The sequence below is a fragment of the Synchiropus splendidus genome, chromosome 4, assembly GCF_027744825.2.
Source record: "Synchiropus splendidus isolate RoL2022-P1 chromosome 4, RoL_Sspl_1.0, whole genome shotgun sequence".
Lineage (NCBI taxonomy): Eukaryota > Metazoa > Chordata > Actinopteri > Syngnathiformes > Callionymidae > Synchiropus > Synchiropus splendidus.
Genome location: NC_071337.1, coordinates 25191662 through 25298407, shown reverse-complemented (window position 1 = coordinate 25298407; position 106746 = coordinate 25191662). Strand labels below are relative to the sequence as shown.

The 106746-nt window shown below is 41.0% G+C and overlaps 4 protein-coding genes across 11 annotated transcripts; 1 reads left to right on the top strand and 3 right to left on the bottom strand.

The window, feature by feature from the left end:
• The first annotated feature begins 5300 nt into the window (after window positions 1–5300).
• usp6nl (USP6 N-terminal like) lies at window positions 5301–59048 on the top strand. 2 transcript variants are annotated; one of them, XM_053862970.1, is made up of 15 exons: window positions 5301–5484; window positions 10260–10354; window positions 37407–37480; window positions 43840–43919; window positions 44498–44537; window positions 45662–45742; window positions 49145–49252; window positions 50138–50247; window positions 51625–51673; window positions 51869–51989; window positions 52293–52387; window positions 52714–52779; window positions 52963–53062; window positions 53127–53279; window positions 56848–59040. In XM_053862970.1, exons 2-15 carry the CDS (start codon window positions 10351–10353, stop codon window positions 58353–58355), a joined length of 2589 nt encoding a protein of 862 aa, XP_053718945.1. In that variant the 5' UTR covers window positions 5301–5484; window positions 10260–10350; the 3' UTR covers window positions 58356–59040. The 2 variants fall into 2 exon arrangements, with proteins under 2 accessions (XP_053718945.1, XP_053718944.1); XM_053862969.1 differs by lacking the exons at window positions 5301–5484; window positions 10260–10354 and adding an exon at window positions 32832–33017 and having other exon boundaries at window positions 56848–59048.
• A 1823-nt stretch (window positions 59049–60871) lies between these two features.
• echdc3 (enoyl CoA hydratase domain containing 3) lies at window positions 60872–63477 on the bottom strand. The gene is made up of 6 exons (XM_053863257.1): window positions 63290–63477; window positions 63007–63128; window positions 61950–62047; window positions 61537–61737; window positions 61287–61465; window positions 60872–61187 (listed from the first exon to the last, which is right to left on the bottom strand). The coding sequence occupies exons 1-6, from the start codon at window positions 63424–63426 to the stop codon at window positions 61034–61036; spliced, it is 891 nt and encodes a 296-aa protein (XP_053719232.1). The 5' UTR covers window positions 63427–63477; the 3' UTR covers window positions 60872–61033.
• A 292-nt stretch (window positions 63478–63769) lies between these two features.
• kcnj8 (potassium inwardly rectifying channel subfamily J member 8) lies at window positions 63770–66793 on the bottom strand. Its single transcript, XM_053861725.1, has 6 exons — window positions 66308–66793; window positions 65291–65439; window positions 65074–65234; window positions 64863–65002; window positions 64483–64699; window positions 63770–64378 (listed from the first exon to the last, which is right to left on the bottom strand). The coding sequence occupies exons 1-6, from the start codon at window positions 66652–66654 to the stop codon at window positions 64127–64129; spliced, it is 1266 nt and encodes a 421-aa protein (XP_053717700.1). The 5' UTR covers window positions 66655–66793; the 3' UTR covers window positions 63770–64126.
• A 462-nt stretch (window positions 66794–67255) lies between these two features.
• On the bottom strand, window positions 67256–101949 carry abcc9 (ATP-binding cassette, sub-family C (CFTR/MRP), member 9). 7 transcript variants are annotated; one of them, XM_053861721.1, is made up of 43 exons: window positions 101683–101949; window positions 100055–100111; window positions 99054–99239; window positions 97893–98034; window positions 97695–97816; window positions 97462–97628; window positions 97293–97394; window positions 97057–97197; window positions 96796–96987; window positions 94021–94185; window positions 93660–93815; window positions 93414–93548; window positions 93185–93347; window positions 92413–92453; window positions 91822–91949; window positions 90847–90955; window positions 90573–90680; window positions 89001–89073; window positions 87501–87606; window positions 86484–86522; window positions 84888–84926; window positions 83631–83732; window positions 83011–83095; window positions 82862–82942; window positions 82100–82237; window positions 81821–81946; window positions 81657–81756; window positions 81399–81472; window positions 80668–80880; window positions 80400–80551; window positions 80190–80259; window positions 79960–80117; window positions 79656–79748; window positions 79279–79381; window positions 78335–78442; window positions 78136–78256; window positions 77264–77394; window positions 76269–76347; window positions 73887–73995; window positions 71440–71543; window positions 70985–71118; window positions 70766–70828; window positions 67256–69541 (listed from the first exon to the last, which is right to left on the bottom strand). In XM_053861721.1, exons 3-43 carry the CDS (start codon window positions 99199–99201, stop codon window positions 69404–69406), a joined length of 4758 nt encoding a protein of 1585 aa, XP_053717696.1. In that variant the 5' UTR covers window positions 99202–99239; window positions 100055–100111; window positions 101683–101949; the 3' UTR covers window positions 67256–69403. The 7 variants fall into 7 exon arrangements, 5 of the variants coding, with proteins under 5 accessions (XP_053717696.1, XP_053717695.1, XP_053717698.1 ...); XR_008414324.1 differs by lacking the exon at window positions 101683–101949 and adding an exon at window positions 70236–70471 and having other exon boundaries at window positions 69394–69541; window positions 100055–100325; XM_053861720.1 differs by lacking the exon at window positions 101683–101949 and having other exon boundaries at window positions 100055–100324.
• Window positions 101950–106746: the final 4797 nt, after the last annotated feature.

The following is a 106746-nucleotide window of genomic DNA, read 5'->3' as shown; positions in this document are numbered from 1 at the left end:
ATAATAAATAAAATAATAAATACAATTGCACTTGCATGGCCCATTATTTTTTTTTATTAGAATTACCTCACGGAATCAGTTGCAAAAGTGGGAGACCTTTTATTTACCAAAAAAAATAAATTATTATACATTATTGATAGAATGTTGTTTTCTGAGGCATTTTTTATTGCTCTATTTAGGTTAAATTCAAGCTCAATCAAAGTTGTTTGGATTTTTTTTGTCTCCATGACGACCATCTCTAATACCTGAGGAAATCTCTTTTCTCACCCCACTTTTACCTTCATGTTGGACACTGGCTGCGCTGGTTGCGCCTTGCTCTTTCCGGCAGAACTGATGTTGAATTTGTCGCAGACGGCAGCAGCACAATCGCCGACTTAATAGACCATGAAATCACTTGCAGCCGTCTAAAGTCAGAAACCTGTTGCTCCAGTGACCCTATAATGAAGCCACCTGACTCATTTGGGTCATCAATGGGCCATAGACTCCGCATTAACAAGCTGTACTGGTCCACAGCCGTGCTACATGTTCAAGCACAAAGACTGGGCTGCCACCTTTTCACTTGCCAGCAGTGGAGCTATTTCCTGAGAACCAAGTGTAAATGTTCACCCGAGTGGGAGCTCATCGATCAATCAGCTTGGTTTAAATTGGTTGTTTGTTTGTGTGTTGCACTCTTTGCTCTTCCTGTGTTTTACTGTGTGATTCCCTGGAAACATGGATCCCTGACAACTGACGGACGTGTCCGATAAATGAACCCAACATGCAGCAAATGAATAAATCAATGAGTGACTCTCACAGACTGCTGTTGTGGAGAAAAGTCAATAATCTGTGCCAGCGACAAACCCAAGGACTTACGCGACTCTGGAAACATTGTTGTGGTGTGCTGCTTATCCGCTTATATGTGTTTATACTTGTCCCAATCATTTTGTCATCACCATGGGCCGCTCATCATCACTGCATGAACTCAACAGTCAACTTGAAAACCATGTAATCCGAAGGTTTGAGTGGTAAACAGAGTGACAATCGCCAAATCGCCAAAGTTGCGCGGTCAACTATTGAACCAGGCTCTGACTACAGCCATTACTGCTCGACAAGAACTCGGAGGTCAAGCATTCTTACCCAAGGAGCTCCTCCCTCCAAATGGACCCTTTTCTGTTGGCTGGATCGCGTGTGTTTATGAGATCACATCAGATTTGAAGCTCAAGCCCAATGAAGGGAAATGTTCTGAACGTAGAAATTGAATAATTCTCCCTAAATTATCTACCACGTTTCATGCATGATTTTTTTATAGTGTACAAATATTAAGTTTGCATTTATTTTGAAAAAAATAATAAGATAATAAATACAATTTCACTTGCATGACCCATTATTTTTTTATTAGAATCACCGCACAGAATCAGTTGCAAAAGTGGGAGACCTTTTATTTGCTACTTTTGGAAACAAAAAACAATTTATTATATATTATTGATAGAATGTTGTTTTCTAAGGCATTGAAGCATTTTTTATTATTCTCTCTAGGTTAAATTTATGTTTATTCATTCCAATTACTTATTGAAAGAGGGCACTTCATTTGCATGTTATGTTGTACTTTCGCCACATCAACAAGTTTTTCTGATGACGTCTAGTAACATGAAGAGAAGGTTCCTTACCATGGGGTGACTGGACAACCTCCTCCCTCAGTAGAAACTGAGGTTGTGGCCAACTGAGGGGCTTTTCGGTGGAGACAGGACAATAGTGTGTTGGGGACATAACATCAGTGCGGTGCCCCACAAAGGACATTGTGCTTCAGTCAGGTGGTCTTGTGCATGGCGTGAAGCTGGACCTTGTGATGAGTCAACAGAGTCATTCTCTCCACCAGGACTGGCTGTTTCCATTTGCTACAAATCCAGACATTTCCTCCACTTCCTGCAGACATCAATGTCATATTTCCTTTAAATGAAATTGATGTCTGCAGTGCAAAGACTGAAGTCTCCACCGCCTAGATCAAACACAATGTTGTTGATATTTGTGTATCGAACGAAAGCAATGCTGTGGTCTAAGGGGAGTTTTAACAGTCCTCCTCTATCAACAGTCGGCTCTCTGCAGTAAATAGTGTTGCCCTGCACCCCGGGCCTCATTATGCACGCTGGGTGTGTATTTATTTATTTGCTTGTCCTGGGCCTGCCTGCTGTGGACATCCAACGTGATAAATGAAGCAACAATCTGTTGAAATAAGAGACAGCAAATGTGTGTGTCTTCATCCATCTACAAGCTACCACTCACACACATGACCTTGTTTTGGACTGTTAACGCTCAGCAGGAGGGAAAGACCTGCTTGGTTCATGGTCTTTTAATAGATGTGTTTAGATGTTACTTTGTCCTTTGAAACCCCCCTCCTCCATCTATCAGACCCGGTTGTTTACTGTGCATGTTTTTTCAAACAGGTTAACAACGATATTAAATGACTCCTTGCAGGAGGCCAGGGCAGCTTCCTGAATTCGCTTTCTTTAAGATATTTTCCAAATCTGTGCAGATATTTATTCAAATTCAGAATACACACTCTTCAGGAAGCAAAACATGATGAAACATGATGGCAAAACGTGATGAAATAAAAGAGGATGCTTGACCCTTGCACCCACACGACTTGTGGAGTTACATATTAAAGTCTAACTTTACCACCCAGATTGACCTGAACTAAATAAAACACATTAATATTCCATTGTTGAGGAGGGCGCGCACTCACTGCGACGTTGTTTTGATAAGTCTCTTCGAAGATCTTTTTTCAGGTTTCCATTAAGATCTTGTATTCGTGATGGTAGAGTGCAACCACTGTGTGATGTCACCTCCAGCACATTCTAAAGAGTCTCAGTGGAGTCTGACCTCTGGTGGCCATCCATGCTCACAGCTTAATTCCAATGTACGTCTATTTTGGAATGCAGTATGTCTGTTCCATCAATGGAATTGCCTGGGCATTCATTCTTTGGACCTCATTCTTTGGACACAGTTGCTGGACCCTGAACCCTTCCTTTAGGACTAGGTGGCAACTTTTTTATTTTTTTGGCCAGGTATTATTGATAAAATTCAGATGATTCTACAAACTATCAGACCCAATGACCTGTTGATCTTGAGACTTCCTTTTACTGAATGCTTTGAAGCACAATTGAATGAACGATCAGGTTTCAGTACATGGACAACGGTGGATAACAGCGTAGGAAATTGCACCCAGGAGAGTAAATATTCCAATAGAAAATAAAGCTGATGTTACCTTCCTTCTCATAATCAACAACGTTTTTTTGTTTTGTTTTGTTTTTTTACATATATTTTACTTCAATCCAGACTGTTTTGTTGTTCACTGAATGTAAGCACTGCCTGTATCTCAACATGTTTTATTTTTTACTCAGCAAGTGATATTGTGGTTCCTAACACACATGCAAATGACATAAATTCAGGTGTGTGTATAATTTAATAGAGCTCCTTCCCTGTTTGTGTTACATTACATGTGTTGAGATGCTTGAATGTGAAACTGGCACAGCCCTCCAGAGAATTCCTTGCAGTGAGCGTGCAGAGTCTTCAGGATCCAGATGGTAACACCTCCGAAATGTAATCATCTGTTCCTTGTCCCACTATCAACAGCAAGTGGTCCCCAGAAAGAGGAGGGCAAAGTATTTAAATATCATTTTAAAAAGGTTCTTCCGGTAGACAGTTGAAAAAGATGCTCCCCTCAAGTCTTTAGATGAACAGGAATGTATGAAACTTATTACGACACCATCAGGACTGAAATTTTTGGAGCATTCATTGACTTTTGGAGAAGACCTAAGTCCTAAATGCTTTTGCCATCAGAAGATACAGCTATGGTTCATACGCGTGATCATCTGGGACTGTCTGTTGTCATTCTTTATCTTGGTGGAGTAGGTTATAATGTAAGAAACATGCTTTGAAATTGGTGGAAAAGGTGTGTGTGTGTGTGTGTACTTCCAAGATGATGCATGTGGCTCTCTTTTCATAGAAGCATGAATCTTTATTTAGATACATGGCGATCAGGCAAATTAAATTCAATAATTGCACAAGTTAATGTGTTTAAAGCACTTAAAAGAGCCTATTAATGCTGAGTGGAGTGATTTTACAGCTCATTGGTCCAGCCCTTTCCTGCTGTTCCAGTTTTCCATTGATCTAAAATTCAGCGCACCAACACCAGCAACTCACTATTTCTGCCCACAGAGGTCAGTGTTGCTGTGCGTTCAATGCTCCACCAAACCTGCTGACACGGCACATTTCGTTGGATCGCTGTAGTTCTTTCATTACAAACAGGGACGTAAACTGAGATTTGCTTTCTGATCACTGAGAGCGAGAAAGCTGAAAAACGGACGAGGTGTGAAGACAGTTGCACACGTCACTGAGTGACCGATCGGAATGGAAAGTAAATAAATATATATATATATATATATATATATATATATATATATATATATATATATATATATATATATATATATATATATATATATATATATATATATATATATATATATAACGACGTGTTTGTTTGTGAAGTCGAATTTGGGGTGCTAACGTGTAGTTTATCACTTATCACTGAAAAGCTAATGATTTAACTTTCCTTTATTTTGAAAAAAAATTATTGCTCCTTCATCCTTCCTGTGTGATCTCTTTTTCGACAATATTTTGATTAAACCCACTATTTCAAATGTAACATTATACATGTTCAATATATAACATATTACTTACCTATTATTGTTTACATTGTATATTTTCAGTCACATCTTTCTTCAGCAAGCTGTAAAATAAATGACGCCCCTGCTGTTTAATTGAAATATGATTCCTCATTAGATACATTTATTCACAAAATGTTATGCCAATTTCGCACCTTACTTAAATAGTACTAGTACCCCCTCCCACCCACCTCATATACATTTTGTTATTGTTATTGTACGGTGTTAGATACTGCAAACGGACTGAAAGTTGCTCGCATTTACTTACTGAACTAGTTCAATAACTTTGATATGGATTCCAAGCTACAGTTCGGAACTGACTTCTTTTACGTATAAGGTATTGTAAATAGTTTTAGCTAATATTGCTTATTTCTTTTCTCTCGTGCACGTTTACTGTAGAGAAACATATTTGTCAAACATATTCATTGACTTATTTGTATTTTCCAGTCACTTTTTTTTTTTTTCTTTGATAGTAATCGCGCTACCCCTTCTCTTTAGATTCCCAGGACAATGGCAATAAATAAAAGCCGTGTGTGTGTGTGTGTGCGTGTGTGTTTAAAGGGGCGGGGGGGCTCCTGCAGGAGCAGCAGCCGCTAAGATCCTATCAGCCCTGCGGGCGGCGCATTGCTACCTGGCTGGGATCCTCGGCGGCTCCACACGGAGTTTGAGAAGTGCTGCGGACTTCCTGGTACGGGACTATGGATATTCCGTGCTCCAGTTCGACCCGGGATAACCCCCCACAGCCATGTGAATGAGTGGAACAAGGCGAGTTGAGGGCAAGGTAAGTTGTTTCCGTGGTTGTTTGTCCCGGTGCTGTGCGCTAATGTGGCAGCAGATGGGAACTTGTCGATGCATCTGTCAGTGGTGGCTGCGGGCTGAATGACGGGACTCCATTGGCGTTAGCTTTTAAAGCGAAAGAAGCATGGCGCCGCTGCGGTTTTGGACTTTTACCAGGCGTGTGTGTGCATTAATTCGGCCGGGCCCGTATTTATTACGGACCGTTGACGGAGTTTATTATTGTAAACTTTGTGCTTATTTGTATTCACCGAGGCCTACCTAGCCAAACCCACCACTGTTGAGCTAGCAGAATCACGAAACGGTGCTTCCGGTATTGTACTTTAAAATAAAGGTGTTCTTTCGCGTTGTGATTTTTTTCATGCACATACCAAGCACGGTTTCAAGTTATACCAATAGTGAAAGACTCCCAACCACTAATTTGCGCTTGTGGGTGAAGGTAACTGCACTTTATTAACAAGTACTTCTCATACACATAGCTTTATTTTCAATGACAACATCCGGTTGCAATCTCTCTCGACGGATAGCTTTACGTTGTCCCAGCCATCTCCATGTAACCTCCCGCAACGACATCGATGCGGTCAGATTACCAATCAGCATCCATTGTTGTTCCGCGCTGTGGGTCCCAGGCATCCTGATTGGTTCAAGCCGCCTGTCAATCACACGTATGAGCACGGCGCTGCTTGTGGAGCATTCACAGCGCGTTCTCTGTTAATCGTGAGCGTGGAGATCACAGTTTTGTTTTAGTTGAGCTGCCGACCATGTTCGGCGAAAGTAGACTATCGTGGCAAGATGAGTAGAATGGCGAGGCTCGATGCCTTTTTCTCCGTATGTGATATGTAATGTACTCCATAATAAAAGGGACGTGTATCATTTGACGAATTAAGTAATAGATGCATTTTACATTCAAACACCATCACGAAATTCTAACAATCCCTAATAATTTATCATATCAGCAAGAATTAATAATTTTCGATAAGCATTTTGCAACATTCTTTGTAATTATTGATTTTAATCACATTATTTCACTGTAGTATCAAAAGTTGATATAGTTATTTTTAGTTATTTTTCAGCATTGGCTGGAAAAAAAAGCTGTGATAGCAATTAGCTTGACCGGTGGTTAATGGTGTGTCTTCCAATCCTTCCTATCCCACTTCAGGATAATGCGGCTTAAAGTCCTCAGAGGCTTTGCAGTTTGAAAACATAAGGCATCGGTTGTAGTTAGTTTAACTATTGGATCCAGTTTTCCAAACAAAGCATGAGGTGGACGAATATTGTAAAACAAACCAATACAACTCAATAGCAAACATGGAAACGTATGAGGCTTTGTGGCAGCCTAGTTGTTTTTCGCTTTTCTGCACACGACAGTGTTTAGAATAAACTGACTCATGAAAACCTTCGGACAAGGGAGGAAACCAGAGTTTTTTTTGTTTTGGTTTGTAAAGTTAGTGACAGAATATCACCTGGAATCGTAAAAACATTATTTTGTAAGCTTTACTTTACATTTTGTCTCCACCACAGCACTGAACGTTCTGATGACATTTCTGTAGCTGTTGATTTGATGGTCATTTTTAACCCCTGACCTTTGATCTCGCTGACTTTTATACACTGTCAAGAATAAGTGGCATTTACAGATCCTTTTGAGAACAGACTCAGCATTGTTCAACTCAGCATTGTTCACAGTCTAAATATATTTCAAACTTCATATTTTTGTTTGTAATTAAAATGTGTTACACTTAATGTGGAATACATTGTTACGTATGAAATAAAACAATGTACAGCATTTTTCCATCTTTTGTTTTCTTGGTCAGTTAGGAAGGAATGTGCAAAAACTGATCTATTGTTACAGTAAAGTTAATATTTGAAGTTTTTGAATGTATTGTATTTTCGCTGTAGCTATTTCATGATGAAAATTACGAAGCTCTTAAAGGGTATGATGTAGTTTACTAAAAAAGTTTACTTTCCATTTCCTTGATTGGCTGCGAGTATGTGTGCTGATCGAATCCGTGACTTTCCAAGTGACACTGTTCAGAATTAATAATCCGAAAACCAGGCCTGACCTTCCCTGTGTTCATAAACTAATTAAGAATTGTGCCTATGTTAGACATCAAATGCTTGAGTGAAAAACTGTGTTTTTGAAGGTGCATTGTTGGAGGCCGGTGTTGGCTCTGAAGCTTGGTGCCAGAGAGGAAATGAAAGGGCCCTGCAGCCGTCAGGGTCTGCAACCACAAATCAGTTCACCTCCATTCATGTTTCATGTTTGTTGCCGCTGCTCACTAAAATTGAATGGCTCTGTTGTGTGAGTCTCAAGGTCCTGCTTATTATTTTTCTGCAAAGCCATTCGTGTTTGCTTTTGATTTAGCAGGGAAAAGCAGTTGCAATGTCCTGATAAGCCAAACTTAAGACCACAACATGTACATATTTGTGCATTACAATTTCAGCCATGGTGACAACTTCCTCAAAACATTCATGTAGAATGTGTCCTCTAGTTTAGGAGGCTAAATGTGACAAGAAAAAGGGTAATTTTCGCTTTAGTCTGCACATTTGTCTTGGAATTCTGCAGTATGGCAAAAAAACTTAGAATGAATTGGTGTTGAGAAAATGTTCCAACAGTTTAACATGTTTGATTGTTGCATTCTAAGGAGTTCTGACAAGCCTGTGTCCTCTGCTGAATATACATTGCCACATATTCTGGATGACTCACCTATGATGCCATTGTTGCTAAACAAACACACTTAGAAAAGGAATGCGAAACGTCTCTGATGACATTTATAACGTCCCAGGTTATGACACACACCCTTAATCGTGTTTTACCTTCTTGACCTAGTGACATGATTTAGCGTCTGTCTCAAGCTCCAAAGGGAGTCACATTAAGTTATTGCCCTGTTTGTGGTAACTGAGGCAGTGATGCACAATTTGCATTTGTTTAGTTCTAACATTTTAATAAATATTTTTAGAATAGATTTTTCATGCTGTGCCAAATGCATCTGCTTTTATTTCAGTTATATAATTAACAGACTTAACTTTTTTTGGATAAATTAGTTGTTTTAATTTTTACGTAATATATTTTGTATTAATTTCTTCTTTTCATAGCGTTAAAAGTCCTGTATATGTTTCCCCCTTTTTTTTACTTCGCTTTTATTCTAAAATGTTCATCCATGGGTACCAATTTAATTTACACATTCTGATCTTTAACTATTTTCCTTTTACGTCTATTTAATAGTCTTAACAGTAATACTTAATAATACATGTTCTTTGTTTTGTTTTGTTTTTTTATTATACCTATATTTTCTAGCTTGTTTGATTCAGATTGTATTGCTATTATTACGAGTAGTATCCTGGAAAAAGTTTCCTATTTTCTTTTTTGTTCTTTCTTTTTTCTTGTCTTTTTATTACCCTCAGATTTTGCTGTGTCCTACTGGTGCCCGTATTGATTGGCAGCTCATCCCCACTGGCTGCGCCTGCAACTCTTACTTCTAATGCCCCATTTTTAACTACTAAAGTGAAAAATGTTCAGCCAGGATCCATTAGAGCTAATTTCAGAAGAGTATGGAACTACATACCACTTGATTTTACTTCCAATTTGTACCTGTTAGTAGTCATGACACATCTGTCCCTGCAGTCTATGGACTTGTTAACAGCTCAACTATGCTGTTTTTATTATTAGTTTGGTTGTGAAGAAAAATGTTACTTAATATTGTATGCTGATGACAATTATAGGCATTTTAATGGAGATGTGTAAAGACAGCAAGGAAACGTTAAGTTTCAGGGGTGTTCCCTCAAAGAGTAGTTGTTACCTATGCTGCTAAATAAGATGCAAACGGAAGATGCATTTAATCCTCTTTGACTGTCAAATGATGAAATGCCACACAGCTGTCTGCTGCCTGTGTGTCCCTCGGATGCTTTAAAGCATTCTGCTGACCAATGCTGGTTTTCCCCACCGCCCGGACGATGTCGGATCTGCAGTTTGTTGTGCGTTTCCTGGCTGCACAGGGGGGACCGAATTTCAGCCTCAGTCTGAGCTTTCTTGGTACTCCTCATTTTAACTCCTTGTCATTTATTGACCTGTTATTCAATAATTGACAGGGTACAGGCTAAGGGTGAAAGATATATTATTGTATCTATGTCAAGATAAGAAGATTGAAGATGTCAGTATTGCAAAATCAACTGTATCTATATCCCCCCCGGTCGTCCTGTGTCTGAAACTAAGGCAAACTTCACTTTCATGCTTTCAACGTTCAGTTAAGACAAACCTACCAGTGATCAACAGCTGAAGCCAGTTCATGGCAGACATCTGACTTCCTACACCCTTCTGTATTCTAACGTTTGTACTTTTCTGGAATATTCTTGGTTTTCATTAAACCCCCTGTTATATCGTATCAATATCGAGATGCCTGGCATGAATATCGGGATATGAAATTTTATCCATAGTGTTCATCCCTGACAAGTGCACTTGACAAGTAACTGTCTAGTGATTTGTGTATTCTGATTTCAGAGACACTCCACAGTTACTACTCTGCACAAAGTAAACCTACTATCAAGAGCACATCAGGTCCCATTTTTCATTGTGCTTTCTGTACAGTCTTAAAAAGAGAACCATAGACTGCCATAAATTAAATGTGGCATTCTAAACAGGAAGTTTAGTACGGCCCATGTTTGCTCTTCCTAATGTCACTGTTGCCTCATGACAGTTCTCTACAGAACTCCTTGCCAGTTTGTCTGTTTGAAGCGAAACATGTTTATCTCTGGTCCCTCTCCTAGGTCATGAGTGCCTCGAGGAAAAACCCAGTGGCGAATAACCTCAACAGTCCGACGCGGGTGGTTTGCTTCCCCGGAGTCCGGCTCTCCCATCATGAGTGAGTTATTTTCTTTTTTTTGCACTGTCTCCTGCTTCCATGTTGAATTGAAAGTGAACTTGTCTATAGTAAGGCTGTTGTGTTTCTGAACATTTTTTTTTAATCTTTGGAAAAAGTGAACGAGAGGTTGTTGTGTACAGTAGACTAATCGATACAGAATCTTTATTGTAAATACGAACTACAGTTGTATTTATGACTAGTATCACAAAATAAATAAGAGGTTGGAATGTAGTTGAGGACTCTCGTCATCTCAGCTCAACGGCTGTATATAGTTGGTAGCTCACCCTCACCCCATCTCCCCTCATCAATCACGCAGCAAAGCATGATGGGAGGGCAAATCTGGTGCAATATGTACTCCATCAGCTCCATCAACAGTATATCCCTACGTGTGCTTCTCCCCGCTCGCTCGCCTCATGTTCCTATATGAGTGTAGAGGTACAGCCTCACATGTCATCTCAGTGTGAGTCATCCTGCGAGGCCACACTGCAGTATTTTCCCTTAATGGCTTGTATGATCGTGCGTGGACGGTCATACACTCACACACACTGCGCCATATGATATGATCACTGAGGAGAGACAGAAGGGTCATTTTGTAGCCTCTCTTTTAAAAGCAGGATTAAACTACGCATAATGCCGTCATGTGTGATCTGGTAGTGCTTTTCTGTAGTCACTCAAAATTGCATGTAATAAAGTTGATCAAACATACACACACAAACATTTATATTAAATGTGTCTCATGAGATCCAAATAGAAGCTGAAAATTGTAAATCAATCTTGACAGTTTTATTCATGAAAGATATTTTCATTTCAATTGTTAAGGTGCTGTGACATGATCTACGTGGCCTCTCCATTCGACTACATCTTTTTGTCCTCCAATTATATTTGAAGATAACATACCCCTTGGTGTTGACATCGTCTCTGCCTTTTTGACACTAACTGTGCAGCTGAGATTTGTGTACTGAGGGAGGAGGCTTGGTTGCCATGGCGACTTGAGTGTATGTGTGCGTGAGGTGTTTATGTGAAGGATATTGGATTAAGCACATGCTACTGGTGGGGTTGGGGGTCTAACCCGATTACAGCTTCTTCTTTTTTTTTGTGGTTGTGGGATCTTGCATACGCACAAATGACATATGTGGATCTCTCTGTGAGGGAGAGGCGTGTTAGGGGAGCTAAGGTGGCTGATCTGATTGATAGTAGGTGATGAAAATGGATGAAAGGACGAATGATTAGGTGAGTGGTATATAGGAAAGTGAAGGAAAAGGAAAGGAGAAGGAAAGACTCTCAGGGACTTGGTGGTATATACACAATGTGTTTTCTCTGTTGTTTGTAAGGGATTGAAACAACCCTTCATAAGCTATAATTACGCCTCAAAATATAGCAACCATACATTGCCTGTCTGACTTGATGAACCACCTTCAGCTTTGATTGTTGCATGTTCCGATAAGTTACAGTCTCAACATTTATGGATCTCTTTTACAGTAAAATGCTAACATCCTATTCACGTCACTTTTTACTTTTCACTTGTCTGATTTCATGTCAGAAGGACACTTGTTGCCGTGCAGGGCTCTGTAAAAAAAATTGAACCATCGCTGTTTACAAGCACAGCGAGGCCCACCACCGTGACGCGTATCAGGGAGTATATCTGTCATATGACAAAAGGGCAAGTGTGGCATGAAAGCCAGCGACCATCATCATCTGTGGGAGAGAAGACAGTCGTGTAAAAACCCATGAATACACTGAATATAGCGAGGGAACACTGTAGTAGGTATCAGTTGTTGTCATAAGCGAGTATTTGTCGAGTATGAGCACAGGGGAATAGGCCTGTATTGGAGCGAGTACCGATACTGTAATCGGTATTGTGACATCCCTTCTTCTGGTCATTGCGCAGAGACTTCCACAGTCCAAGGATTCTCAATGAGGTGAAGGCCTGGACTCATCCACTCAATCAAAGCCTGATGTGCCTGTGCCTTCTTGGAAAAAAAAACATCCAGTGATGGATGTTTATTCAGTTATGTCACCTGACATCATTCTTAGGCAATATTTTGTTGCTGAACTTTGACCTCCCCAACTACAGCCATACAGAATATCCAGGTGGAAACTAGTCTTTACATTTACATACATGTTTTGCACACTACACCACAATTACTCAACAGTTAAGACTGAAGCAACCGATTTTTGTGCTTTAATTTCTCTTAGTTATTCCCCCCAAAAATATTTAATGCCCAAAATAAATGTCTATTTCAGAAAGTGAGTCTAACTTAATACCAGGCAACTTTTACGTTCTGTGTGGGGCAATCAGGTGACCCGACAGGGACATGTAACAATTGCCAAACATTTTCACGGTTTCTTCATTTGCTCTTCACCTGGTCAAACCTACAGTCACGTCTCTGTCAGGATTAATGTCACAGGGTGGTTTGCAGTGTCTGGGTGTGGTGCCGGAAAATTATCTTATTTTTAAAGTCTCATCTGGCCTCCATCTGCTGGACTGAGGTTTTCCACTGAGCCACAGAGCAAACACTATAGCATTCCTGGTCCGCTGCAATAAAACCTGGTATGTTCAAGAACATTGTGCAGTTTTTATTATAGTGGAAACCTGCAGAGACCTTCTTTATCATTGGGATCATTTATATATATTAACAAATATCTGGGCGTGCCTGGGTGCGTGTGTGCATGCGTGCGGTTGGTTTGACCACTACTTCCACAGCCATTGCTCAGGGTGACACCTCCTAGCTACTGGATTTGATGCTAATCAGATAAACCGCACAGCTGCCTGTGGCGCTATATTGCCCTTTAAGATCAAGACTTTTTGAACATAGATGGCTGTGAAAGTGTATTCAGGTGTAAAATTGCATCTAAAAGGTTTCTTTTCCTGTGGTCTAAACGCGTTGGGTGGCACTGATGGTTGGCCCGTAATTTCTATATGGTCAGCTAAAGTAAGTCCTCACAACCAGAGAGTCTTCCATCTATGGTTTGAAAAAAAAACAACTTCAGCATCCATCTAAGCTTTCACTCCTGTGGTTTTGTTCTTCACCACCTATTATTATAGATTTCCATATTTTCCAAACTTTAATGTCGCAGTTTTTGTCAAAGCTTCATTTGTTTTGTGTGACTTGTATTTATTAAAATATATAATAATATATAATAATATATAGTTTCTCAGTCGACCTGCTTCTTGTTTTTTTTTCTCCCTTCTTCATGATTCTTTTTATGATGGACATGATTTAAAGTCTTATGAATGATGAAAAGGTATAATAAAATATGTACAAAATGTGAGGAACGTACTTTTTGGAAGCTACTGTATATATGTATGAATAGTACTTATTAAGCAGCAGTTACAAACTTTGCGTAATGTAACATGAGAGCAAACTACTCTGGTGCATGTTATGTTTCCAGCTATGGTAAAGGTTTTCGATTCCCTGTTTTAAACCGTAGCCACAACTGCAACCTATAGGGAACAGAAAACTTCAAGTCAAACGTTCTTATCCAGCCCTTCTTCCTTATGAAACATTATGAAATGTCATACCAGTTAAAACAAGTAGGGGGTTTCATTACTGTGTGATTTTGTAGTGACTCTATCTATGAGAAATTACTGTAAAGGCAGGGTGAATGATTCAGAGTGATTACGCTTCAAACGTCCTCACTGTGGTACTGTGCCTTCCTTGAATTCTATTTGAAATGGAATCCTGGGGCTGGTGACTGTGTGTGTTCTTACATCATCCAGACTTCAGGTAGCGTCTCCTGCCCACAGTGTGACTCACAGATAATTACTGGAAAGATTATTTGCTGCTTTGGAAAACACCTGAGGAAATGGTACCGTTGAGGTCTGGTGCTGTTTCTCTTGTTGGGCAGGTTTATTAGCCTCAGCCGCTTCAATGCTCTGTCACCCCGCTGCATGGTGTGCAGTTGATGTTGAGTCGAGGATTAGGAATCTTCAGGCTTGCTCAGGGGTGACCTGCTGCGTCCATTAATACGGCTGTGTCACGTTTCCATTGACAAGACACCCTGCTATGTTAAATTAGACTTGACATTATAATTGTACTTCTATGTCGCGCCAAAAGGTAAATTTAGCACAACGCCGTCATCAAGTACAAAAGAAGAGCAGACTGAAATTGTGACTCATTCTCTTGTGTTTTTTTTTCTTCCAAGATAATTATGTATCGTAAAAAAAAACAGCAGATGCATGATTCACTTTCTTCTTTGGCATTCAAATATGACTTATTTCTGCAGTTTTCCCTTGTAAAAACGTGTGTTTTTAAATCAGCCGATCTTTGGTCATGGTATCAGTGTTGAGTTACCGGTGGCTGGGTTACAGGAAGGAAGCTTTGTTGGAATATGATTACATCTCCCAGTAAACAGGGCAGCAGGAGGAAATGGCTCCTGAGGGCATCGCTGTGTCCGTGCTTATGCTGTCACAGAGGGAATTGGTGAAATCATATAAACATCTCTTTCCGGCGAGTTAATCAACAAACACAAGTAACCACAGTCCCATGTGGGACATTATCCCGAGCAAATGTTGAGGAATAAGAGCTTATATTAGTGCCTTTTGTAATATTATGTGAAACCCCTTTGGAAACATGTCATTTTAGAAAACCTGTTCAAGTTCTTTTGGGTTTTATGTTCGATACAGAATCTCAGGAACTTGATACTGCTGCTGTTAGATCAGCGACTTTCAGCTGTGACCTAATCAGTTTCTGATTTCCCATATGTCCCTTCAAGGCAATGGAAAAGTTTTTTCTCTGGACTGTCAAGGAGTGGATGTTGTTGACCAGAGTAATGACTGCGTAATGACATCATTATTAGTCGTTATTCCTAGTTAACCGTGTTTTCGCAGTGGAGTTCAGTTTTTTTCCGCCAATCTTGCTCGAAAACTACTGCTGCTGACACTGTAAACGGTGAATTAATTTCTTACATCAGCCAAATTTACTGATATTTTTACTTACTAGATACCATCATTTTAAATTTCCCGACACAAGAATAGATGACCTATGGACAAATCTGCATAATAATAATCTCTCCCTGCCACATTTGGGAATTTAATGCTCAGTGAGGCAGCAAAGCAAGACATTCATTTTCATTTTTACGTCAGTTGAGAGACACTACATATCATATTATCAGGTTAATGGAGGATGGGCTTTATAGGTTGAGGTGGTAGAAACCTCTGATGCGATTTTTGATGGTGGCAGTGTTGAATGTCATGAAAACAAAAGTGGTAATTAGTTTTTGGTACTTTGGCCTTTTGTCTTTAGAATAGAAAGGTAATCTTTCGGAAGTGCTGCTTATTTTCGTCGCTAAGCTTGACTCACACTCACTGACCCTACTTGACACACGGTATATGGTTGGCCCTTGGGTCACTGAGTAGGAGCTGTGGGAGTATGGAAATGTAATCGGGCAGTTGAGAGTTGGTCCATGCTGAATATTACCAGTATGTCTCATAAGGATCAGTAATGATCACGACCTTACGTATAATTTTGTTTAGTAGGTTTTTTTATTTTCATGTGTTATGTCGAATGATCACATTGTCAAAAAGTTTAAATTGCAACCATCTGCTTTGGTTTGTCATGGTGATCTTATTCAGAAAAAACTGCCATTTTGTCTTTGTCTTCAGTTGTGTTTATTTAAAAAAATGTTCACACTATTCAATTGTTAATTCACCTACCACCGTTCGTAATTCATTTAATAACTCACAGCCTTCAAATATTTAGTATGTTTCCTTTAAAATAGGTTGTAAGACTTGTGTAGTGCACGTGCCAAGCAACATTTAATAAGGGCTTTGATTTACGTGCCACCGTACACAACCGCAGTGAAATGTGAAGATGGAATACCGGCATGTGATGAAAGGCCCTGAAACCTGTCTGAGCAGTTATCAGCGTGCTTCATTTAAAAGGGACAGAGTAGTTTGCAGCCCTCAAATTTCAAACGTGACCGGCCAAAATTATTGTGCAACCAAACACAGGCTTACACACACGCACACATGGACAACTTGGCGGTATGCCTGCAGCCGGTGACTAACGTCTCTGCAGCCATCACATGGTGATATACAACATACACCCTATCGACCAATGTCACGCAGGATTCAGTTGATCGACTTTGTGATGTATGAATGTGTGTGTGTGGTCCCGTCATAGACCTTTGTGGGTAGCATAGACTCCCATGGAGGTACTGCAGTCGCCAAAGCTGTCATCGTAGATCTCTGGCTGCATGCATCCGCTTGCATCAATCCACCACTATAGCTGGTTCTGGACTGCTGGATGCCCAGAACTCAAAAACAAGGCTGAAGATACCACAGCAGTTGGATATACTGCCATTGAACCGATATGTAATGCTGTCACAGTAGTTGGGATTTTTCTTACCATCTGAAATGTAATATTTGCTCTCACTGAGGCTATATATGAAATTATATAATTATATTGTGCTGCTCATTTTGGTCAATCTAAGACATGAATTTTCCGGTATCTTGAGTGACCATGAAGGCCACTCACTTCTTCCCTCCATCTCCCTAAATAGTTGCTGTGACTGACCACTGTTACTTTACCACACTAGAGCTGTAGAACTGGTAGTCATAATGTCATGCTAGATCACTGTCTGGTGGTGTAATTCATCAATTGTTTGCATTTTTAAAGAAAATAATGGAGATATCTTTCAAGAAAAATGAACAGTCAGGACTATGAGTTTAGAGAAACCACCCAGCTGCTTACTGAACCAGTATGATACATACAGTAGTTCTGAGGCAGTGTTTTGTTGGGAATAATGAAGTGTGTGACTTCAGTCGTGAAGTTAAACAAGCAGTTTTGTGTTTTCTCTGTGGTTATGGAGGTTTGTAGCTTTGAGTCATGTGTTTTGTTGACAGAGTTCTGGTTTGTGTTTTTTGTCGAGGCACACACTTAAGCAAGCCACATACAAATTACGGTCGGCCACTGTGGTTGGAGCTTACAGTGCAAAACAGGTTAAAGTGATCTTCTCTGTTTGTTGGCCTGTTGTGGGTCTGTATGTCGTAAATTGTTAATTTGATCAGAAAATATTTTAATTCATGTCCAGTCTGCCAAGAAACACCTTTGATCAAATGTTGCAGAATTAACACAAGGTACACAAAAAAGTATGATTGGTAATCTGCCTTTTATCTTGAACAAAAGATTACAGAAAATATTTAATCAGACACTTCAGGCCCATTAAGTCTGTGTGAAAACACATCAATATACCAACATTTTGTGACTCATCAGATGTTATGCTATTTTTATTTTTTAATCAATGGTTTGCAGTAAAACAGTGAAATGACAAGCCATAGTGTGTGAACGTTGATGTCTACGAGTGGTCATGCTGTTCTGCCTGGTCAGTAAGCTCCACATTTCCAACAGGAAATGACCCTGGGGTGGGTAGGAGTTGTCGTGGGCAGGAAGTAGAAGGAAGATTGCTGATGTTGTTGCAGTGTGTTTCTTTTTCCTTTTGCCCTCTCACTGTGGCATGACACAGAAAAGCTGGAGAGGAACAGACAAATTCCTCAGTAGATGAAAATGAGATTTTGTGCACAGTGCACAGTTGAGTGACATTCAGTACGTGAAAACTTTGAGTTTCAGCAGGCTATAGAGCGTGTTCATTTGTTGTTGTTATAGATGTGTTCTAAAAATTTACTAATGAACATAAATGTTGTTCTGTATTTTAGCTTGTGCGTTAGCATGAGTTGTGCTGTCGGCTGAAGCATCAGTTTTCATCATATCTTTCACCCTGAGGCTCAAAGCTATATTCCATTATTGTCATAACTGTCAAATATTGTTAGAGCAATAATGGAATATAATAGTGAGCTAAATCACACAGTGACACAGATCTGCCTCGGCGTGTCGACTCATCTGCATTCAGCTGCGCCGGCACCATGAGTGAAATGCAGCAGGCATCATTAATCAACATGCCGAGCCATCATCAGCCAGACTAATTCAATCAACCCTGGAACAGAAAGCTGCCAGGAGGGAGTTCTCCTCATTCATTTTGTGTTTTATTTTTTAGCAAACAACCGTTTCACTTTTACAAAGGAGTATCTGCTAGTCCCGAATTGCTGACAAGAGAAGTAGAACAATTTTTGCAGCATTTATTATATTGTGAAAAAGCTCTGCGTACTAACTTGTTAGCATACTGTTGAAGCAGCTTCCTGGTGATCTGAGATGGTTAGTTTCTTTCTTAAAAGTAAAAGAGTCAATGCTGAAAATCAAATGAACAATTTACATTTTATTAACTGTCATTTGTATGTGTAGATTGTCCAAATTTTATGCTGTTTTGATTGTAATCATTACTTTTAATCCACTACATTTGATTCAAAGTGTCACTAAAAAGTGTCTCTGATCAGTATAATCTGTAACACCCAGGATTTAGTAGCCAATCTCACACTGGCACCAGTTCAGTGCCAGTTTGTCAGAACTGAGCTGCCACCGGGCCACTAGCTTAAATCTGACCTGTCAATGAAAGAGTGCGTATCAGCGACCCGGTTAGACTTGTCTGTCCTCACTCAAGTGGTGGTTGAAGGGAACTTGTGAGAACCTTATTGATCTGGTGTTGGTCAGATGACCCCAACACGACAGAACCTATGGGTGCTGTCAGAGGGAGGCAGAGAAAGTTCCATCAATAACCCACACTTCCTCTCACTACGGGGCCACAAGGTCAATCCATATCTCTGCAGGTGACTCTACTTTCCTCACTCGCTCTTTTCCAGCTTACTGAGACCTTAAAGGTGTGACGAAATACACAAGACCCAAGACTCCACACTTTTGTTATCTAATTATCCATAAAAGGACGATTTAATTTGCAAATATATGTCATATACTCTCGACTTAATTTCACTCTTGAATCAGGCAAATTCAATTCTCTTTGTGTCTGAATTGTCACACAATGAGATGTAGAGTTAGACAAGGAAGGCAACATGACGGTGGTGTTGGTTATTAAGTAACTAATTTATCTTGACAGTTTCCTCCCCAGGGACCAATATCTTTAGCTCACACCTGTGGCCTCAGAGGCACCACATCCGCTGAATCCTGGAAGAGCTTTGATTTGATGCTGTTGTAATGGACTAATCTCCTCCCACAGGGAGGTTATGTTTTCCAAGCTCTTGGTTTGTCTCTGTGTTCACACTAACTTGAAAAGTAGTTGATGAATTTGGATGGAATTTTCAGCATTTTTGAAACAAACAACAAGTAGGGGTGGTGAAAAATAAATTCTGATACATTTTTCATTTCAGCGATAATGATAATTATCACAATAAATTCATGTTCATTCTGTTATGTGTGTTGGACACAGTACAGTCTCTTGTTACAGTTTGTCTCCAACATAATCATTTGTTTATGTTTAAATATAATAGTTAATAAAGTGTCAATAGAGACTCAGTTGACCAATGTCATTATCAAAAGTTTAACTACGATCGTGAACCAAAGTCCACCAAACTCTCTACAATTGTCACGCACCGGTGTCAGCTGTAAAACGCAGTAGAGCTGGAGCGCACAGCGCACAGTCATGGTCTCGTCGTGCAAGTCCAGTGCAGCGAGTGTGCAGCATGTTTATCAAATTCATCATGCAAAATTCTCATCGCGAAGATTGTTTTTGGAGGTATTTGGTGTACAATAAGTCATTGCCCGTCCCTAGCGACAAGGAACATATTAATCAGTTTTGGGAATAGATACTGTCCGGATTCAGGAATTTTCTAAAAGATTCTTTAACATTTGAATACGGGACCATTTTTGGCATTTGTACCAAATTGTTATTTGGATCCAGGATTTTCTTTTTTTTTTAAATATATTTTGTTGTTTGGAGATTGGATTGGGGGTGGACGGACGCTGTTTGCGCTCTCTCTGTGCTTTTCTAGGAAGACGGAATGTAATTTGCTGGTTTAGCTTGACTCTAATGTGAGTGCAAAATGGGATGAGGGTGCGCTGCCTGTGGCTTCATAATAACATTCAATGTCGGTTTGCAGCTCTGACAAGTAGTTTCTAAGCCTTCAAAGTCATTTCTTTTGTAAGGAATATTGCACCTTTAACACGACACTAATGGTTGCTGAATGTTGCTGTGAGGCACAACAGAACAGAAGTGTGGTGCCTGCTACAGATTTTATTAAAGTCCTTGGGCGCTACAGGTATCATGAAATATTGCTGCTGTGCCAGTGAATGTGGTGTTGTAAAGCCAGATGCGAGTGCATGACTGCCGTCGCTGAACGGTGGTCACAATTATGTTTGCGAGAGGGTGCACTCGCTGGGTCAGAGCCTAGCAACCGCAGGGCTCAAGTATAGCAACAGCAGCAAAAGTGGCTGACCAGCCATGCGGTAATTGCCCCTCCTGGCTTCATGCCCGTGTATCGACATTAGAAGAAGACAAAAGCGGTATCTTTCAGAGTCTTTTCAGATACGAGATGTGCATGTGGGAAATGGCGCGCACGTACTGTATGTGGTGGGCTGCTATGCTGTCCTTGCTGGAGGTGTGCGTGTGCACATGTGTTCTGGTCCATTTGTATGCATATCTTCCAACCTGGCAGTGAACGCTAATGGCATGTAAGCAGCGTGGTGTCTTCATGTGTGGTGGGTGAGGTGTCGCAGCTCAAGGTGACTGCTGGGTCACTCCATCTTCTGAAGGGCCCGTGTACATGGAAGAAAAGAGCATTATTCTATGACAGGGTTCAGTCCATATTGTAGCAAATATGAGGAACGAGTGGCAGTAAGTAATGTCTTGTTGTTTCACATTATACTTCAGTAGGTTGATTTGTGGAAGCATTTACACCGTTTGACAGTACTCTTTCTTAATGCCCTATTTTTATTCTTGTTAATCCAGAGAATGTTAAGTTTGACGTTGAAATGTCAATAGTTGAATTTCACAGGAATGCTAACACTATAGTCGGACCCATCCTGCATTTCACTACCGAGTTTCTTCCTATCTGGTGGATTAATTAGTGCTGATAGGATTTTTGGAATTTTTTGTTGCATTTTTTGTTGGTGCTTGCCGTCAGCTAATAGGGCCTGATTTCATTTCCAGTCCAACAAATGAACTATTTTTCTGCATTGTTATGAAATGTGTCAGTTTACTTGGCCGCAGTTACTCTATTCTTTTGTGTTTGAGCAAGAATTACTGTCATGTTCCATTTTTATCAAAACATAATCCAATCCTCTGGGAAGTATTACATGTAATATTGAAATGTGACGAAGCATGAACCAATCTCGGACGGGAGTGTAAACATTTGAAATATTAATATTCAGTGTGACCAACAGTTCATAGAAAGGCTAAGCAATTAATCGAAAACGCTGAATAGTTGTGGATACACTTTGGTCAGTTTTGTTTATTGGCTGTCACCCTCTTTCTCTATCGATTATAGACACCCCAACTACTTGTATACACCTCTCCTTCCTGACCACCAGAGATCGCTGTGTTCTGAGCCTGAATGAGGACAACAAAGACTGGAAAGTTCAAAACATGCATTGCCAATTGTTGATCTCTCAAAGAGAGTCTGAAACTAAAATTCAGTACATTTATTCAACTGCTCTGATAGACTGTTTTTGGAAAGTTTGGCTGAAGATCACAAAGATGGTTTGTCACATTAGCCACCAAGCTAACTGATTTCAACACAGTATATTGTGTACATATATCGATCAATGTGCTAAGTGGAGATTGTTAGACTAGATTTGATATCTTTTATTTGTCCCACTGTGGGGAAGTAATTACTTAATTGTACTTGCTTTGTTGTAAAAGAGTGCACAGTTGTGTTTTTCTACATTGGTTGAGTGGAGATTGTTCATATGTAAGTACTGTAGAAATAAAATGCCAAGGATTGTAAGATGTGAACCGTCCATTGATTGTGCAGGGTAATACATTTCCAATTAGTGACGTAAATGGGTTAATTTCAGCGCGATGACGCAGTTAGAGAGCTGGAGACAGGCAAGTGATGATCTAATGGCGAGCTGTGGGGTTACACTGGAAGTCAAGCTCAGCCCAAATGAGGAACCTGGTTCACATAAGAGTTCTATTGTGACGTAAATGAAATAATAGACACAAGACTGCTGCACTGCGGTTTGGAATAGACAGCGATGACCTTTACAAAGGAAAATGTATCGGTGGTAAGTGTTCAGGACAGTTTGGGGAATTGAAAGAGTAGAAATGTGTTCTTTTTCTGTTAGTAAAAGATTGGTTACTCACTGAGCGACTCTCTAGATTTTTTTTTTTTTTTTCTGGGGAACATCCTTCACTTCCTTTGAGAGTGTTCCCTCCTACGAAAAAAAGTCTGTTTCAATCCAATTTTTCAGCTAACAACTCTTTAATCAAGATGTAGTTTGAGGAATGGAAAAGGTACAGAAAGAAGAATATACTGTATATACAATTATGCCATCTGCCTCTTTTCAAATGAATATTTTTTTCCCAAACAAATTGTCCAATCTGTTTTCCAGAGTTCTGTAAGTTTACTTAAATGAGGTAGATCAGACGCAGAATATTGTATAATGAGTCATTAGTGTTTTGTAATACATTACAAACGCCAGCTACAATGGCAGTTAAGTACTATATAATACTTCTTTGTCAAGGAAAAAGACAAGCAAATTGCCATTTTGCGATATGTGCACCCACAGAGTCAGCAGCAGAATTGAAAGACCAAAAACCTCCAATACCGCGAAAAAGACACTTCGCGCTACCAAGAAGCTAACCGAGCAAAAGCTAACAGGAGCACACCTCGGGCGAAACCACTGCGAACGGAGGTTGTTTTGGACGGGCAGCCATATTGTCCAATACTGGGGCTTTCAGCAAGTAAAAGCGCTCCTGGACCCCAGATACCCATTCCGTGGATGTGTAGTTGATAAAAAGAGGAGTGGTCTGGTCATAAGGCAGCATTCCGCTATTTGATCAGTCATGAGAACACGTGAGGTTTACTTTTGTCGGTTTTATCTGTTCATTGCTCATTTAAAAGGGCAGTTAAATTCTTTATTTTACATTATACACTTCGCGTTTTGTATTGCTTATTTGTTTTGCTTTAAAAGTTGCAACGTTCTATATTGTTATTTAAAAGGTCTGTGTGATTAATTTTAAAAAATTGTGACTTGTGTGTGTGTGTGTGATTTAGTTTTGCCAAAAAAGAAAAAACAATCGGCGATCGGTGCACCCCTAATACTTTCACCTCTTCATATTCATGCCACATATGCCAGATACATAATGAGTCTGGTGACAACTAAGTTTTAGCATTATTATTATTATATCTGTCAGTAAAATGGCTGAATTGTTTCAGTGATTGACAGCCCTGCTTCATCAAAGGCCTAGTGGCAATTCCCTGTCGACTTTCACTCTCCCAGCAAGGCTGGACAACATTGTCCATTATTTATTGATGTCCTAAATATTTCATTGAATCAGTTTCACCAAACTATCAATTTTCCCCATCTTACTTTTCAAGTGTTTTTTGTTTGTTTTTTAATGTGTTTGATTTGCTGATCGCAGTTATTTTTCTTCAGAGTAGTGACGAATAATATAAACAAAATTCTGTATTTCTGTCAAGACAATTCTTTCCCTCTCATAAAATCAGAAGCTCGTATCAGTGGACGCATTGTGTCTTTGACTCACCCAATTTCAGATTTTTCAACTTTCTTTCGCTTGATACTACAAAAGTTGTAGTATCAAACACATTGAGGCTGCAACCCAGTTTCCCCAAATGGATCATGTCCTTCGCACCTGTATTGTAGCACAACAGTTTGTTGCATGTAACCAAGCTCCTACATTCGGTTTAGATGTAAATCAGATGCTTTACACACATACAGTGTGCTTGGTGTGAACGTACCTTCACTTTATTCATTTATATTTTTCTTGTCTTTCCTTTTAGTTTAGTCTTTCTTCTATATGCACTGTTATTTGCCTTGAAAGTCATCATCGTTTAACATATATTGATTGATTTTGCATGTGGTCAGCCATGTAGAGAAGAATGATGTGAGAGAGATTGCTTTAACTTGTGTGTGACAATAATAGGTTAAATCATTTATGTGGAACTGCAATTTGGCATTTGGATTATGTAACACTTCCGGCTCAATGAAGGACTCCTATTGGATCTTGGTCTGCAGTTAATAAAAATGTAATGGTGTTTTAAGTGACCACTAGACACAAGGAACATTAGACACACGTGGCTTGTCTGCTGCTTTTAAATCTCGCAGGAAATGTGGCTGAGATCAACACTGCAAATTGATGGTGTCATTGGTTATGTGTGATCTTAACACCCTGCTCATATTCCCGTCTCCATTGTGAATATACATGAGTACCAGATATGAATGACAAGCTGAAAGCAGCACAATACGAAATGGGGAGGGAGGGAGGGAGAATAAGAAAGAAGAGATGAGAGAGAAGAGGGAGCTCTGTGACTGGACGTGCTCATTAGTTTGAATACAGAGGATGCGAGAAGCGGGCAGCGAGGGAAGACGCCAGCGTTTGCTGTATTTGCAGGCTGAGTTCAGAAGAACGAAGAATGACTGTTAAGTAGTGCTCTCTGGGTTTGCATTGATCCTGAAGGTTATACATTTTGCCGGACATGACAAAAATAGGAGGAGAAAGAGGGACTGCTCTGTTTTGCCTTGCTCTCCTTTTAAAGAGTAAGTCAGAGCTCTCCAGCTGAGCGACACACTCGTCACACGCGAGATGAACACACTCACAGAGTGTCGGAGCTTCGAACAAAAATCCTTTGCTACCTCCAGCATCTGCAAAATGTTTTGAAAGGGATTCGAGAATTAATGTTGAGGTGTTAGCCACCAGTGTTTTGGCACGACTTTGCTGGATTTAGCGGCAGAGAGCAGCTGATGCTCTGAAGAGTTTGGAACTATGGATGAAGACTAATGCTGGCAAACGGATGCAATGGGCAACCCCCTGGATTTCTGACTCACTTTTTTGGCTCAAGATCACCTGGAGTTGAGTTTCCAGATGTGGATTTCCTCTAGAAAGTGATGATATTATCCCTGTTAACTGGACAAAAATGGGCTTTTTGTGCCCTTTGGCACGTTTGGCTGCCTTTGTCTGACCATGCAGGTCTTGCAGATTGTCAAAGAGTTGGTTTCACCGTCCAGGAGAAGAGCAGCTGGGAGATTTGGAGGTATGGCTAGCTTCATTATTCCATGACTAAAGAGTAAAACCTGTTACAACATCATCATCAATTTGCAAGTCCGTTTAGGGAGGTATATAAGTCAGACCTTGTGGTTGTTGATGTGAACTTTTCTCCTCTGCATTGCAATAAATAGGATGCATTTCAGATTAATTATGAATGTCTCGATTACAGCAGCAGCCATTACCATTTTTGTTTCCTATTTGCTTTTGAAACTCTGGTGGGCCAGGCATGAGCAAGAGTCTTAATGCTATGAATAACATGCATCCACAGAATCCCAAAAGACTGTTTTATTTATTTATTTGGTAAAGCTTTATGGAGTATCATCTATTAGCAGGTGCCTGCGGCTTTCCAGGTTGAGGCAGCAAATTGAATTCCCACCTAGAATAGTCTTAACTAGTGCCCTTTTAATAGTTTGCTAACAAGAGTTCAATATATCCTGGGCTGCTGTTGTGCCTGTCCAACACAAGGTTATTTAGTAAAAGGTTTTCTATTGATTAACTTGGAGGAAACATCAACCACAAGGGTGTCAGTGGAGTGAAGTCTGGTAAAGGTCAGGTGGGATTGATTCATACCTCTAGTGGTCACACTGGGGATGGAACACTTATTCTGTCCAATAGTTGAGAGGAGAAGGAGCTCCGCAATAGAATCAGTAATCACACACTCCTGGGTTGCATCAATCTGTGAGTGATTCATATTCTGACTTCAATGAAAAGGTGACTCAGTTTCGGATGGACAGGAAGCTGTTTTGTTGCCTGCCCCTTCAGATATTCCAAAATGGGAAAGACACAGTCTATGTCTCAGTGTAATAATAATATCTCATATAGGACTGAAAAGGAGGACTTGAACACAGTCCGCAGAGACAAGACTCATGGGACATAAAGCATGTTCCCTTAAAGAGCATTGTAACACATATGCCCTGGGTGGCCCGATTACCTAATCTAACAACATCCCTCCTCTGAGTTACATCTGCTCCTGCACTGCTTGTAAACAGGCCCGTGTTAGTTTTCTAATATGCGGGCTGCTCTAATGTAATGTGCTTTGTAAAGCTGATGGGGCCCAAGGGTTGATCCAATGTGGAGGTGGAATGCCTTTGCTTAATGTCTTACTTCGAGTGGACCAATAAAGTTCATAAAGGGATTCTCGAATTTCACACATAATTAAGATACAGTCATAATTTCATTTACGTCTATGGATATAGACTATGCTGTCTTGGTACTATGAAACTACAAACACCACAATAATTGTGTTGATTTGAAAACAGGAAAAATCCTGATTAAAAAAAGAAAAGTTATCCTGATGGCATTGAAGCGGTTTAACCACCGATATATTTTCAATGTGTGTAGTTGAGTAGGATCTAGTTCTTATTTAGGTTGTGCCTGCTTGTCAAGTGAAGACAGTTTTCCGTCATCCAATCCAGAAGATTTGTCGGTTTATAAATATTTGCAGATGGATGAGAGATTCATCTTTCCTTCTGCTCATGTAGGCGCAACAGTAGTTGGAAAACCTGTCTGTATTTGAACTCTTCTCATCACAATATTGTTTTTGAAAAATAGTTCAACTGTTCTATGACAATTGTTGCATGTCTAAAGGCTGTTTTTGTCTCGAACATAAAAGCATCATATTTTCCATGTAAAGGTTCAACCGTTAACTCATGTCACTGTTGTAATGTGCCTACTGCTGTGAGACTAGTGTGTGCGTGCACCAACCCAGTAACCTCATGTCCCTGATTCGTAATGAATATTGAAGCAAGGTGCCGAAGGCAATGAAACACCTGCGGCCCACAAGTTCCCAGTCTGTGCCTCGATGTGTTTCAAGCTGTGTCATGGGTTTTTCTGATATTGCAGTCAAAAAAAGTATTGGATGACGAATCTGTTTTTGTCACTCTACCATTTAATTTCTGCTTTCTTGAAGTTTTTGAAGGTTTTCTTTTCGTTTGAGCTCAGTGTAACTTAATATTTCTGTGTTGGTGAAAGGTCCTCACACAGAGAGACGTACGCGGTCATGGTGATTGTGAGGTGAACAAGTATGGTAACAAGGTCTGAGCGTTATCTAGTCCTCCCAGCCTTGTTTAATTCACTGAATCCTGGGTACAGCCTTTATTAACAGACTGAGAAACAAACTGCATTTATTCATACAACAATAGGATGGAGGGAAAAACACTTAATCTAAGTGACCTAGTGGTTGGTTTAACCCCCTAAAGTGTGCTTTGGGAAGCTTCATATGTACTTGTCTGGCTTGATCAAGGGGGTTGAAGAAGATGGTATGGGCTGGGAGTGTGGTGGTGGTGAGTGACTGGTGTGATCCATGATGATAAGCTGCAAAAGAGTTTGAAGAAACAGAGATCAGGATTTTCAGTTGGAGGGGGACAAAGACAAAGTTTTTGGGAAGTCTGACTGATGGAGAAACGTAGAAAATTTTGGATGAGGAGTGCTGGAGATGGAGATACCAGGAACATTTAGGCGATAGGAAGGAGGACATCTTCAAATTCCAACTCTCTGGTAATCATTCAAATAACACAAAATTGTTCTGGAATGTTTTTCTCTCCTTTGAATTAACTTTTTTTTTTCCTGAACATTTGTTTAATTCCCACTGATTAAAGCAACAGTAATGGTATTCAATTCAGTTGTAGTCTGAAAACATCCTCTTGCATATTTCAACACTGGCGCTGAATCCTCAGCCATATTCACAGTGCTACTCGTCATCCGCCAGCTGGCTTTTATACCTGCTTTAATCTATCAACTAACCCCACTCATGCACTCAATTAAACCCCAAAACCCAGCACTGCAGCTTTGTGCTCCATTGGGTGGTAGATATTTTAGGTACCAATGTCTGGAACTCTTGCCAGTGAACTGATAGAATCAGAATCCACTTTTTTCTTTGACTGTGCAGGGAGCTGGTGATCAGCTTTGACACACTTTAACACCATTTTTTCTTCTGAAGCAGAACTTCTCATGCAAGCTAAATAAATCTTTTTTTAATCTGCCCATTGTTAGAACTCAATGTGATGGCACTTTCATCTGTTGTGAGGGCTGGAAATCCTCCTGACAAATGGGACAAGTAATGGACTACTTTGCAAAGCATAAATATTCTGGCCTTGTGGTGCATGCTCTACTGTTGTCAAAACTATTTTCTTGGCAGGAATAATTTCGAAAACAGGGTGCGAATCGTAATCCCTGTGACACCTTTTCATCAATAAGCGTGCTGTTGTCGCCAGGGGTTGCCCCAGTGCTTAAACCCCTTCACTCTTTGTTTTAAGGTAGGCTATTAAGGAGGACGCTGCCTTTCTCCTACTTATCCACCTGGCTAGCCATGGTGGCAATACACCATCACCGATTAAAAAAATCCTGGAGACAAACCTGATCATCCAGTGGGGGTTAAATCACCAGATAAAAATGTTGTTTGAACCTTTCTACTGGGCATGAAGGAAAACTATCCTACATTAAAATGTTTTCAGTGCAGATCAGGTTTCTTGGACCCACCTGTGGCAAGCACAAACTTTTCAGAAATGCTTTTATTTCATTGCAGTGACACTAAACATTGTGAACGTTGCTAATATTTGCAATGTGTTGTCGGATACCAAAGAGTGATTCATACTTTCTATTTGGCCGCCGTCCTCTGAAATCTGCAGTGGAGTTCACCTCTGCTCTTCTATTAGCTCGGATCAATGCAGGACAATTTTGGAGGTGGCCTCCAGCTGTAAGTGAATCAATGCAACTTCACACTTTCTCAGCAGTGATGAGGTGCGATGACTTGGTGCTGAGAGTGAATTTGTGTCGGATTTTAGATTTCTAATATAATTTACAATTTATTCAGTTAAACCTGGGGTGTTAAACTCAATCACAGTTTCAATGACAATCCAGGTTACATTTCGGACAAAGTTTGTCGAGCAGTGGCAATTTTTGACACAAATTAGACTGTCAATAGAATGTCACCCGTAAAGTGTGAAATGGTGACCATTTGCGAGCGGACTTTTGCGCCCAATGTTGACGCTGAAGTTAGCGTTCCACATTGCATGTTGACAACGGTGGTCTTTCATTCGAGTGAAGTGTTTCCTCTCACATCTGACGTTCCAAAAGAAGGGGTTAAGGACGTTCACAGGGTTGACAGTTGACGAAAGCACATGATTTTAGAGTGCTACATATATTTGTTATGATTTATTCAAAGGGAAAGGAGTGCCATCGTTATGATCATTAAATTCGTTTTTATTATTATCCATTTAAAACTCCCAATTGAGACTTAAAATGACTTGGTGGGTGGGATTTGGCCCCTGAGCCTTGAGTTTGACATAGGCATTTAGTCTGGACGTTTTGCTTTGTCAGTATTGTTTTATAGTGCTAAACTTTAGAAGTCACCGTCAGCTCATTTGATGAAATGAATCATTTCAATCATGGTGCAGTCTCCGAGCCTTCGGCTGCTGTTCCCCACTCATCTTCTGAGAACGACCTGCGGGTTGAACTGGCGCCGTGTAAGCAGCAGGACTTCATTGCTGCAGTATGTTTCTCTCTGTGTGCTGGAGGGAGGAGGAGGTGGAAGATTTTGGATGAGTATCAAATCCAAGTCAAGACTTCACTGCTGCAAAACCGCAGGTCTGTCCTGGTCAGCAGCAAAAGCAGTTCTCTATCATGCTGCATTATTCAGCAGCTCTCTTGCTCCTCTATTTACTTCTTGCACCATCTCCCTGTACTGCTCTCTTACATCATTAAATTGGTTCAACTTCTGAATGCAGGTGTTGAATTTGGATCTGTTCAGAGGTATGGGTATGCGGCTCTACCTCTGGTTTGTTACAACGCCCAAGCTCGAGGGGTGTTAGCTGAAGCCCCCTGCTGAAATCCTGCACCAGGAAGGCTAATTGCCAGTCTGTCCTCCCAAAAGGGCAGAGCTGGAGCATGGTCTGCTTCCTCCTGTAACACAGAGCAGGGTATAAGCTGTTGTTTGCCTGGATTTATGTGGGCGCAGGGGAGCTGGTCCATGTTCTGACTGGCTGATGTTGCAGAATTTATTGATCCATGCTTGCCCCATGTGGCGTTTCATTAAGTTATGTCTGTGATGCCTCTGCGGATTATCAAACGCTAATCAATCATCGACACTGGTGCGCTGCATTAAGTACAAACCAAAGAAGAGATGTTTTATTAAATCAATGCATGTTACGCAACAAAATACAAACAGTGTAATAAAAGAAAAATAGACAAACACAAAACACAAGCCTTACTCACTTGATCAGAGTCTAAATACACAATCTTTGGATCCAACTCCAGGCTGACTTCAGCCACATCTTTGGTTTGCTTATCTACCAGGAAAAAAAAATCATTAAACTGCAGCCCTAATGTAGAAAATTATCTGTTTATGTATTTGAATGTAACTTCCTGTAATATCTGTAATATTACCTTGTATGCCTGACTGGTTTTCTTACTCACAATTCTCAATCTTTCACAAGATTTTTCACCTGAAAAAATATAAATTGCTTTCCTCAGCTGAATTATTGTTAAGTGTCAAGTCTTTACAATTTACGAACACTATACACAGTTGAGTTGCGTCTTCACCAACCTGTACACATCATATGCCGACAAGTTGACTAATCCGTCAGATAGACTCGTCACCTGTCAATGTGTTTGAAATTTAACACTTAACTAGTTAACAATTGTAAATAGCAATTTACATACATTTCCCCATTTTCTAAATGCTATTTTCAACAATACAGGGTTCCCGCTGGGATTTTTTGAAACTGTGGTGGAGCCCCCCTTCCCTCTTCGTTGAAATAGGTTTGGTCTCGTGAGATTTCATCTTTAAAAGAAGAGATTGTTTTTCTCATTTAAGACGTGGTGGTGCTTGTTCACATGTAGCGGAAACCTTGCAGTACATTCATATTCATCAACCTGTACACGTCATACAATGTCAAGTTCTGCAATCGTTATCCAGTCATTGTGGTTGTTTGCAGCCCTATTTTCAGCATTTAGATTGTGTTGTGTTTCGCATGTTCTCCATTTTTGTTAATGTTAAAATTGATGACGCGCAAAGAGATGCGAGTATTTCAGTTGTTGGGTATAGGTGTAAGAGCAAATGAAAGAAGCACTTCCTGGAACCAGTTCCGTTTATTCATGAAACTCTCCAACAGACAATTAAGGAGCGCATTCAGGACTTGTCAAGGAAACTTGTTTTCGGCATGTGACCAAATCTGTTGTTTAACTCCTCCTCTGAAACAACACATGATTTGGTCAATTTCGTTAATTCATTTGATAAAAATGAGATTTGCAAAAACTCTTTTTATAGTGACCAAAGCTGTTCAGCGTATTTATTATCCGTAGATACCAGTCAAGGTCTATTTTAACTTACCTTGGCGGAAGCACGATAAACAAATGTAATGACAGCTCATTCATTGAAAAAAAAAAAGTATGTTCTTTGTTGAAAATATATAATTATTGTCTGAATCTGTACTCATACTGTCGGACCAGAAATGCAATTACTTCATCCAAACCATTTGTTTCCTCGATCAAATCAGGGGCTAATGATATGTGAAATTGTGTGAATATAAGAACTTTTGTGTGTGCTCACTCTCTACTCATGACTCATGAATCGCCACTCTATTTCAAAACGGCCAAGTCTATTATTTGTGTCTGAACAGGTCTACTGTCTCAAGAATCACAAATTGTGCTTAATCCATGTCTAGTTAATTTGATCAAGTACAAGTGTCTCGGTCTGCGCAGTCTACAAACAATCAGCATGTATTTGTACTGCATTTTTAAGTGTATGATAATGTCTCAATATGCTGATAGTGGTCGCTGCTTTGTTTATCCACATCAAAAGCATTAAAATCTCTCACATCTTGAACAGAAACTCTCACAAGCAGCACAAATGTTTCCTATATGATGCAGTGAGGAGATATGCCAGACGATAAAACATCCCTCATTCTTCTTTCTCCTTTTTTTTGGTGTTTCAATTATGCCAAATTCCCCGCCCTTCCCTACTTCGTCGCTCCGCATCACGGAATTCCTCATGCATCACGCTCCTGCTTATAATGGAGTTTTTATGCAAACTGTTTATCATCTGACTGTCAGCATCAGCTCTTTCCCAACTTACGACTTCTTTCTCTACACAAAGCCGCTTAAAGAACTTCGACAGAGTTGCCCGGATTCTTACAATTCTTAAATGTATTTGATCCTGCTCTTTTGCATTTTCAGAAAGTCAACTTGTTGTCATGAGGTTTGAATGAATACTTTTGACATTAATCAGTTTAGTGGCATTTTATGTGTCTGCTTGTTGACTTGTGGACAGCAGTTGCTTCTGTGTCTGGTCTGTGAAGTGCTGAATGCAGCCTGTTGTGGTGTCGTCGTGTTTGGGCGGGGAATGTTGTGAGTGGGACTGACTTGCTCCTGAAGTCACATTTCTGTCTCCACAATCCGAGTGAAACAAACAGTAGCTTTGTGACAGTAGGGCCTGTGATCTCACTTCTCGTAGCCCCTCTCTTATATTTGCTCTCGAACCGAGAACAGCTCTCGACAGGGATGGGATAACATAACTCACTGGACCTGCCAGGACTGATGCGAACCAAAGCGCTCAATCGCTCTGAGGACCCGCGTGATTACCTGAAAACAGGTGAAAATTCGAATTGTGGCTTCTAAAATTCGAACTTTGTATTGTTAGTTCAGACAAATGAGTTCTCAAAATGGTTGTCTGTCCCTGTGAATATTATTTTTGGTGCCCACACTGGTGCCCATTAAACAATGTAAAATGTTCCAATGTAAAATGTGTATTTAGATATGTGTATGTGACTGACCAAAATTCAGAAAAAATATAGAGATATTGTTCTTGATTATTGATAGTTATCCTTTAAGACAGCAGCTCTCATAGAATAAACTAATCAATTACTTCAAAGTAATTTAAACATTTTGGTAGTCTTTATAAAGAAATCTCTTTCAGCTCCTAATGTTCCTCAACTTTGTGATCCACTTGAGTGGAAATATGAAGAAGTGTTGGAAGTTAATACATAGAAATGTGTCTTCTTGAAACTGCTTCTCATTCTTCACTTTTAGCTGCTAATACAGTTATCGTAATGTCATCCAATCCAATAATGGCTGCCTGACAACTGTACGTTCCACACCAAACCTTTATATGCTGCACCAAGCGGCTAAATATCATGTCCCAGTGTCGCTATGTAAATAAACTCGAACTGAATTGTCTCATTTGTGTATGCTAGTGCTTTGCTACAGCCTTTTAAGTGCTGGTCTTTTGTTGACACTTTAACTGTTGCAGTTCATCTGTGTCTATAGATCGCACCAAAGGTTGGTTGTATTTTGTTTTCAGTGGTTATGTTGAAGTTTATTTTGTCATGTTTGATGGTTTGAAATGCAGACAATGATGATCATTTGGACTGCAGTGTCACGCTCCTCAATGGTGGCATGTGTTAGTTGTTGCATCACTACACAACATGTATTGACTGGATAGCTACCTAGCCTTTCTGCTTGTCGTTTTGAAGTGTACTCTTAACATATCAGTTTGAGCTTTCCATTAAGCATGAGTTATAGGGGTTTTCTCAAAATAGATCAACTTTTGTGTAATATCTAAATGTACTCATTACTTAAAGATTTTAAGAGCTCATAGTTCGACTGCATTTCTCATGAAATGTCTAAATCATTCCCAGTCTTGTTTATGGCACCAATGTTTTTTTAGTTTTTGTTTTTTTGTTTTTGTTTTTTTCTTGCATTCGTGGTGTTCAGCGTTAGTGAATCTCTTTGAGTGTCCTCCTTTTATGTGTTTCCAGATTCTCTAATTGGCTACATGAAATTCATGTCTGACTACAAACCGTCCATTATTATTCAAATATTTTTGTCTTCACTTAAATCAAAAGCATTTTAGCATACACAAGTGTGGGCATAAACAATAGACAGGTTCGACTGCCTATTGTTTGTCTGCTTATTATTCCTCTTGCCGAGCTGAGACGGAGATGCAGACTTCTCTGGAAGCGAGGTGCTCTAACACAAACGCGCCCGTCAACAGAAAAGAAAAGGGCTCATTACGCTGGCTAAAAGAGGCTTTGAGGGCTGCACTGGGCTCAAGACCCAGTGATTATGCTTGTCGTGTTGTTCACTATCAGCTCTTTCCTTTGACAGTACTGATAACTAAACGCTAAACGTCCTACTGGGTTTTCTGCTACGCAGCCATTGCTTTAAGAGGAGACGCAAAACGTACTTTCTGACTTAAATAAATGTAGTCATCACATCCAAGTCTTGAATGAATTAGAGTCCATTACTTTCAAATTGGCCTGTCATTATTGTGTTTATTCGTAGATCTCAAGCCTGTTTAGCAGTTTTATTACGCCTTAGCAATGCTTTGCATTAAGCCATAAAAAGCTTGAGCACTCAAGTTGTAGTTCAGTTTGAATTTTGAAGTTTGTTAATTTTAATCAGTAGTTTTTGTTTTGTTTTTCTAGCTTTTTTTTTTTTGTGTGTCAGCATTTAGTGTGAAAGCACTCTTCATCCTCAACTGTCACATTGGTTATACACATGGCCTGTCTATGACATTGTTGACAGTAATTCCCTGGTGTGATTGTGGCACAAAGCGAAGGGCAGGATGAAGAAAACTGCCAGTGTCCAGCTGGCCTTGCGGGTGACGGTCAGGGACATTTTAAACACAGCAGGACTTACACAGTTAGCCAGATAGGTCTCCAGGACCGCTGCTGCTGGCAGCTCAAGGCGGCAGTGACAAAAGGTCATTTCTTTCAGGCTGACACATGGGCCAGATTGTCCTTAAAGCAGTTCTAAAACTACAGGAAGTTATTTCAAATGTTGATTTGTGCGAGTCAGGACTTTGATGTCTGAATTAGTTTTCACAATGGAATTAGATATTCTTGGCACCACTCAATGTGGATGCGATACTAGAAAAATATAACAATTCAAAGGGAACAAGGATTATACAGCATTGTTGGCTTCCGAAAATTAGCTTTGCAAAGTATCTATCTTTGTTGGAATCTGAGGAGCATCAGTCTAAATTATTTCATGTCTTCCATTCATGGCAACGCCCCGCTTGACTTAACGTGTCATTTTTCATTGGATATAGCCTTCAAGTCATAACCTTTTGGGTTTATTTTCACATTTGGTGTGAGGTTGGAAAATGTTGCGACAAGGAGTTCTTCGTACTGGAAGTTGTTTTAAAAAATAAAAAAAAAAACAGCTCCAAACCTTGCTCAAGACCATGCCACAAAATACAAACATTCACTCCATCTCTGTCCTGGCTGTCAATATGATCCTCGGAGCGTGTAAAGGCCTCTAATTGCATTTAGCTTACGTGGTCCCACTGTGGAATACTAATATGGCTGCAAAGGATTTTGGTCTTTGTGAGAAGAAAAGACTGAATTCCTCTTCTTCCACCCTGATTCCTCTCATACTCACTATGGGAACCAAAGGGCCTCCTGGAGTGAAATTCCCAGCATATAAAGCTTTACTGTATTTGTTTATTTGTTCCGGTTTGCCTTGTCCTCACCTGCTGTGTTTGCTCCTGGCAAACCACAGCAACTTGCCTCTCACCAACACACACCAGCCTGTCATAAAAACGCCAGCTAACTCAATAAGAACCATGTTTGTGTGGACGCACTGGGACTTTTAGTTCAAGAAGTGAAAAGCTTCCTCTAATGGAGCGAAGAACCAGCAGCAGGAGTGGAAATTTTTCAGACGGTTGAAGCATTTTCGTGGGCAGCATGAGGGCACAGTTGCTCATGCCTCACAGCAAGAAGGTCCTGGGTTTGAGTCCAGCATAAGGCAAATCTCGGTCTTTGCTGTGTGGAGTTGGTGTGTCCTCCAGTGCTTGTGTGGTTTCCTCCCACAGAAACTATAGAGATAAAGTGATTACTTGAAGTCATTTGTCTGTCATGAATCTGTCTTAATAACAGAGTTTGGCAAGGTGCAAAAGGGCCACATGCAGCCCATAACTTGTATTCATATGGCCCTCATGAGGTTCATGCAAAATTACTAAAGAAATCAATTGGTATTTTAAAGCTATTCAGTATGGTAAAATAGTGGCATTATGATTTTAGTGTATGTTTTATATCCACCACTTCCAGTATTTATGATTCATATCCTGACAATCTTTAAATACATGGTATACTAAATAAAATAATACATAATATGCATCATCAAAAAATATAACGTCTATTTTCTCCTTGTTTAATATTAGTTACATTTCAGAAATAAGCTAAATTCAAGACTTTTTTCTTCTGTCCTGTTTTTTGCCTTGTTGACCCCAGTCAGTGTGGCCCCCTGAGGAAATTTTATTGCCCACCCCTGCTCTATACTGCATGTGCTGTGTGATGCACTGGCTTTCACAGTAATTGTAACAGTAAACCACTTTGAACATAAATTTCCGATGTGTTAAACTTCAACGTTGACGTCGCAACAGCTGAGAGAGAGAGTCAAAAGGAGCTGCCCTCTCCATAAACACGAGGCCACACTGGCTGCTGTGCCCTTGAGCTTGAGTGTGCTTTGCCATCGTCTTGGCACAGTGAACTGCATTTACACAAGAGACTCGCTGTGAAGATGGAACAAGAGTTTAATGTTGTTGAGCAGCAGTTTAACACCTTTTAAACATACCAAATGGCCTCTAAGTGATCATAGGGGCACCGGAGGCTTGAACAAAAAGGTGTAGTGATTTTTCTTTCTCATTTTTAACACTAACTTTCCTGTTTCAAGCTACATGTCTGGTCGCTTCCAATGCATTCCTCTTTGCTTTCAACTTTGCTTCAACTACATGATCAATTTAGCTCCAAAATAAAAGTAACCTAGAGACTTGCTTTTGTGGCTGGTCTCTGAAAATATATTTTGTCCCCTAAAAACGTATACAAATCATGCTTCATGTTTTATTTTTAGGAATGTTTTAATGCCTGTGTGGTATGTATTGGTTTGCTTGTAATCTACTGGTTGGTGCTATGTTGTTATTTGAAACCTGTTTAGACTAACTCATATCCTTCTTTCCCGTTTCCTGTTGGATCTTCAGCGTCTGATACGGAGCAGGATGCAGCGGTGAAACTCGACCAGGAGCGGGCTGAGATAGTCGCCAAATATGACAAGGTAGGTCACCTATTCAAGCTTCCTAAACACCCTGTCAGCTTTTAAACAGCAGTAACAGAGCCTTCGACCCTAGTCTTATCTGAAAGTCTTCAGTTAGCTCTTCAGAGTTGTGATTAAAACTGGCTCGGGAGCATAAGTACATCAAAATTAACACCTAGATAGAGCTGCTGCTGCTGCCAGATGTGTTTAACAGGATGTTCAGCGGCCTATAAAATAGCTGAGAGGAGGGCACAGAACGACAAACAATGCCCGGATAATAGAGGTTTCTGGTGAAACAGGAAGCAGGAGATGTGAATAGTCATTCATTAAACTTAATTGTGGTCTTAATTGGTGGAATCCTCACTGACATTGGCAATAAAGCTTAATCTCAATCTTAATGTGATGTTGCGAGTAGGTTGAAGCAGCTTGGAGCTCAATATCTGCTTCTCATTGTACAAACATGCATTTTGCGTGTGAAAGTATATTGAATTTAAGTTGATTTAGTGTTAAAACTTTTATCGCAAAATGCCGTTGCAGCATCTTTCAAAGTGAATAAGTGGTAACCAACTCATGGCAGGGATACAATGAACAGCTCTCACCGCTGCAGAAATAAGTGGAACTTAATTATACATTTTGTTGGCTAGGAAGTTGCATGTGTTTATCCTGTATCCACTTCCGTGCCTCTGCCTTTGTTATTGAAATTATCTTTTGAGCTTCAGTGAGCAGCGATGATTTGATGCAGAGATGCGACACATTGCACATTCGTACTTTCAACCAGTCAAATAAACTGAAATGTAATGGAGCATGGCATCATTGTGTATATGGACTTTTACAGCTGGCTGGTGTCAGTCCAACCGGCACAACTGGCCCGGGTTTGTAAATGAGACTTTTTAATTTGGGCCGGAATGGCTGCATAATCACTGGGCCTTTATTAACGGAGAGGAGACCGTGGAGAGGAGATGATGGAGGCGTGTTTGTGTGCCTTCATGGATGCTCAGTGAAGCAGAGTGACGCACAATCACAGCTAAATCAGAGTTATTGTCTCTGGAGGAGTTCAATGGAGTTGACACGCTCGCACTAAGAGATGGTGACACTGTGTTTTATGTCAAGCCTTAGCTTTTACTGCTAAATGCAGTGTGTGATGATTTATACCTAGGGAAGATGGATTCAAATGTTAATGAGTGGTAAATAATATGGTGAATTCTTGACTTCTTTTTGTTACTTTCTGACATTTTTCTTTCTTTTTAGCGCCATGCTTCATTTGAATGCGTGTCCATTACTTTTTATTTAAGCATTTAAAACTGCATTCAAAAGTTTTGTTTGCAGTGCAGTTTTTTTCCAGAGGAGGGGGGGGGGTTCTGTCTCATTCTTGAGGTTTCCTTTCCTGTCCTATTTGATTGATCTGTACAATTTTTGTTTTTAATTCACTGACACTCTAGGTTTTAGTTTCAGGCGTTCATTTCCCTGCGACTCATTAGTCACTGCTTCGCATCTGTCACGCATTAAGCACCACACATCCGTGCTCTGGCTAAAAACATACAGGAAATTGTCTTTTTTCACCCCAACAGCATTAGTCAATGTACATTTGCAAATCTGGTCGCAATACACAATTCTTTACCTGTTGAACATTTTTACATTGAAGATAAAGGAATTAGTCGAGAAAAAGACAATGGAAGAGACTACGATATTTTTCTTCTGCATTGTATATCAATCATTCACAGCGTCAAGCCGTTCTGATAGTGCTGGGGCTTCAGGAACCACACAGCATTTGGTGATTGTCTTTTTACTGGCTGTTGGTAGGATTCCATGCATGTACAAACAGAAATAAATGTGTATGTATGTGTATATACCCCGGCAGCATTCAAAGAGATCCAGATTGACTTGTAGTCAGCTATTCTTCACTTGTTATTAGTAGACCACTGTCTCTCTCCCACATATGCCATTTGTAGAATCTGTTTTTCAATAGGGTTTTTATTTTAGTTTCCAAATAGTCCCTTTGATTACCTTGTCCAACAATTCACTTCACTTTATTGAATTTTCCTCCACGTAATTACATAATTGGTGATATCTGAACACCACAGACTGATCTCAATTGTGCTCTTTTCAGGCTTTTCAAAATCTTTACAATTCCTTTTTTGTAATGGAATAAAAATGTTTTCATTTGAAATCATTCTGGTTTGGTGTAAATTATGGATCTCCAAGCGGTTATAAATGTAAGGTTTATATTTTAATGTTATTCAAATGAACAAGCTTGCCTCAAATGTCTTTGAAGATCCGTTACCTTTACTGGTCATTTTGCAATTCCTGAAAATCTTTAACTTACATTTTACTTGTAGTAAGATCTGCACTTCATCGGCAGGGCCAAGGAGTCATTGTGTTTGGGTCAAGCATGGTGTTAGCTGGGATTGTGAGACAGGGTTCTGCCAATTTTGTGTCTGGTGATTATACTGTATGACACGGTGGAAGCTTCGTGCTGCGCACCGAAGGCACGAGCCCTCTCCGTGGGTCCAGGAGCTTGCTCCCTGCAACAGTGCTCATCCATGCCGCATAGACCAATGAAATGTGAGTTTCTTTACTCACAAGATGTGGATAACTGTGAGATTGGGTCCAAAAACAAATATGGTGCCCTCGATCGCAAAACCGCAGGACCATGAAGTCATGACTATCAGCAAATTTGGAACGACACAGACACTAGTGATCTGAATTTAGGGCGTCCAGTTTCTCATGTTTTTCAGTTTAGTGTGATCACAGGACATCCTGACGGCTCTCGAGCTAAAAGCCTGGCTACCAGGGTCCAATCCAACAGAATTACTGGTGTGCTGAGGTTGATGCTCGGTCTAATGACAAATGCTCCCTAGGGTTTATGTAGAGGACTTTGCGTACTTCTCTTGTCACCTCAAGTCCTGTGACTTGGTTTTCACAGCCATTTCAGCAGCCAAAATAGCGACACATTGAAAGAAACGGACTAGTCACATGATTTGACTAAAGCTAATTGCATTTGCGTATGTTTATCGATGGGCTCACATGCTGCTCTGAAAGGCTCATAATTTGCCCTTAAATGTATTTTGTGCAGAGTGATGAATATGTTCATGCCATTTGACGACAAAGAGCTCTTCAGTCTCTGTGAAAAATAGAGTGAATGAAACACTTTCAGAGGAGTGTGGTTTTCCCTTTAACTGCAGCTCATGTTGGTGGTGGACGATTTAAACCCAGTTGACCTGAACATCTGGTAGGCAGACGTAACAGCGGAAACTCGGAGGCATGCTGTGTAGGTGTGCCTCTAAATGTTGTAAGGTTGGGTATGTTACAGATAATGGGCACAGATAAAATGATGATAACAAGCTACAGCAAGCTACAACAACCTAAGTATTAATTATATCCTTTAAATTCTTAAAGAATGTTTAGTACAGTGGTTCTTAACCTTGTTGGAGGCACCAAACCCCACCAGTTTCATATGCTCATTCACTGAACCCTTCTTTAGTAAAAAATAAAATGATTTTTTTTTTACTGGTGCGCGAAATGAATTGTGCATTAATATCACCTTGTTCAAATAACAAAACCGGTAGGGAGTTCCACTCAGACACATATACAGCCCTCTCTAAGCGGTCTGATAGGGAGGTCTCACTCTGCTGCATAAACCAGCGACCTCAAAGCGGACCGGTAGGAAATCTCTGAGCAGGACGCTTTCAATGACTGTGCCCACTAACTGCAGACTAGACTGAGGGGTGGACCTCTGCGGCGGAGGCTCCACCGAACCCCTGAGACAGACTCACCGAACCTCTAGGGTCCGATCGAACCCAGGTTAAGAACCACTGGTTTAGTAATTTAGTCTTCATTTGACCTTCGGGATGGTGAAACAAAATAGAGTGTATAATCCAAAGATTTAAATTATCATTCTGTCAGTTTGAGACAACAAACAAAAGGTTTGTGGCTACAGTAGGTGAGGATCTGAAGAAGAGGGCTGTGCTGTCTGTGTGGCAGCCCCTGATGGGAGATGCCAGAAGAGGTGTGTGACTAGATTTTACAGTTTGTAGTTTGGAGATATATCTGATTTCATTTCATTACTTTCATTATATTTCTATAGGTTCATTACTTTCTATAGGTGTGGATGATTGTCGGGTTGGGGACTTTTCTCAGTCGCTCTTTAAAGATAAAGTCTTTCTTTTTCTTCTAGCCAGTTGAGTGATGCAAATATGTGTACAGAGTTTGTCATTATTTATCTCCCATCTCTATATGGGTCACACTTTCTTGGAGTCCTATATTTATTTTGGCTGTATAATTGAATCTGAACAGTAAATTGTTTCGGATATTTAAATTCGATCATAAGTGGTGTGTGAATGGTGGATGACATTAGCTGAAATGTGGCCCATTTAGAGAACTGACTCTGATTGTGTCACTAAGAAATCAGGTTGAGAGGAATAGAGGTGGTCCAAGGATCGATGCATGTGGCCCCTCTATTTGTATACACATTGGACAGCATTTCACTGACGTCCATCTTGCACATCATGTATCGACTGATAATGGCACATAAAAAGGAAATAGTGAAAACTAGAAAAGCACTTGGAGTGCACGGGCCATAAACAACACCCTTTATTTACCTGTATCCTGATTTGTTTAATTATCTATTCATTTTTTTTGCATTTGAAATATTGTTGATTACAATGGGATCAATGAGATAGCTTGCACAAGAGGTGGCTGTCCATCACTCTCCCAACGAAGAGCGACGTATACTTGAGAAAATATTCATGAGCGGTGCCAGTGGTTTTTTTTTGTTTGTTTTTTTTTTACACGTTTGATATCTTTGATTTAATGCGATCGCAACACCAACCCTTTTGGTAGCGGTGACACTGAGACAACTGCATATCCAGGGGGAGCAATTAAGAATAGAACAAGACTGTGACTCAGATTTATGTCTGTTCCACTCTAGCATTTTATTTGCCTTTAAATGCTTTGCCCTGATAAATTGGTCGCTCCAGTTTTTTCAGCGCCATCGGCTGTTGACGGCAAATTAACTAGGACTGATTGTTTTCTCAAGCCTCAGGTCAGACAGTGACGCAGGTGGCAGTCTGGGTGTTCATTTTACACTTGCTAATGATCACACACACACAGTGCTTGTGTCCACTTACCACACACTTTCCAAGGGCAACCAGAGCCGCTCCTGAGCTTGTAACCGAAGAGCCAATCAAGACATGATTTCCTGGCCCTTTAGAGTGTGGGAGGCGTGTTATTGGAGGCTACACTTCATTTTATATCTGTTAATAAACTGCAGAGATACTAGACTTCGGCTCATCTTCTATTGATTCATTTGCTCAGCTGATTGACAGGCGAATGGTTCACCAAGATGGTTCTCTGGCCTTTTTTTATCAGCGGTTTTACTGGCCCTACAGTTATCATTGCTTGAAAATTATTTATCTATTTTTATTAGACCTGTTGCAACAATGAAAATTATTTGTTTGATGAATAGTTTCATTTTAATGTCAGACAGTGTTATCTTCTATATACGCCATGAAAAGTGAAAATCCATAATTCTTTTTGAATTTCACCCATTTATAACTACCTATGTACTATTACTACTATGAATAACTATTTTTTTTCATGCACTGCAATACATTTTTACGGCAAGTGACTGCTAATTTTAAGATCAAGAATAATTTCAAAATAAGACATTTTGTTGATAGTGAGAATGAAGAAAAAAAGTAAAGAAATAAATTATTAATAATAATAATAAATGGTGATGTATTGAAAGAATGAAAATGCAAACTGGTGAAGGATCCAAAATAAAACTAGCGGTCTAAACAAGCCGACTTAAAAACACTTAAACAAGAATATACCTTTTCCCATCCAAGTTTCTGTCTGCCTCACCTGCCTCACCTGACTAACAGGAAATGACTCGTGGTTTTAACATGCAGCATCACGCAACTCCAGTTTGGCTTCCCATCCATTAAGAATTTATGACTTGATTTTCCATTAGTGTGCAACAACACTTCATTACAGGCGTGTAATATATTACTGCCCAATGTTTTGTTACAGATTATATAGTGGAGTAGTTTTCCCTGGGGAACGGTTCTGAAGGTATACAGATGAAGTTTTGTTGTTTTAATATTGCACACACACACACACACACACACACACACACACACACACACACACACACACACACACACACACACACACACACACACAGAAAACGAAGTGCAGAAATGAGTATGAAACACCTCAATCACTGTTAATGTGCCTCATGAAATTCCTGTTTCTACTAGAATAAATATGAGCTGCATCCACAGGGCCCTTTCTATGTTAAATTCACACACCAGATCAAAATAAAAATGCTAATGAACCGAACCAACATCTCCATGTGCACTGTCGTCTCTGTCCACCAGGGAAAGGAAGCCACCGTGGAGCCATGGGAGGACACCAACTTCCACTTGTACAAAGTCATCGACCGTTTCGGATTCGTGCAGTAAGTAGCCACCAGGAGAAAACATTTTCCAACAAGTTGGAAAATGAGAGGCCGCAGCTACAATGGCAGCTGAGCGTGGAGGGTGTTTGTGGAACTAGGCAAAACTGTCCACTGACTCTTTAAAGACACCGATGTGCTAGTCAGGGAGAATTTGGCAGGTTTGGCGTAAACATCTGCACTATCACAGTGAAGAGGAAAAGAAAGGAAACTCCATTTTTTTGGTCGTAATATAGAAGGAAAAATGTGATTTATGCGTCAGTGTGTTTCGTTGCCATGGTAATTGAGATGGGGAAGTAAAATTTCTACTTGTTGTGGACTTTGTTCCCCACGTTAGTCTAAGTTCAAATAAGTGCAATAAAGAGCACACTCATATCGTAGCATATCTGTCTGCACATACTCAAATTAAGGAAGGCTAAATCAGTGAGTTCCTGTTTGTGTTTGCCGCCTACATGTTTGATGTTGCTTTGGTCTGATTAGAGGGTGGAATACAGGGTGTTTCCTGAAACAATTGCTCCATCATTCTAGTAAATAACAACAGGAACCAGAACTAAATGTTTCATCGCTTTGTTCCCTTTTAGTGAGAGCGAACTTCCGTCCTATGACTCAGTGGAGGAAAAGGTGAGCCACGTGGACGTTTCTGTATTGGTCGATTCTGCTATCAAACTGTGTGTCACATTTATTAACATTTATTGCAATTAAATTCTAATGTTTTCAGGTGATCACAGAATTTTAAAATTACTTCATTTAAGTGACAAACAGAATATTTTTCAAGAGACTTTGAGCTGCTTTAATAAATAGCATTTCTTAGTCTGAGGATTAGCTGCTGATAACACAAGGAAGTGTGACTTATTTGTCACCCAAGCTGTGTGAAAGTTTCTCAACACAATTGTTTTTTTTAAGTATGATTCATAACAAACCATTGTGGCTGATGACTAACGTGTCCAACCCGGTAAACTCAATGTCAGATAGGAAAAGAAATTTGATTTAGTGTATTATTCTGCATTAATACACCTAAGAGGATGTGGGTTCAGACCAAGATTAAGGCTGAATTTCAAACATGTGTGCATGGTTGTCTGTCATACCGTAGTTCACCTGTCCAGGGTGTCCCCAACCTCTCACAGAATAAGTTTATGAGTAACGTCTTTCTGTAGAACTATAATAACCTATTCTTATTCTGTTGGCCGTAACTAATGTGAAACTTTTGGTGAGATTTTCTTTCTTTTCAAATTGTGGTTCTTCACTTATCTTTTGGCAAATGCTTTAATCGTCTACATATTATAAATGATAAATTCAGAGAATACATTACAATAAAAAGAGAAACTATGAATTACAAAAAATGAGTGAAAAGGGTGTGAAAAGTCTTAGTTAAGGCTTTGCTTTGTTTAAAAACTCATTAAGCCAACGTTATTTAAATAAAAATGCGTGTATGCAATCTTAGTTTTCTCCTTTATTTTTCCCCATTGATGACATTAGACATGTTTTTATCTGGTATTAGAACTGATTGAAATTCCTCTGGAAACTAGTTTTACAAGTTTCAAAGTTGTAGACGTCGACAAGATAATGATCTGTGTATCTCAAATCTTAGGACGCACTTTGAACATCTTGATCGTGCTTGAAACGTTTCCTGAGAAAATATCTTTCAACTCTTCATCCGTTGGCCTGCAGTGATTACACCTATTCCCAGCGGACGCGGAAAGCAACTGTCGCAGAGATGGTGCTATTAACGTGTCACTTTCCCGCAGCAAAAACACACAGAGCTGGAGAGAACCTCCAAATGGCTGAAGATGCTGAAGAGCTGGGACAAATACAGGAACAGTGACAAGGTGAATTGCTGCTTCTCTTATTTATTTATATATACTAACTTTGAATGGTCAGATCGATTGAGAGAAGTGGTGTCACCTGAAGAATATATGAAATCACAGCTTTTTGTTGCGCATCCTACCTTTCGCTCATACTTCCGGGTCAAAAAAAGTTTTGGATTGTGATGCATCATTTTTTTTCTTCCTCACCACCGGATGAGTCTCAACCAACATGAATTTGGGCAAACTCAACAGAAATATTTGATAATGATACTTTTTTTTTTTTTGTTCTAGTATCTGTTGGCAATGTTTCTTTTGTTTGTACCTTCCGAGACAGTCATGTTGTTTGCTGTGATGATGAACAGAATGTCAGTTGAGTTTAGGTCCCAATGGATGGCGATGTTTGCGGATGGTGAAGTGAATTTTTTGGAAAGTGGAGTTGGAAAAAAGGCTGGGTAGGTGGAGGCATGAGCTGGAGAGAAGAGGGATGAAGTTGAAATTAAAGAAGAGATTTTAGGTTTCATTTTTGTCACGTAGCGATGCAGGTACTTAAAAAGTCTGAACTGATTTAACACATCAGAGTAATTCACTTGCAATCAGGAGATGTAATTCCATGTAGAAGTTTCTGTTTATGTGTTGACAGGTGACTGCATTCAGGAATAATGTCTGTGAGTGCTGCTGCTTTTGTCTGAGCTAAAGTTCACCTGACCGCCCCCCAGGACAATGACTGGTGACAGATAATCGATTGTGTTGACCTTCATTAGCGTCTTTCAGGTGGAGTTTTTGTTGAAACGTCGCCTTGAGCTCTGAATGTATCGCCGTGTAATCTGATGAGCAGATAGTTGCAGGATGAAAGTGTAAAATTAGCTGATCACTGGTACTTAGAAGAAATACTATTGGGATGATATGTCCTTGGCTTCCTTTCACTTCAAAGAATTGCTGCCAACATGTTTCTTTTCCTCCTTTCTGCTGCCATACCTCTTCCTCCACTCCTTTTGCCTTAATGCTTTAGGAATACATTTCACGTCCCTGCAGTTAGTAAAGCAGTCATCTTTCATCTGCTTGTTGTTTCAGCACATCCTGGTGTAGCTGCGTGATTTTTTGCGAGCGAAGTGTAATTCAAGCCCCGCCCTCTTGGTCTGCACACACCTTTCCCAAATAAAGAGGTTTTATGCACACAGTTTACATACCAGAGTGAATCTGTACAGCCATTCACCATCAGAAGTTGTACGTTGGTGATTATCATCAGTTTCAATTGGTCAGCCCTGAAATTGACTATTGACCAGAAGCGTTCAATGGGCTTCAATGTCTATCCACAGCAATCAATGCGATGAGTCAGCAAGGAGCGATTTGTCGGTAAATGTTGCCTTTAAAGTTTGACTTTGTGTTGGAAGGTAATGGAGGCTGTGATGTAACATTGCTGTACTTTACAAGAGCTTGCATTTATTACTCAGTGTTGTCAGCCCGGCTCCAAACGTCCAAGTAAACAAACGCACACAAACTCGCTCACCGTGACCATGATGAGTGTGACAGATGCTCTCATCGACTCGCTCATCAGAACCTCATTAGAAGCATGATGCCACTGAAACGATTGAGTCCCGCGTGTGGCGGCTGATGGACCGCCAGCTCTGAATGCTTCTCTGGCACGCGCACACACACACACGCACATCATTAATTGACAGAGGACAGACACAATATGCTGACATAGATAGGTTGAACGTGCTGAACACACCTCCTCTGAGATGCAGCGAAGGTTACGGATGAGTGATGAATGACTTCATCAGCAGTGCAAACTAGACCGCCAGGAAATAAAAGCAGAAGTCGAGGGAGCTGTTAGTCGACGCGCTTTGACCCAATACGAGTCTAGCTACTTTTTCTATCTTTGCATTTAAGCGAGCTCCTCAGCTCAGATCTGTTTCAACATCAGTGGTTGAGCATTGGTTACAAAATATTTTAAGTTATTGTTTGTTCTTCCAGATTATTCTGGACAGTTGTCAATATAATTGCCGGGAAAATGCTTACATTGATCTGCTGCCTGTTGGCTAACAAGCTGCTAATCTCAGTGTTTAAAGTGATACAAAAGTAAGATCATTTTATATTGTCGTTTTTAGTTCAACGCCACCATTGAAGAGTCTAAGTGTAGTGTGAGACAGTAGTGCCGAAACCTGGAGGTTGAATGTGTGACCTGTGCAGTAGTGAGCCGCAGTCAAATACCTGGCCACCCATTCCACTAGTAATCTGGCAACCCACTCCACCAGTCAGAGAGGTGGTGTGCTGTGGCTTGGGCGGTGACGGCACCATCTGATGATCAAGCAGGAGCGGTTCAACAACAGTCAAAGATTATCTGGACAGTTCGACTCAGTGTCTCACATGTTTGCTTTTTAATTGATCACTTTTATGGTGGTCTGTGGTATCAAGTATCAAGCACGGCCGTCTCTGTCTCCATGGTGACACTTGAGTGTAAAGTGTGGCTCAAAGTCTGTACACAGCATTGAACTTGGAAAATTTACCAGATCCACTTTGCTTTCCAACGTCTGGCTCCGTGCCAGACCGATCCATCATCTCAGCTTTACCACAATAAACCTTGCTCTGAAATAAAGGTTTCTTGCTTCCTCTTCCCTGCTTTCTAAAACAGTGTCATTATAGACTCTCCTGCCTCATATTTCAATGCTGATGAGCCTTGTCGTCCTCCGTTGTCGCCGCCTCACACACTTTCAGGCTTGTTGGGTTTTAATATGTGCAGACGGCGAAGTCACCGCTCCGATTAGCCGTGCTGTTCCAGCAGTTTGGGTTTTAAGACTTAATCTTTCTCACCCCCTGAGTCCGACAGTCCGTTTTCTGTCTCCTCGTGGGCACGGAATTTTCTTTGACTCTTCACCGAGTGAGTCAGTCTCTGTCACTCTCCCTCCAGTGGAGCAGATCTGGCCAGATGGCCCAGGTTCACCTTGACCAAGCCCTCGTGCTTTGGCTGCAGAAAGATGGCGAGTGCATTTGTTTGTTTCAGAGGTTTCGCTAATCTGAGTCACTGTTATCACTGCCCGAGGCTCCGAATGGGTCTGTGGATCCTCTCATTGCTTCAGTTACCAACAGGCACTGTTGCAATTCCTAATGATGTTTTGTGAAGATAGTTGTTGTTTGCTGGACTTTCAGCCATCATATTTCATGCTTCCTTTGAGTGTTGATACAAACGTGCACGTGCTGCATTGCTTGAGGTTATTTTGTACTTAAGATAAATGTTGGAATATTAAAGTGACACGTGTTGTTTGCAAATATATTTTATCAGACATTCCAACTTGAAAGGCAATGTGTTGTTTGAGCTCATATGTGTAACCTGCAAGTCAGACTATATATATGTACATAGGAGGTTACTGGGTGCTACACACAGCTGCTCACACATGGTATTTTTTATCTATTTGTTTTTTTCAGTTGGCACGGAGGATATACAAGGGAATTCCTCTTCAACTCCGTGGTGAAGTGTGGTGTCTGCTGCTCGATATTCCCAAAATGAAAGAGGAGAAGAAAGACTTCTATGAGGTATTGAAGCCCGGCCTCTGTTGCCTCGTACCTCACTCATGTCTCCTGTGTTCCACCTGTGGATGTTTACTTGAGACACCGGATCTATATTTAATTTGAAATCTTGCAGCCAAGATCAATGTGTATGTGAGCTGCAGCTCCAGAGCAGAGCTCACTCTGAAAGGGCAAGGAGTCTTTTCCAACCTTCACTGGCAGAGAAGATCCTTCTTTCATTCACTGCTGAGATATGGGAGCAATTGTTAGACGAAATGGAAAACAATCTACTCCAGAATTTACATGCCTGAGGATTATGTCCAGCAGGAGTTGCTGCATTAGCATGTTTAAGTAATGCAAGCATAGTCACATTGAAATTTGTGCAAAATGTTGCTCATGTAGAAATTTCAACATATGTACCTGTGAGAATTGTGCATCATTTGGACTTGAGTAATATCTTTCATCAGACTTAGCTTCATGCATCTTTTATTACTTTTACTACCAGCTAGCTGCAATGTGCTTCATACTAATCACTGAACCTAAATTTTCGGTGAGATTTTTGTACACTAGATTTGCTGCTAAATAGACACAAGCATATGTGAACTTAAATTGAAATTATTATCGTGTTTGGACTGTAAACACTTGAGTAAGAGCTGAATAGCTCAGCGCTTCCTAGAATTAAGAGTCGGACAGCTGTGATGCCATGCACTCTGGTCCTCTGTGGGCCAGTTAGTTTAAGCTGTGGTGACATCAGAGGTGCGACCTCGGCCTGCAGGCAGAATACGGGACCTCGAGGTCATGGCTGCAGCTGTGCGAGGGACTGGAGGGTTGATACATAAAGGCTTCTGTGCTCAAAATGATTAACTGTCTGGTCGGTTTTTGTATTATTATGTCTTTATTTTTCGGAAACAGAAGCTTAAGGCCAGAGCCAAAGGACTCTCCCCTGACATCCGCCAGATCGACCTGGACGTGAACCGCACCTACCGCGACCACATCATGTTCATGCACCGCTATGACGTCAAGTGAGTTCAAAGACACTATAGATAAGATGACTAAGATAGTATGCGAATATCATCTTTCATCTCTTGGGAATAGATATAAACCTAAAACATGTTATTCTCATTTATGTAGTATTATTAATGTCAAATCAAATCATACATCAACATCAACCAATACATACAGTAATTAGAAAGAGGACATGCTGATTCCAAAATGCACAGATATCCAAAATAAACTGAATAGAATTTCATTTTCACGTGCTACCATAAAATGCTTTGTGATATTCATGTCAGTGAGTCAAATGCGGCCACCATCTTGTGATGTCACTGAAGGTACCAAACTCTGGTGTGCTGTGTTCTGGCGCAGTGGAAGTAGACGCTTTATCAGCCAATAATGAGACATTTGTCTGCAGTTTTTGAGGAAGAAGATCAAGATTGTGTAAACAGAGGACTTGGTTTTATTCAAATCACATGTGTTGTGAAGGATCAGAGACGGACGGACAACGATGGCTACATGGAACATTCATGTAAATGTAATCAACGTAAATAAATAAAAGTAATGTAAAACTCTCTGAAGGAGGATCAGCAGTACCTAACATATCATAATGCATTTGGGTACACAGTAGAACCTATGTTTTGATAGCGTTGATAGCGTTATCATCGCTAGGCATTTGTTTACGTTTGAAAACTACTTGAAAAATGCTCTTCATCCTTTGGATAGAAGAAGTGCCTGTGCTGCTGGCGGTTCAGTTCAGCATTTCCACTCTGGTACTGAAGCTGAAGATCTGTTTTACATGTATTTTAATGGTGCACTGACAGGATTGACCTCCCGTGACGACACAAAGTTTTACGCTTATTTAGGGGTGTAATTTAAGAGAACTAACTTTGTACACTATCACTATTTTATACATTGTTTTGGAACTGTGTCAGTGACACTTTTATTTTCCATCGGCCCACATTGTACCATTACTAACCTGAGATTCCAGTGAAAACATTTCCTATTTATAACATAGGAATTGTTTTCTGCCAAAATACAGAACCTTTTCACGGAATGGGTAGTACGAAGCCTCGCTTCCTGTTTCCTTCTTCTGTTATCTAAGATATAGAGATGAGTGAACGTAGGTTTCATTTATGTTTGGTTTATTTGAACAACATTGATCTTCTCATTGCTCAGCCAGGAACTAGTGACGTGCTAATGAAGCTTCATGATTTTTAGAGCTCAGTCGATGGGACTGTCGGGGTTAAAATTGTCCAGAGGTTTCAGTTAAATATGGGCCATGAACCCTCCCTGCTCCATCTCCATCTCTATACAGTATCTTTAAGTTGTTTTTTTTCATCCCATTGTAACAGGAAGTGATAGACAGAGCTGAAGCGTGTGTGTTCACTGTATTGTGTTTCCAGGCAGCAGGCACTCTTCCACGTTCTCACTGCGTACTCCATGTACAACATGGTGAGTCACACGTGTCTCCATGTGTAGGAACCTAAACTATAAGGTGTCTTTAAACAGCCAGACAGACTGACAAGTAAAATCACAGTTGCACAGTCTAGATTTGTTGAGTTGCTGTGACTCGTAAATTTTCAATATAAAGAGTGTGTCACTATCTTGCTGTTCGTCTCAAGTTCTTGATTGTGAGTCTGTCTGCAGGAGGTCGGTTACTGTCAGGGCATGAGTCAGATCACGGCCCTGCTGCTCATCTACATGAACGAGGAAGACGCCTTCTGGGCTCTTGTCAAACTGCTGTCTGGCCAGAAGCACGCCATGCACGGTAAGAACAGGCACACAGATTTACCAAAACAAGAGTAATGAGGTCCAGCTCTCACAACTGAACGTCCTGATCACATTTATGAAGCCATGGAATTCATCACAATGAGGCAGGATGTGTGTCTTGGCCAACTTATTGTTTCTGTTCAGTCATCATGGTCTAGGTACCGTAATGTTAACGGCAGTGTTCTGGAGTCTTTTCGTATAAATGGTCAACATAAAATCCGGTCTTGTCCACGAGTTTTCAACAAAGCTGTTTTCACATCAAAGTAGTCCTGTGGTTTGATCTTTTTGTCCGACCCTACAGGGTTCTTTGTCCCGGGTTTCCCAAAGCTGATGCGCTTCCAGGAGCATCACGACCGCATCCTCAAGAAGATGATGCCCAAACTAAAGCAACACTTGGTGAGATTTGCGTGTGGCTTCAAACAATAATCCGACTGTAGTGGCTCTTTCGCTGCACCTATAAACAACATCTATCTTCCACTAGTCTGAGGTCTGATAAGAGAAAAGGCCCTGACTTCTCTGTTTCTCTGGAACCTCATTTCATCTTCTTGTAACTCAGATCTTCTCCTGCTACAACACGCAGCTGGCAGCTAATAACTTTGCCTTTTGGCTGAGCTCTCTCTTCTCCTGGACAGATGTTGAGTCCTTATGGTGGCAGATGTGGCACCATCCCTTTTTTGAGCTTCCCTCTTCTGTGAGATGAATCTAAATCTGCTTCTCTGCAGGACAACCAGGAGGTGCTGACAAGCCTCTACACCATGAAGTGGTTCTTCCAGTGTTTCCTCGACAGAGTGAGTCGCCTTCATTTCTTTAACAGTCACCACAAATCTTTCAATGTTTGAGTTCACGCTGAACACTGAACATTTAGTTCTCAGAATCATTGGTAACATCTGCGACTCAACAAATGTGAAGTTCTGTGGCATTTAAAGAGTGGATGAAGGTTAAAAGCTTTTCTGTCCACACTTGTCTTGCAGACTCCGTTCACGCTGACTCTCAGGATCTGGGACATCTACATTCTGGAGGGAGAGCGTGTGCTACCTGCCATGTCCTATACTGTCCTCAAGCTGCACAAGAGTAAGTCGCCTCACTCCAGACTTACATGGCCGCGCTCGCTCATCTCACCGAACTCTGTCCACAGAACACCTCATGAAGCTGTCCATGGAGGAGCTGGTGGACTTCCTGCAGGTCACTTTGTCCAAAAACTTCTTCTTGGAAGACGACATCGTGATCGAGCAGCTACAAGCTTCTATGGCGGAGCTGAGGAGGAACAAGCTGGAGCTGCCGGCACCAGGTATCGCAGTATAAAGGTTTAAAATGTCCTCAGTGCTGTTCCTCGAGTGCTCAGGTGCTTCATCTAAACCAGTGATAGTTTGAGAGACTGTATGGAGGACGGTGGGAAGTGGCCACTACAGGGCCCCTGAGATCTGTCTCAGGCACCACTTCTAACAAGAGACAAGTCTCTCCTCAGACGTCGTGCTTGTGCTAGAACTGTCATCTGCCGCATATTCAAATGTTGGCTGGAACTTTAAATGGTTAATTCAGTGAATTAGCTAAAGACATAACCCAAAATAAACCAAATAACAGATGAATTGCACATTTTTCAGTGCACTGAAAGATTCCAGGTGCACTGTATTCTAAAATATGGTTTCATAAGCATCGTCCATGATGAATGAGATGGCACCAGATTGCACTGATGGATGGGAAATTTTAGTTTGAAAAACTTCAGGATACAAATACTAAAATGTTATTCTGTGCACTTTATGCACCAAAACGGCGAACTCTGATGTTTAAGCTCATGTCTACAGAATGGATTAAAATTTGATCATTCTGGTGTCAAATTTTAGAATGTGATTAATCGTGAAACCTCTCGTTAATTGAGCCCTTAGTGAAACAGTGAGGTTCAACCCCGTTCCTTGATGCCAAAGGCGTTTTATGTCCGCAACAGTTTAGTGGAGACAAGACGCCACCTGGCGGTATGAAGGTGCCACTGCAAACTATACATCATCGGACAACTGACTGTCAGTGATAGGATCCTCTGGAGTGTTAGATTATAGAATTGATGGCCCTTATTAGTACAGTGTGTGTTTTGCCTTCAACTTATAAATTATAAATTATATATATATATACAATATATGTGTGGATTAAAATCTGGAGTTCATTTCACACAAATCCTCTTGAATATGTGAATTGAAACTCAAGTAATTGAGGATTAAAAGTAGCAAACGGTAATATATATATATATATATATATATATATATATATATGGTTGAGTTCTCCATGTTCTGGCGGCAGAACATGGAGGTGCTGATCTGATTTAGGAAAAGCAAGACATTTGTGGATCAAGATGTGGATGATAGTTGATAGTGGTGGAAGTGTTGAAAGAGATTTCAGAATCTTGTTACACATTTGCAGTAATTGTATTGATATTTGCACATTGATTTTTGTAAGAAAGCTGTGAAGGGCATCACTTTTTTTGCAGTCTTGTACAGTATATTCAGTCCTGAAGCTTCCAATGGTGTGTCAGGCGACCCCAGCTTGCCTGGACGAGTGTGTGACGCTGACTTTGAATGTTTTAACCGTGTATTTGTGACGTCTTCAGCGGGCCTCTGCACATCCTGCTGCGTCCCAATGGGAGTTTGATTCTGCTCTTCTGCCTCCTCATTAATCTGCTTTTTCTCCCTCTTCTTTCAAACACTGTTAGCCAACAACAACAAAAGTGTGGCCGTGACAGGGGTCCACATTCCCTCCTACAACAGTAACCGGTGGGCTTTCCTGACTGGTCTTCCCTCTCGTCATGTCTCTCTCTGTCCATCTGTCCCCCACAGTCCGTCAGCTCGTCCTGTCTATCGCCTGTCTGTCCAGAAATGCACTCAGGGTTTTTTTTTTCTTCCACAAAATTCACTCACTTTCCCCAGCTGTGTTGTATTTTGGCTGAGCTCTCTGCGTGTCCTTCAGTGGCAGATCGTCCTCCTCTTCTTGTCTTTTATTTTTCTTCAGTCAATAAGCTGATGAGTTCTTGGTTGAGTTCTCTTTCAGTTCTGGGGAAAAGCTTTTGTCCAGTATTTGATGATCAATGTGCCCTCATAATCGAAAGTATCACTCCGTTTAAGAATTCAAAAGTTAAGTGCTCGACATTGACCAAATATGAGTGGTAAACAAGTAGGAATGAGTAGGAAACAAAACTACTCATCACTGTTCTAAAATTCTATTGTATTCTATATGTAGCTGTCAATCCCATGTTCTGGAGGGAGGCTCAAGATGTGACTTTCTAGTGTATTCCAATAGAACAGCGATACATTTACTCTTTTTTTTTCTCCCAGTATTTGTGTCAAATGGGGATGGGCAATATGGACAAAAAAATATCACAATAAATGTTGTCATTTTGCCGATAATGATAATCATCACGATAAATACATTTTCATTCTTTTCCATGTGTTGGACACTACATTCTCTCTTGAAACTGTTTCAAGATGAAACTTATTATTGGACTTTGTCTCCAACATCATCATCTGTTTATGTTAAAATATAATAGTTAACCAAGTGTAGAGATGAGAAATTCAATGTTTCACGTCTCTGGTAGAAGCCGCTCGTGTCTCACAGACTGAGCCGTCTGTCTGCTGTATCTGCGGCACGGTCTCCTTGTATTCATGTATGGAGGTCCAAGGCGTCGAGTGTGCTGCGTGTTTATCGACTTTTTCATGAGATGAAGAATTCTCGTAGCAGGGATTGTTTCTGGCTGCATTTCCTGTACGATAAGTTATCACCCATCCGCAGTGTCTACAAAGAGAGAAACCTTGATACAGGCAGTTGTTTGTTGAAAAAAAACAATTACATTTTTCTCTGAACTCGATCTTTCCACTCTCAGAACAATCACAAGTTTCCTTCAGACCCTCACGGTACACTGCTTCTGATGTCCAGAATCAACGTTAAGGCCTGGAGTTTGTGTGCAGAGGAACCTGTGGCTATATCTTAGTTGTATAGACACATGGAAGTGTTTTGTTGTGCTCTTTCACTTGAAATGGCTGGGCACCACTGGTTTTTAACACCAATTCGATGTCAGGGGTCAACTATGAACTCCAGGCTTTGGTAGGTTAACTAGGGCAAAGGTGCAAGAGACTTGTGACTGTGACCTGGTTTGCTTCATGTTGGAAGACTCAACTGGACATTTGGAGGCTGCAGATCAGTTGTAAAAAAGTAAATGTACATTTGAAGTCTCTTTTTTTCCACCCTTGCTGAGGAAGTGGGTCAAGGTCAGTCGACCATGGTCCTGCTGTTGTTCTCTGTGGATTCAGTGCGATCAAGTTCACTTCCTGGATCACTCCCACAGTGCTTCCTGCAGCTGCTGCATCCTGGTCCACTCACCGGTCTCCTTTTGAGGGTTCAAACTGGATGAGCACAGCCTTGCTTGTTTGTTTGTGTTGCAGCAAACATTTGTTGATAGCTCAAAAACAACCATGTTTCAATGTTTCCAATGAAACGGCTGACATTCAAGAGGTTCTGCTGGAAAGTCGTGTTAGGGCGACTTTAGAACATGTTTATTAAGGCACACAAGGCATTTTGGGGCGAGGGCTGCTGAGGTCCGATATTCCAGGTGGTTGGTTGAAAGGGGGTGGGATCACTAGTGCAAGTGTCGCTTCTTTGCTGAACCGAAAACGTTTCTGTCCTGCACTCTTTGCCTGTGGAAACTTTATTGACATGAGTGAATCCTCCTTACTTCACCTTTGCCAGTGGTTTTGCATGACTTCATGTTCCTGTCGTGACTCCTCATCTGATGTGAATCCACAAAGTGTGTCCACCCATTGCCTCTTCAGCGCCACCTAGGTGCAGATCTGACAGCGTTTCTCTCGTCTGTGTTGCAGCTAAAGAGGACGAGTTTCCCAAGAAGCCTCTCGGGCAGCTCCCTCCTGAAAGCGGGTCGGCTGTTGGGAACCACCTGGCAAACGGTCAGACCCACGCTGAGCCGGTCGAGCCTCCCAAGGAGCACGTCGTGGCGCCTGAGCGCCTGCCAGAGAGCAGGCCACCCAGTCGTCAGCGCAGGGACTCGCTGGACAAGCCAATTCGACACCACAAGAGTGCGAGAAGAGAAAATCGTAGCCGAGGGTCACAAGAGGTTCTCACAGAGCAGCAGAAGCCAGAGCGGGGTTTGACGCCATCCGCAACGCCTACACCTGTACCGCAGGCCGTACCTGAGGAGAAGTCAGGGAGCAACACAGTCACCAACCACAACTCTAGCGCTGCTACACGCAAAGACATCGGGCCTCGGTGGTTCAAACCTTCAGAGACAAAGCTGGAAGCTGCCAAGGCGCTGGCAGCTAAAGAGACCCACATGAGTCGGGCGGCTTCACCCGCCCCCTCGAGCCTAGAAGAGTCCATCGTACCCCAACGCCGACCACGGCCCAAAGGATTTGTCGCTGGCGCTGATCGTGGCTCCAACGCCTCCCAGTACGACAACGTCCCAGGCCTGCCAGAGCAAGAGTTTGAGATTCTAGAGCTGGAACGACCTCCGTCCCGGATAAGAGCGCCTCGCAGCGAGACCCCTTTCAGCGTATCGTCCTACCAACACAGCAGCCCGAGCAGGGGCCCTAGCCTTGCTGGGAGCGTGGTCTCAGTCTCTTCAGGGCCCAGAATGGTGAGACATCCATTCCCTCAAAATCCCCCAGCAGGTTACCCGAGTGTCTTTCACACCCCTCCACACCAGCATTCTCCGGGCAGGACCACCACAGAGGTCCCCATCCTTCACCCGACCTACAGCATCAACATGGACCACTATGCTCCCTCCGCACAGTACCCAGAACAAACCTATGCCACCACACGACGGCAGCCCACCAGCCTGTCCCCTGAAAAATCTCTCATGAACAATTCCTTCGCCACCTACCGGCGACAGACCCCTCCTACTGTCAACACCCACATGCACCAAAACTTCCGGGTGCCCCCGGAGCACGTGCAGCTAGAGACCACGGGCAGGACCACGCCCATTTACCTGCAGAAGCTCACTTCCACTGCACAAGTGCACGCACCGATGGACTACAGATTTGAAGGCCCGAGAATCGGAAAGACAAACCTGCAATACGGACAAGATGGAGGACAGCGGCGGATGGTCGATGGTTCAGCATGGGCTGGGGAACACGAGCTGCTACCGCCACCGTCCCCAGGCGGGATGCCGCGCTCTCCAAGCTTCCAGCGAGCGCAGATGTCCCCCGTGCAGGAGTTCCTCTTCCCTGACAGTCCAGACAGCAGGCTGCATTACAGGACACAATTCCAGGAGCAGCCCCCGGTCATAAGGCAACAGCTCCCCCAGCTGTTTGGAGGACCCCACTACAGGCATGCACAGGAGGCGTTTGCAGCACAGGAGTCCATGCTGCTGTGATCTTTGAGACACTTTGTTGTGAAGTCACCAGCTGCTGAGCAAAAATACTGACTGAAGATTTAATGTTATTTTTGGATGTAAATCATTAACAACAGGTGACCATATATAAATATATCTTTTAGAGTCTGACATGTACAGTTGACTTTTTTTTTTTTTTTTGGAGAAAATAGTAGCAGGAGAGTCTTCCTGAGACGGAATTATGTTTATTTTTTATACTTCACGTCTGGATCCTGGCACTCGACGCTGCGAGTGTTTCCAAGACCTTGATGGATCCCCAGCATTCCCATTTCAATTCGACACGGTAGATCAACAAGGGTTTTTTATCTAGTTGACTTTTTTAGGTTTGTTAAATGTTATTTTATTTCTACAGAAATGATATTAAGGAGAAATCCTAACGAAAGATGAGAAGATATGTTGCTACGTAGTTTTCCGAAAGTTTGCTGTATAGTCAGATGATAACTAGTTCCACTCAGCTTTATTGTTCTATAACACTGACGCATATACTACTGACACATGCCGCAAATGTGTCGCTCACACATTTCAGCATCAACTCGGACACACTCAGACACCTGTTAACAGTATTGTCTTACTGTTCGTGACACTCCTTAAACTGTCCATTTCTTTGTTGCAAACACACTCAGTTCTGAAATAAAATGAGGTTGGGTCAAATTTTGTTTCATGCAGTTTGTTCGTTTCTCCTCTCTCAAAGACTCGGCTGACAGGCGGCACCTCATATTGTGACAGGAAAAGCAACAGAACTAGAGCTGTGTATCATTGCACAGTCTTATACTGTAACTGTTTTATGGATTTGTTTTCCTCAAGTCATGGTTTTTGGTCCTCCATATTCCAGCGACTGACTGAAAATACTGATGTTTAAAGAGTTACTGACAGGCTTTGGACCTATCCATGAATAGACGCAGTATGAAATGATCATATATTGTCTACGAAGTTGGATCTGTTTGCAACGCTAAATACAGTGACAAGTGAAACTGAATTCAAATTCTGCACACTATTGCACCAAATGAGAAGCAAATATGTGCCTTGATGACAAGAGTACTCTCATGACGGAGCATCTACTCGGTGCTGGTAAACAAGCTCTTCATGATCAGAGAACAGATGCCCAACCGTTGTGTGCCAGCGGGATGTTCCAATAAAGGCACTGAGCATTTAAGCCTGGTCTCAAAAAAGATGAAGAGCATCTTAAGAAATGCAAGCAAGATTGAAGGACGAGGGACAAGTGGCGACCATTGGTGTTGTCAGTACTCTGCAGCGAAAAAATAAAAAATTTGTTTCCTTTTTATAGCCATGAATGGCACGGTGATGCTGACAAGGCTCTCGTAAATGAGTCAAATGCTGTTGCCATCTGCAGTGAAGAGGTGGAAGTGGCTGCAATATCTGCATTTGAGCAAGTTTTTGAGGAAGAAGAGCAGGTTTGTCTAAACGAAGGACTCATTTTTCATTCAAACCACGTTGAAGCGACAACTTGAACTTGTCAGAGGGTGAAGGATCAGAGATGGAGAGCCTCAAAACACTGAACGGTAGTATAGATCAAATTGAAGTGGATGTTGTGATCTCTTGAGTAGGATCAGCAGAATAAAACTCATGCATGTTTCCTAGCGGACTGGTTGGTATCATCGCTTGCTGTTTGTTTGCGTTTGAAACCGGTGAGTATTTGCTGTCGGTTCCAGAGCCTGTTCTTGAAACTTGCTTGACCAGTTGTCCATGGCACTCTTCATCTTTTGGTGAGTCAAACATCTTTATTACACGCTCACTAGGACCAGAGCATATAGAAGGGACTTGTAAGGCTTTGGCATGTCTTCTTTGATACTGAAGAGCTTCTTTACATACGTTCTTATTCTTTTTCCGACTTTCACTTTGTACAACACTGGGCTGAAATTGACTCAGTTAGATATAGTTATTTAGCGGTTCTGCAGATCCGACTTTGTTGACAATATAAGATCATTTCATCCATTAAACGTGTACATTGTTCCAGAGGCGTGTCAGTGAGGTACTGCCACATGTTCACTGAACTGTAGCTCAGCTGTAGGAATCTTCAAGTGTGTGGATGGCGGTAGAAGCGTTACAAGCCACCACCGCGAATGTGCTCTGTAAAAACTGTTGCTGGTGAAAAAGGTGATGTGGAAGTAACAGTTACATCCTGAAATGATGCGATCACAGCAGCGCAGTGACTTCGTGTGTTGTGGAAATAAATTGCTACGAACTTGACAAAGGTTGAGAAGAGGTTGCTTCTTTAGATGTATTACACCAGAAAATACCACACTTCAGTATGACTTGGGATGCTGACGCGTAAGAATACTGACTGCAACATAGAACAAGGTCATTTTACTCTTATTGTTACCAGAGTGAAACGTCTACTTATGCTACTAGCTTTACATTGCATTTTTTCTTACCTAACAGCTGATTTTAAAAGAACACTCATTTAAAAAGAACAGACCTTCCAGAAAAGGATTGAAATATTTTTTTTTATTTAGAATTTAAAGTGAACATATCTTCACACACCTGATGCAATTCCATCTTATTACAAAAATAGAGCTCATTATTGATTCAAAAGACACGACACCATCCAGACTCATCTTATAAATTACTACATATATTTGCTCAGTCCAAAAGCAGGAGTCCAGGGACGAACGTTCAGCTGTCGAAGCGTCTCACGCCACTCAGTCGTGAGCCTTCTCCACTCGGTGGTTCCATACCGGTTTGCGTTTCTCAAAGAAAGCCTGGATGCCTTCCTGCCCATCAGTCAGCGCCAGGTTTTCAACCATCACCTTGGAGGCTGTGGCGTACGCTGCGTCGCGACCTTGAGCCATTTGTCTGCGGGGGAGAAGAACACCACAGGCTTCAGCTGCTGCACGTGAGCTGTTCATGAAAGTGAGGAAATCTTATCTCACTCCGGCGCCACACCTCACTCACCTCTGGAACGTAGCTTTGCCCAGAGCCACGACAGGTCGGCTGGACTGACAGACCCGACGAGCAATGGTCAGCGTCTCCTCCTCCAATCGCTCCTCAGGAACCACTTTACTGACCAGACCGTGCAGCAAGGCATCATGGGCCGAGATGGGTGTCCCAGTGAACAGCATCTCCATGGCCACCTGGGAGAAACACCAGAGCAGTTTGAGAGAAATTAGTCATGGGACTTCGCTCAGCGAGTTCAGCATCTTGCCTTCCTCGGAACGGCCCTGCCGAGGGCCACCGCCGGCGTGGAGCAGAACAGACCCACGTTGACCCCGGGAGTTGCGAAGCTGGACTTGTCTGTCGCCACGGCAATGTCACAGCTGGCCACCAGCTGACAGCCAGCGGCTGTAGCGACTCCGTTCACCATGGCGATCACGGGAATGGGGATGTCTTGTATCAGAGTCATCACCTGAAAACATCCGTGACCTCAGGTCAGTTCAAGTGTTAATAAACGGTCGCCATCTATCGGCGAAAGTGGGAACTACAATAACTCAGGCGACAGTTTCACTTGCCATGACATGAAGCTTCCACGTCATGGCAAGTGGATAAACCGGCCTGCTATTATTGCTGGTGCTCTCAATGAAAAAAAAAAACACATTTGCACATTCAAACAAAACTGACCTCTGAACAGGTGTTGAACACCTTAGTGTGATGCGCTCGACCCTGACTGGATGTCAGCTCCTTCAGATCATGTCCAGATGAGAAGACAGGACCATTGGCTGAGAAAACACGACCACGCTAAGCACTTTTCATAATGTTTTCAAAAACTTCACTGACAAATGTGAATTTCTTTGTGGTATACTGGTGCAAAACAAGCAGAAGACCTTTTCAGTTGTTTGTGGCATTATAGCCCCTTCTGTTGCTCACTTAATTTACTTACTTTACAAAAGAATTTTATTTTATTTTCTTCACCGCCTGCCAAAAACATGACCATAAACCCTTCATTTATTCAATACTACACACATGCTATAACGTGATTCTTATGAATTCATTTAGCACATGTCTCAACTAACACTACGGCTTCAGTTTAGGGACAAAATTAAATTGCAGCTGGGCAAAATTTTACGTCTATTAAAGTCACCAATAATTTCACCGCACACTATTGCGGTCTTCAAAGGTGGATCACTCCTCTGCCTCTTCACAGGAGGCAGTGAAGAATACCTGACCCCAAGCTGCTTCACCAATGACAGCATTTGGGGGCGGGTCTAAGGCGCAGAAGGTGGCAGCGACATTAACCGAGGCAGGTTGTGGACTATTAAATGGAAATTGAATTGCAAATCCCTTCCTGGGCGACGGTGTATCATTTGTAACCACTGCAAAGCTGCACCTGCTTTCCATGGTAGTACTTCTAGACTCAAGTATTTCAATGCACGACACATCCAGTGCACAGTGTTTGCCTTGTGTAAGAATAACCTTTGACCTTTCTGCAGATTTTTTTTCTGGTGCCACTCAAATAAACACGTGCAATACAGGAGGTTTGGGATTCACTATTCTTCACCGTTGTATTTGTAACGCTACGACGTGAACGGTATCTATAGTTCATGTCGATATTTTGTGCCAACGCTGGTGCAACATGACCAAACATGCGCTGAAGTGAAGCGACGGCACTGAGAGTGGAATAACTGGATGTGGCGTGTTTGTAGAAGCAAGCGTTGACTAACATTCATGATCGAAATACCTGCGATGACGATGACTCGGAGCTCGTCACTGTCCACGTCTATCAGCATGTTTTCACGCAGGGACTCCAGCATGGACAGCGACAGCGCGTTCCTCCTTTTGGGGTTGTTTAATATTATCTTCCTGAAAGAACGATAAAAGTAACACCGTCGATTACATGGCCGTATTCGGTCTGCAGTGTCCCGGCTAAAGATTGATGGAATAAACGACTTATAAATTTCAATGGGTGTCCGATGAGGACGCGGCATGTGCGGCTCAGAGCTTATAAAACAACTGGACGTCACCTGATCCCGTCTTGTTGTTGACACACCGTCAAAGGCTCCGGTTCCGGGTTCAATGCGTAGAACCGGGGACTTGATGACAAAACCGACCTGCGAAGCCGAAGAAGACTGGAAAACCTGCACAGGACGCGACCAGCCATGTTTACATGCAGACGGGAACGGTCACTTCCTGGTAACCTCACTGCGCATTGAGTGACGCAAGACGCAGGCTCGCGCTTGGAAGGCGATTTGAAGAGATTTGTGGCACAAGAGGCGCGTTTTATTCAACATTTACACAAACAACATTTACGACAGCAGAAAAGGTAATAATGGCATTTATAATAATAATAATAATACTACTAATAATAATAATAATAATATATAATAATGTTATTATTATTAAACTGTATCTAAAGTGTGTTAGGTGATTTTAAATCATAAACCATTTGATATCTGACATTGTAGATTTTTGTTGTTGAAACATCTTGTCTCTCATTATTATTAGTAGTAGTAGTATTGTGATTGTTATGGTTAGTATTATTGTTATTGATAATAATAATAATTTGCCTCATCACTAGTGTTGCCACTTAGAAAATATTTTGTCCAATTTTATCCTCAATTGCATTAAAATGAGGCTGGAAATCATGAGTAGAGGTTGAAATCCAAAAAGTAATTTAATGGTGAATCTTGCGAAAGACAGCGGTGACATGTTTGGTGGACCAGGATGGTAGAATCTCATCTCAAACATCAGAACAGCTGAGACATAGTCGGGAGCAAACCCAGGACGAGTCCCACCGGAGACAAACACCACCTCCTTCCCACCAGCAGGAGCAGCGCAGCCAGCAGGCTGCCAGCCTCGTGTCAGGTGACGGCGTTCAGGTTTGGCGCGCTCTCCGTCGGAGTGAAGAACTGGACTTTGCTCGAGACAAGAGCAGAGTTGTTCAGACGCAGGCTCCCACCAGCCCCGGGGCTTTTGCGGACGGAGTTGTTGCGTCTCATGGAGTTCCTCTTCCTCAGAGAGTTCTGGTGCGACAGCTCGCTCTTCTGCAGGCTCTGGATCAAGATGGACGGCTTCTCGTCCAGTTCCCTGGCACTGCAGCACGGAGTGGTCACCTGATGGGACAGTCCATGAGTTTACAGAAGCCTGTCTTGAAGTCATGAGGTTCATCTCTGCTCATCTGTTTCAGGTTACAGTGATTTAACAAGCTTGCAGTTACCCTGACGGTGTTGCCAAACTTGGAGTAATCCACAGAGTACACCCCCTCCTCCTCCGTTACTATGGGAACAAAGCGATGTCCCCATTGGATCTCCTCAGACACGTAGGAGGTCCGGGCCTGCGTGGTGATCCCGGTGGTCTCCACCACACCCTCCAGGATGACGATGACCTCCAGGTCACTGCACTGCAGCTCCATGGCCGACAAGTCGTAGAGAGGACTGAGGACAACAGCGACCCCTGCTGGTCATATTGTGAACTACAGCCTGAATGTGTGTCTTTGTTACACACGTTGACAGGGGCGAGAGCGCACTCTACTGGCTGACTTATTTCTGTTTTTATGAAATAGCATTGATACCAGCTGGAGAAACAAGCAGAACCAACCTGTGTTTGTCGATGACGTGGCAGATGATGAGCGGCGCCAGGAGAAAGAGACTGTTACTGGCCACTGCGCTCTCCGTAGGGACATCGATCTGGTGGATGGGAATCACTTCACCCTCCGGAGTTGTTGTCTTTCTCACCACCTCAACAGCGAAACACATGGGTGTACTACAAACTCAATGCGAATATTCTGTCAAATCCTATTAAGACACACCTGTAACCTGACGGTGGCGCCGATGATCATGCTCTTTCTCAGGTCCCCGATGCGAATCATGAAACACAGACGGTTGTTCCTGACAGCGATGACAGCGTGTCGGCTGAAGATCAGAGTCTCGGCGCGGCGGTTTGACTGGGCCGTCTTCATGAAGATGCAACCTGGAAGACACAGAGGTAAGAACCCATGGATGGATGGATGGATGGTCTCTGTTTACCAAGCATGACCGCGTTGATGATGAGCCCCACGATGTTCTGCATGATGAGCACTGTGATCGCGGTCGGACAGTGTTCGGTGATCATTCGACCTCCGAAGCCAATCGTCACCTGAACCTCGATGGAGAAGAGGAAGGCCGATGTAAAGGACCTAAGGAGGAAACGTCTATTATTACGAGACGCCATAAATACAATTGCTCCAACAAAGAGGCGAAGACATTGTTGGTTAAAGGTGTAGATGTAAAAGTTATATACAAAGAGCAGCAACACTCTGGATGCCCACTTTTATTTACTGTGAATGTTACACAAAACACAGTAATAGGTTCGCTCTCTCTGAATAGTTCATATAGTGATGGACTGACAAGGGTTCATAGCATTTTCAGAGCTCAATAGGTGGCGCTCTTGTTTTAAAAAAATGATGTGAGGCCAGTTGCTGCTGACTCTGCGTGAATGTTTGGGAAAGTGTTGCTCCCAACAAAGCGAGTCTAAAACAGCCCTTCTTTCAAACACAAATCATTCATCTGCACTTGTTTGTCGAGAGCAACTTCCCCACGCTGCAGTCAGATAAAGTCAGGCAGGAAGTGGAACTGTGAGCGCGGGGTGGCATTTAAACCTCCATTTCACCACAAGATTCTGTAGCGAAATGTTTGACAACCCAGATTTCAACTGCTTACAGTATGTTGAATGGACCTCAATGTTCAGTGTGTTCAAAACAGCGTCGAGCCTGCCTGGCCTCAAACCTGCGCTCCTCGTGGGTCACAGAGGTCACAGACAAAATGAGTCAGACCAATAAGACCACGACAGCATCTGCTCCTGCAGCTCTCTTGACTGGTCAAAAGAAGACCCTTCCAATAACTTACTTTCAATTGACTTAAAATATATCTCCGTTGTTGTAGAATGTGTTGCAGAACTTTGCTCAGGGCCTATGAACTGACCTGAGCCGCCTCGCTTTTGGCGCAGGCCAAACTGCTACTACATGTACCTCTAGAAAAAAAAAAAGATGAAATGAAGTTCCGTACTTGACGTCGGTGACGCAGTGGGTCTCGTTGTGGCGGTCCGGGTCCAGATCTCCGTGCGCGAACGCCACCAGCCACCAGCTCATGGCGAAGAGCAGCCAGCTGCTGACGAAGGTGGTGGTGAAGATGACCAGCGTGAAGCGCCACTTCAGGTCCACCAGGGTCGTGAAGACGTCCTGCAGGAAGCGCCCCTGCTCGCGGATGTTCTTGTGGGCCAAGTTGCACGAGCCGTTCTTGGCGATGAAACGCGCCTTGTTGATCCTGTCTCGGAACACCGGCTTGCGGGGCATCCGCGAGACCAGTCCCGGCAGACCGAACTCCTCCGGGATGATGCTCTTTCTCGCCAACATTTTTGCGATGCGTCTTTGGAATCTGTCTGGACTGGAGGCGCAGAAGGTGCAGCTGAAGTGGCATCAGCGGATGTCTGCAGGAGCGAAAGTCCGCCTCCGCTCGCCCGTCCGGAGGGCTGGTTCTGATCCTGCACTGCTGTTGACGCAGCCCAACTTCCAGAGTCCGGAACCGGTCACAGCTGCTGCCTTCAGGGGACTCCGCGCAAAGCTCTTTAATAACTTGGTTTCAAGCTGAAAACAAGTGTATATAAATATTTTAAAAATGCCACGGAAACGAAACACATTTAAACCTGACATGTTTGTCATGTAAAATTATAAAACAATTGTATATTATATAGTTTATGTTGTATCTTTATTTAGTACTAAGGAGGACGGAAAGTCAGATTTATGTCACTATGGATGTTTTTCTTCCAGCAGATGGCGACGTTTCACATATTTCAGCAGTGTATCGTCAAGGGATTTATAGTGTGGAACAAACGTTCAAGATGTTTATCATCAGACACGTAGCAAAGGTTCATTTACAGGAGTATGAAATGGTCTTGTGGATTTTTTTTTCCAAATGATGGCACAACAAATGACTTTTGCAGGTGCAAACGGCTCAATTTCGCTTCTGGCTGGATTCAAGAGTGATGGGTTCCTAACCTGCTGGACACTGGAAGCCAAGGCAAAGGTTGAATTTGGTAAGGATGTGAGCACAGCTCTGACTGAAGAGCTTTGGAGAAGGACAGTCTTGGTATCCCCGAGCTAAATCACATACTGTACAGATGCGAATCGTCTCGTCATGTCTGACTGGGAGGAAACACCCTGAATCTGTTATCTGTACGGAAGAATCTTCAAACGTGAAAAACGCTCTCCAACATCTCCAAGCTCTTGATTCATCATTTTAAATCATGCATTAATAGGTAATGACACACAAATGCACATATACATTCAGAAATGTATTTAAAAATGGAACCAACCAGTATTGAAATATACTAAAGTCACATTTGAACAGCTGTCATTGGCCTATATGTGTCTCATTACAAAGATTGTTTGACAACAAAAGTGTTTCAAAAACGTTAGAAAGACATAGATACAAGTGACCAACAAGCCAGGCATTAAAACAGCGTGTAGTCGTCATGACTGAAGCCCCCTCCTCCCCCTGTTCTAGAGAAACCCCATAATAACCACTTCCAATTCACATCACATTTATCTTTTTACCGTAATAGCGTCTATTCCTGTGAGGGAACCGGCCCAAAAATGGCTGCCACACACTTTCTGGACGCACACACGCGTGAGACAAACTAAACAAAGTTGACAGAGTCATGGCAGCGAAACACAGGAGAATCTGAAACAGTCAGAGCAGGCTAACATTAAAAGTAATAAGTAGTACTGCTGGTGAACTTGTTATAGAATGGATTATAGAGATATAACTCTTAAAAAATAACATTATGGTATGATGTGAAATTGTACATAACATTATGATATAACAACATAACGGGACAATAACACGCTCATCAAAAACATTCGCCGATTCTTCTGCCATCACTTCGCAATGTCCAGAACCAAGTGGTGACTGCATGATCATGGGATTTTTGTGTCTATTGTCCCTGATGAGAGCTCAGCAAAGCATGACTGCAGACAGACAGAGGGGTCACCGGGATCAAGAGTGACACCCTACAGTGTTTGTACTAGTGAAGATGGAGCAACAAGAAAAGACAGTACATTTACAGGAGCAACAATAGACCGATGATGTTAACAAAGTTTGAGTTAGTCGCCGTGTGACTGACAATAAAAATTGACCCAGAGAAGAATAACAATTTTTTAAACCCATTCCTGAAGTTGAGTACAAAAAGACAATAGAAAAAGAGATAACCATTTTCTCTGCAGGTGAAAAATAGAGTAAAAGTACACCTTGCTATTCTTGAGTTAAAAAAAAGAGTACAAACCACTGCATCACTGTGCTGCGACCTATACATAGCCTCCAGCTTAAACGAGGATCAGAACATACTGCTAAAATCAGAGCTTCTATTATGACGTGCGTCTCGCTCAGAACAATAACTCATCAGTGGCCATGCAAACGTATTTGGCAACACTGCGTCATCATAAATACATCATGTATTGACAATGGAAAAGAAATGCAATGACATTTTAAGGCAGTTCTGTCAAGTGACTGTAATGTAGTGCACCATAACGTCACTCTTGCTTCCTGCTTTAACATCAGAGACATGGGAAAAAAAATCATGGGCTCATTCCAAATTATTGCTTTGCAAAAGTGCTTAGCTCACCATTATACTCACTCTGTAAATGAGTCAAAACCTTTCAGTATTTTACAAAATATTTTTTGCTATAAATAATTAATAAAAAAGAAAGTGAATTGAATCTAATGATTATTATTGCCTTTTTCCAAGATATTTTTTAAAGATCAAAAAGATTTGAATGGTGTGGAATTGGTTTGCATTCTTTAAACAGTTTGACTCTATCACTCTCTACATTACATCAACCTTATCGATGAAAACACTCAGATTATCGCTTATCTACATGGACATCTAATCATCACACACTTTGAACTTTGTCTGAGTGAAGTGAAGTTTGCATCACTTTATTTCAAGAGCGCTTGGTAGTGAGCCCTCATTTATCCAGAATGATTTCCCAAACAACTTGTCCAGGAGGCAACAACGCAGTTTCTCTTAAAAGTGAATGACTATGTCCGAGGGCTGCCTCCACCTCCGCGATACAAACTGTTTGGAGTTTGACCGAGGTCTCTGGTCTACATGTCGGCTTTGACGAAAGACGCAAACATCCCGTCCTCCTGCTCCAGAAGAGTCTCCGGCTTGTCGTATTCCAGAATGTTGCCGCGCTTCATGACGATGACCAGGTCGGCTGTTAGGATGGTGTGGACACGGTGCTGTGGTCAAACGGACTCACATCAGTTCTTATCAAATATATTCACAACAACAAAGAAAAGATCAATCTGCCAAGCATTATTGTAAACCTTTCTGTGTAATAAGGACTCATTGTTTGAATGTTATTACATTAAAAATGGAAATGTTGATTTTTACAAATAAAAATAAGTAGAAATAATTGTGAATTAATTAAATATTAACATTTTTTAAGATTTTTAACAAAAATGATAATCAAATAATTTCAACATTATTAGACCCTTAAAATCCTCTATTTGTATGTTTTTTTTTTCATTTAAAGACACCGACAACCACCATATCCTGTACACAGCTGCCAGGATACAAGAAACAACACAGGATTTCTTCTTTACAATGCATTTTCGGGAATTTAGCAAATAAAAAAGGAGAGAAACTGATTCTAGTTCAGTTATATGGCAATTATGGTAAATATTTAACTTATTTATGAGTGTACTTTTTTTGAACCTGAGATGGAAACTTGACAATGGTAATAAAATTGCCAGATGAAACATATAATCTTAACACTGCAAACTTAACACTGTTACACACGCAAAACTTAAAGCAGGAAATTTAAGATCAGCGTATCTCTGGACGCTTTAACTTCAGTGATTCATGCATCATCCTATCACACAAATCTCAGGAGTCAGTGGGAGCAAGGCAGGAAACGTCAGAGGTACCAACCAGTCCAGCAGTTGCAGTAAGACTTGATCAGACGCAGACTAGGCATCAAAGTTTGAAAAGAGAGACAGCAGGAAGGCGGGGAAAGACTGCGACCAGGTCTACTTGTGAGTCCTGACCAGCACACTGAAGAGACTGTCCTCCTGTGATAGCAGCTTGGGAGCAGAGTCATTCTCAACCAAAATCCCTGAAGAGAAGACCAGCACCTGCTCGGCATCCAGGATGGACGAGACACGGTGCTGGTGATGGGATGGAGGGAAAAAGAGAGACAAAAGACACAGAAGCAAAGAGGAAGAGACACACAGAACAAGAGAGAAAGTTAAGAAGAAGAGGAATAACTGACAGAAAGGACAGAGAGATATTCACACCATTCTAACCATAAACATTCGGTCCTCATGAAAAGGCACATGCAATATCAAAACACTAGACTAGGCACTGATGGAGGATGGGATGCTAATGTTAGTTTATGAAGTTTTGTCTTTTGATCTGCCAAAGCTTAATATCGCTCAACCATGTTGATAAAAAAAACTTACTGCAATAGTCACAACAGTCCTGTCTGCAAACGCAGTCATCACCACTTTCTGCAAAATGTTTTCCTGCAGAAGTAAAAAGCGTAAACATCACTGGGAACAAAATGTCAACAAGTTGCAAAAGAAAGTTGGACACATATCAGACATTTGGACAGTGGAAAGCTAAAAATTCTTTCATAACACTGGATGCTTCCTCAATAAAAAGTTTGAGGAAATACCAACCGTGGCCATGTCTATTGAAGCAGTGGCTTCGTCCATGATCAGAATGCTGCTCTTGCGGACAAAAGCGCGAGCCAGGCAGAAGAGCTGCCTCTGACCCACGCTGAAGTTCTCTCCTCCCTCGGTCACCACGGCATCTGGGAACACCAGAGGACCCTCAGTTTTGTTTCATAATGTGATAACATTCAGACCAACTGCTGAAATCTGAATCCCAGTCAGTGTGTTGCGCCGACAGGTTGGTTTCAGCAAAGCTGTATTCTTGTATCTGTAGCTAAAATGGTGTCAGAGGTAGGATGTCAAATGCGAGGTCAAATCATCTATATTTTTGATTGGTACCACTACAGTACATGGGAGCAGAATCTGCATTGCTCAAGCAAGAAAGAATCTGTATTTCAGACTTCAAACAAATATTAATAAACACTTAGCCACACTAAATCAAGACAGTTCTAGTCTATTACCCAGTCCTCCAGGCAGCACCTTGACCATGTTCTTCAGCTGAGCGATCTCTAACGCCTCCCAAAGTCGATCATCAGTGCAAGTCCTTTCAGGATCCAGATTGAACCTGCAGGAGAAGAATGAAAGCCTCTTCACACACCTCAAGAACACGGCTTGGCCTCAATGAAGGAGGTGGGAGAGAGGAGGACCGGGTTCTGGTATCGCGACTCTGTACCAGAACATGTACATTTCAGCATGGTGGGAAAAATAAACAGTACCTATCCTTGTCTAATAACAAAGCAACGGCATGGTACACGTCAGCTTGTTTGGACTGACCAGGAAGTACAAAGGAGAATTGTGTCAGGGGTGGACTGAGCTTTTCTAGTTTAAACCTGTGAGACAGAACAGAGAGACTGAACTTGGAAGGAATGACTGGTTGCTACAGCAATGAAATTCTACATTAAGCAAAAAAAAAGTGACAGTAACTAACTCACAATTTGGGAGGTACTAGTAACTATTACTTATTGCTGTGTCCAACACTGGTGAATTTGATTTGGTCCAGTGATGTGATTGGATGCTCTGTTTTCCAAAGTCTCTTTCTGTGATACTATTTAAAAAAAAAACAATTTGACGCCTGCCAACACATAATCACCATCGTGGTAAGGAAATAATCAGGAAGAGTATTTTTTTCAGAAAACCTTGTATCAGAAGCTTTAGAGAGGGAAGCGAAATAGAGTCTGTTCAAATTCCCTGTGGATCTGCTTTTTTGGTTTGAGTGTATCCAATTATTTATAACTGGGTTATTTATTATTTGACAATTTAACTTCCCAAAATATCTCAAATATGAAAACACTGAAGACAAATAACAACAAATAGGAAAATAGACGAGTCGCCCACCTCCAACTCCAAACTATTAGTTTCTAGCTGATCTGTTTTATGTGACTTAAAGTTGTCATGGGCAAGGAACGTAGCTGAGAATATATCTGATGAGCTTTGGACAATGGGACTGTAAAGCGTATTTCACCGGCTGCATTACTCCAGTACAGGAAACACAAGAACTTTTCCATCCGTCTCTTCATTATGTGATAAAGCTACAAACAGAAACGGAACATTAGGTCATTTATTCGCAAACTCGCAAAATTGGGACTAGCAACATTGCTGCATTTGAAGAAGCCCCGCTGCAGATATTGAGCCTGATCTTGTTGCTACTTTACACAAGCAGATGGCAAAACATTCGTGGACATGCCTCTGAAAGTTTTGGAGTAAATAGTCAGCGAGAGTCCATTTGCCGTCCTCATGCAGCGCATACTGGACTCAATATACAATATACAAATTAGATGAGTGGATTTTTTGGGTCATACTTAGATTTTCAATCAATCCCACGATTCTTTCTGTGACACATGAATGCGCTTCGAACAACAATCTGAGCGTATCACATACTGTAGGGGTAACACTTTGTGCAAAAATAATGTTAGAACTATACTGTAAATGGTTATTTCACACCGACACCATTAGTTAGGGAGACGCTTAACCTTCCTGAGAGTGTTGATAACTGTTTAACCATGGGTTACCATTCGTGGTCCCCTTTAAGTGAATGGAGGTTGACATCTCCACCATGTTTCAACAAGCGGCTAAAGGTGGTTTGTGAAGACTAGGCTCAAGCTCATTTTATGACTGAATAATGTCTTTCCCCATTAAGAAGATCTGATCTAATGAAAGGTAAAACACACATAGTTATCTGTATGTATAACTATATTTTGTTTGTACAATGGCCTTTCTTTCAGTTGTTTGTCCTTGACATTTTTTAATTTATTTTTTAATTTGTAATGTGTGCGTTGTGATTTATGCTATTGTTTCTAAATTGAAAATGAAAAGAAAATACTTTGAAAAAAGAAGATAAATAAAGTGGGATAAACATATGTATATATTTTTGATGTTGCAGTTCGAACACACTCACAGTGTTTCTCCTAAATGAAGAAAGGATGGCTGTGATGTGTCAGACTTTTTATGAAGTGTGAAACAGTAACTGTCGACTATTTAGCCCAGGCGTGCACTTAAGTAAACACAAGATGGTGGGATGCCAAGAGACACACTCAGGACGACGCGGAGCGCCATATCTTTTCAAATAAACAGCACTTGCTCTTTGTCTTTGCTAACAAATACTCTCATCATGTATCATGGCGCTGTACAAACACGCAGATGGTGTTAGCGTCAGCGACAGAAGAAGTAGAGACCAAAAGCATGGCCAGCTCTTCAGTCTGTGAGGTCCGGGACAAAAGTCAGAATAAGTTCGAGCCAAGTTCCCACTGCGCTGTAAACCACTGACCCCACAGCTGGGACATGGTCATGCGACAAACATCCTTCTGCAACAACAATTTGCTTTGGATTCAACCTAAGCTGGTGCACGCAAGACATTTCCCAGAAATTATTTTTAAAAACAACATGACAGCAAAGACAATGGTGAGTTCACCTGACTGATCCACTGAATAACACAGGATCCTGGAGGATGATGGAGAGTCGGGACCTGAGTGTGTGCAGAGGAAGCTTGCAGATGTCAATCCCATCGATGATGATCTTTCCTACAAGAAACACAACAGATTTTCAACTACAACTATCACACTAGTTTTCAATAGCTACAGAGACATAGCATCAAGCTTGCTGTCAGAAGTGTGTGTTCACTTCTTAACGTGTGTGGGTCGAAAGGTAAAAGTTGTAATGGAATGTTGCAAAACCAGTACCAAAAAAAAGTCATTTTCCACTGTGTCTACATGGCAAAGGCACCAGTAAACCTTGTCTGCACGCAACATTTGTTTGATTATTTGTTGTTATTTGTAGTTTGACAGAATAGTTGCTGCATGCTGCAAGGTAAACATGTCTGAATTAAAATGATTTTATGGTTCATTTTTCACATGTACACAGAAGGTCTCATCATTTTGGTAACAAAATCATCAATCCATGTGCTCAGCAGCAAAAATTCTAATCTTTCCAGACTGGGAGAAATTGTTGATGCTCTTGGCAAAAATAACAAAAAAGCCTTCAATAACCAGGGTTGATCATTAAATTTTTTTTTTCTATTTTCAAAAGCTCATGAACTGGACCTGGCATAGAAAGCACAGGTTTTGTAGACGACTCTTTAGCTGACTGAACTTTTGATTTATTTTCATGCTAAATTAAACTTGAGTACATTTCTCTGACAAGATGCTTCAATAAATCTTATTTGAAAGCCAAATACTACCTCATACGTGCAGCGGTGCAAAATAAGGAAACAATGTCTTATGAGTCTCTCAGAGGTACGTTTCATTGTTTTCTTTCCAAAACTGTTAAAAGTAAAGTTCAGGTCACTGGCTATCCAACACGCTGCCTCTGCTTTATTTCACCTCTTTATAAGGAAATGTTGCTGACACAACAGTCTGAATTTATCGGTGGATAAAACAGGCCGGCCAGCTGTGTTAGCGCATGTATGTATATGGAAACAGTGACTGGGTAATCTCATCTTCCCTGCTGACTAATCTATCTGGGAGTCGTCGGCCCGAGCAGAAACAGAAAGACACGATTACGACCAAGGCTTGTAAACACCGGCTTCTTTTTAAAGACCTCATGAAATAGAACACAGAGCCTGCGAATGACGGCAGCACTTTAGTCGGGTTTCCATTTGCATCCTCTGATTAGTCTACTTCAGGTACTCCACTCAGGAATTTCACAGCTAAACACCCCTCGGGAACAAAAAGACTTGTGTTTAAAACAGCCGCTAACATAAACCTTCTCCAGTATAAACACCAACTATTGTTCTGCTAACACAGGAACCTTCTTCAATGACCTCATAAGTGCATAGAGAAATCCCAGTCTCTTCTGAATTCACTAGAGTGAGTAAGTCTACTTGTTTCGTTTATTGCAAATGTAACAAGACAAAAGGAGATGTGCCACCCTACTGTATACCCAAGCTAAATAATAATAATTATAATGCTCATTCTGCTCCAGCTGCCTCAGCCTCAGCTACTCAATGAGCTTTTATGAGCACATCATCTTCTCTGTTTTTGAATTCATTCAGTCCATTACAACAGCATAGTACATGCCTGGTATGAGTGCTTTATTGTTGTCAGTAGTTTCATGTGGATAGAGATTTTTCCAAACACAAGGTCACTCATTGGACATCAGGCAGATTATCACGTTCGAGCAGATGTTTATCACTGCTGTTCAGAAATATCTTCCTGCTTTTTTCCAGACTTTTCAACTTTTATCTCGCTTCATCTAAGTATCACTGAGAAATCTCTTTACTCCGCAGAGGTTTGCCATTGCGTGCCCCGGAGCTATCTGCTCTGAGGCGCGAGTGCTTTGCTGTTCTGCTACTACTACTAAAAAATAATAATGAAAATAACATGTATTGGAAGTCCAGAGTTGCATCAAGGGAACTCAATGTGCCAGCACCCTCACGGGTCACTGAATCTCTTCTTTTTCTTATTAATTTTCCAGATTTTCGGTACTTCTATCTACTTTGCCAAATTTGTTTGAGATCCACTGGTGGGAATTCTGTGTTAATATCGCAATATAAATTGCAAGAAAAAATAAATCGCAACGTCAGTTTTCTCAATATCGTGCAACCCAACTTAACACTCTCTCACTTCAATCATGCATCCAATAATTTTATGTACACAAATAAATGGTGACACATTGCTGTTTCTCTGTTTGTTTTTGACATAACGTGATACAAAGGTGAAAGATTAGGACAAAGCCAGTGATCTCACAGCTGCTCAGTAAACTCTTCTGGTAATGTTAACACTGTGCTGACAGCTCTAATAACCACTCTCCCACACCCTGCACTTTCAATTCAATTCAAGGTCAAAGGCCGACCTACCTTCAAAAATATCAACCATGTTGAAAAAGGCCAAGGAGAGAGAGGACTTCCCGCTGCCGGTGCGGCCACAGATCCCGAGCTGAGCAGAGAGAAAGTGAGTAGCATTGCTGTGTGACATCAGTCATGTGCTTGATAATGGGAACACAGGTACTTGCTGTGCCTCGGCACACTTTCACCAGCTGGTGTTAAGTAGTGACGGTGTCAAGACCAAACAACATGTTTGAAATGAAGTCACTCATCTGGCTACCGGACTGAAAGCTGAATTATTTTAAAAAAGATTTTTTTCCTATATTTATTTTGATATATTTGTTATAAAATCTTTGGGTTTCATTCGGAGCGGTAAATAACTAACTCAAAAGTTCACAGTCCAGGAAAGATGAAAAACCTCCCTATAGGTACATTACATTTCAAGTGAAACTAATAATAATTAATGAAAAAATCAGCAGGACCTTCATGTATCAAGAGACGACCCAAGCATCAGCTTAAACTCTAATGGCTCTCACTTCTATAGCGCTTCCCATGCTTATCCAAGTCAACCATTCACCTATTCACACGCTGACAACAGCACGCCACCGGGGTTGAACGACACAAACACATCAGGACATTGGACTGTCAACCTCTCAGTCCCAGGTCGAGCCCTCTGACACAGGGGTGAACAATTACTTCCACAAAGGGCCACAGTAGGTGCATGTTTTTGTTCCACCAATCGGGGGACCGGTTTTGAACAAAGACATGCACCAATACATCTTTAAACTAAATTAATATATTTAAGTAAAAGCAATTGATTTATTACATCCCTATATCATACGGAAACCATCTGTATGTTTTAAAAAGTTCATTCATAAACATAAAATATACTATAATATGTCCAGTCAAATTAAATGTACTTTACAAAGTTACATTTCACAACATTTTTTTCACTCAGTTCACGGATGACTTCCATTTTTTTCAGCTTTGAGACTCAGTCGCTTTTTTCACAGCCTCCCGATAATTACCTTCTGCCCGGGTTGGATGTATGCGTTGACGTGTTTGAGCACAGGCTTGAGCATGGGGTCGTAGCGAACGCACAGGTCCCGGATTTTTATTTCACCATTATGGGGCCAGTTCTCAGGGACCTGTGAGGCATCTGATGAGAGAGAAACACGCAGCAGGATTAGATGGCGTCTGCCTTTCCGGTAAGTTAGAGTAGTGCGTACCTGTCAGGATGCAACAAGAGAGACAGATTGCTCTGCTCATGTGCATCATAACATTCTGGCTGGAGTAAACAGAACCATATAGAGGAAGCAGATGCACATACTGTACAGTGGCAAGACTACAAGTACTAATTTGACGACGCGATGGTTTGTTTATATTCTGCCCAATTATGGAGACGTTCTCTGTTATTTGTTGCCTTTCATACAGACAATGTTGAGATCTGACATCATATTTGTTTGGGTCTGTGAAATACACAAAAAATATTTTCTTACAATTTGTCATGTAAATGTTTGAGATTGATTCAGGGTGTCCCAAATGTTTTTAGCCACTCTATAACTGCATAAAACAATGATGGCACGTTGGGTTTAATGCTTAAAATCATTAAGTCAAACAGATTCATTTTCCCACATTAACCTTAAACAGCTAAAGTGTGTGAAGCATGGCTTATTTTCAATCCTCAAGCGTATCAATAAATAAAAGGAGACTTTCTACCGCACAACTTGATTCAACCAAACCAGATCATGGTTCATTAACTGTACAAAATGCATTAAAAGCTGGTCTCAAACAAAGAGAATTAAGTCATAGCTTGTGATCAGAACAACTTAATATTTCCCCAAATGTTAGGTGGTTCGTAAGATTTTTGTTGTTGTCTGTGTTTTTTACAATGACTTACCCATGGTTCCCTCATAGTTCTCCGACTCCGTGCTGAGGAAACTGTTGACCTTTTTCACTGCAGCCATTTGCACCTCCAGGTCTGCCAAGTTTCTCACCACCCAGTTCAAGTAGTTGGTCATCTGCACAAAGACATATTTTACTAGTAAAACAAAAAGCAGCAAAGAGAACTAATACTCTCAGTCATGTTGAAGACTTACTGTGAGGGCATAAGTAAGTGCAAGACCCACTTTAGAAGCATCTGGAATCTCATTTGAATGTATTGCAGCCACTGCAGCAGCCAGGACAAGCACAGCTCCAAGATAGTCCTAGACCAAGACGTTCCAGCAGAACATTACACTTTCACACATCTCCCAGTTGATGGTGCACCTATTAATAGCTCACTAATCTGGCAATCTGAGACTTTTAAAATGATCGTCCACCCTTATTGAGCATTGACTGGTCAGGAGGAAACCCTCAGCCTGATACTCACTGCACTCTCAAAACGTCACAGCACTCTTAAACGTTGTTGTGAAACTCCACACTTGGAAGTTAAAATGTCCCACAGCCAAAGCCCCACTTCCATGTCAGTCCAAATGAGCTGGCCTGGACCTTGCTGGACTCAAAATGAACGTACAACTGTAAGACTGTTTTTGAGTTTCGTACTGGTTAAATGACTTAGATATGGACCGGTTCTCCCTCTTTTTCTCACTTCTAGGTCTGTCTGGGATGGCAGACACACACAAGCTGAGGACCATCAGTGTTTACTTTTCATTCAGCGAGTGTTTTTCATGAGCACACATAACAGGTGTCAGTTAAGATCATACCAATGTGAGACTCTGAAATAAAATAACTTGAACTGGAGGGAGAGCAGACATAACCTCTAGTTCGCCAATACTTTGGATGGGTAGAAATTTATGAAGCAATAACTTCAAAATAAAGCTTCATTATGATGAGGGACTTACTGCATCAGGGAGAGGAGGACATCAACTGTCGGGAAAGTTGTATTTGGACATTAGTTGCCCTTTAAAGTGGAGTTTAAACCAGCAATTAAATACATAAAAAAATGTACTTGTATACTGTAAGTGCTAGACCGATCAGATTGCAGGCTGCCTTTGGTGTCTACTTCCTCTTCATCTATTCCACAGAAGCAGCAATTTCTTACCGTTCTGACCTCCAGCCAGCGGTTGGCAGCAGAAAGAAACAGGTAGGCCGTGTTGTTGGTGTCAGTCAGTTCCAGCATACGTTGCTTAAAACGAGCCTCGTGTCTAGAACACATTGTGCAGTCATGTTCTATCCTTTGAGAGAAATGTCTGTTTTGCAACAAATTTTATTTTCAAAAATGATATTCAAATAAAGGAGGAACTTAAAAAGCATTTCAGATTCAAAGGGGAAATCTAAACTCAGGTACAGTGGCCTTATTTTAAATCCTGCCACTGAGAACCAACCAAAAAAGACAGCATTTTGCTTCAGCACGGCAGACTGCACTACAACTTCCACATATTTACCAAAATATGATGCTCAATGTATGTGAAACGGCACCTGAAGGCTCTGATGGTGGTGAGACCTTCCGCAGTCTCGGAGAAGTGGCACAACAGAGGGAGTTGAGTGGAGTCATCAAGGTCCTGCAGATCTCTGACAACAATGAATGAAACATTCACTATGATACACAACTTATGAGCTACAATCAATGAATGCACAATCTGGACAAATCAAAGGACCAAACTAAGTTGGACTTAAACCATACTCATGGTGCGGTGGCAGCCACTACATTAGTGAGCTGTCAGTGACACTTATCGTGACATAGAGCACCAACTTCTGAGGCCCATACAGCAAATACACTCACTTGGAAGCCACACGGAAGTATTTCTGTATGAAGTAGAAAGCAACTCCCAGAGGGATCAAAGCTATTAGAAAATACTGGGTGATGGAGGAGATGACCACGATAGCGGAGAAGCAAAGCAGCGTTGACCGTGTCAGTGACTCCAACGTTGGGGGTATATGCTAGAAGAAAAACAGATCGTTTGATGTTATGAAGTAGATATAACATTAACCACAAACTCCCTCATTTTATACCTGGTCAATGGTGTTGGTATCAGCAGAGAACCTGTTAAGGATTTGTCCTAAAGGAGTGATGTCAAAAAACCTGAGGAGGACGGAAAATAAATATTGTCAATTTATCCAGTTAATGTGACATATCCTGAGTGTCTTTCGGATATTCTACTCAATTTTCTACCAAGTGTGTTTAACACAGTCTGCAAGTGTGCAGTGAAGCGGTTTGTGTACCTGATAGGTGCGTGAATGATCTTGTTGAGTAGGTTGTGATGCAGGTTGGTGGCTGCAGAAAGACCCAGAAACTCCACCGTGAGTGAGGTGATGAGGCATAAAGTGATTCCTGCTGCACACAGCGCGATGAAAATGTTCTGATAATAGGCCTTCTGATTGTACGTACACACACGCACACACACACAAAACAAGAAACACATAAGATCAGTTTAAATAAAAGAAACACAACACATGGTCATATGTGAAAGAAAACTGTGACAAAAAAAACCTGATTGATGGTGTTCGGATTTGTGCTGTTGCTGTCGATCAGTTGTGTGCCATTGGTGTCGCTGGAGACATTAGACACTATTGGAGCACTCTGATTGGTCCAAATGGCCAACCAGTAGTCGATGGCAACAATGACAGAGTGTTTAAGGAGTTTGGAGAAAACCATGAGGAAGACCATGAAGAGTCCACCAGAGGACAGATAACTCCAGCAATCCTGAGGCAGAGAATGAACAGTGACTAGGAAGCTTCTTTTACTAGTCCTAACAGCCTTCATGTTCTACTCTACAGTACATAACCTGTGTGTCTCTAGGACCAAACAAGAAGGAGGAGTGGAAAATGATAAACCTCACAACCTTGGGGATCAGAGTCAACCCAGAAGATACTGTAGCTCCATCACCCTCACCGGACAGGACCCATAAATACCTTTTTTTTGATGAGTAATTTCATTTACTTCATTTACTAACTCTATTTCTTCATACAAAAATGAGACAAGACTTCCTTCTGTAACAGTCACAATGCCAGGTCATGGTAAGTAGTAGAGCCAGTGGAGGTACTGTATATAATGCAATGGTCAGGGCAAAGACCATGGATAGAAAACAGTTCAAAGTTGTATTTCAGAGCAAGCAACTCCCAAAAAAATAATATACTGTACACACAAAAATCTATTTGCCATAGCCCTGTGTCTTTGCAGTAACTATAGTATGCATTGACATGTAAAACTAATTCACTAACCTTCCACGGAATCTTGGATCTTCTGTCAGTCATCATGGACATGTTATCATCCTCTTCCTCTTCTTCTTCCTCCTCTGCAATGCAGACTCTCTTTAAAATGTCAGCATGTTCCGCACAACAGTGGACATCTTTTTAAAACAATAATGATATCCCTAAACAGTGCCTTAATATAACATATTTATGATTCAGGATACTTGTCTTTTCAGTTAGACTTGAAACACATTCGGAGGAGCAACATTTATGTTTCCGTTTTATTACCTTCATCCTCGTCATCCACTAGATTCTTTGCATCTCTGGAATAGAAAGCTCTCCTCAGTGTCTTCCTCTCCAGGAGTGTTTGGCTGTCCTGCTGGATGTCCTGTATTCCAACATTTTTCATGTAAATAAAAAGTATAAACAGACTGCATAAATGTTGCGAGTACCTTTTCCAGCTCCTGGTCCTGTCTATTCATCAGTGCCTTCCAGTGATCGTACAGCTCCACATCCTGAGTTTGAATGTCCCTCAGAGTTCCTTCTCGAAGCACCGACCCGTCTTTCATAGCAATGATCTGAAATAAAGGGACAGAATTTGCATTGACATATACTCCATAGTCTTTATGTATTGCCAGCTTTAAATGGAACCAGCCCACACAAATATCAACAACATACAATGTATCAATTGTGTCCACACATTTCCAAGTGACGCTTAGAACACTTCTCACCCAGTCTGCGTGGATAAGGTACTGCAGTTTATGAGTGACCAGAACAACTGTCCTCTTATCATCCTGCAGGAATTTCAGGATTCCTTCCTGCATCAGGTGATCACTGAGGTGAATGTCAAGCGCTGAGAAAGGATCATCCTGCATGGAGAGGCAGTTGAGATATGTATCACGGAAAACAAACCCGAAACAGGCCCACAGTTCTATATAACAGCAATAGGTTTTTTGCAAGCATTACTATTCTAAAGGGGAATTTGAAATGATGGGCGGATGATTCATCATGTCTTGGTCTGTCTGTAATTATTTATGCATTACTTGACAAGTATGCATGACGTGTGCTGATCCCACAGCTCAGGCAGCTGCACTATTATGATATCAACTAAAGAAAACAGTCCACTCCTCTTTATACGTTTGTGACACAATAGTTTCCAGGCATTACAAAGTCTGGTGGGTTTTCAAAAGGATTCCTGTGACAGTATTAATACTCGAATGTTAGTTTGATGATAGACCTCATTTTGAGGTGGCAACAAAAAATTATGTAACTACTTAGGAATAAAAACAAATGAGGACACAGAGGAGAGGGAAGCTCCAGACCACCTCCTCGCCCGTCGGGTTATCACATGTAAGAAGAAGGGAGTTGGCCGCTCAAGGCAAAACGAAATTTGGCTCAAGTCAAAGGCTTTTCCAAAAACTGCTACAGTTAATCATTGTAGATTTGAGAGAGAAGATCACACAATTCAAGACTTTCTTAAAGGTTTTACTCACAAGGAAGACAATGTTGGTGTTCTGGTAGAGCGCTCTGGCCACACAGATTCTCTGCCTCTGGCCTCCACTTAGATTGATTCCCTGAGGCACATGTGATGATGAAATAACCACATTAATAGAAATGATTTAATATGGAACAGAGCTCTCACTCTCTCTCCGATCTCAGTTTGATCTCCGAAAGGAAGCAGGTCGATATCGAGCTGCAGAGAGCAGGCATCAATCACCGCCTTGTACCTTGGAGAGACAAAAGATTGAGTTACCAAATTCTGAATTGATGTTCATGCCCTTTGGTCCAATACATACAAATGGCTAAAAATATTAAAGCATAATAAGGAGAGTTTGTCGTTGACCTTATCTTAATCTGGATTTGTTTAATGAACCAAGTGTGCCGTGGTTAAAAAAAAAAAAAAGTTGAAAAACTTCTAACCCACAACACAATTTTATTTTCTTCCTCTTTTTTATTGGTATCTCCATGTCTATTCCATTCAAAATGCGTTGTCTTGATGTTAGCTTCTTGTATCCCGTTACTGATACTGAAAACCTGAGCATCTTCAACTCTGACTCCTCTAACTCTGCTTCCTGTCTTACGTCAGAGCAAAGGTCCTACCAATGTCCTTCCCTTTCCCTTCAGCTGCTACCCAACTGTCACAGATCACACCAGACAGTCGTCTCCATCCGGTCCAACCACGATCATGAATAGCAACCCCACTCCACATTTTGCAACAGCTACATACAACGGTTGGAGTTCTTACTAAGAGCAAGACCTTACCTCTGTTTGCTGAAGGGGCTGCCAAAAGTAATGTTTTCCTCTACAGTCGCATTCAGCAGCCAAGACTTCTGGGTAGCGTAAGCCACGGAGTTCCTGTTCTTGCTATGGACATGAACGGACACAGACCAACAAACGTGTTAGAGCCACAGATTCAGGCGTCATAAAGCTGATGAATCAGGAGAACTGATCTCAGGTCGCTGACCGATCATCAACCAAACTGACTGTTTCTCTGATCCACCTTTTTGTTTTGTTTGTTGTTCTGAATTTTTATATCTGTTCAGTTCTCTCATTCAACTCAGCTTCATGAAAGTAGATTTACTGAACACTGATCTAAAAAACAGAGGGCCTCATTTAGGACAGGGTCAAGGACTGCAGAGCAAAATGAAGAAATGGGTTAATAAACAGCTGCAGCTACAAAACAAACTACATCAGCGGAAGCCACAGAAAATCGATCAAGATGATGGCACATTTCTATTAGCTGGAACACAACCAGGTATGATTTTTCATTAAGCACACTGCACAATGTGACAGCACAAAAATGGATGAACCGGATGAACCATACTGAACACATATAAAAAAAACTTCAGGATAATCAGAGCACAAACCAACCACAAGGATGAGGAGCCAGAGAATGAACAGAGGGAAGTACCACAGAAGAGAAAGAATGATTCAGAAAAGCATGTACAACAAACTGTAAACATAGGCTGCCATGATGGATTTTGTTTCTTTTTTTTCTTTGACAGCAGTGTAACCACTCAAAAGAAATCCAAACTTAAAAGAGAGGAAAACGTCGTCACTATAGAAGGAACTGTTTTCCCAATTCAGGCCTTGCTTCAGAAATTAATGACGACACATTTTACTTTTCAACCACCTACGCTCAACAAAACTATGACCACCTGCATCGTCATTCTTGTGCTTTTAAATATATACATTCTATATCATTTCACTCCTCAAAACTGGTGATGGACAAATATCGAAACCCTGATGTTTTAGACAATTTCATGATTATTGTACCACGTCTCAACAGGATAAGGTGATATAAACACCAAATGAAATTGCACACTATATATGTATAGTAACTACAATGAAATAGGGAACCCATACAACATGTCAGTTATAAACGTTTCCAGTATTTGGAAATTGAACTTTCTCTTTAGTGAAGATGATTGATAGAATTTAAAAAAAATGGCACATGAATTACGAGGTCACTGAAGAGGTTAAAAATGAAATACAGAGCACAGAAAGAAGAACCGATACCTCCTGATGTCCTCGGCGGTCTCCTCTGTCTCAGACCAACTGTCAAAGCCAGTCAGTGAGTTAGATCCAACAGGACTAGTTGCAAAATTCAAAATATATTGAGGATTAAGAACTTAAAAATCAATCAATAAATAAAGGAATTGTCTGATGAAAACCAAATGAAAATTGACTTTATGCCAAGAGTTGGATTACAGAGGCATTACTTTTAATTAAATCAACTTTCCCACCCAGAAACCAAGCGATGCAGTCACTCTGTTAATCAAGTTTCCAGTGGAATGACGAGTAATTATTAAGTTTGTGGAGGAAAGCCTGGACACATCCACAAAATCACAGGAAAAAAATAAACAAAATGACAACAGGACAAAAATAACTTTTCAATTTATGTCCAGGAAGATGACCATAAATTATAATGTTCCTGAAAGATACTAAAAAAGTATGGGACATGCAGGAAGATAAAAAATGTTTTGTGTTAAAAGAATTCCAACAAAGCACTAAATGAGAGAACAGACATGCACATGCAAAAATATATTATATGTATATTTTTTTTGAGTAATTATTTGATCATTAACACATGGAATTAAGAGTGAATTAGACACACTACTCTTGCGTTGTCAGGGATATATTCTATACAGATTACAGAGCAGCTAACTTAATGGATCCTCCAGGTATGAGAAAGAGATTTAAACTACACTATCTTTTATGGATTGGCTTGAAAGACGCAATTCATGGAGAATTACCCATTTAGGCTCGTGTAACTCAAGGCCCAAGACCCATAGCCAAAGTCTGCAAAGTCTTTAAACATGACCCAAAAGAGACTAAAGGATATTTAAGTGAATTTATGAAGTGCAGAGTTCAGGAGATTATAGAGAGATTGTAAATTCCATGAAGGATAGTCAACTGGATGTATGTTTGATATACAAGCCAAGTCTATAGAAACTTTTGTCTAGTACTCGTGCTGAGTTCAACATTTTGGCTCCTGTTTTTTGTGCATTGTGTTTAACCGACATTGAGTTATTTCACCAGAATTATGAACATTAATGTTCATAATTGTAACTCACAGGGAATTCCAATTTTGACTGATCAGTCTCATTGCTCCGTAAACATTTGATAGGAAATGGTTGAGCAATTCATTCGCGTGAAAGCCACAGAACAGAGGGAAGTCTATATATATATATATATATATATATATATATATGTATATATATATATATATATATATATATATATATATATAAATGATGAAAATAGATGCATAATTAATACAATGACAAAGAAACGTGAATACAAGGGGCAAAAGTTAGTTGAAGAATGTTGTTCTTCAAGTTACTGTAGAAAAAAGAAATTATAACGGTGAATATCACAAACCCTCAACAATCCATAAACATAAATCCTCCATAGTCATGGCAGTTATTATTTTTCCTTGCTAAAATTTTCCACCTTTCAGATAAACACCAGAAATGAATTATTATTAATTTTATGTATTATTTTAAAATGATAAAATGATCAGGTTGCTTTCAAAGGGATTGGTATGATAGGAGTTAAAATGAGGTGAACATGATAATGAATTTGGAACCAACATCCAGAGCGAGAAAGTACCTGAAGTTCCCCTCGAGGATTCTCTCACAATCAGGCAGCCTGATGTGGCAAGAAGGCAGGAAGTCAAGAGACAGAATCCCACACATGAGTACATCCAAGTGACCATGCTCCCACATACAGTCACACAGCAAACATTAGTGAGGAACCAAAGCATCTAGATGTCATTGCAGCAGTAAATATTTGTTTCCAAAACGGGGAAAAGGTGAGGAAGACTGAAGAGAGGTTGGGAAAGTTATAAGATTAACTGTTTTTGCATCACAGTCAAATACTAAAAGTCAAATACCAATTATAAAACAGGAAAAACGTCCAAAAATAATCATAACAGTAAATTTTGAGCCTCAGCAAGATAAAGGATCAGAACAATGTTTAATGACGGAAACTTTGCCTTTTTATTCCCATTTGTTATTCAGTGTTAATGCGCTATCGACAGAAAGTCATAAAAATAGCGATGAAGAAAATACAGAGAGAAGTCAGGCAGCTTCTGATAATAGTTGAATGCAGATTTATTGTCGGGCTTATCGACCAAATATCTTCAACCAATTTAATATAAGTGGAGAATCTCCAGCAAAAAGAACCAACCCTGCCAATCTATTGTTCATTTTCCAACCAAACCACATTCAGAGTGGATCTCTTGCTGTGCAGTGGTGGATCATTCAGAGACACAATGAGACTCATAGATACACATTGGACTCCACAGAAGACACAAGTCAAACTTAAAAAAAACTATATATTTGCAAAATGTGCAATTTAAGTGTAGTTTCAAATAGATGACAGGCCAACATGAAAGGAATCTTTGAATATAATTGGGCACATTGTTGCATTTAGAAAACTTCATCTCAATTTACAAAGCAAAAGAGAAACCATATAACATAACTGATACACTATATAGGCAGCATCTGAACTGCAAAGGTAAACCTTATTTATGGGGTGTTAAGTTCAAGTAGAAATGAATAACAGAAAAAAAACACACCTACGTAATAAACCTCATTGTGTGTGTCTGTGAGTGGAATTTCGTACTTGCTCCAGTGGACTCTTCCATTTATGGTCTGCATCTCTCCCAGCATCGCCAGTAACAGGGATGACTTCCCACAGCCCACCTGGCCAACAATCATCGTCAGCTGACCTACAAGACAACAACAGTGCAGTGAGTCACAACACATCCCAAATTCATCAGACAGTCACTGTAGAACACTGGCCTCAAAACTTGCAGGATGCAGTTCACGGCCTGCCACCAGTATGGTATGGGCAGTCCCTTTTTGTCCAATGTAAGATGGTTAGAAAACACTGTCTAAGTGAAGTCCCTATTGATGGAATGTGACTGTATTTCAATTCCACATTACAGGAGCATATACTCCCGTGACATATTTACAAGCTTCGTGGAAGGACTGATGCCATCCATGTTACCTGTCTCATCTAAGAGTCTGACACTCTTAAAGTCCCAGAGAGCTGCCTGTCATTTTCGATCTGCAGCTGGCTGGACAGCAGATCCTGTTTGTTTGACTAGCAGCACGACCAGCATAGTAAGCAAGTCACTTCCCAGGGGACGATCCAACTGTTAGTGTGCGTGTGTGCGTGAGGGGCTTCCTGCTATATGATACTCTCAATAGCCGCTCGCTGGCATCCCACCGCACATGGGCCCATCCCCTGAGTCTTCACTGCGACCACAGTGTTGCTGCATGACTGCAGAACACACTTAAATCATGTTTTCCCTAGAGATCTGGTGGGAAGCATTTGGAAGCATTTCATTGACTTTATAATATGATGTTTGGTATGTAACACAGATAACATTTCAAGTCAGTGTTATGAAAAATTGACCGGACTGCCCTTCCCTTCCCGTCCCACCCTCGGAGGCGCAAGAGGGAAACGATGAAAACAAAAAAAAGACAACAACCTTCACGAACATCTGCTCTCACCTGTGACACGAAACAAAAGACCTTGAGTATTATCCTGTTTCCAAATATTGTGTAGAAGAGGACCTGCTCCATAAGGAAGACAAGAATCTATTAACTCAAAAATGATTTGAAATAGTCTGTGTTATTTGTTGTCTTGGAGCAGTACTATTGAGGATATAAAAATACTGTATATTTAATTGTTTGAGAGGATGGTCACAAAGACATTTAGGGAGAAGCAAGGGACACACTTGGAAGGTAGCCACATCCCCTCCCAAAACAGCCACCCGCATACACCATGAAACACAAATGAATGTCACAGATGACATCCGAACAACTCAGATAAGCAATTTGAAAACAGATGGAAGGAAATGAACCTGGATTCAGGCTTCCATCCACTCTTTCTAATGCGCCTCATATTCAGCCAGGGCCAGCCTCTGTTCCTTATTCTACCTCCGAAAGCCGTGAGACTGGATTTTGTACAAACCCATCATAAGCTGCTGCAAGGAAGAATTTATTAACTAACCTTGATTCAGCTTTATGCATTACTAAAAAAAGTAAAACGTGTTGCCAGTCGAGCATCTTCAAGTGCATACATTTCACACTACCTCATTAATTTGTGACTCACCTGTAGGAATGCGAATGTTGATGTCAGAAAGGGTTGACAAGTTGCTTCCCCAAGTGAAGGTTCCATTGCTCACCTGAATGCAAAAAAATGTTGAGAGTCACGAATCACACACGGACACTGCCAAATATCACTGAGTGAGAATAACTGTTATATGAGTGTCAGAAACTCAGCTGTCACTTCACAGTGCCGGACACCGCTGAGATAATGTAACACATTTTGGGACACACACTGCGCTCGTGCTATGACGGAATGAGCCAAATTTCTGTGACGTTTCTGACAGATTCTGGAAAGTTCATTTAAGGTGATGCATTGAAAGGCTTTACACAAGTGTGGCAAAGCTTGTGCATCATCCATCTTCACTGCGTTTCTTTTTTGTTGCTTCATTTCATATCTTCTAGTTTGAGCATTTCAGAGCCAAAAATACTGCTTCCAGTCAGTGACAAACAACTCCTGGCGCACACTACTATCTAATGCCGGGATCCTGATCAGTCAACCCACTTCCTGCTGGGGTTAAATCCTCCAAAATGTTGCATTTATCTGTTTAGCTTTCAAGTTCTTGACACCAATGCAGTTGGGAGGATGTTAAAAAGTATGCCTCTGTTACTAGATATTTGTTGAAGTGATGATGAGCTTTAGGTGAATGTATAGACTTTTCATTGTACACTGCTGTTACATTTAGGCTGGAGTCTTCAACTGTACTTAAACATGAACTTATGACATCATACTCCCTCTAACAAACGGGGTTAAGAGCAAAATTTTGTCATGCCCTTAATTACCAGAACACCATCATCTGGTCAGTAGAATCAATCCACAGGGATGAAACAGGAAGTTCTGTCTTCACACAGGGGCTGAGAACACGGCGGACACTTTGAAAGGGCAACAAGTTCTCATGTGAATCCTAAACTTCCTGAGTCGAGAGTGACTACATGCAAGCCCCCCACCACAAACACAAATACACAATGAGTATGTGCGATCGTGCACACACAAAAATGATTTGTGGGTGTACAAACTGGGACTATATAAAAACATCTGCGGACGGGCAGTTGACATGACAGTGTCGCAGAGGAGCAGCGTCTACGTGAAGAGTGTCGCATTTCCTTCAATATCAGTGGCATGTTTATTCAATCTCAGTTTAAGTTGCGTAACAGCAAGCTGTTTGATGTTCACTGCGTGCTGATTCTGAGAAATACTATAGTGTCAACAGTATCCTCAAGAATTCTGGCTGAAAATATGAATGTCTTTCTAATAAGCAGAGAGCATATTCATTTATTTTAGCTTATTTGGAATGTTTGAGTGAAAACTATTCATGAAATGTGGGATATAAATATACAATAATAAAGGCATCATTGTTTAGGAGTGACTTGAATTATTGTAGTTCAAATTGAATTGTGTAATGATAAGTAATAATTCCATAAATTAATAGCATTAACCAAAATGAACAGTAATGTAAATATGAAATTGAACATCTGCCATAGAGTTGACATAACTTCTTTGGTGATTTCTATTCAGCAAAATGTTGGGAAAACCATCAAGATTTAAAACGGTGGCCGTTCCTGAAATAGAAACCCTGACCTTAATAGCCACTTCCTCCGTCTCTGGCGATCTCATATGTCGCCTGGTGGGTTGCTCATAGTTGTCCATCTGGTAGCGCATCGGCTGCTTCCTGTTGATGGCTTTAGTCTTTGGGTTTATCATCAATTGAAAGCATAGGAGGAGGAGAGACATAAGCACGACAGATGAAGTAACTGCCACCACGTTGACAAGAAATGTACTTTTCATTTTGCACTCGTAATACAAAAGATTTTTTTGTCATTCAAGTTGTGACTAGACACTTTTCTTGACTCACCCCTCCCAAGTGTTTTTTACCAGAATCCAATGGAACTGAAATGTCTCCATTTCTCCAGCTGTCGTCTCCAATTTCGTCGCTTTGGAGAAACTCTCCCAGCTTCTGCACACTGGAAACAGGGAGAAGAGTCAATATCCTGACACCAAAGACTGTGGTCTCCAGGGAGTTTTGAGTTTCCCTCATGTTGCTTGAATTAGCCTAGGAAACCATATCTAGTTAATGAAAGAGGGACGTGTGTCTCGCTTGTCAAACTGTTGTCATGATAAAACGATGAAGTGAAGTCTGTCCATCCTTAACAACACAAAAATATAAATGAGACAGGTAAAAACACCATCGCAACAATATATGCTTGTCCATTCATACCACTGTAACAATATTCATCACTAGAAATGTACAGATATTCACAATGACCCATTGGATTAAATTGCAACATTTGCTGACTCTTGCATATGCAAGCATCATTACTATTTGATAGTTTTGGATTTTTACAGTTTCATCTTTTCACTTGTTAACTATTTGTTTTATTTGTCTGTCTGTTAGTTATGAACGGATTTTGATGACTTGATCCTGATCTTGGATCTTCAATTATTTGTAGCCCCTGAAATCTTATTTTAGCAGATTTTATTTTAGAATTGCGGAATTATTTTTAGCACATACTGATGGGTTGAAAACGTGCATTTTTCTAGCTGCTTGTTGCCGCACAGCCCATTGCAGTCTCACACTGTGGATGATGTTTTTATGTGTGAGAAATACCCCATCTTCCGTGTCAAACGGATAAAATGCGTATGTCACACGCTAATTACGGGAGACTCGACTGCCTAGATAATGTAGTCAACTTGGTGTGTAATGTCCTTCAATTAGAACAACTAACTGTTTAAAAATTGCAGAGAAACATTTTAAAAAACAGAGCTTTCCACCGGGTACATTTGTTAAATCATAATCAATACACTGTACTGTACAAAGAGAGTGGCTCACCTGACCAAAGCTTTAACAGCGAATCTGACCACAGTGGAGAGGAGGAACAGAGGAGTGACGAGGATGTGGAACAGAGCCAGCGCGGTAAAGGCCTCAGCGGGACGCGGACCTTTGTGGTGAACAAAAGCCTGAAAAACAGTAGTAAGAGTTAGAACTTGTGGGGAAAGAGTTAGGAGTTTACAGGACTTAAAGACTAATACTTTAGTTATCAGGAGAAATCAGGACAACACTTGACCATCAAAAGAAAAGAGACATTAAAATTAACCTGACCATCCTGATAAATAAATACACTATCCTAAAAATCCTAAGTAAAAAGAGCCGTATGAAATTCAACATAAAAGATTTCAGTACCAAAATATACAACAATCATCATTAGTCTTGTGCTCTTCCCTTTTCAAGCTGTATAATAGGTCAGCACACTCACAACTACAGATAATTATCATTTCACTTCCGCGTGAGTGTGAGGAAACAAAAGTCGCCATAGGAAAGCACGATATCAAAAGAGAATTACAAAGAAGTGTGAATAAGACCATGCTATCGTCAGATTTTATTTAAGGGTGCATACACAGAAAAACAAAAATCCATTCTTACAGCCAGAACAGCAGCGATTGGAATAGCAGCATTCAAGAAAACTGTAAAGAAAAGAGACAAATGTGTTGAAAAAAGACTGCACTGCAGATGTTTCAAAGGATTAATAGTCAAGCTGAAATGATGCTTAGATGTATTTACTGTCTTTGGTCAATAGGATGTTGTGTAGTAGTAGTCGGCATTTGTTTACCAGTGTAATCTCACGTTTATCCACATCTCGCGAGTCACCACACTCGCGCTGTTATTGATGGGATGTCAGATGTCAGTACTGTTACTGTTTGAATGAATTTATGTCTGAAGGTGTGAAAGTTTAGAAAAACGTTTCACAGCTCTTCTTGCATCTTGCATAAATATATAAAAGTAGCTGTAGACAGTTTGTAGTAAGGGAAAGAATAATAATATAAAAATATATACAACAAGTATATAGTACAACAACTGCTCAGAAGCCCCTGCATCTCATAGTGTTATTGTGGCAGCAGCTGCAGTGTTCATCTCTGTTAATGATTATTTGACTCAGATGTTTGTTTTTCTTAAAAGTTGTTATGATACAAATAGATGTTCAGAGTTTCTCTTTTACAAAGCAACAGCCGATGACTTGTCAGGAGGGGAATAGGCTGGGGGCGGGGCTATGGACCCCCTGTTTCAAAATCCATCCATTCGGACATTGTTCTCCACATAATGAATTTATCTGACAGAGGTCTGCAGCGGCATTATGGATTCAGGACCTGACTCAAGCACCGCAGCCATTAGTGCAGCCCAGAAAAAGCTTCCTTACTCGACATTGATGTGTAGAAAGCAAAGGTCTTCAGGCTGGTGAGCTCCTTCCCTCTGGTCTCTTCCACTCCGTCACAGAAGATATTCTCCCAGGCGTACAACTTCAGTAGCTTGATGCCCTTCAATATCTCCGTGGTCTTTTTTAAACGATCTGTGGAGTGTTCCTGGAAGATACAGTATGTAAATGTTACACACGAGGCATAAGGCTGATTTATGGGAATGCTGCTCACCAGTGTGCTCTTCTGAGTGTCTGCTAGTTTTGTGGCTATGCGGTACTGGAATGGTGCCAGGAGAACTATAACAGACGCTCCAATTAAGGCACTGGAGCCCAACTGGTTGTACAGGAGAATCACGCCCATCACAATCTGCGAAGAGAAAATATGCACGTCATATCATTGTTTATTTAGCCATTCTGCACAGAGCATGTTCACATGACAACTGCACTAGTGTCCTGGAAGAGAAAACAGGCAGGGCACCTGCACAGGCATGGCCCACAGATTGGGGCACAGGAAGAGGAACCACATCAGCTGGTTGGTCTCAATGGCCACCAGGTTATTGATTTGGCCCAGAGTCATCTCCCCCATGGACATGGTTGAGGTGGACAGACGAAGGATTTTGTTGTAGATCATTGCCTTCATGAAGAGGAAAAAATCATGATCATACTCACTTTTGATGTGTGAACCTGCATATGAGCAGTGACTCTGGCCATAGGCTTGACATATATACAGATAACACCAAATGTTCGCTGAGTCTTTTAAATCCCAAAACTGGCCTGGGATTGCATATCATGCTTTAAAAAAATGAGGAGATCATTGATATTCTCCTCGTGGGACTCACCAAAAGGGCACCTCGCAGATTGATGCCAGTTTCAATTGCGATGTAGTACGAGGCTTGCAGGAAAGTTCTCTGCAGCACTAGTGCCAGGAAAAGCAGAACAGCCAGGACAGATGTGTTCTGCAGCAGCTCGTTGGAAGACATGAAGTACACACCTAAAATTGTTGCCTATGTTAAAGCACAAATCAAAACAAATGGTCAAAACAAAGGTTTACAATCTGCCATCAGACAAGCTTTCATAATCTGAATACTGAAACCGACCTCTCCCACATGAAGCTGGGACTACACAAAGTAACACTAGATTTTGGCTTCAAAAATGAACTACATTGTTAACAAATACTTTTGCAGTCTAGCAGGTGGTTGACCACACGTCTATTTGCTGGCCTGTTATCAATCGCTCCCCCTGAAAAAAACACACCTCATCGTGTCTACTTACGGACATTAAGATTGTTTACCTTTCTGCAGTTCATTCGTTCATATTCAAGCATGACAAACACGTAAATGTGGCAACTTAAACTGCGCCTTAGTTCGTCTGTACCCCAGATGTGTGATCAAGAATTAACAAATTATTATCATTATCAGTTTTTGCCCCAAGCACACTGGTTCAGCTAGCATCCCCTGCAACCTTGTCAAGTAAATTCGCTGTAAATGAAAAGTCAAATCTTCAACACGTGGTTACATTTGGACAGTTGATGGGTCAGTTAATACATGTGTCCTTGACTGAAGTGTGAGCAGGTATAAAAAAAATGTGAAGCTTGGCAGGCCGTCCGTGAGTGTTCAGCATCGGTGAAGTGTGATGTGAGTAGAGAATTTTCCGTGCCACTCAGACATGCAGCTCTACTCTCTTCTGCTGTGGAACACCACAGTCCATTACACCCACTTCACCAAGCCGCCATGGGCCTCTGCAACCATAAAGCCAATGACAAATGAATAGCCAATTAATTACATATCTATCCTGTGTCCCACAGTGATTCTGTCAGGATAATATCTCAATGGGAAGTTGGAATCACTTCTACCTTTGCCAGATGGATCAACCGAACATTAACTGCCTCTATTATATACAATATATACAATATATGCAATAATGCAGAGCCAAGCAATGTAGGTGCTCCTATTTTTGCCAACCTTTATTGGAGTAAATGTATAATACAGTAACACATTTCTGCTACACTGAGTGATCTAAAATCAGAAAGCTGTAAAAACATGACTACTGTTTTTTTATTCCTCTAGCATTTAAAATATCATTAATATCAACGGTCAAAGATGGAGACTAGAACAGCAGGTGGCAGTAGCTTTGCAGTTATGATAAACATAGAAATACAGTATGCTGACGCTCATGTACAACATGAGAGTAATTTGATGGATGGTGGACAAATTGCTCTGCCGTTATATGTACATGACACATCCATGTTGTATGTGACGTCACATTGCACTTCTCTCTGATAATCGTACACCTGGATATTAAACAGGGGAGAACTTTATAAAGCATACATACTATATGTATATACGTAATGTATGTACATACATGTTCAGTTAACCACCGCTTAATCCTGAGAGTATATTTTGCTAACAGGCAGAACAGAAAAAAGGCACATAATCACATAACCTCCAGATAGCGCAGGTTATTATGATCAATTTAGAGAATGACAATATGTAATAATATCTAAATAATAATTAAAAAGCTCAAATTTCATGCCAATACAACAACATTATACTTTTAACAAAATAGCAGCCTGATGTGATGGAAAGCAATACAGTTTTGTAAGGAAAAACAGACAAAAGACCTGTCAACGAGAAAGGTGGATACTTTATATTCAGCAGTTAATAGAACCTACAGGGATTTGATAATGTGTGCACTAACATGTGCAATTTATGCCACCATTGCTTCTAAAAATGAACAACTTTTACAGCCACAGAGTGATTTCACTCATTTTTTAAAAATAGAAAAATAACTATTTATAATCAGAACACTCAGTCAGTCAGAACCAGGGTGACCTACTTCAACATTTTCATTTTTCATGTGTTGCATATTTTCATTGAACGAGCGATTACAGCAGGAGACGTTCAGCACATTCGGTGATTCAACCTTCTCAGCATTTCTTTTCCATTACAGGTCACCAGAAAAGCGACACCAAGAACTGTCTGACCTCACTGTCAATCCATGAGTTCAGCCTCCAGCCATTAAAGCTCTTTAAATACAGGCATGAGCTCACTCTCCCTCTTGGCCACAGCTCACAGATGCATTTAAGAGACAGAACTACTCAGCCAGAAAATGCATAGGAATAGACATAGCTCATGTTGAAATGCATTCACTGCCAACTCACTGTGAGCACAGAGAAACAAAGAAATATTTGGACAGCAAACACCTGCCGAGCAGCATATCACATCTGGGCAAAGTGCGGCCCAGGGGCCACATGAGGCCCTTAGCCTGTTTTAGTGAGGCCCTCTTGAGGTCAGAATGAAACTAGAAAATTGATCAGTATGAAATAATAATTTGCTGTTCAGATAGTGGTATTTAAAGAACTTTTTTATTTATTTATTTTTGTAGTACAGACTTCTATCAAAATTTCTTTGTCTCCAGACTAAATACCACAGTGCTTTGGCACTTCCGCAGCATAGAGCTGCTTTTGTCAGCATGCTGTGAAGTGTGACTCGCAATGTCAGTGAACCCAGACCATCAGCAGAGAAGCACAGTGCCTTTTAGAGTAGACCATTAAGGAGGACTGCGTAGAATGCGAGTCAAGGAAGTACAAGGCAAGTAAATAATTGGATTCCTACCCCATTGTTCTCAGATGCCTTGCTGTCCTCCCCTGGTTTGAGGTAATATACAATACCACAGATGCAGAGAGGCCCTGCGAAACCAAGCAGATCTGCCAGGTATCGGAAGGTACTGCTGAGGAGGATAGGACGTCCATATGCGCGGTACATAGAGCGCCAGATCGATGGGGCTTTGTCTGGGTCTTCTGCCGTCTGTGAAGGAAAAGGTGTTTATAGTAATGTAGAAAGAACACGCTACACAGTAGATCGATCCCAGCTCACCCTCTGGTCTTCATACGCGTCTTTGAGTCGTAGATAGTTGGTAAGAGCTCTCATTGCAATAGGAAGCTTCCCAATTTTTTTCAGCTCTATCGGCCTTTTGTGAGCTCCAATGATGAGCGGATTCATCCACCAGTACGTTGCCTGGGAGAAACGTGAAGTCATTGGAAGTCATGTTTGTTGACACTGAAGTGAATATTCGCTTGGCAGATAAAGTAATGATGTAGAGCTAAAGGCACCTTGGAGAGCAAGTTGACAAAAGGCTGCAGAAAGCGAACCCCTAAGTCTTGAAGGTCCTCAGGTGGCTTTACTTTCTGAGGCTTGGCAAAGAAGACATATTTCTGTGGAGAAAAGAAGAAATGTGTTTCAAAAAGACATTCTAAATATAGAAAGTACATAGAGACTCACTCTGATTCTGATGACATTGATTTCAACAGCCATCAGAAGGCCATACAAAATCACCAACAACGCAGTGATCCAGAATCTTAGGTACCGGTGATCAGCATCGTGCTGAATGAACTTCCATAACTTGATAGACTTTGTGATGAATGCCAGCACCCAGTAGATGAAAAGGACTGAGAAAATGGAATATCAGAGCAAATTTTCGATACCAAGAGACATCAGGAAATCTTGAATCTTACCAAGTAATAATTTGGGAAAGTTAGACGTCTCAATGTTGTGATAATAGACCACAGACGTTGTAGCAGCAACAAAGCCCATGAATGCAGGCATGAAGAGATGAAGGTTGTTGGAACCCATCACCCTGTGTTGAGAGGAAAATAAGTGACACTGTCATTCACCTGAAAAGAGAGAGGATATTCGACAACAAGAGGACTCACTTGTTGGAGACGATGCCCTCTGCAAACTCGCACACGTGAACAAACAGCAGGGAGAAGGTGAGGATCCACCTCAGATTGTGTCCAGGAAAGTGAAGCCATGTGTTGTGATGGATTTGTACTTTGGAGCTCTGGCTGCCCCAACCTGGCCAAGGACATAGGAGTGGATGAGATACAAGAAGGAAAGAAGCTTGTAACAGGTGCTGCTTCTTCACAAATGTAGTGAACATGTTTGTTTTATCAAAGATACTTCAGCTATTAAATGAATTAATCAGAGACACAAGGGAATGATGATGAAAAAACAGAGGCAGGAAGCAATTAGTGAGACCTCAGGGACTGAACTGGGGTCTTCAGGTCAAAACTTCTCCCACACAACTAATTCCATCCTCGCTTCCATCCGTGACAATTTATTTTTATTTGCAACTAGCTTTCAAATATACACAAAACAATGGACCTTCAGGATGTTGACGATGAAAGCGGTATTAAAATAACAATTATTAGAAAATGTGCGATGTTGAATTACATTTTGGCACTTAACATTTTGTATTTCTCGACACGATCATTTGATCAAGCAGGATGACAAGCAGAGTATGTAAGAATGGAAGTGGCACAACATGAAACAGCAGTGTGAATATCAAATGTTCTGTCTGAGTGCACAGATAATCCTCAGTAGATGGATTCCGTCCAGATAGCTGACCTTAAATAGAGCAGGTAAACCTTTAAAAGCTTAAACAGGAAATATAAACTCTTGACCGATGACAGGCTGAAACTGACAATTTTAAGCAAAATGCCATTTAATCTGGACTTCTATCAGGCAGGATTTCACTGTATCATTTTCAAAGTGAACTTGCCATAAAACATCAGCGGCAGACTGTTAGGAGTTCACTTGTCTTTGCTTTATATAGCTTTTTCAAGATACTCCCATTTTTCAGTGAAAACAATGATGAATCATCTCTCCCTTCCATTTCCTCCATTAAAGCAAACCGTGATTCTACTTTGGTTAGTTACAAAGCAGCATTGTGGCCCTGGCTCGTGCTTATCTGCCATTACAATGTAACAATATGACATCAATTACAGATGTTAGTTAACATCTCCCTGGTCAGAAAGATCTGGCTCAATTAAAAAGGTGTCACAGGTTAAAGACAACACAACAACAACACCCACCAATAAACAGGATGGGGAAGGTGATGAAGAGCAGGAAGACATGGGGAACCAGGTTGAGTGCATCCACAAAGCAGAAATTGTTGAGGACGCCCGAATCCACGCTATAGGCAGTGCTGGACTCGTTGTTTCCACAAAACGACAAGGCCATGCTACCAAGTAACACCTCGACACTAGCGTTGAATCAATCTGTGGAAGCCAGGAATGAAAAGGGTCTATCAGCATTACATTCTTGGTTATGGTGAATTACTTATCTATGGTGAAAATCAGACACAATAAACTGCTCCATCCCTTCAAAACGTTAATATTCAGGTAAACAATAACCAAGAAAAAATATGGACAGAATTGTTCAGATGTGTCTTGGGTTTGGTGCCCATAACCATTCCTTAAACTCTATAGAGACTCTGGGCCACATTGGACATCCTTCCTTCACTAGGTGCAGGATTTGAAATATCGTGGGTTCATGAGATTGACACAGACATACAGCCTCTTTACTCATAAAGATACAATATTGATCTGTTGAGGTGAAGAAGGAACTGAGTCTTCCTCTCAGCTCTTGTCACAACTAGTGATGGAAAGAGCAATTTTGCAGTCAGACAGTTCCTTTCACTACAGTATGAAAATGCAGACCCAGGACTAGTTTACATCTCAAAGTTTACAGGTATTTAGTATCCTGCAAGAGCTGGAGGAGGTTTCTGGGGTGAGGAACGTTTGGGTCTGTTCACCACAGCTGCTGCCTCCACGACTCCACGATGAGCATGATAATGTATGGATACTGTTTCCAAAAACAAATGTGAAAGTCATTTTCTGCATTGACATCATGCTATGCTTGCCCACAAAAGTAATAGTTCCAAACCAAAAATATATATCAAGCAAGTTATTTATAAGGTACAGTAATTGTTTTGACATTTTTTGATTAATCAAAAGCAGTGCGTTTAACCACGAGCAAACAAACAACAAATGGCAGTTACTGTAGCCAGAGAGACAGAATTAAATTCCCTTACCACCAGCTGATGTTCCTTAAGGACAGGGTTTCATTCCTGGTAGCGGGAGTTGAGACGCTGGTGGAAACAGCAAAGACTTAAAATGACAAAAACTAGATGTTTGATTTAGAAAGGGGTAAAGGTGATTATTTTTAGCCTCGAAACAACCTCAGCTGCTCAACATTCTGCGGCGTGCGCGAGTCAAAGTTGTCAAACAAATGGACACGCACATTCTACTTCCGGTCATAACCTTCAGTATAAAACTCGGTGACAACTTGACTCAATATTCATTTAATATAATAAAACACAAAAAGCAACCAGGATTATAATTAAAAAATTAATGACAATCTAAGTCAATAACATGTGTCTAAAAACTACAAGATTATTCATGAAAACGTGAACCATTTCTGTGCTACACAAACGATAATGAACATAAACATAAACTATAATGTCGTGCGAGCTTTTAGAAATCGCGAGTCGGTTTGCATTAGAGCTCTTATTTTATAGTACACCGCAACGGTTCAGCATTCATAAGATAACTTGACTGAACGTAGCTTGCTATCACGTTTCCAAACTTGAAGCTGTTTCATAGGGAGGAGAGAGTTTATTCTTGTCTTCAGAGGACATGCCACAGTGTTGAAAGTTAAATTGAATTATAATAGCAGGCATTACTTACTCACACTTGGGGAAAATAAACTAATCAACTTCTATTTTATTCAAATAACCTCACGGATTCAATACCCTCGCAATGAAATAACAATGTGAAATAATAATTTGGTAAAACATCGTTTCACGTTCACAACAAAAAAGCAAATACAATCATTTTATACACACCTTAAAATAATGAAATACCCCATAGAAACAGAATAACATAGTTTTTAGGCAAAAAAGATACAGTTTTTTTATTAATTATAATAATAATAACTGATACTGGGTAATCAACGTTCTGAACTGTAAGTCACTACCCTTGCGCAAATGAAAACCATTCTAATGGGCGAAGAGACCTTGACTGCGGTCAGCCCACTGATGCAGATTTATATGAGATATCAGAGATATACCACGTTGGAGAATTAGCAGATGTATATCTACAAGCATAACAGCAAAGACGTGGACAAATCAGTGGCATAATAAAATATGTCCGCTAGCTGTCTCACAGACACACCAACTCTCAGTTTAGTTGTTAATTACACGTTATTTATCCTAGTAATCCAAGCGTGCCTCATATGTCTACATTTGTCTCGTCATCGCTACCTATTTGGCAATAGAAAACATATCATTTATCGACTGTATTGGCGATGCTCCACAGGAATCCATCAAGCTAGCGCATCCTTGCGTTCGTTTCGGAGCAACCGAAACGCGCTCCCGCACAGGAGAAGCTTGAGTCCATATTTCTACATTTTAATTCATTTTTAGACAATACTGGTACTGTAAATAAACCCGAAATAAGCGCTACCGCTTGTTTAGTGCGCTACCGCTGCCATGGTGTACATGTATGTTTATATTATCAAATAAATTCCATTCGAACGTAAACAGTGCATATGCTCAATGGACTTTGGCATGGCATCTTATACTACAGTTCCCCATGCTGAAGCCATGGTCTGATGCAGGAGAAAGACACGGTGACTGAGAGGAGAAGACGCTATTCTTACCAGACCTTTGACGGAGATAACGGCTGTGCCCGCGGTTCACATCCTCCTCTGTTTATTTAACCAGAGTCTCTTGTCGGACATCAACATTCCCCCTGAAGGCAAACAGCACGGGAATTACACATCTCTCCCTGTACATTTACTGTCCGCTCGGAGGTGACATGATCGCAGATATGAAGCTTGGATTTCCTCTTCGAACGTCTTATATGGCATGGAAATAGCATGCACACGTAAATGTAGGTCACGCTCTGAAGCAGAATAATCACGAGAAAGCCGATTTTGCTTCGATTTTGTTCCGATTTGATGCAACCTCTTTAATCTGAGCATCAATAAGCCTCATGCTACATACAGACCTACAGACATCGTACATCAGTTAACCATATATATATATATATATATATATATATATATATATATATATATATATATATATATATATATATATATATATATATATATATAGGCAGGTCATTAAAGTGTAACCAAGAAGGCCGTGGAATATATGTAAATGTAAAATGAACATATATTGAATGCAAAGTTGGTTGTGTTCCATCAGAACAGTAAGTGCGTACAAAACTTATGCGTGAACCGAAAAACTTGATATCTTCCAGATCTTCTGCTTGGATGAAGCGCAAACTTGCAACAAATAGTGTATAAGGACATATAAGGGGTTAGACAGACATACAGACATAGGGGAACATAAATGACATAAATGTCCAGAAAGACAAACGAATAAATAAAGATCAGACAGAAAAGTCAAAGACAATGAATGCATCATAGAAAAGCTTACATCAGCAATTCCGACCCACAACAGTGAAAGGAGAATCCATCACATTGAAAACATGTCAGTGGATCAAAAGCCAGTGGCTGTGATTACTCTAACAATGTGATTCCAATCTTCCAGTGTTCCCCAAGGATTTTTCAGGGGTAGAAACATTCGTTCACTCAGAAATCTTTTCTATTTGGTCCACCTTCACACACCTAAGGATGAAATGAGGAGGATGTAAAACACTGACTAGTTTAACTAAGTAAATATAGAAGCAATAAAAACAGACTGAGCATTTACCAACTAAAATACCATTCTTTTAGACCACAGTAGAAAGACATTTGTTGGCCACCAAATTGTTGTCTTCACAGCGTGAGAAAGTTTGAGCCAGGGGAGGTGTCAGCAACCCCGGACAGGAAGTGGGGACAGTTCTTTTCGCTCGACACACATGTTTGATTTTGCATCCTTGAACTCAAACACATGGTTCTCGGACTCAAATCTGACCCTAACAGAAATTCCATCCAGGGGATGGAAGGGGAATCAACAATGGCCTCTAGTGGACATGTTACATATTACAACACACATTTATTTATTTATTTTTAATTCACTTCCTGTTAACTTATTTATTACTCCCCTTTTACTACTCCCTCATTTAATTATTATTTCATTTTTAGCCACTATTCGTCAATTATTATTCCAAATTGAGCCCCGGGTTACAAAGCGCTCAACCTCATTTGGATTTGTCGTCGTGACGGCGCACTTTCCAAATGTTTGACTTAGCCATTGTAAACAGCGATTGTCAAACAGAACATTGGACTTGTCATTATCAGGTGGTCACAGTTTGGTTGTCGTGTTGTGACCCAGATCTGGCGGAAATTTGATGAGTCAGCTATTAGTACACTGGTGAAGTGAATTATTATTCTATGCGACTGATCGTTTTTATTACACCAAAACTATAGCAGTGCATTTTTCTATGGCGTCCACATTGGGCGTTTTTTTCTCTCCCCCAAAAATGGCTATAAGTGAAATCGTCTTGATTTTTACCACCAATGGCTCCCAAGTCTTGCCACGCCAAAGTACTTGATATGGTCCTCTGCTGGCCTCTGCTGGTCATTTTCTCAACGACATGCCTCTGCCAGAAAGTTATCAAGTTTAAATCTTACTAATTAAACACATTGTCTTCTGCTGAAACAAAGAGCACAAAGGGAAGTTTTGATTTAAATCAAGCCCTTCTGTCTTCTGAAGGTTATGAAGGAGACCTGAGTGATAACAAGCAGGAAAATACTGGCTGTGCATTTAAAGTTATTCCTTTTATTCCATTGAATTGTTCTGTTCTATGAAGTCTGTTGTGTGAGAGCAACCAGCTGTCGAAGTCCATAATGAATGGATGTCAAGCAAAGCGTTGTTGAGTCCTGGCAGTGGAAGATTTTTTTTTTTTTCATTTTCAATCCTGACAAATAGATTTGACAACTGGGTGATACAGTTAGACAGAGAGAATGAGGGGCGATACATTTTATGCTCAGAAACAAATGTTTTAAATAATTTTCGTCAGTTTTATAGTGTCCTTGTCTGCCACTATCACAAGTCCTTATTAGCAACAAGCTTCATGTTTGATTTCAGTGATAATTATTATTATCACAAAGTCCGTATTTACAAATAGAATCAGTTCTCCAGGTCTAAAAGGCTTCAGTGTAGGCGTTGAAGACTAATGTGTGGTTTTGTCTGTAAATGTCAGTTCAGAGATGCAGTGTTTCATCAAGCTAGTAAGGCGAACATAGTAGAGAGTAGAGAAAACAAAATTAAAGAAAATTCTCAAAGTATATTGACCCAAATTATTAGTGAATTAGCGAGAAATTCATGTTAGCAACATTTCATTAGAAAAGTGTACTCTGTTTACTCTTTATTCATCTATATTTAAATGGAAGTCACTTCTTGGAGCCTGTCATTATTTTTCAATTAATATTTAAAAATAAACATTTTTTCTCTTGAACAGGTTTTTTTCTCCCATTTCTCTGAATTGTCACATTTCTGCTTTCTATTTGTTTTGACATACAATTTAAAGTAAAACATTATTCATAGTTTATCAGCATACTGAGAAGTGATGAGTAGATCTTATGAATCGTAATTTGTTAATAACATTATTATTATTAGTTTTTTCTCGGCGTGGCCACTATTCATTCTTCAGAAGGAGTTTTTGCTTTCTCCTGGAGCCCTCTCCACTTCTTTATGGGGATGTGTTGCCCAGCCTGAAGGCAGCTGTGGGATGTTATGTCCATAGCATGTCCTGGGTGTGGAATTTTCATGGTTGTTCATGTGTGAAGCATTACATCCAAGACGTATCCCCAGAGTCTACCTTAACTAGCTTTCCCCTGCATAGGGTAGCACAAGTCAGCAAAAGGCTGAACTTCACTCTACATTAGGAAGTGTTAACCCTCCTTATACCTCCTGTCAATCCTGTCAACATAAGGTAGGGCCGGAGCTTGACCTCTGTCCTTTGGCTCAAGGTTTTCTCAAACATGTCTGACACATACAGCATGGTACCGAAACATGCAGAAAGAGAGAAGCATCAATCTTACATTCCATCCACCTCACTTGTGAACAAGACCCTGAGTCAGTTAAGCCCCTTCTAGCTAACCTGGAGTGGGAACTCCAAGAGCTTGGTTCACAACTAGTTCCAGTGACCACTGTATGACTAGATTCTCAGGTCACCTAACTCTAATCCTCCTCGGTCTGTGGAGAAATTGTGTCCATTAACAGAGAGAACCCCAAACTGACCCATAAATTGTGTAAAGCACAGCGTTTCTTTGTTCAATCTGAAAAGATGACAGCGAGCAAAGCTCTTAGATCTTCTGGAGGCGCTTCCATTTTAATGCTAAATTCAATATTGCAGGACAAGCATCATTGAGTCTACTGGGCCAAATTTGTTTATAGCCCCAATAAACAAAGTTTGCTGACGCTGTAATTTATGTTTTGGTGTGCGGCACAGGATGCAGACTTGGATGGTGTGTATTGATCCGAGGGGATGCCATCAGAATTGGGTTTGTCTTCGCCGGGGTTATGAAGGAAGCAAATCGAGCGGTTCTTTAAGTTCATTAGAGGACAAATGGAATATCTCACTCCCGTCGATACAGCACTTGTTAACAACACAGTCAATACACTGAACAAGATAAACTGCTTCAGACATTATATGGTTTACAATCGTCCATCCCTTGCTCTCTGCCGGCAAGAACAATGGCACCCTTCATCATGTTGTGCACTGTGTTTGCCTGTCGCTGACACACCCGACTTTAACCATAATTTTCCAATGTGAAATTCAGTTTTACAGTAGGATCGTTGTGGGACAAAAAGAGATCCAAGTTAAAGGCTTTATTCAGAGCTTTAAAAGGTAATATTAGTCATGTCAGGTCTACTCATCAGAATTGTTGTCAACAGATCTCCATTAAAGGTGAGGAGAGCAGCAGAATTCCAACTGATGAAATAAAGGGCAAAACTTGATAACAAGGCATTGGTTCAGTGTTTAGCTAGTTCAGTTGATTAAATTGATATTAAATTGGTCTTGTGATGTGAGGTGAAATCCAGTAGAAGGTGCCTCTAGAGCAGACCTGGGCAAATTGCGGCCTGAAGGCCATATGCAGCCCTTTGCATGTGTTTTTGTGGCACTCATGAGGTCAGACTAAAGTTATACAACTGATAAGTCATAATTTTTCTGCTGTTTTTTTTTTTTTTAAATATTATTTTGGTTACGTTTTAGCCAGTATTCGTTCAACGGAAAATACAACACATTCGTGACTAAGATTTTGTTTCTTCTTTACATTTGTCATTTTAGTACTTTCCTCAAAATTCGCTTTTTTCTGAGGTGGACCATAGTTTTATTATGATTTATATTCAAATAACATGCATGTAAAATAATGTTTTATAGGTTTCATGCCACATTTACACCTTTTCATATCCTTGGTTCCATTCCAATATTTAATGGTTCATTTTGTCCTTGTTACTTACTTTTGGTATGATGGGCCCTCACAACAGTCACAGTTTATAATATGGCCCTTGAGGTAATTTAAGTGCCCACCTCCGCACCAGAGCATGCATCGCAGCTAGTGTGTATATCCATGGTGCTAACATTTGTGTCCAGTGTGGAAAAAGTCATTTAATCATGTGCAGCCAGCATGACCTCTTTCCTTCAGGCGACTGTGGGTAGTCTTTCTTGGCACTATGCTCTGCACTTCAACATCGTGGAAGCATACTGTGCACTCTTCTCACTCACACTTCTCCCGATTCCAGCTCGATTTACTGTTTTTACA

Bases quoted from the DNA above. Each gene is read 5' to 3' on its own strand.
- usp6nl (XM_053862969.1), top strand. From the start codon at position 32,963: ATGCGAACCAAAGCGCTCAATCGCTCTGAGGACCCGCGTGATTACCTG. The intron at 50,248-51,624 runs GTGAGTTCAAAG...TTGTGTTTCCAG, and splicing joins ATGCACCGCTATGACGTCAA to GCAGCAGGCACTCTTCCACG. The intron at 53,280-56,847 runs GTATCGCAGTAT...TCTGTGTTGCAG, and splicing joins GCTGGAGCTGCCGGCACCAG to CTAAAGAGGACGAGTTTCCC.
- echdc3 (XM_053863257.1), bottom strand. From the start codon at position 63,426: ATGGCTGGTCGCGTCCTGTGCAGGTTTTCCAGTCTTCTTCGGCTTCGC. The intron at 63,129-63,289 runs GTGACGTCCAGT...TCGTTCTTTCAG, and splicing joins CAACAACAAGACGGGATCAG to GAAGATAATATTAAACAACC. The intron at 61,738-61,949 runs GTCAGTTTTGTT...GGATGTTTTCAG, and splicing joins TGTTCAACACCTGTTCAGAG to GTGATGACTCTGATACAAGA.
- kcnj8 (XM_053861725.1), bottom strand. From the start codon at position 66,654: ATGTTGGCGAGAAAGAGCATCATCCCGGAGGAGTTCGGTCTGCCGGGA. The intron at 65,003-65,073 runs GTGTGTCTTAAT...TTCGCTGTTGAG, and splicing joins GCGCCACCGTCAGGTTACAG to GTGGTGAGAAAGACAACAAC. The intron at 64,700-64,862 runs GTTGGTTCTGCT...TGTTGTCCTCAG, and splicing joins CACGTCATCGACAAACACAG to TCCTCTCTACGACTTGTCGG.
- abcc9 (XM_053861721.1), bottom strand. From the start codon at position 99,201: ATGGCCTTGTCGTTTTGTGGAAACAACGAGTCCAGCACTGCCTATAGC. The intron at 96,988-97,056 runs GTGAGCTGGGAT...TTTCCTTCACAG, and splicing joins ACGCGTATGAAGACCAGAGG to ACGGCAGAAGACCCAGACAA. The intron at 82,238-82,861 runs GTGAGTAAAACC...CTCTCCATGCAG, and splicing joins ACACCAACATTGTCTTCCTT to GATGATCCTTTCTCAGCGCT.